General features: G+C 38.6%; 6 protein-coding genes and 1 long non-coding RNA gene across 9 annotated transcripts; 3 read left to right on the forward strand and 4 right to left on the reverse strand.

Annotated features, from left to right (window-relative positions):
• Positions 1-2710: 2710 nt before the first annotated feature.
• Positions 2711-4146, forward strand: LOC129721385 (uncharacterized). Its single transcript, XM_055673899.1, has 2 exons — positions 2711-3158; positions 3216-4146. Exons 1-2 carry the CDS (start codon positions 2980-2982, stop codon positions 4084-4086), a joined length of 1050 nt encoding a protein of 349 aa, XP_055529874.1. The 5' UTR covers positions 2711-2979; the 3' UTR covers positions 4087-4146.
• A 10752-nt stretch (positions 4147-14898) lies between these two features.
• LOC129721391 (uncharacterized) lies at positions 14899-16325 on the reverse strand. The gene is made up of 4 exons (XM_055673905.1): positions 15744-16325; positions 15577-15686; positions 15409-15522; positions 14899-15349 (listed from the first exon to the last, which is right to left on the reverse strand). The coding sequence occupies exons 1-4, from the start codon at positions 15823-15825 to the stop codon at positions 15104-15106; spliced, it is 552 nt and encodes a 183-aa protein (XP_055529880.1). The 5' UTR covers positions 15826-16325; the 3' UTR covers positions 14899-15103.
• Positions 16326-23751: 7426 nt separating this feature from the next.
• On the reverse strand, positions 23752-24132 carry LOC129720218 (uncharacterized). Its single transcript, XM_055671667.1, has one exon. It carries the CDS (start codon positions 24130-24132, stop codon positions 23752-23754), a length of 381 nt encoding a protein of 126 aa, XP_055527642.1.
• A 30980-nt stretch (positions 24133-55112) lies between these two features.
• Positions 55113-84915, forward strand: LOC129721392 (probable helicase with zinc finger domain). 2 transcript variants are annotated; one of them, XM_055673906.1, is made up of 6 exons: positions 55113-55241; positions 55535-55871; positions 56252-57400; positions 57482-59328; positions 59511-62947; positions 82189-84915. In XM_055673906.1, exons 2-5 carry the CDS (start codon positions 55814-55816, stop codon positions 62910-62912), a joined length of 6456 nt encoding a protein of 2151 aa, XP_055529881.1. In that variant the 5' UTR covers positions 55113-55241; positions 55535-55813; the 3' UTR covers positions 62913-62947; positions 82189-84915. The 2 variants fall into 2 exon arrangements, with proteins under 2 accessions (XP_055529881.1, XP_055529882.1); XM_055673907.1 differs by having other exon boundaries at positions 57500-59328.
• Positions 70310-104029, reverse strand: LOC129720219 (uncharacterized). The gene is made up of 3 exons (XM_055671668.1): positions 102950-104029; positions 71220-71379; positions 70310-71165 (listed from the first exon to the last, which is right to left on the reverse strand). Exons 1-3 carry the CDS (start codon positions 104027-104029, stop codon positions 70705-70707), a joined length of 1701 nt encoding a protein of 566 aa, XP_055527643.1. The 3' UTR covers positions 70310-70704.
• An 8703-nt stretch (positions 104030-112732) lies between these two features.
• LOC129721393 (probable peroxisomal acyl-coenzyme A oxidase 1) lies at positions 112733-119616 on the reverse strand. Of its 2 annotated transcripts, none has more exons than XM_055673909.1 (10): positions 118993-119616; positions 115890-116113; positions 115069-115228; positions 114706-114998; positions 114239-114644; positions 113825-114178; positions 113608-113763; positions 113283-113541; positions 113021-113221; positions 112733-112964 (listed from the first exon to the last, which is right to left on the reverse strand). In XM_055673909.1, exons 2-10 carry the CDS (start codon positions 116011-116013, stop codon positions 112905-112907), a joined length of 2013 nt encoding a protein of 670 aa, XP_055529884.1. In that variant the 5' UTR covers positions 116014-116113; positions 118993-119616; the 3' UTR covers positions 112733-112904. The 2 variants fall into 2 exon arrangements, with proteins under 2 accessions (XP_055529884.1, XP_055529883.1); XM_055673908.1 differs by lacking the exon at positions 118993-119616 and adding an exon at positions 116356-116505.
• A 258-nt stretch (positions 119617-119874) lies between these two features.
• Positions 119875-120621, forward strand: LOC129721394 (uncharacterized). The gene is made up of 2 exons (XR_008727389.1): positions 119875-120260; positions 120324-120621. It is a non-coding gene; the product is annotated as an uncharacterized LOC129721394 (long non-coding RNA).
• Positions 120622-137668: the final 17047 nt, after the last annotated feature.

Genomic DNA, 137668 nt, shown 5'->3' on the forward strand with positions numbered 1-137668 from the left:
ATTTGCTCGGAATCTTAAAAAATTCTATCCGTGATCCGAAAAAATTTCGCTCGCGCAGGCTAAAGTCTGTAAAAATCTGCGCACATTTTAAGAAATCTGCGCAAATATAAGGAGACACTGACAAAAATCTTCAGAAACCGTGGAAAAACTGCAAATATCTGCAAATCAATAAAAATCTGCACACAGACTCCAAAAATCTGCGCTTTGCAGACAAATCTGCACATTTGGTATCCCTGCCCTGAAGCTGTTAGCGGTCTTGACGCATAACCAACAATCTCGCCGCGTACTGCTTGCGTCACATTCTAGTTGTTGGTTCATTTAGGGCATCCTTAACAGTGCGCTTCTATACCCCGTTTGGTAGCGCTATATCATCACTTCATACCGTACCGGTCGCTGCTAAACGATCCATGGTTCTGGAAGAATGAAAAAAAAAAAACATATATATCCTATGAACAGTTAGTCAAGCCTAAGGCAATCGAAAATATATATTTTTCAATTAAAGTTTAATAAATACCTTTATTTTTATCTGTACCGATGAAAATCCGTTATTTATTTTTCAATTTGCTCGGCCTTTAACTTACTTTGTATACTGTACACCCGTTCTCGATCGCGTTGCAGATTATATTAACTAACCATGTCTTAACAGCACTGGTAAGAGTAGCAGATACAAAATTTTCATCCAAAATTAGGTAGAATAAATCCTTTCGACTAGTAAAAACTGTTGATGAAAGAGATCGAAGGAAACTACCAATTTCATTGGTAAATGCTACCTAAAACATTTCACTCAGAAAAAGGTATGCCGTATTTATCCTTCATGTAGGTAATTTCTACCAATTTCGCTAGTTCGAAATTACTCATAATCGATGTTGGCTCAGGCGAACTCAGAAACTGGTAGTCTTTGTACTCATAATTATGTAGCTTCATTTAACCGTGTAGAGAAATAGTAGCCGGGCCTCCGGGAAGCATCGCGCTCTCAAATTTGGCAGCCCGGTAACAGCGCTGCTAAAGGTTCATGCTGGATGAAACGTCAAACAGAGACGATAGCAACGACCCAAGTATGATGACAGTTCTACAAGGTATGCTACATTTTTGTCTATCCACGCACACAAACAAATCTCGTTATGAAAAATTTCGCGTTTTGAATGGAGTTCAGAACATTTTTGGAAATTTCTCGTTTTATGTTGTCTATATCTGATTTTTTTGGCTGGAGAGTGAATCTCCAGTTGAAATACACTAGAAATTGATATAAAATTAGATTTAGTGTGAGAAATTGCGACAATATGTCGAAATAAAATATATAAAAATGCTATATTTCTAATAGTTGGAGCATCATCTTAGTCATTGTCATAGTTTATGACTTTTGTTACTGTATGAAACATAAGCGATTCTATTTAGAAGCGCTATTAGAGTACAAGAAAAAAAAAACGAAAAGTGCAAAAAGGTTACCGGCAAATTGATGAAAAACAGCATATTTTACCTAAACCGCAGCGTGTTTATGTATTCCCCACAAATAAAACATGTTTCAACGTCATTTCTATAACTTTTCAGGAAAGTATGTTTTATAAGTTTAGTTTAAAATGCAAAATCTTTTCAAATTTCATACAAAATTGGAAAAAGTTCATAACGATCACTAATACAAATGCATCGACGTGAATAGGATACCTTTTAGAATTGTCATCTATACTTGGAGCAACGACCGGTGAGAAAACGGGTGAGTGCGTAAAATTGCCGCACTTAGAGTGCCTGTAAATATATAGAGTGGCGACACTGTCAAAATTGGAATAAAAATTATCTGTCAGTGTCATTCCAATTGAGCAAACAACCTATTAAACACGTGTGAGGAAAAGAGAAAGGATGTTCAGTGTTACCAGCGTTACTTTGGATGACACGGCGCCACTCTAGTTATATATAGTAGAGACTGTGTTATAAAGAGATACGCAAAGAGAAAAGCAGTAAATATGGCAACACTTTGCTAATATTTTATTTTAAACAATTCTGGCAACCACATTTATTTTCGCATAACTTTTCATACGCACTAGAAAGTGTAATGAAATTTCGAAACTTTGTAAGGATATATTACTGAGTTTCAGTGCTTGTTCATACAATTATAATAATTTCCAATGCATCACTCATGACATGAGCATGACGAACACATTTTTCGTTGAAACCATAATTGCACGTGATTCACAGAATTTAAACTGATCGCAACACACATTCTGTACGAAAAGTAACACGCATGAGTTTGTTGACTTTGCACACTTGGAGCCTCGATTTGACGGTTCACTTGGAGTTTTCGACCTCACTCTGCGTATCTGTTCATAACACTGTCTGTAATATATAGGCACTCTAGCCGCACTGTACACAGTCGCCATAACAACTTAAATAGTAACGCACTGTTAAGGATGCCCTTACACCATAATAAGGCAATCCACGGGTGACGTTTCAATGCTTGTACGTTTGTTATTGTTGCTGTTTTTCAAGCTGCGAAACCAAAACCGAAATCTTCTAATGTCGGCAATAATATCAAAAGTGATTTGTTATTGTTGTATTTAGGATTGGCACCCGAAATACTAGAGCTACCGATCGGAAAACATTTGTTTTTCACGCTTCTGGATCCGGGTTGCGACCGATCGAACATACGTAAAGCTGTCATAAGTTGAAAACAGACTGAAATCAGCTGATCGCAACTGTCTCGTGGATTGCCTTATATCGAAGAGTTTTCAAGTCAGAAATTATCGATTTTATGTGCTTGAATTCGTTTTCTTCCAATTTTTTTCGGGTTTTCGAGCAGTTGCAAACAGTTTTAAAAAACCGGCATCACTGGGAGTAAGCAAATATCAACAAAAAGACAAACGAACGTAACAAGCACAACAAAAGAGATTTTTTGCTTAAATTTTTCTTATTTGAATGAGAGTTTTTTTTTTACACTAAAAGAAATTATGCTTTAAAACCTATTCTAGTGAAAAAAAAAAATCCAGAATGTTTGCACTCCTGTACTCAACAAGGATATATAGAAATGTACCGTTCAGGTTAAATGTAACTCGCAGCTTCAATGTTAAAAGTTCAACAAAGCTTGGATTCCCCTGCAGTTACACCGACGAAGAAACCCGAAAAATTTTAGCTACTATAAATGAGCAAGGCGTTGAGCAGCTTTACAAGTATTGCACTTAATTGTTTTTATATCCAATGCTTAAAAGTAATTCGTATTTGCACAGGTACGACATCTCTAAGTCTCGTTTAAAAAGAATTGAAGTGTGGCGTAAAAAGTTCGGGAAGTTCATGTCTCTTGACCAAGTGCTAGAACTAGATGGATTTGGAATTACAATTTTACGCAGATTTTACGATTCAATCATCAATAGTTCGAAAGACAACGTAGAAATTGCTTCCAAAGTTATTAAAAAAGATCCATCATTTACATCACCTGTTTTTCCCGTTAGTCTCGCTACTAAAGTTAAAAGTTGCGTTTCTTTGTATATAGGTTTAGATTTCGTAACTTGGGCAAAATTTGATATAATCCAAAAGACACCAACAGTGTTAACCGGTTGGAATAGCTTCGCGATTCCTGATCGAAAGTTACATATTAGTGATTTAATCCGTGTTGTTAGTCAGATCAACCAACTTATACCAAAGGCGGATGTTTATGTAGTGGAAAATCCTGCTGTTGCACAGATGGCCATCGGTGGAAGTGCGATCAAAACTAACATCAACGTTCAAAAATCACAACTCATTGCCATGATAATGGTAATTTTAACAAACCGAACTAAAGAAAATACGGATATACCGGAGAATGTTTTCTTTCTCAAGCAATACATTTCCGCGCGACTCTTTGGAATCTATGTTGGAAATGAGCGAGTTTCATGCGAAAACGTTGTTCGGTCTCTATTGGAACGTCAAATTGGATTGAGTGAAGATTCTATAAATCAGATTCAGTCTAAATTAACCGTTCCTTCGGGACTCAAAGTATTGTACGAAGAAAATCAGGATGCTGAACGAGAATTTTTAGGACAATCGTTACTACTAGGGTTGACATTTGTGAGGTTGTGTATTGTAGAGTGTAAAGATAGCCTTAATACATTAAAAAAATGAATATATGACATATTGTAATTAGAAAACGACATTCAAAATTACAAAATTTGGAAAATTTTATTTATTTATTTTTTATTTTTTCTCAACACTGGTTAAATAACTAAAATCAACTCGACTAGCCCATGTATTTCAAATAAGACAAGTTGCCCTATTGACAATATTACAGAAGCTTCGACGAGCAATTCATTTCATTTGAAACACCCTATATGATCGAGTCGAATCTACTCGTCTTTTGGAATCAGGCTCTATGCATTTATTGCGTTACATTTGTTTGCACTGTCGGGTAATCGATATATAAAGGCGCTAATTGCTAAACCACATATCTTGAAAATTGCGTATCACGTTGCTTGGGAAGATTGATGAGTTGGGAAGTAACTTTAAATCATTTTTGTGATGTTAAATTTAGCTATCAAACCTTTATGCCAAACACTGTCGAATGCCTTTTCTATGTCTGGAGGGCCAGCTCCGGTGCACAGCGGTTCGAATTGTATGGCAAGGGCGGTCATGAATCATTTTTGTGCAATATTGCTCTTGAAAACTTCTGAAATCGACAAAATCAGGTGTGTTTTGACTATAACAACCTTTTTTGGGACTGTTATCATCCAAATTGTTTCAATTTTCTGGTATTTCCATTATCATGCATACATAATAAAGTGCCAATAGGATATAGGGAAAAGTTTGACCATTGAAATGTGGCAGTTTTCAAAAGTTTTGCCTTCTCGACTAAAAACCATATGCAAAATTTAAGCTCAATCGGGTTGTGTTAAGTGAACCCGCAAAGCGATCAAAGTTTGACTTTTCTATCATTGGAAAAACCTCAAACAAGTTTGATATTGTCTCAGAAACCTCCCGTATTTCAACACCAAATATCAAAATTCGAATATAGACAAATGTTTGAGAACAAATTAGTAAATTTGAGCTGAATGTACCACAACCCTTCTAAGAAACTATGCAGAAAACGTAAATTTCAAGCGAAAAAGTAAGCATCTTTAGCCGCTTGTCATCAACTTACCTGCGAATATATGCAAATAGAACCTTTACCAAATCTTTCCTGAGTCCTCAGCCTTTTGTTTGGTGGTAATTTGATGATAGTATCTCGCGCGGAACATATTTAAAAGTTTACATGAATTTTAATATGAGTGGTGCTCTTTGACTTTATTACTACGTTCCCTCTCACGACTAATTTTGACAACAGTTTAGCACATACCTATCCAAACAATATCGCAATAGCAAAACATACCTGTTTTCTGAAGGTTCTATTGTTTCTTGATAAAGAAAGAACGTCTAGTTCGGTTGACGTGTGTAACAAGAATAAAAAAGTTTTATAAATCACAAATAGTCATGGCTTACTCTACGTAATCCTAACACTCCTCCTTAAGCTAGGACTCCTAAGGCTTCACGATTTTTTTCCAATTTTACGAGTTGCAGCGGTTTCGTGAGACCACCGGCTAGTTGATTTTCAGAATTAACATAGTTCATTGCGACGACTTCTTTTTCCAAGGCATCTCGTATGTAATGATGACGAATGTCGATGTGCTTGGTCCGAGGTTTGTAACCACCGTTCTTTGCCACTGCGATCGTGCTCTGGTTGCCGCATTTGATGGTGAGAGGACCGCACAAATTGCGCTGTCAGTCCTTTCCACCACGACGCTTCTTGCACAGCAGCTGGAAGCGCCATATATTCTGCCTCGCAAGTCGACAAAGCGATCGTTGGTTGCCGTTTGCAACACCAAGAGATTGCTGCTCCTTGTAGGGTAAAGATGTAGCCGCTTGTTGACTTTCGATCATCCATGTCGGCTGCCCAGTCAGCGTCACTATAACCAGTAATGGTGTTGTCACCGTCCTTGCGGTAGGTTAATTTCATCTTTGATGTGCCACGTAGATAGCGGAACAAGGTTTTTACAGCACTCCAATGTTTCGGCCCTGGGTTAGAGTTGTACCGGCTAAGATGATTGACGGCATACAAGATGTCCGGTCGAGTGCACTGAGCGAGATACATCAGGCTTCCAACGGCTTCCTGGTAAGGAATATTGACCATCTGTCCTGCTTCTTGCTCGTCTTTCGGTGACATGTCCTTGTTAAGTCTGTCAGTCATTGGTACCTTTGCTGGCTTAGAATTTTCCATGTTAAATTTTACCAGCATCGCTTCGATGTAGGCTTCTTGATCCAAGGATATGGCATCTTTGGTGCGAGTGATTCTGATCCCCAGACAGTTCTTCGCGGAGCCCAAATTCTTCATGTGGAAATGTCCATCGAGGAACGCCTTTGTTTGCGCCGTCCAACCACTATCGTTTGAAAATATAACATCGTCGACATAAACAGCCACGAAGATCATGCTGCGGGCTTGGATGCGATAGTATACGCAGGGGTCATACTTCGCCTGAGTCAACCCGAAGTCCTTCAGTAGCTGGTCTAGCTTTTTGTTCCAGACGCGGCTTGACTGCTTTAAACCGTACAGTGCCTTGTTTTAGTCGGCACACCAGTGTAGGAAATTGACGGTCTTCGAATAACGGGGGTTGCTCCATGAATATTTCCTCCGTCAATTCACCCTGGAGGAAAGCGGTCACAGCATCCATTTGTTGTATGTCCAAATCGTACTTCGCTGCCAATGCGAATAAATATCGCAGCGAACTGTGACGAACCACCGGGGTGTATGTTTCGTCATAATCTACCCCCTTTCGCTGCGAAAATCCTTTGATGACAAGGCGTGCCTTGTACCGCTCGAGGTTCCCGCTGCTGTCCAACTTTGTTTTATATATCCACTTGCAACGTATCACCTTCCTACCCTTAGGAAGTTCAGTCAGCGTCCACGTTCCGTTGTCAATTAAGGCGTTGTACTCCTCCTGCATGGCCAACTTCCACTTGTCGGCATCATCACGAGACATTGCTTCTTGAAGCGTCCTTGGGTCGTCAAAAATCACACTTGCATTTTGCTGCTGCTGAAAAGCCACACCACTGAACTGGCTCGACGTCTCAGGACCCAGGGATGACTTTCTTGCCTCAGCGGTTGCTTCATCCATTACCTCATTGAGATGTGTTGGATCGATGTCATCGGATGCAGGATTCTGGTAAAAGTTAGAACGGGACACACCTTTGCACGATATAACAAAGTCATTGTACTTGCCTGGAAGTTTGTGCTCCCGACCACTGTGCCTCAACGCCTGTGACTGCGGCGGATTTGAAGTTTGTCGCGGTGGGAGCACAGTCACATTTGTCACGGTATCAATAGAAGAACTGCTAATGTTGCTTACAGCTTCCTCATAGTTTTCGTCGTCCCAATTGCTTTCATCCGCATCACTTGGTTCAGCCGAAGCATCCTCAGTAATCGGATTTTCTTTGATAACTTTATCGGGAGTCAGAGATAACGATACGGTGTCTTCAATATCCAGTGTGATAACCATCGGTGTGCTATCATTGACTTCCAACACTTGGGAAACGACATCAGCTTGTTAATAAAGGTGACATCACGGCTTTTGAATACCTTCTTCGTCCGCGGATCATAGACACGGTATCCCTTTGTGTCCTCGTCGAAGCCAACCAGACTTCCCGTGCACGCGCTTTTTTTTCAGGCGACGAGAGAAATCTTTCTCTCGCTCGTAGAATTTCCATGCATGTGCGACGAGACGAGACACGTCACATGCAATTTGCAGGTTGCTCTTTCGCTTCTCTTTCGGTTCGGATTGCGATGCGCAAGGCGATGTTTCATCGCACTACGAACTGAGCGAGACGCCCGTACTGTACATACTTGATACAGCTCGTGCGCTACAGCTCGTGAGACTTTCTCGTGTACACAGACTTCCTGTACACGCGCTGAAACGACGAGAGGTTTCTTTTCTTTTTTTTTTTCGGTAAGAGACTGCGGCGCACCACACGTTGTCTTATCGCTTTATGAACTGAGCGAGACGCCCGTACTGTACCTTAGTGAAACTGTATATTAGAGAAATGACAAAGCACTCACCGTTGAGGAAACTGTCAACATCAAAACGGGCGAGCTGTATAATTTTGCATTGCCGTTATCCGTTTTGATGTTGAAAGTTGCCTTAACGGTGAGTGTCTCTGCGTCTCTCTGGTGTATAGGCTGCCTACCGTACCTACATACGATATATGCCGTCAGACCCTTCTGAAGGTGTATTAATCGGAAGAATTCATAAAACTATATTACTACGATCAGATTATCACGAACCTTCAGAACCTGATTTGCAATAGCTATACACTAAGGTCGCTTTTACGCGGTTTTTTACGTGGATTTCGGAATTTACGCGGTATTTTTTTTTTTTCTTGCGGATTTCGGTTCCTCTTCACTCGGATTGCAGAATTTACGCGGGTTTTTTTTACGCGGATTCCGGATTTTACGCGGTTTTTTACGCGTCATGTATCCCCCGCATAAAAAGCGACTTTAGTGTACTCAATTCGAAAATTCTATCCAACATCAACATGTACTAGAAAATATGAACAATTTCAATGGTTTTACTATTTTTAACTCCCGAAAAACTTATGTTGTAATTTCAAACCACATATTTATCCTTAGAACTACAAAACAGAGTTCTATCATAATATAGTCAATGACATCTAAACCGACGAAAGGAACACTTCTGTTAACCAACGTAACACTCTGCATCCGGTGCATTTTCGTACCGTTAGCATAATAAGTATAGTAACAAAACGTTCTTATTTCATGTTAACAAAAGTCGGATGAATTAATCATAGAATTTTGAATTGATAAATGAATGAACTAGGTTATATCATTGATAATTCTAACGGTGTTTTGATGCATGCTGCTACAACACCGTAAATGAAAAAAACATAAAATGCCCTGCCTGTTTCCTTCTGCGCAAAATCAATTTCCTTCTCGCACCATTAGCACAAAGCAACATGCGAGGCAAGCTCGCGAGACGAGCTCACGAGAATTTGCACGCAAGCTGTCTCAAGTACGCGACGCCCATGCACCGCACTCGTTAAGTTGAGAGACGAGATATCTTCGTGTACGTCGCAATAAAAATTCCCATGCGACGAGACATGGCTCGTACGAATGGTAAGTTTTCTCGCTCGCACGCTGCACACAGCACGAAGCGACTGAATGAGAAACGAGACTTGTAGCGCAAAGCACACTGTCTCTTCTTTGTGCGAGCGAGATTTCAGGAAGTCTGAAGCCAACCATACGGCATTCGTATGCCTTGGGATCCCACTTACGACGCTTTTGTTTCGGGATGTCTACCATCACTTTTGCTCCAAAGATCCGCACATGTGACAAATTTGGTTTATTTCCACTCCAGCATTCTTCGGGTGTCATGTCATGGCCACGAGTTGGTGAACGGTTGATGAGGTAAACGGCTGTTGAAACTGCTTCAGCCCAAAACGATTTTTGCAGTCCTCCTTCGAATAGCATACATCTTGCACGCTCAGTGATTGTCCGGTTGGCACGCTCTGCCATACCATTTTGCTGGGGGGTGTAGTCGTTCGTTCGCTGATGCCGAATACCAAACCTCTCCAAGTAGTTCTGGAATTTTTTGTTGGTATATTCCAGTCCATTGTCGGTTCGAATAACTTTGATTTTTTGTCCAGTCTGGCGCTCCGCCAGCGTATGAAAATTTTGAAATGCCTTTAGTACTTCATCTTCCGACTTTGTTCGCAAAAAATAAACAAACATTCGTCGTGATCTATCGTCTATGAATGCAATGTAGTACCGACTGCCTCCTATGGACGGCATCTCCATTGGTCCGCAGATATCTGAATGAACTATTTCTAGCAGCTCTTTTGCGCGGGAACCCTTCTTTCCAAACGATAAGCGACACTGCTTGCCCATGGCGCAGACACTGCAATCCTTAATCTGATTAGTACTCAAAACAATACCACTTCCTAGACCGCTTGCTAGCTTTTTCAGTGCTGCCTCGCTGAGATGTCCCATTCGCCGATGCCAGATATCCATAGATTCGTTCAGTGAACTCGTCAATGCTCTGCCAGGTCCAGTTTGTGCACGCTGCTCCAGCTTAAAAAGCTCATCTTCACGACGTCCCGTTGCCAATACGCCACCGCTTGAGTTTATCACCTTGCAACCAGCGTTGTTAAAAACCATCGTATACCCCCTACTTACTATCTTGTTGACTGAGAGGAGATTTACTGATAACATCGGGATGTATTGAACGTCGTTCACCGGAATTTTAGATTTTTCGTCGCAGACAGGTGTGAGGACAACAGTTCCTGTTGCCTCAATGTTCATTGAAGCCTTGTTTGCGGCCACTACCGTGTCACTAGAGCACTTCGTGTTCCGCAACAATTCCTTATTCCGTGTCATGTGGTTTGTAGCTCCTGAGTCAAAATACCAATCAGCATCATTGACCGCTTTAAAAGTCGACAGGACGGTACAAAAGGCATCTCCTTTCTTTATATTTCTGCAATCCTTTGCAATGTGCCCATAGTTTTGACACTTTCTGCACTTTGGTCCTTTCGGATGGTTGGATTGCTTTGACTGATTGGTGGGCTGATTGTGGTTACCACGACTCTGGTTTCCAGCATAATAGTGCGTGCCATGGCCATGGTTACGTTTTCCCTTTGACAACAACGCCGCATCCGACGTGGTAATTTGCAGTTCTTGTAGCAATTTTGTCTTTATTGCGTCGCCAGTTATCTGGATTCCGGAGTTTTCCAGAGCCATTATCATTGGCCTGTACTCCTCAGGGAGACCACAAAGAAGCAGGGCACCAATCCATTCGTCCGAAATTGCAAATCCGATCCCGTTGAGCTGGTGGGCCGTCGAAATTATCCGGTTGAAATACTCGGACATCGACGAACAACTTTGCAGATCGGTTTTTATTAGTTTGTGGAGAAGACCAATCCGCCTGGCTAGACCGGAATCTTCGAAAGCGTTTTCTAAGTTTCCCCAGACTTCTTGTGCGGTTTTCGCCTCCGTAGCATGAACATAGTTCACTGGTTCCAGGAGGAGAATAATTTTCGCACGCGCCCTCCGATCCTTCGCAGGATCTACAGCTTCAGGGGTTCCGTCTTGTTTCAACTTCGGTTCTACGGCAATCCAGAGATCTTCCAATTCAAGATAAGTTCGTACAGCAAACTTCCACGATGGACAGTTTTCTCTTCCCGATAGCCGTTCGATTCCCGGCAAGCTTGAAACGGATTGAACAGAGCTTGATCCTACTAGATTTCCAGAGGCCATTTCAGTCTTCTGATATTCAGTTCGAAACAGTGATAGGGCCTACACACCAAATTTTCATTGCTGGAAACCAGCAAAATTTTGCTGATTTTTGGTGAGCTGTGTTTCCAGCAATCTGTTCAGCAAAATGAAATAAGCTGATTATTCAGTAATGCTCAATTGCATAAAAATGACAGATCGTTTGCTGCATGTTCAGTAAAACAAAATACAAATTGCTGGTTGTCAGCTATGACAATTTGCTGTTCATTCAGCAAAGCATAAATCAATTTGCTGGTTAACCAGTTAGTTCAAGGGTACCATGTTTCCCTCAGGCACCAGCTTCTATCCGCCCATCGGATCATAGCCAAATTACTGTTGAACTAGAGATGTATGATTATCATTTCAACCTTTAAGTTCATCTAGCCCAACAGTGACTTAGCTATGGTCCAATATCCGCTATCAGGAGCTTAGAGATGATCCCGTACCAGCTGCACAGCGATTTGGCGCGTTTTACTAATGTCAGCTTGACGTAAAATATTTTGACATATCAATTCTTTCGCTGGATTCCAGCAAACCTTCATTTACTGTTTTCTGTTCAGCAATTAGATTTGCTGTATTTTTGCGAATCACTGAATCGATTACTGATTTTCAGTAAATTTATCAATGAAATACTGGTTTCCAGCAAAAATTAAATTACTGAACGAAATTCAGTAAATTGTAGAACTGAATTACAGAAAACTTTTGAAAAAATACTGTGATTCAGTAAACAAGTGATTTGCTGATACACTTTCAGCAATGTACTTTGCTGAACCATAAAGAGAATTTTTGGTGTGTATAACCTATTGTTTCTTGATAAAGAAAGAACGTCTAGTTCGGTTGACGTGTGTAACAAGAATAAAAAAGTTTTATTAATCACAAATAGTCATGGCTTACTCTACGTAATCCTAACAGGTTCATAATAAAAATAAACAGATGAAGCGACTGAATTTGTTCCTAAGCGGACATATACTGCCGCTCCAAGCATAACTGCCCCAGCTTCTATAAGGTTTGCACAGAATATGGGGCAGTTATGCTTGGAGAGGCAGTATACACATTGTATAAAAGACGTACTGCTTAAGCTTATTTTGCAACAGCTTCCCTTATCTAGTGCTCAAAAGTTAACTGTTCATAAAATAGACCAACAAAAACAGTTTTTCTGCTTTCTCAGGTACATAACCGATCCTTTAAATCGATAATGAGCAGAAAACAAGAAACTTTTTGTCTATTTTTGACCTATGGGCGAACCACTGTGCGATGGAATTATAAAGGACAGTAATGCGCAGCGGTAAAATAAAGCGACTTGCTTTGTGAAACGTTAATTATAAAGTGAGAGAGTATTCGAATGGGTAAATACATTTAGGTATGACGATGACACAGATTCAATGTAACAGATGTACAACAGCTTATTACGTACACGCCAACACACCCCCTTAAGCTGATGTGTTCAATCCACAGAACGGAAGGTCAACTTCAGGTATATGATCGAACAGAAAGTGCACACAAAAAGGACTGAAAAATGACAATTGAATTTTCTGTGCTCTCGGGCAATATTTATTTGTCGTGTACGTTTATGCCGCTTTGCCAGTGGTATAATGTGGCATAATTTATTCGATGTTTTGAATTGACGGTTATTTCAACAGTTTAACCCGTTTAATACAATCTATTACGTTCGATGCAAAAACGTTTTGGGTAAAATTCGCAATTATTCACATTTGTGGAGTTTGTCATATTACAATAGTGTAACGAAGGTATCGTAATCGACAAATGTTGATTTGAAACACGAACAACAATCAATGTTATTGAAAAATCGTGCGTTTTAAAACGTTAATGTTGCAATTCTTCCATTTACAATTGTACCATGTGTCATAGACGGCTATTTTTGAAAATTGTTAAAATTTAAAATGCAGCTCGTGAGTTTTTTTTTTTTTCAATTAAAGAAAGTACTTTGAGTTTTTAAAAATCATGGCACAGATGGATTTTTAACGCAAATTTTCCAAATATTTATAATAAATGAATCACATTTTTATTCGAAAATGAAATTTATAAACTATTTTCATCCTCTTATAAGTACCGGTTTCATTGTGCAGTCTTTTTTGTTAAATCTGATAAAAATCTAATCGTGATTCGAAAAAATGCGCTCGAGCAGGCAGAAATCAGTAAAAATCTGCACACATTTTGAGAAAGTCATAGGGAACAAAATGAAGTTAACCTTCCCGCATAATCAATAACCATAAAACGTGCCTAACAACTAGTTCGGGATATAGTTTCGACTGTATGGGGTATCGTTAAACCATATGGATTATCATCCGTTTATGGTTATTGATTATGCGGGATGGAGATTGAAAAATACCGCACATACCCGCTATTCAAAACAAATCATCGTTTTGCTGACAAATCTGGTATCTTTGCTGACAACCGAAAGTGACAACCTTACAGAACACTAAAAAAGGATCGAAATGCGTCGTAACCTGAGAATACTCCGAAGTAATCAATGTCATTTTTTTCGAGTAATCAAAGGTAACCATCAACAATCAATGACAAATAAACTCAAGTACGAGTAGTAAAAATTTATTTTATCATTTATCCACTTTTCGGGTTTCTTGCATGCATTTGAATGTCGTTCCATTTTGACATAAGAGCGCTTTTTAGATGGATGAGGGCCCAACTAACAAACCCCCGACTAAGGAGCAACTGGTAAGCGAATCACCATTGTATATCAATAGTGCCTTACCTCTAGCGTTCGTTCATATATGGAAACATTCGTATAATACATAACGCGCTCAGGGGAGAGGTGGAGGAAAGGTATCCAGCGAAGTGTTACACTGCATAAGACCACCTTGCAAATTTGCGTTACTTAGTTGATGGGTGTTTTGAAAATTGCCAAATTTCACGTTACGTAATATACGAATATTCTTTAAGAGGACTCTAAACGAGATGGTAATTAGAGACTTGAAACAAAAGATGCGACTCTCACTTTATGTAACTCGTGTTAATAATCTGATTATTTTCACAGTTAAAAGGAGTAGATTACTGAAAAACAATAAAGGAACAGTTCTACAATCATCTATGCCAGTATCTGAGTCAGCTGTTTTGAAGAATGCTACACGGAAACAAATCGACACGTCATGTTAAAGTGTTTTACACTTAAATTTGCACTACTGGATGAAGCACGTAAGATTCATGTGCAAAACACTGCAGATTCATCTGTCGCCTATCGCCGCATTTGAAACAGAAAAACACTTTCGATTCGTTTGCTATCACATTGCAATACAATGATTGTATCTTGAATCTGAAATAAACTTCTGTTTTATTTGAAAAGGATTTTTTTTCGGTTTTTGAATGATAATAATGTGAAATGCGAATAATTTTATGGAATGTTTGTTTATTGATTAGATAGAAAATCAAATTTATTATAACCAAACTTTTCAGAAACGCATAATTACAAGATGTTAACAGTTAAAAAAACAGAAAGAGTGAGTTATTTAACAGTAGTACAAGATAAGAACTTTACTTTCACTCGTTATATTTGCATCTTGCAGTTAGGCCTCTTGAAAAGTGCGTGGTACAAGTATAGGTTTTATAATTGTTAAATATAATTCTATAACCTAAAATGGATCTATGAACCTTATGCATATAAATTTCACGACAAATCAAACTAGATTGTAACAATTGATGATAGACTAGTTTAGCGTAGGTTACATGTATAAATATATTGCACTGAAAGCACGAAGTTGCACAAGTTAATTCATTATTACTGTGGTTGTTCACAATTTGCAGTGGCACGATTGAGTGGATTAGGCATGATAGACAATCGGCTAGAAACGTACACCTACATTAATGAATGCGAAGTAGTTTCGGCTTTCGATCGAACGCAACGGTATCCTTGAGTACGTCATCAAAATCAAACTCCATCGAATCTGACTCGATTGAAAGTTTGATTTGAAGTAAATGTTCCACATATAGAACATATAAAAAAATATTACTCACGTAGATCACAGATATATTTCCGGTAGAATTGCTTCGATTTTGCCTTGACACAACGTTATCTCTAACAGGCTGAGCATCAGGTACCAACAACTCCTAAAATATCACAAAATATTAATTAAATCAATGTTTGAATTTCTGAAATTAAATTTTACCTCTTGCGTAAATTCCCAATCCTGCAGAATTGAGCTCGCACAGGCTGGTGAATCCAAAGTGGAATTGTCCCTGTCCAAATTTTCTCGCGAAGCCAGAGGTAAATCCTCATCGGGCTGTAAACAAAACATATTATTAGCAATATTTTTGTTTTAAAACTTTAGGTATACCTTTATCGAAATTATCGTTTCGTTGCCCTCTTGCTGAACAAGCGTCACCAAGTTAGATTTGATTAGAAGTTGTAAAATTGCCGTTGGATCGCTTTCATTTACTTCCGAATCTAAAAAAACGATTTGATTCAATTATAATAAAAAAAAACATTTAGATATGTACTTACTTTGTAAAAACTTTCGTATATAATCCGGGAATCCAGCAACATCTACAATAGAACGCGACCCGCTGCTGTGTTTACTCGCCATTTTTTTTTCGTTCAATACAGCTGCCACTTGACTTACAAAAACCAAACAGATGACTCGAATGTGTTTGGCACATGAAAATCACTACAATGAAACCTTAGGGCATATTCAAGTGTATTCCACTTGAAAGAGATGTGCAAATATTACGTAATTCATGAGTGCTTCAAAAATTTTAGAGCATGTGCAGCATCACTTTAATTGATAGTGATTTTCTATTTATTTTCATAAAATAACTTTATCCAATCCGTGCGCAGCGCTATTTTGAAATCTATGTGTCGAATCTCTTGGATAAATCGTGCCGATTCATATCAGTGTAGGGGCAAGACACTGCGTAACCCAATAGGTGATTAGTATTGTGAGTTTCACTGAAACTTGTTCGCCGCGCTATAAACCGCAACTCTGAAACCAAATGCCCTTCTTGGTTGCAGAGTCGATTTTATTTTCTTTGGACACTAAACAACAGCCAAAATTAAATCTACCTGCTTTGGCAACCCTTTCCAAAATCAAAACAAACTTCGATTCTGGCAGCACACTGAAGGCGGCAGCAGGGGTGCCAGGTTTACAGATTAATCTAACATAAATTGATATCATAATGCTTGAAACAGAAACCACAAAGTGAGTATATGATGCGATAGATTTTCCTCTGGTGATTAGTAATCCTTTTAGTCTCCACTGTCTCCAGCAGTGATTTCTTCAAAAATTTTCCCGATACTTTAACAATGAAGGTTGATGCAAATTAAAACAGCATACATCTGGCAACTCAGCGCGGTGTTTGGATAAGACCGCGTTCAGTTTTGGGCAAATCTCTTAATAATCCTAACAAAAAGAAACAACCGGTGTCATCTGAAAAACAATAAAGGAACAGTTCTACAATCATCTATGCCAGTATCTGAGTCAGCTGTTTTGAAGAATGCTAGGGGCAAGACACTGCGTAACCCAATAGGTGATTAGTATTGTGAGTTTCACTGAAACTTGTTCGCCGCGCTATAAACCGCAACTCTGAAACCAAATGCCCTTCTTGGTTGCAGAGTCGATTTTATTTTCTTTGGACACTAAACAACAGCCAAAATTAAATCTACCTGCTTCAGTGCGTCTTGAACTGTCCTACAGGTCAGACGTTTTTTCGGTTGCTTGTGGACTGGTCTTTGACTGCCTATAGCTTCAAAGTTTGTGTTTTGTCAGTGTGTCTTTTAAAGACTACCTGAAAGTTATTTCCCATCAGTCTTTCTCAAGACTACCTACTTTTGAATTTAACATTTGTTTTAACTTTTTTCGTACCACCTGAAATGGCTGGACGGAAAAAGAAACCTCGCATCGCTGCGGGGAGGAAAAGAGAGGCATCTCTTTCTGATACTTCGAGTGTCTGTAGTGACAATCCTTTTGATATTTTGCCTGAGCAAGAAGCTGGTGAAATGGAAGTTGTTAATAATGAAACTATACAAAATATAAAATCTTTAAAAAAGGAGAAAGTTCCACCTATTGTGGTAACTATTTCTTCTGAATTTAATATATTCAAAAAGGAACTTTCAACGTTTGTTTCTGACGTTAAAGTTACCTATCAAATTGGCCGTAGAGGTGAATGCCGCTTATTAGCCGACTCAGTAAAGGGTCGTGATCGTCTTGTCCAGTATTTAACTGACAAGATGTACAAATTTTTTACATATGACACCAAGAACGCCAAGCCGTTCAAGGTTGTCTTGAAAGGTCTCACCAACGATCAAACCGTTGATGAGATCAAACTTACTTTAACAGAATTACTTGGCATAGCCCCTACCCAAGTAATTCTAATGAAACAAAAATCACGAGGCGAAAACAGTCAGAGAACTGGAATTTCCCTTGTTAATTATTTAATTCATTTTAACCGCAATGAGGTTAACAACTTAAAATTTTTTGAAAAAGCACATGCTTTGTATAATGTGCGTGTAAAGTGGGAAATTTATAGGAAGTATGGCGGAGGTGAAAAGCATATCACCCAATGCCGTACTTGCCAACGTTATGGCCATGGTTCCAAATTCTGTAACATGGACCAAAAATGTCTTAATTGTGGAGACTCTTCTCACAAAAAGGACACATGTCCTGTGAAAGAGAGTAAAAATTTTCGCTGTGCGAATTGTAACGGCAACCATATGTCAAATTTTTATCAATGCCCAGTCCGGTTAGCAATTGTTAAGGCAAGGCAAGGTAAACAAAATTCAATTTCTCAATTAAAACCAACTTCAAAACAAAATTCTCCAAGCGTACCAGTGACGCATAGTTTACCTACTCCTTTGCATACCCGTTTAACTTATGCACAGGTTACAGGTAGTTCGAACATTTTACCGCCTAGTGTTGGTAGTTCGAAAATGACCGTTAATATGGGTAAGCAAAACACGCTAGATAATAATTGTACACCTATCACTCCAGCTAATATTGCTACCGAAAATATTTTTTCTAATGTCAACTGCCTGGGGCCTATTACGGCAGGTAAACTTTCTTTTTTGCAACAGGCAATGTTCGATCTTATGAACGCCATGTTGCAGGCAAAATCAATGTTTGAAGCCATTCAAATAGGCACAAATTTTACTATTAAAATTGTTTCTAATTTAAAATTTAGCAATGATTTTAAATAAAACAATTAAAATATTAAATTGGAATGCTCGCTCAATGAAGGCCAATGAGAATGAGCTTTTTAATTTTTTAACAGTAAATAATGTGCATATTGCAATTATTACTGAAACATTTTTGAAACCTAACATAAAATTAAAATATGATCCCAATTACGTGGTTCATAGATATGATAGGATTCAGGGTTCCGGCGGTGGAGTTGCAATTGTTATTCATCGCCGAATCAAACATCGTGCTCTTCCCCATCTTGAGACGAAAGTTATTGAAACTTTGGGAATTGAAGTTCAAACTGAACTTGGGATTTTATTTATTGCCGCAGCATATTTACCATTTCAATGCACACGCGAGCTCAAAAATTATTTTAAAGGTGATTTACAAAAACTCACCAGAAATCGTTCGAAATTTTTCATAATCGGCGATTTTAACGCTAAACATCGTTCATGGAATAATTCTCAAAGTAATTCCAATGGAAAAATTTTATTCAATGATTGTTCTTCAGGATACTATTCTATTTTGTCTCCGAATAGTCCTACATGCTTTTCTTCTGTAAGAAACCCTTCAACAATTGATTTGGTGCTAACAGATCAAAGTCATGTGTGTAGTGATTTGATCACACATGCTGACTTTGATTCTGACCATCTTCCAATAACTTTTTCTTTATCACATGAATCAGTTTTAAACCCTATGAGCTCTGTTTTTAATTATAACAAGGCTAATTGGGAAAGATACAAAACTCATATTGAGAGAAATTTCAATAATGAGCTTGATTTGCAAAACGAAGTGAATATTGATTCCGCTTTGGAAGCATTAAAATGTGCAATTGTTGATGCCAGGAATTATTCTGTTCCAAAGGCTCAAGTGAAATTTGATTCATCAATAATTGACGAAAATCTTCAACTTCTAATTCGTTTGAAAAATGTCCGCAGACGTCAATATCAACGTTCTCGTGACCCTGTTTTTAAAACTATTTATAAAGATTTACAAAAAGAGATTAAACATAGATTTACTCTTCTGAGAAATCAAAATTTTGAGACTAAAGTTGAAAAATTGAAACCATATTCAAAACCATTTTGGAAGCTGTCGAAGATTCTTAAGAAACCTTCAAAGCCTATTCCAGTTTTAAAAGATGGTGAACGTTTTCTTGTATCCAATGAACAAAAGGCTCAAAGACTTGCTCAGCAGTTTGAGAGTGTTCATAACTCAAATTTGAATTTTGTGAGTCCAATTGAAAATGAAGTCACACGTCAATTTGATTTAATTTCTTCCCAGAATTTTTTACCTGCAGAAATAATTGAAACTAACTTGAATGAGATTAAATCAATTATTAAAAATTTCAAAAATATGAAAGCACCTGGTGACGATGGAATCTTTAATATACTAATCAAACATCTCCCTGAGAGCACAATGGAATTTTTAGTGAAAATTTTCAATTGCTGCTTCAAAATTGCATATTTTCCCAAATTATGGAAAAATGCAAAAATTACTCCAATTTTAAAGCCGGATAAGAATCCAGCTGAAGTTTCAAGTTACCGACCAATCAGTTTGCTTTCTTCAATAAGTAAACTGTTTGAGAGAATTATTCTTAACAGAATGATGTCACACATCAACGAAAATTCAATTTTTGCAAATGAACAGTTTGGATTTCGCCATGGGCATTCCACAACTCATCAATTGCTCAGAGTTACTAATATGATACGAGCTAACAAATCTGAAGGTTATTCCACTGGAGCTGCTCTTTTAGACATAGAAAAAGCATTCGACAGTGTTTGGCATAAAGGTTTGATTGCGAAATTGCAAACTTTTAATTTTCCGATTTTCCTTATCAAAATTTTAAAAAATTATCTTACTGATCGAACTCTGCAGGTTGTCTATCAGAATTCTAAATCTGATAGATTTCCTGTCAGAGCAGGTGTACCTCAAGGTTCAGTCTTGGGGCCAGTCCTATACAACATATTCACTTCAGATCTTCCTGATTTGCCTCCAGGATGCACAAAGTCATTGTTCTGCGATGACACAAGCATTTCCGTTAAAGGAAAAAGCCTTCGTGTCATATGCAGTCGATTGCAGAAAAGTTTAGATATTTTTTCTTCCTACTTGCAAAAGTGGAAAATCTCTCCCAATGCTTCTAAAACTCAAATGATAATTTTTCCGCATAAGCCTAGGGCGTCTTTCCTCAAGCCAAACAATAATCACGTTGTCAAGATGAATGGGGTTATTTTAAGTTGGTCCGACAAGGTTAAGTACTTGGGACTAATTTATGATAAAAAACTTATTTTCAAAGAGCACATTGAGAGTATACAAGCCAAGTGCATCAAATATACGAGATGTTTATATCCTCTCATTAACAGGAATTCTAAACTTTGTTTAAAGAACAAACTTTTGATTTACAAACAAATTTTTAGACCAGCAATGCTTTATGCTGTACCGATCTGGTCAAGTTGCTGTTCAACAAGGAAGAAAACGCTCCAAAGGATTCAGAATAAAATTCTGAAAATGATTTTGAAGCGTCCTCCTTGGTTTGGTACACTCGAATTACATAGACTTACTGGTGTTGAACCATTAGAAGCTATGTCAAATAAAATTATTAACAATTTTCGACAAAAATCGTTGCAATCCTCAATTGCTACGATAAGCTCTCTTTATAGCCAATAAGTTAGCAATTAAGTTAGTTGTAAGTTTACTTCCCCTTTTCTGACAAGTAGGTTTAAATCCCTACGAATGATAAGTCCTTATTGCGAAAGCAAACAAATCCTAACAATTAAAATTTCAAATTTCTAACAGTGTTGAGAAGTCACCATTTGTGATTGGACACACATACTCATTATTTACTAATATTTATCATAAATACTTAAGCTACTAACAAATCCCCCTTTTTAAAAAAAAAAAAAAACTTATTGAGCAATTTTGAAAAAAAAAAAAAAAAAAAAAAATCTACCTGCTTTGGCAACCCTTTCCAAAATCAAAACAAACTTCGAATCTGGCAGCACACTGAAGGCGGCAGCAGGGGTGCCAGGTTTACAGATTAATCTAACATAAATTGATATCATAATGCTTGAAACAGAAACCACAAAGTGAGTATATGATGCGATAGATTTTCCTCTGGTGATTAGTAATCCTTTTTAGTCTCCACTGTCTCCAGCAGTGATTTCTTCAAAGATTTTCCCGATACTTTAACAATGAAGGTTGATGCAAATTAAAACAGCATACATCTGGCAACTCAGCGCGGCCTTTGATTCAAACGCGGTGTTTGGATTAGACCGCGTTCAGTTTTGGGCAAATCTCTTAATAATCCTAACAAAAAGAAACAACCGGTGTCATCTTGCAACCTGGATAGCTCAACCCAACGCGTGAAAGTCCTTCACTAGTTGGACTACGAATTTAGTGCAACGAGCAAAATTCGATTGTATTCATTGTTACTAAGTGTTTATCGTTGCATTTTCAAACACTCCTCTAGTTACATCAAAACTCTTTGAAGTCATATTATCGTTGTTGTGATGTTGGTGTATAGAAACATAGTAAAACGGTATGTCAAAAGTACAACCGGCTATATTGCAAAAAAAAATGCCAAAGACTAAAGTTGTTCATTAAAACAACCGATGACCAAAATTCATCGCATCTTATAATATACTATTTCGATGCATTCAAATTATAAATCCGGTAAAGCTACATACCTTGCTACTGATATTCATTCATTTTAGAAGCAATTCACAACTTGAAACACATGAATTTGCGATTTTCATTTGCTTAGTTAGTAAGAATCTATTAACAAGTAGAAAAAGTTATTTGCTGTCGCTTGGTGATGCCTCGTCTTCAACCGTACAAAATAAAAAAACGCTTCCCCGCTCGTGCCTACTTGTTGATCAAACCGTTTCACCATGTCCTATACGCTATGGTTGGGAAGTTAATGTGATAAATAAATGATAGATATTAATATCTATATCAACCATTACCGAAATATTTTTCATGAAATAAAGTTGTCAAGCCCCTAGAAATAATGTGTTTTCCTTCTTACAGATGCTTAGCAGGGTTAACCTGTAGTGTTTTCGCCGACAGATTTATACCAGTGTGTTTGATTGATTTCGATAAAAGTAGTATAAATTTTGTTTATTTTCCGTGTAAAAAGCGTTCTTTCCACCCCTAGGGAGCGCTGCAAAATTCACTGAGCACTTAGCAGTTTTCGTATCATAGATGACCTTCCGTTCTGTGGCCTTGGTCATTCCGTCAGCAATTTGTTTTTCGGTGCTTACATCATTCAGCTGGACAACCCCTCGATCAACTGCATCTCGAATGAAATGGTGCCGTGTATCAATATGTTTCGTACGTGGCGTATAACCACCGTTTTTGGCTATAGCAATTGCACTCTGGTTATCGCAGTAGAGATCTATCGGTATATTTTGGCCGAACTTCGCAATCAATCCACGCCACCAAGCGGCTTCCTGAACGGTAGCGGAAAGCGCCATGTACTCTGCCTCACAGCTTGATAAAGCAACGGTCGGTTGTCGCTTACAGCTCCAAGACACGGCTCCTCCTTGTAGCATGTAAATGAATCCACTAGTAGACTTTCGATCATCTAAGTCTGTTGCCCAGCTTGCATCGGAGTATCCTGTTAGAATATCGTTCGCTTGCTTGGAGTATCGCAATTTTATACTTTTAGTGCCTCGTAGATAGCGTAGTCGATGCTTTACTGCTTCCCAATGCATCGGACCGGCGCACATATTGTAGCGACTTAGTTGATTAACGGTGTATAGAATATCTGGCCTAGTACATTAAGCTAGGTACATGAGACTACCTACCGCCTCTTGATACGGGACCTTCTTCATATTGTCTACCTCTTCCGGAGTCTTGCCGGAGTCTTATCACGCTTGCATTCATCGGAGTCGTAACGGTTTTAGCATCTTGCATATTAAAACGATCTAGCACTGACTTAATGTACGCTTCTTGGTCAAGCGACACGGAAGCTTTCCCACGAGTTACGCGCATTCCTAGACAACTACTAACTGATCCGAGATCTCTCATAAGAAAGGATTTCTTCAGTTTTGCTTTTATCTCGTTCGTCAGGCCTCTATCATTTGAGAAAATGAATACGTCAACTACGTAAATCGCAACAAACAACATTTTACCGTTATCAATTCGATAATAAAGACAAGGATCGTACACTGAAGAAATCATTCCGAAACTTTTCAGTGCAGCGTTCAACTTTTCATTCCAGACGCGACTGGATTGCTTCAGTCCATACATAGCTTTGTTTAATCGACACACTAATTTCTTGCTTTGGTTCGGTTTTTAAAAGCAAGGAGGCTGATCCATATAGATTTCTTCTGAAAGCTATCCTTGAAGAAAGGCAGTTGTAGCATCTAACTGGTCGATTGTGAGTTCGTGCTTAGCAGCGAGGGCAAACAAATACCGCAGAGAACTATGACGGACGACTGGTGAATACGTGTCGGTGTAATCCACCCCCTTTCGCTGCGAGTATCCCTTGATAACTAGATGCGCATTATGCCTGTCGACGTTCCCGTTCGCATCATGCTTGGTCTTGAAGACCCATTTGCATTTAATGGCTTTACGATCCGGCGGTAGCTCTGTGAGTGTCCAGGTTCTATTCGACATCAGCGCATCGTACTCGTCGTACATGGCCTTCTTCCAGCATTCAGCATCAGATCTGGACAGTGCTTCCTGATGAGTCATTGGATCACCATCAACGAACATGCTTCTAGCTACAACGGATGCGCTTTCACTGGTCGAAACATTAGCTTGCGTCGCTGATTCCTCTTGAAATTCCTCATCAGAAACTTTCGTGTCGGTTGTCTGTAAAGAGTTAGAATGCGGCAATTCTCTGAACGAAACTTCGAATTCACTATACTTGCCTGGTAACTTGTGCTCCCGACCGCTTCGCCTCAACACCTGCGACCCAGGTGGATTTGAGAAATTGCGCGGAGGGAGCACGGTCGCATCGGTTAAAGTCGTATTTTCGGAATCTTTGTATCCATAGAATTCCTGCTCGGAGTCGTCATTTTCGCAGTCTGTGTAGAACTCGTCATCGTCATCTTCTTCCTAGGCACTCTTCGAAGGCGGTACAACTGGTGACAGGGTCACTACTTCTTCGAAGGGGAGTTGAACGATTTTTCTACGGGTGGTGCTCTGTTGACTCCATGTTCCTTCGTTAACGAAGCAAATTTCGCGACTGATGAACACGTTGCGCGACTGCGGGTCGTAAACTCTGTACCCTTTCGTGCGATCATCGTAGCCAACCATGATGCATTCTTTGCATTTTGCATCTAACTTTTGCCGCTTCTGTTTAGGAATATGCACCACAGCTTTCGTGCCGAATACTTTTAAATGAGACAAATCCGGCTTCTTCTCTGTCCAAACTTCCTCCGGTGTCAAATCATGACCATGAGTCGGGGATCTGTTGAGAAAGTAAACCGACGTATTTACGGCTTCGGCCCAGAAGCTTTTAGCCAATCGTGCTTCGTACAACAAGCAACGGGTGCGTTCGACTATCGAACGATTTGCGCGTTCTGCCATGCCGTTTTGTTCTGGAGTGTATGCATTTGTTAGCTGATGCCAAATACCGTGCCGTTTTAAATAATCCTCAAACTCTTTATTCGTATATTCAGTGCCATTGTCACTACGAAGAGTTTTAATTTTTCGCTCGGATTGTCGTTCAACCAACAAATGGAATTGTTTGAACGTTTTCAAAACTTCCGCACCGGACTTGCTTTTTAAAAAATACACCCATTTGTGCCGTGATTTATCATCAACGAAAACAATGTAATGTCTGCTGCCTCCTAGTGATTTAGCTTCCATAGGCCCACAGATGTCCGTGTGTACCACGTCAAGAATTTCCGAAGCGCGTGAACCTTGCTTGTTGAATGGGTGACGACAAAGTTTTCCCATTGGACAGATATCGCAATCTGTAGTGCTACTTCCGACAACCTTAATACCATTCGCCATTCCGTTAGCCAGTCTCTGATGCCAGATGTGTAAGTTAGTCGCAGAGAAACAAGCTAGACTTCTTCCCGCTTCCCGCTGTTGTTCCAGCTTAAACAAATCATTTTCACGCTTACCTGTAGCAACAACTTCACCGCTATCGTTTGTTATTTTGCATCCCGCATTGGTAAACACCACAGTGTAGCCTTTCTTTACGATTTGATTAACGGAGAGTAGGTTGACAGAAAGATCTGGAATCAGTTGCACGTCATGGACCGGTATATTGTCTTTCCGACATATCGAACCTACTGCAGTAATTTTCATGCCTCCTCCATTTCACAGCGACGACAGTTCCGGTGGAAGCATTCAAATTTTTCAATAACTCACTATGGCTGGTCATATGCACACTTGCACCTGAATCGATATACCAATCATCACCTTTTGTCAACGTAAGGGACGACATTACTGCACAAAATGCGCGTCGATTCTCTGCATTTTTGCAGTTGCGTGCTAGATGCCCAAATTTATGGCATTTGCGGCACTTGGGTCCTTTGGGAGAATTATTTTTCTGTTTATTTTTGTAGTCCCTGGTCTTCCGGTTTGCAGCTAGAGCCGAATCGTCTGTAGAATGTTTTACCTCCTGCAGCAGCTTCGTTTTAATCGCATCCCCAGAGTTAAGCAGAACACGTCACCAATATCCGGCAAGCCACCTTATCTCATCAGGACCACCATCATCGTCGCCAAATCAGCATAAAGCAGAATTCCCAGAATGAAAATAATCTACTTCTCACCAGTAGTGTTTAGTCTGCACCAGCACTATCTTTTGATTATGCAAAGCATAAACAGGAAGCATAAACAAACACTCGCTGCGAGGCTATATATAAGAGTATTAAAAGAATTGTAGTTTAGTTTTAAGTGAATAAAGATAGACGAGCAGAAGCTCAAAAAAATATTTTTTTGCCCGATTTTGTGGCAGAAGAATTAACTGGCGCCCGAATAGGGACCAGCGTGAGTGTAAAGTGAATCAACAAGTGTAGTTCGCCACGTAAGAGTTCGCGGATACTTCTTTGTTGTGAAACAAAAAAATTCCCGACCGCGTAAAGCAGCCGTACGGATTATGCCGGAGTCGCCTGGACAGCTCATCACTCGCTCCAGGAAAAAAACGGATTAAACAGCCGTGCCGGAAAGGAGGAAACACCACGGCCTGGTCTCAACCCACAGAATTCAGAAGCGTCACTGTTAGAGGCAGACGATTGGATTCAAAGAAGTACCACTGTAACAGGATTGGTATGACGGTTAAAATAATTATGTAAGTACTCCAACATTATTAAAATAGTGAAGTGAAAAATCAAAAATAAAAGTGATTATATTTAATAAGCAAATATTAGAAGTAAAAAAGTGAAAAAAGAAATATCCTTAAAAAACCAAAAGAAAAGTGATTATATTTAAAAAGTATATATTAGAAGTAAAAAAGTGAAAAAAGAAATATCCTTAAAAAACTCAAAATAATAAATAATTAAAATGGCACAAAATCAAGTGCAAGATATAATCAATAGAATTGCCGCTCTAGAAGCAGCAGCCGTTCCCTTTCCGGGACCGGACTACAGCGACCCACCGCTTCATCTTTTTGATAGAGAAGGAGCTCGGGTAAACACGGATTCGATTGAAAGAATCCCAGATTTAGTTGAAGATTGCCAACGTTTACCGGCGAGTCAAGAGAGTTGAATAGTTGGATTGACGATGTTCAAAGCATCATCAATCTCTATGAGACTAATCATCAAAGCCCCATAGAGGCTCAAAATAAATACCATATGGTCTGTACAGGCCCGGATTTAAGGGGGGGCAAAGGGGGCAAATGCCCGGGCCTCCCGATTCAAGGGGCTCCCCTAGTCCTCTGGCGACCTTTTTTTTTTTTTTTTGCTCGTCACCTTCCAGAACGTTACCTCTAAATGTGTTTTAAGAAAAGAGGGCCTCACAAACAAATTTTCCCCGGGCCCCCCACCGTCTAAATCCGGCCCTGGGTCTGTAAGACCATAAGAAGAAAAATTATAGGCGAGGCAAACGATGTCTTAGTAGCCTCAAACGTGAACATAAATTGGAAACTTATTAAGAAAACTTTAACAACTTATTATGAAGAGAAGAGAGATTTGGAAATGCTCGACTACCAGTTGTCGCATACGACACAGAAAGGTAAAACCCTCGAGCAGTTTTACGATGAAGTTAATAGATTGCTCTCCCTAATTGCGAATCATATAAAGACCGATGAAAGATTCAGTCATCCAGAAGCATCAAAGGCGTTGATCGAGTCATACAATAGGAAAGCTATTGACTCTTTCACTAGAGGCCTCGATGGTGAGCTGAGCAAATTCATCAGAAACTATCAACCAACGTCATTAGCTGCCGCGTACAGCTAATGCATTAAGGATCAAAACGCAGAGTTCAGATCCACAATGATCAGACCTAGCATGTTAGCTCCGCAGGTTCCAAGGAACTTGATACCATTCTTGCCCTCTAGACTTCCTCCCAAACTTCCAGCACTAACAAGACCACCTAACAATTTGAATTCATGTAGACCAAACCCACAATATTACCAACGACCAATTCCAAAACCACAATATCATCCAAGACCAATGCCACCACCACCATACTTTAATCAACCCTTCCAACCTCAACCATTCAGGCAATTTAATCAACAGCAAAAAGCCCCAATAACACCTAACAACCCAGTTAAAAACACACCAGAACCGATGGAAGTAGATACTTCCATCCGAACAAATAACGTCAACTATGGTAACAGACCACAAAGGTCAGACCAGAGAGGACCCCCACTGAAAAGACAGAGAATGTTTAACATTTGCACAAATAAGTACGAAGAACCTGAGCCTGAAGACATAATTAATGAACGCTCAGATTATGCCCCATCAGAAGATGAAGAATATATACCCCGAACCATCACAAACTTTTGAAAGGTACATCAGAATGATGGAAGCCCAACGAGGTGAGGAACCTGAAGAGGAGGAGGCTGAGCTTAATTTTTTAGGATGAATTCCACGTTGCCCTATTTTCTTTATTATGGCAACGCGAGTACACCTCTGAGAATCTTAGTGGACACAGGATCGAACAAAAATTATGTTCATCCAAAGTATGCACGAGTCTCCCACAGCACAAAGAAACCTTTTAACGTTTCTTCAGTTGGAGGAGACATAAAAATCGACAAATTTTCAAAAGCTAAATTTTTCCGACCATACTCAGACATAGACGTAAAGTTTTATCATCTTGCAGAATTAAAATCCTTCGACGCAATTATAGGGCACGATACGCTCAAAGAGCTAGAAGCCGTAATTGACACCGCAAAGGAAAAACTAATAATAAAAAATCGACACACCATTAACCTACTACAGCACAAATTCGAGGAGGTAAACCAGATCGAGATTCGAGATGAACACCTCCCAGAATATCAAAAATCTGAACTTAAAAAACTTCTCAAAGACTTTAAAAATTTATTCCAACCACCTGATGAAAAATTGCCTTTCACAACAAGAATTAATGCAGAAATTCGCACCACCGACGAAAATCCAGTATATAGCAAAACATTCCCATACCCACAAGCCTTGAAAGCAGAAGTTAATAAACAAATAGAAAAATTGCTAAATGATGGCATCATAAAACCTTCAAAATCCCCTTATAATTCTCCTATATGGATCGTTCCAAAGAAGATATACGCCTTCAGCGAAAAGAAGTATAGAATGGTAATAGACTACCGGAAACCAAATTCAAAAACGATCGGTGACAGGTATCCCATTCCTGATACCGGTCTTGGCAAACTTGGGAAACAATAAATATTTTACAACATTAGATCTAGCATCTGGCTTTCATCAGATCCCAATGACAAAGAAAGACGTCGAAAAAACCGCTTTCTCTGTAAATAACGGCAAATATGAGTTTGTACGATTGCCGTTCGGACTGAAAAACGCACCCTCAATTTTCCAAAGGGTTATGGACGACGTCCTACGAGAACATATTGGCAAAATCTGCCATGTCTATATAGATGACATCATCGTTTTCGGGAAAACTTTTGAAGAACACTCAGACAATTTAAGAAGTGTTTTCGAAACCCTACAAAAGGTCAACTTCAAAATCCAGCCAGACAAATCAGAATTCTTGAAGACCGAAGTGGAGTTCCTAGGATTTGTTATTTCTGTAAACGGTCTGAAACCCAACATGAAAAAGGTGGAATGTATACAAAAATACCCCGAGCCAAAAAATCTTAAAGATTTGAGAGCCTTTTTAGGAATCTCTGGCTATTACAGGCGTTTTGTGAGAGACTACGCAAAAATTGCGAAGCCCTTGACAAAACTTTTAAGAGGGGAATATGGCCATCGCCAAATTCCTAAAAATCAATCGAAAAGTTTCCCAATTACTTTTGACACAGAGACTAAACAATCTTTCCAAATATTAAAGAGAATATTATCCTCGAACGATGTATTGGCATATCCAGATTTTGAGGAACCTTTTATCTTGACCACCGATGCGTCAGATAAAGCACTGGGAGCTGTGCTATCTCAGAAATTCCATGATGGAGAGCGACCGATAACCTTTATATCTAGAACGCTTTCCAGAACGGAAGAAAATTATGCTACAAACGAAAAGGAAATGCTTGCTGTCGTTTGTTCACTACACACACTCAGAAATTTCATATACGGAGCTAAATTAAAAATTTACACTGACCATCTCCCACTAACATTTACCCTATCACCCAAAAATAACAACGCCAAGCTGAAGCGATGGAAAGCATTCCTAGAAGAGCATGACTATGAAATGCACTATAAACCTGGAAGATCCAACGTAGTAGCAGACGCCCTATCCCGCATCCAAATTAATTCACTAACCCCAACGCAGCACTCGGCCGAAGATGATGACAGTTCCTATATACCCTCAACAGAAGCCCCGATAAATGTCTTCCGCAATCAAATTATTTTCGTCATAGGAAGAAACTCTAGCTTTGAACAGAACCGACCATTTGAGAACTATCAGAGGCATATTTTTACAGAACCCCATTTCACAAATGATTACCTACAACAAAAATTGAAATAATAAATAAATACTATGGGTCGAATTCAAGAAATTTACAAAGAAAACTTCAACCCCAAAATTGTCAAAGCTCGATTTTCCCAAAAAAGGGTGGAAGACATAGAAGAGGCAGAACGACAACTTGAAGAAATTAAAAACACGCACAATTTCGCTCACCGTAACGCCAAAGAAAATTCACTTCAGCTCTTGAAAACATATTACTTCCCTAGAATGAACAAATTGATTCAAAATTACGTCAATACTTGTGAGATTTGCGAAACTGAGAAATACGAACGTTAACCGCAACCATACATACCAGTAAAAACACCAATGCCAAAATACCCTGGTGATATTATTCATATCGACATATTTGTTTACAATGCAAACTTTTTGTTCATTTCTTCCTTAGATAAATTTTCCAAATTTCTAAAAATAAGACCGGTAAAATCAAAGTCGATACAAGACGTGGGGGACGTTCTGGTACAGCTTCTTTATGACTGGGACGTACCGTCGCAGATTGTTATTGATAATGAAAGTTCATTTGTCTCAAATGTAATAGAACAACGCATCAAAAATCTAGGAATTCAAATTTTTAAAACACCAGTCAACAGATCAGAAACAAACGGACAAGTCGAAAGATGTCATTCAACAATTTGAGAAATAGCAAGGTGTATAAAAGCACTCAATCCAGATATTACAGTCAATAACCTCATTCAGGAGGCTACACACAAGTATAACAGTTCCATACATTCCTTTACCAAACAAACACCTAAGGCTATTTACATAGGAGAAAACACAGATAACTTAACATTTGAGGAATTCGCTAAACAAAAAGAGGAAAACAACCAAAAAATACTACAATTGTTTGAAAATAAGGAAAATAAAATAACACCAAAGAAATATAAAACATTTCTACCAGATACATACGCATATGAAAAAACAAGCTCTAATAACAAAAGAAAAAGTAGATATAATATAATGAAGATTAAGGAAAATCATGACACGTACGTCTTCGACTCTAATAATAGGAAAATTCATAAAGTAAACCTTAGGCGAGACACTATAGAACAAAAATCATAGTACCACTCCTTTCTTTTCACAGACTCGCCTTCTGCGTGTCAATCGCATACGCCAACATTCACATACACGACCTCACGAATAATCCACTAGCAATCATACCTTTAGGCAAAGCTAAATTCAAAACAGGATATGTAAGAATAGTACATCCAATAGACCTGGTGCAGATAGGTAATACGATAGCTAATGTCAATGAAGAAATTCAGGCAAACCCTTCAACCGATCCTTTATACGAATTAATGCAAAACAAAAATTATAAATTGTACGAAACCTTTCTTAAATTAAAACCCTTTGTAACAAGACACAAGAGGTGGGATTCAATAGGAACAGTATGGAAATGGGTAGCAGGCAGTCCAGACGCTGACGACCTACGCATCATCAACATGACGCTCAACTCCCTCATCACACAAAACAACAAACAAGTCATGATAAATCAAGCTATTAGCAAAAGAATACAAGAGGTCACAGATATCACCAATCAAGTGCTAACACTAGAGAAAGGAAGAGCAAAAAACCATTCTCTCGAAATCAATCATCTTATGATCTTATCCAATCTAGACTCACTTCAAGACCAGATAGAAACACTAGAAGAAGCGATCTTGATGGCAAAACATGGCATCCCAAGCAGCAAGTTACTATCCATGCGAGACTTCATCACAATCGCCACATTCTTAAGCAGGCACGATATTTTCGTGTCATCGTTTGAAGAATTACTCTCACAATCTACAGCACAAGTAACATTAAACAATACTCATATAGTATACATTCTAAAAGTACCACAGTTTTCAAAAGACGTCTATGAATACGATTATGTAGAACAGGCGAATTTTGTTGTCACGAAATTACCTCATGCGCAACCTTACGCATGTTTACGAATCAAAACAACCATGCGAGGACCAAAGCAACTACTACCTGTGCGAAACCACCTCTCTAACATTACCCAATAACTGCATAGACCGGCTCATACAAGGACAACATTCCAATTGCACCTGAAAAAGTCTACTCAAGAGGTTTAGTCAAACGAATTAACGACGCCTCTATTCTAATCAATGACGCACACGTAGAAATTTCATCTAATTGCAGCAATTCAAATAAGCAGCTGAATGGCTCATTTCTAATCCAATTCGAAGACTGCGACATACAAATCAACGGAGAACTATTCTCTAATTTCGAAGCTATTATACCTGGACGACCGTATCATCCCACAACTGGCTTATTGGTAACCGAAACAGACACATTAGATTCACCTCCCGCAGCTTATCTACGAAATCTAACACTGGAGCACCGAGAGAAACTTGAAATATTAAAACTAGAAAATAATTCACTAACATGGAAACTCAACATATTGTTTGGGGTTTGTTTATTGATTGTTCAGTCTTTGGCTCTGTTTAATTTCAACTTATTAGTAGTTTATTTTAGTTCGAACGCTATTTGATTATTGTACAATATTGTTTTAAGCTAGCAGTGAACAAGGGAATAGTGAAGTGCAAGTTCTAGCATTGTGATATTTCGTGATATTCGCTTTCGTTATTGAAGTGGACTGTGCATTGGATGCTGACTTTGTTATTGTTGGACCTACATATTGCCGCGCAATTTGATTACCGTCTGTTAAGCCTACCCACAGGCGCTTCATTCTTGTGCACTCATATTTCATCAAACCGTGCTGTTTGTTTATTTCTGATACCGTAATGGAGAAAAAACTGTGCGGCGAATGCAAACTCGAAATCAATGACCTCGAACCGGTACGTTGCGGTTTTTGTGAAGCTTGCTATCACATAAACCAGCAATGCTGTGGCTTCAACAGCAGGATTTGCAAAGAACTCTTTGCACTAGGCAAAATATTGTTTATTTGTCCTCAGTGCCGCGATAAACTGAACGGCCGTTCGATAAATACTTATGTGGCTGACGCACTAAACAGCCAAAACGCTCAATCGCTACAGCTGGTTGATTTGCCGTCTCAAGTGCAAAAATTGTGCGAAATGGTAGCCGGATTGAACAATAAGGTTGAAAGTATGTCGCAAAAACCGCCGCATTGTGATGGGTTCGTTGGAACTCCCGCTAACTTGTCCGCCGCTGCGAATTTATCCACACCGATATGGCCCGCAAGAAATCCTAAACGGCGCCGTGCGGACCGCATGCCGTTAGAAATCACTTCTGATCGAGGCACTAATACTGTTGATTTAAGTGATCTCTCGGTGTCATCGGTTGCTTCTGTGGTAGCAAAAAAGTGCTTTTGGCTCTACCTATCCGGTTTAAATCCCAAAGTAACGGAGCGATGTGCAGAAAATTGTTTCACGCTGCCTGAATTCAATTGAACCTGTTGCTGTTGTTCGGCTCGTTCAAAAAGGTATCGATACGACGAATTATTCCTACATATCATACAAAATTGGTTTGGATCCCGATGTAAAATCGATTGCTCTGGACCCCGCTTCTTGGCCGTCTGGTTTGTTATTCAGGGAATTCGTCGATCGTCCAAAAAACTAGATCCCGCGACTTTTTTCTCGACTAACGTTTCGACTGCTGTCCACGAGCTATCTACCGTATTACTGCATGCAGATTCGACTACAATTGACTCATCAAAATTCACTGACGACCACCATGTATTCTTTGGAGCCAGCCCGGGACGCACCGAATCAAGCAACTTGGAAGCCCCTGACCCACTCATCACAGTCGCGCTACTGCAGCCTGCGTTCATCAGCCGTCCCGGTCCTGTGTTTGAGGATGGAGAAGGGGTCTTCCAGCTTGCTCGTATTGGCAAGTATTTTACTAATAGCAACATTTCACCACTTGACATTCCCGCACGTTTTAGTCATCTACCAACGAATCAACCAAACATTGATGTCAATTCTGGACTATGCCCTGTGACCAACCTCACTGGACAGTGCGAAATCACTCGCCACTTAATGCCTGCTTCTGCGTCCCCTCCACGACGAGCTCTTCCACTGGGCGACGTTAGCGAACAGCAGACAGCTAGTACTGTTTTAATTTCAAGCAACAGTGCCACGCGAGTCGGCCGGCAACAATGCGATTCCCCGTGCAATACTGACCTGCCATCTTTACTCTGCTACTATCAAAACGTGCATGGCCTACGCAGTAAAGTAACCGAGTTTGCTTTAGAAGTTTCCAATTCGTTTTACGACTGCATCATTCTCACCGAGTCCTGGTTGGATGCGCAAATTTCTTCTACTCAATTGTTTGGCATTGATTATACCGTGTATCGGACCGATCGTAGCTTGTTGAATAGCACCAAAGCAAGGGGTGGTGGAGTAATTATCGCTGTGCGACGATCGTTGGCATCGGCATTATTAATTGAAGCCATGGATGAGTCGCTTGAACAGCTGTGGGTTACGGTCAGAAATGGTGCATTTAACATTGTTATCGGCGCTATTTACATTCCCCCGAACATGCGGAATGAAGTTGAAATTGTTGATCGGCATATTTTATCAGTTGAAAAGGTTATCAATTCAACTAGTATTAACGACGATCTGCTTATCTTTGGCGATTATAATCGTGCTGGCCTATCCTGGTCGATGCAGTCGGAGGCTAGTTATCTCTTTGTTGACGCTTCGCGCTCATCTGTGAATGCTGGTAGCACCCGTTTATTAGACGGTATGGCTTTTCACAGTATGTATCAGATTAATTCTGTTTGCAACCTGAATGGCAGGTTCCTTGACCTAATTTTCGCAAACTCACATGCTTTGCCAGCATGCTCGGTCACTACCGCACCCGATCCCCTCTGCAACATCGACGTTCATCATCCACCTTTGATGGTTACTTTAAATAGGCCCGTTAAGGCTCAGTTCGTTGACGAGTTCGATCCGTCCAGTTTTGATTTTCGGCGTGCAAACTTTGATGCAATCAACGCAGCTTTAAATGATATCGATTGGACCTTCATTAACCGGTGTGCTAACTTGGATGAGGCCGTGAATGGATTCACTGAAACAGTTCAGGAACTTATACATCGGCATGTTCCAAAAGTTCGTCCTCGTTGCAAACCTGTTTGGGGAAACAGGCAGCTCACAAAACTTAATCGAGTTCGAAAGTCTGCTTTGCGCGCCTATCAAAAGAATAGAAACCCTATCAATCGGAACCGATTTACTTCTGCCAGCCGTTCATACAAAGCACTGAATAGAACTCTGTACACAATGTACGTGCGAAAGACGGAACACAACTTACGTTTAAATCCGAAAAGCTTCTGGAAGTTCGTTAATTCAAGCGTAAGGAGGAAGGGTTACCTTCCAGTATGTTTTTGCTGAACAATGAAGCTTCAACGAATGACAGTAAATGTGACTTGTTTGCCAAGCACTTCGCTAGCGTGTTTAATACGCGGTGTGCTTCACCCGATGAGATTGCCACAGCTTTGGCTCCTGTTCCGGCCGACGTATTCAATACCGGAATCCTCACGATTACTAACGAAGAAGTTGCCAACGCCATTAGAAACCTAAAACAGTCCTTCTCCCCTGGACCTGATGGTATTCCTGCTGTACTCCTGAAGAAATGTGCTGGAAGTTTAGAATTACCGCTAACCGCCATTTTTAATCTCTCCTTGCTGAGACATCAATTCCCTCGCAGCTGTAAAGAATCATTGATGTTCCCGGTGTTTAAGAAAGGTAACAAACGAAATGTGGAGAATTATCGTGGGATCTCGTGTTTGTGCGCTTGCTCCAAAGTTTTTGAAGCTATAATTCACCATCATCTTATGTTCAGTGTAAAAAACTACATTTCTACTGCGCAGCACGGGTTTTTCCCGGGTAGATCTGTATCTACTAATTTGTTAGAGTTCACCTCTTTTTGCCTCCGCGGTATGGACCGAAGCCTTCAAATTGATGCTGTCTATACGGATCTAAAAGCTGCTTTTGATCGCGTTGATCACGGGCTTCTTTGTGCCAAGTGCGACAAACTTGGAGCTGCAACTGGAATGGTAGAGTGGCTAGACTCTTACCTACGTAATCGTATGATTGCTGTTAAGCTGGGCTCGTCGCAATCCACTTGGTTTAGCAACAACTCCGGTGTTCCGCAGGGTAGCATACTTGGACCGCTACTTTTTTCATTATTCATCAATGACGTTACAAAAGTTCTTCCACCTGGCACTCGATTGCTGTACGCGGACGACACTAAAATTTTCCAACTTATCGAGACTGTTGAGGATTGTCGCAGGCTTCAATCGCTGATTGACTTGTTCAATGACTGGTGCCTCCGCAACTACATGCTGATAAGCGTTCCATAGTGTACCGTAATCAGTTTCCAGCGCAAAAAGCAGCCGCTGTTGTTCGACTATCGCATTGCTGGCATATCTTTGCAACGTAGTGATTTTGTCACTGATTTGGGTGTTTTGTTGGACTCTCATTTAACATTCAGGCAGCATTTTACGATGATCATCACCAAAGCAAATCGACAACTAGGTCTTATCTTCAGAATTGGAAAGGAGTTCATCGATCACGGCACCTTGCTAACTCTCTACTGTTCTTTGGTGCGCTCAATTTTGGAAACGGCGTGCGTGGTGTGGGACCCGCACTTTGATGTTTGGATTCAACGAATCGAGCGCGTTCAGAAACTTTTCATCAGAAGGATCTGTCGTACATTGCCTTAGAGAGACCCTAATAATCTGCCACCTTATGAAAGTCTCTGCTCATTGGTTGGAATCTCACCGCTCGAACAGCGCCGCCAAAAAATTATTGCCAAAACGACACACAAAATCTTGACGAATCGGTATGATTGTCCTGCTATTCTAACTTCGCTGCAGCTGTATTGCCCACTTCGCCCACGACGTAGCCAGCATTTACTGCAAACTAATGCGCACCGCACAAACTACGGCTTGAATGAACCTGTTCGCCGAATGACTCTGGTATACAACCGGTACTACGATAATTTTAATTTTTAGGTTCAGTAATTTATTGTGCTCGATGAAATGTTTGTTAATTTATATCATTTTCGTTATTGTATATTAGCCATGTAATACTCGTAAAAGATGCTGGGTTTTTATGCCAGCTTGATAGTTGCCTTCATGGCTTCTCAAGGCGGCTTTTCCCAGCCACATATATATTTTTATTCATTAAGATTAACGTCGTATGCAATAACCAATAAATAATAACAATATTCGGATCATTCGGAGGATTAACGATAATTTCAATCATCTCTGTGATAGGGATATATTTCTATCTTTCCAGAAAGACAATAATCAACACAAAAATTAATATACCAAGCACCGAGAACAAAGACATTGCACTTACAACAATAGACACTTCTACCACCAAAAAGGATGAGCTCATCATCACGGACCAAGAGATAGCAACCACAGATTTATCAGAAGAACGAAAAAAGGAAATCGAAACATTCATCAATATGTCATCACCTTTTCGAACCGTTCAACTTTGAGGACAAAGTTACTTAAGAGGGTGAGAGTTAAGCAGAACACGTCACCAATATCCGGCAAGCCACCTTATCTCATCAGGACCACCATCATCGTCGCCAAATCAGCATAAAGCAGAATTCCCAGAATGAAAATAATCTATTTCTCACCAGTAGTGTTTAGTCTGCACCAGCACTATCTTTTGATTATACAAAGCATAAACAGGAAGCATAAACAAACACTCGCTGCGAGGCTATATATAAGAGTATTAAAAGAATTGTAGTTTAGTCTTAAGTCTTAAGTGAATAAAGATAGACGAGCAGAAGCTCAAAAAAATATTTTTTTTGCCCGATTTTGTGGCAGAAGAATTAACTCCAGTGATCTGAATACCCGAGTTTTCGAGTGCCATAATCATGGGACGGAAATCTTCCGAAAGCTCAGCAAGTAAGAGTGTTCCAATCCACTCATCCGATATCGGAAAACCTATTCCGGTTAATTTGTGTGCGGTAGAAACGATTTGATTGACGTAATCTGACATCGAGGAGCACGAAGACAAGTCTGTCTGGATCAACCTTTTCAACAAGCCTACTCTCCTGGTAAGTCCAGAGTCCTCAAACGCACATTCCAATTTAGACCAAACTTTCCTTGCCGTATTTGCGTCTTTAACGTGCACGTAATTTATTGGGTCCAGCAGCAAAATGATCTTGGCTCTCGCACGACGGTCTTTGCCAGCATCTACGGTGTATGATCCATCCTGATTTCTTTCCGGTTTCACAACGCTCCAGAGGTCATCCAGCTCCATGTAAGTTTGCACGGCAAATTTCCATGTCGCCCAATTTCCTCTACCGACGAGCCGCTCGATTCCCGGAAAATTCCAAATGTGTTGAACTGATCCAGTTCCAGATGATCCCGCACTCGAAACTGTACCGTCACCGTTCATTTCAACTGTTTTAACTCGAGAAATAAACGTACGCGAAAAAACGATTCAATTTTTCACAACCCACGCCGATTTCCAACGTGGAATGTTCGCGAAACAAAAGCAAACAAAAATAAAGCGACTTGCTTTGTGAAACGTTTATTATAAAGTGAGAGAATACTAATCGAATACTAATGGGTAAATAAACAATATCGCACGCTAGCCTGGGGGGCTAATGCGGTCTCGATCAACTAGATAAGTTGAGAGAATTCGTTATCGATATTGTTTTTGGCACATTTTGCATGTGTAGGATAAGTACAACGATACACCGTGCCCCAGTGCTGAGTCGAGAAAATTTCCAGCTCGAACAGATCCTCGACCTGATCGGGAATCGAACCCGCTATCACAACCGTGTGAGAGAGCTAGCCGACCGACATCGCTAACCACAGAACCACGGGGACCACACAAATCGAATGGGTAAATACATTTAGGTATAACGATGACGCAGATTCAATGTAACAGATGTACAACAGCTTATTACGTACACGCCAACAGGAATAACCTTCAGATTTATTAGTACGAATCATATAAGTTACTCTAAGTAACTGATGAGTAGTCGAATGCCCATGGCGAAATCCAAACTGCTCATTTGCAAAAATTGAACTTTCGTCATCATTCTATTAAGAATTATTCTTTCAAAAAGTTTGCTTCTAGAAGAGAGTAAACTAATTGGACGATAACTTGAAGCTCCAGCTGAATTTTTCCAGGTTTAAAAATTGGAGTGACTTTGGCTGCCGCCCATGGCAAGTCCGTCCCAATTGCATTTTTGTCAATTTTGCGTTTATTTATGGAATCAATTCCTTTTTAAATCTATTTTCGATAAAACAAATATTTTTGAATACTTCGTTCTGAGGAACTATGAAAAAAATAGCAAGTCGGTTTGTCCCATAGCAAAAGTGATCGCAAATCGGTCCCATTGCAAAAATCTTCGCAATTTAACCCCACAGCCAATAATAATTATGAAAAATGTGATATTCACCACAACTTATGGTCTTCAGGGTTAGAATTGGATGTACCAAGTGATATTCGATAGGAGGTTTGATTGAATTTTACGCGTTCTACATCGTGTGGCTCTAGCTAGTACAATGTTTTCTTCATAACAAAGTTTCCACCAGTAGCTTCGTTCAGCTGTTGTTTGTTGACAGTGAACGCTTTAGGTGTGTCACTGTATTGTTAGTTAAAGCATTCTTTAGTTAATGCTACTTTTTCGTATTTTTTCCGTATTTTATGAAAAGACGTGGGCAAGAATTGTTCAATTATTGTCGTGAATTTCGTTTTGAAGAATTTGTCAGTCATATCAAATACTTCGGTACGCTACTTAGCTTTAACAGCAAACATTTTCCCAAGCTATAGGTGTTCTTTCATATTTGCTTCCACTGCTACGTGGAACCTGTCCGCCGTCACGAACGTGTGACCGCTATCAGGAAAATTAAGAACAAGTTCCTACACCCAAACTGATTTCGAATTTATCAGTAGTATCAAATGTAAAAACAAAATCTAATTTTATTTTGAGTGGTGCAGTTGCTACATTGTGTTATGCTTCTTACAAAAAACTTGTTTAATGAAGCACGAGAGTAGGTCATTTATGAATTGACCAGCGATGGATTCATTCCAAACGCAAGCTTTAGCACCGCCATCGATTTGTAGTAGTTTGTTTTTCATCACTGGTCGTAGCTGGCTATGGGACTGACTTGCTATCATTCTGGCTACGTACCCTAAAAGTAATCGCATGTGAGTCCCAGCTTATGATTTTCAACAAATTTTAATCAAATTTCGGTGTGTATGTGAATTTTATGATGCAAAAGTGTTAGATTGTTATTGCAGTACTAAATTCTGTTGATGGTCTTGGTTGAAAAAGCATTTGAGTGCAAAATTTCACCAAAAGTGTTACGATTTTCAATTGCTGTTTTCTCATCAGCACCAAAACGCAAATGGGACGGACTTGCTATGAGCGGCAGTTGGCATTTTTCTATTTTGAGGGAAAATATGCAAATTCAAAGCATCTGTTAAAATTCTCACCAAGAAATTTAAAGAGCCTTCGGGAAGTCTTTTGAGGAGGATATAAAAAATCCCATCATCTCCTGGTGCTTTCATGTTTTTGAAGTTCTTGATAATAGTTCGTATTTCATTCAAGTTTGTTCCCAGTACCTCTTCAGAAAGAAATTCTTGACTGATAATCTGATCATACTTTTGTAATACTTCATTTTCATAATGAGTCCTTTATGTTCAAATTGAAATTATGAACACTCTCGAACTGCTTGGCAAGTTTTTGAGCTTTTTGTTCATTCGACAACCTTTCATCGTTGTGTAGGTGCGCACCATGCATTCCGTGTATTGGTATTGGTGTCAGCTTTAGCCTCATATATAGGCTAACAGACGCGCATAGTATCGACTTGTGGTTGCGGCACGCAGGTCAGTTCATGTTTTCTGATGAGAACCTTTTTGTCTTGCAACAGCCGCGCAATGTTAAAACGATCAGCTGTGGGCACCGACCAGAATCCCTCCGTTCCACATAAACATCCCCCGGTTTCAGAGCGCTGCCTCGGTGATGGTTTGGGGCCGTATCCAGGCTTGGGAAGCTCCCATTGGTTTTATCGAGAAAAAAAATGCGTGAAAATCAATGCCGCGTACTATGAGGCCGATTTTGGAAAAGGTTGTGGCCCCTTTACTACGGGACATCTGCGAGAAGGATCATTACGTCCTTCAACAGGATGGGGCTCCGATCCAGACGGCGAACATCGCCCAAGCGTGATGTAGGGAGAATTTGACTGATTTTCTCGATAAGACTTTGTGGTTTCCCAGCTCTCCGGACCTCAATCCCCTGGACTTTTAACTATAGTCGTACACGCTGGCCAAGCAGAGTGAACATAAAGTGAGTACTGTAGACCAATAGACCACTCCAATCGTGCATGTATTGGTGCACTTTATACCGTGTAAGTCGGATTGAAAATGAGGCCAACAATGTGTTGTCAAAGTGCCTGCATTAATTACGAAATTTTCATTTTCTTTCACTGACTTGAAACCTATTTTTTTCCTGTGCGGATTGTGTGATTCGTTTACGGATAGTATCTAACAAAATGTATATTTGATTTCCATTACCGAGTAACTCAAAAAAGACTATATTTTTCGATTTGCTCAACCCCGGAGAGTTGGGTAAGAGTCATTTATGAGGCAAACAATCCGAGTTTAGTGTGCGTGACTGAGCTGTCAGAAAACTCTATTGGGTTGTTTAGCTATTCACGTATTTCTGTTTTTCATATAATTTTCTGAGCAAAACGTAATTTAAAAAAAAAAGTGGAAGAGGTTGTTTATAAGAATCGACCGCAAGGTTAACGTAGAATTACAACACCCGGTCAACATTGAATGTAACACAATGTTGCTGTTAAGTAACTCAGAAGTAACATTGTTACGTTACAAAGTTATCTAATTGCAACATAACTGTTACTAAAAAAATGGTAACATTGTTATGTAACAGTATTTAACGTACATGCAATGTAACAAAAATGCTTTACTTGTAATGTAACGAAATATTCTTTTGGTAATGTAATTTTACGTTGCGATTGTTATTAATTATGCACATTTCAAGGTTATCAAAATGTAACGTAACATTTATCTAAATTAATAGTAACATTGTTATGTTGGTGTTCCATTTCATGCGCATCAATATTGTGTTTGAAATTTAAAGTATAGTAAACACAGTCTTTACGAGTTTCTTTACGTGGGGATTCGTTTCAAATTTGTATGGAACCGCGTAAAAGAAGAATAAATTGAGTTAAAAAATTAACGTAGAAACCCGTCCCAAAACATGAGAACTTTGATTGAATATGTTGGTGGTCAGTCTAAAGACCAAAATGCAATATTACAAATTTTCAGCATTAAAACCAAAAATTGTGATTTTTTCATTGAACTCTGTCCTAAAACGGAAAACGTGATTGGAACGAAGTCGATATCTTGTACCATTTTTGAGTTTTTGAAGAAAGCAACCGTGTAAAAAACCTGACTGTACAATAAAAACATTCGAAGCTGCCGAATACCGCTGGTTACCGTACCCTACACACCTTTTATTTGGCGGTTATAGACGTAAAGAGACATAATAATGAGTAGAATGATGCTTGTCAGAGACGAACGTTATCCCAGTGACAAAAATGTAACACCCGTTAGTTTTATTTTTTTGAAACCACGGGATATTTCAAAAGCGTGTGAGACACTTTTGATGAACGTAGAACATTTCGCGGGACGTATTTTTAGGCGGGACAATTTGTTCAAACGCGGAGCTGTTCCGCGAAACGAGGGACTTCTGGTCACTTTACATTATTCGCAATTTTTCTCATGGTCTGAGATTTCGAAATGTGAACGTGTAGGGGTACCTGGGGTAATAAGCACCGTTGAGGCAAGATGCACCCCCTCTGATTTACAATGGAGAAGCGTTTTAATAACAAAATAATAATGTTATTATTTGGATTTATGTTTTCTATAGTCACCCTGTTGATTTGGCAGCACTACAATGTCAGAAAATGTAAATATATAGAAAAAACTGTTTTCGTAGCAAACGGTCTAATTTTATGCCCAGCTGAATTAAGTGTTTTTAGCCTTTCATTCATTGTTGTTTTTCACTAGCAAAATATGTTATTGTATCGAATATATGTCGACCAACATATTTCCGATGAAATATCTGTAAGTTTCAATTGGCCTTACCGTTATGCAACCAGAAACGTTCTGTTGTTACGATTGGGGCATAACGCTTCCCGTAGCTCGGGGCAAAAGGACTGTTTGTAAACAAATTTTTTGCTTACATTTCATATCGTTTCCAGCAATGTCCGGAAGTCCAATCGGTGGTCCTGGACCGTTGAACAGCTACGAATGATGCTACAGGCAATCAAAAACGGTGTTTCCAAAAACCATGCCGCTCGAGCATATAGAATTTCGAAGAAAACTATTTTGCCATTATTTACTAGATAACAAAATGAGCCGTACTGCCCCAATATTGTGGTGCATTCTGCCCCGTTGATTGGGTGCATTCTACCTCATTTGCATGGTGCTTTTGCTCCTTTGTTGCGGTGCATTTTACCCCAGCAAGAGTGCATTTTGCCTCGATTGGTGACTTTTGTAGATTTTTACACTCACCTAAAAAAATGTGTATTATACATTTTCTATAATGTTTTAGTATCTGATGCGAGTTTGAACGAATAAATAGGGGTTTTCATGTTTTGATCAGTATATAACATTGGTTTTATCTCTCAGCTTTGACAAGAATATACTCTGCTTTCGTTAACTGGTGCGTTTTACCCCAGGAACCCCTAAACGATAAACCGGAAGAGCTGAAACGCTACAGATTACCGCAATATATATCCATTACAAACATCTTCTCAAGGGGCGGAGATGAGGTTCTCAGCAATACAGCGATAAAAAACAAAGCTTAGTAAGGTCAGCACGCAGAATCAATTCTCATGACTAGCTCTCCTTAATATTGTTTGCTTGTATATTTTTTTGCTTTTCAATAATTCATTAGAAAAAATAAAAAAAAAATCTGGAAAGCTTCTCTCCGCACTTTGGGAAGAAGTTTGAAATGGATATACCGTTTTGATTCAAACTTCGAACACTTCAGAATAAAAATCGAATTATTATAGTTAGTGTAATCAAAAGTGTGATTATTATATACCATTTTGTTCCTTTACTGTTCTTTACCCAATGATGTGTAGCTCTTTACTGTAGGACCACTTCCAGCGAATCAACAGGCGTTGAAAAAAGTGAGTCAGTGTTGAGACGGTTTGCCTTTCTATTCCTTAGTGATTAGTATTCGGAATTTGGTCAAAGTCGTTTTCTGAATTCTCGTTATTTTCATATACAAAACATGTTTAAATCTATATAAATAGCACTCAATTGCAACATAAATAAAAGAACCAACATGATAAACATTGATTGATGAGAAAATTCATTTGGTGTTGATTTTTTAGTGCAAGAAGTTACAGTATAGCTTATTTGCTCTAAACTTGATGCAATACGGCATATTGAATACAACCATTCTGTGGTAAATTCTTGGGAGCTAAAAAATTTCTTGTGTGAAATGGGAGCGCTCTTTGCGACATCTGAAAGCTCCTGTATCCGAAAGCAAAATAAAACGATTTTTGGCGATGATTTAATGTTATTAAAATGAGCGATACAGCAATGGACTAAAAACGTTTTGTTTTGCTTCGCTGAAAGAGGTTTGCGTTGAGACTGTGGTTAAGATTTTCAACTCATTAGTTTGGAGAGTCAATCTCGCTTGAAGTGATCTTTTTAGTTGTATTCGTTTTTTTTTGTTACGACACTATACTACACAATTAAAAATAAAACTAGCGTTAACCGCTGTGGATATTTTTTCCAATAAAAAATTGAGAAGAATTGAGATTTTTCTTAGCTGCGCCTATGTGAAAGTTATATGACTGTAGAGTATCTCTCCTACAAAAAAGTGCAAACAATATCAGCAAAAGAAAAACTTTACTTTAGTTAATGATATTTTTCCTTACTGATAACTATAAGTAGTTACTGATGGTATTCCCATTCCAAGCATAGTGCATTCTTCATTTCGCTTGCGCCCATTACCAACGTGGCTTTAGTCGCTGCTGGTGATGCGATATGCAAATAGTCGCAAGATAGTTCTGATGGTGCACCTCGAGTGCCAACTTCTACTAACCGGGACTTCACCCTAAACGAATCAAACTGAGCAGCTAATTGAAATCGTGTGTAATACTCTTAGGTTTTAGATCTATCCCTCTCGCGATGGATGTTCATTGCCAGTCGGTAGTCGACAGTGAAACGAGGCCGCAGGAACAATTAAAATATACAAGGGAATAAGTAGTGTAGCGTAAAGAATATTCACGGTCTTTTTACACGATTTTTTTTACTTCTTTTACGCGGATTCTGGAATTTACGCGGTTTTCGGAATTCACGCGGAATTTTGCAGAAAAGTCGTTTTTCATTTTCAAATCGCTTATTTAGAGCAAGCGCACCGGTGAGTTGCCATTTGAGTTTCTATTTTCACAACGCTGGCCGTTGCTATTTTGGATAGCAACCGATGTTCGCACCGGTCGTTGCTATTGGGGATTATCAATTCATTTATTTTTTTCAACGCCGGCAGTTGCTAATTTATAAAGACCGTCACTAGCTAGCATTAGCAAAATGTTTGTGTGTGTCGTATTTCCCAAAAGCTCTGCGCATCTAGTAATAACCAATTTATCTGTCCGTCAATTGTTTCCGGAATGATCTGCGTTCTTTCTGCTTCATAAAATATTCCCTTTATTTCAAGCAACTCTGTTTTAACCTTGTTTGCGTTCTCCCAAATACTCGATAACACAATTCTGTTGCAGGTTTCTTCGTTTGTGCGTGCATGGATTTTTTATCCTTGTATGTTTAATTAAAGTAATTGCGTTAGACCGTGGAATGTTTCGCAACGTTGCCTTCAATAACAATTATACTCAAAATTGGCGAACTGTCATTAATTGTATTTTGTACTTTGTGCTGTCTCGATTCCTACAATTTACTATTAATATTTGCAAATTTGCAGCCAAACAAAATTTAAATGTAGAACGCGGAAATTGTTCTCGAGTATTTGGTTGATTCTAGTGACGAAGAAAATGATTTCGCGAAACAAATCTTTTTATACGCGAGTATAAAAAGGATTTTTGGAAATATTCGGGGTGCCTCTCAGCTTGGAAAACGGTAAAATATTGACCGCTATGCTGAGGAAGTTTGCCATCCAGCGTTTTAACAATGTTTTTATTTTTTGGAAACACCTGTCTATACCGATGGCCATTTCCAACGCTGCTTTCGAAATCGTCTTACGTTGTTTTCGAAGATTAAAACAGCTGTACATGCGAAAAATGGTTTTTTATTCAACAACCGGACGCAACGGGAAACTGAGACTAACATGCCTTCAAAAGAGTCAGCAGCAATAGTCGGTTATACTCCCGAGCAATTCGATCAAACCTTCCAGGTTTATTGAAATAATGACATGGTTTACCAAAAAACTGTGAATGTTCATCCGCCCGAAAAAACACCCTGTGTAAAATTTCAGCTCAATCGAAATTAAAATAGACTGGTTCACGCCGATACTTGCGTCCTACGACGTGTTTAACCAAGGCAAAGCGTTTCGTCTTCCGGGGCCGACCAATTATGTTCGAAACACTCATTATTTGCATAATATTGTTACGAACATTTACTATCGAGCACAACAAAACAAACAACAGTTTGACATTATTCATCAAATAGCAACGATGTGGCACGTTGCTATCGCGTTGCCAAATTTAATAACTCGCTACTACCCGAGGTGGGGATTGCTATTTCCCAAACCAACATAGCAACGCCCGGTGCGGTTGCCGCGTTATGGTGGGAGTTGCCAAACTAGCTTTAGAAACTTCAATTTAGCCACTGGTGGGCTTGCTCTTAGACCGCACGAAAAGTTCACTTAATTCAATTAGGTACTAAAGGTTTACTGATTTGGCCCAACATGTTTATATTTTTCCTTGATATTTAGCTCTATCTATCATATCAGGGTAATACATATATATATATATATATATATATATATATATATATATATATATATATATATATATATATATATATATATATATATATATATATATATATATATATATATATATATATATATATATATATATATATATATATATATATATATATATATATATATATATATATATATATATGTATATATATATATATATATATATATATATATATATATATATATATATATATATATATATATATATATATATATATATATATATATATATATGTCTTATGTCAATAAAATTTTGCAATAGCTTTGGGAATACACTCGATTAGGGTTAATCATTTTAATGGTGTGAAGCGATATATTTTTCCGTATATTCTACAACGTTCGAGTAAAAAATTCATCTCATTCATTCTGGCTCAGAGCGATCATTTGATAAGCTCCATCTTTATTTTTAGTTTTAAAGTTTTAAAGTTTTTTCTCAGTTTCGTAGCACGGATTTACAAAAATGATTTCTTGTGGACATTCTGTCGAGCCGGACCGATAGCACTCTCATGAAGGCAACAAAATAACATATATTGTGTCGTGTTGCGCGGCTTGGAAGGAAAAAATATTTCCTTCCCCGTGTCGCATGGACATTAGTACGGTAGACATGAGTATGAAGGTGGAAATTCTGCTGTGATGTCAAGCAATAACCGTCTTCTTCAAGACGTTACATCCTTGTTAATGAAGTGTTATGAATTTTCTAAAACGGACTCAGCAACGTGAGCAGAACTTACTGAACTTTTCTGTTTGAAATCGGATTTGTTTCGCATATACCGTTTGTGATGCACAGTATCAATGAATCGTAATATACATCACACTGCTGCGCAATTGCAGCTGCATCAAACTGCAATCAAATTTGCAGTTTAGTAATAACTATTCATTCAAATCTCCCCGTACCTCGAGAGGTACGATGCTGGCCTAACAAGCCAGTCGTCGTAGGTTCGAGTCTCGTCTCGGGAGAGACTGTTAGTGTCAGTAGGATCGTAGCGCTAGCCCCGCAATTGTCCTGTACACTAAACAGTCGGCTGCGAAGTCTATGTATAAATAAACAGAAGGTCAAGTTCCGAATCGGAATGTAGCACCAAGGCTTTGCTTTAATAACCATTCATTATGCTCTTCCAAATACATTTAGTAGCCTTGAAAAAGGCTGGTTGCTGCAGTTGCAATTTTCATTCAACTATCGCATAAATGCTTCATGGTCCAGAAAGCGCGCGATATCCGCTCTGACATAGATTTTTCGCACGTTGTGGAATGCGATAACTGGAAAAATTATTTCCAGTTAGGGGCCATCCACAAACCACGTGGACAGATTTTTAACGGGTTTTTAATTTTTAATTTTTAATTTTAATTTTTTTAACGGATTGTTATTTCTTTTTGTTTGATATTTTGAATGAAGTTCATTGAATATTTTTAAATTTTGTGCAAATGAGAAGTTGAAGTGCTGCCGAATTGTAATATGCACATTTAATACGACATCATTAAACGGGAACGGAACAAAGGCTACGGTTATGCAGAACGCGAATGACGGTGCGATGCGATTCGCCTTACCGTGGTGAAATGTACAGCTCTTTTTAAGGCGAAGTTGAGCTATACATTTCAACACATTTTGTCTGCATGACCGTAGTCAAACACTAAGCGACGCAAACACGTAATAATAGTCAGAGTATGCATGTAGATGAAGATAATTAACTTTGGATTATAGCGCAAAACGAGAAAATATTAACTCTTCAACTATTCATTTGTGTTCTTCAAATTTCAGTTGTTCAATTTAATATCCGATGAAATGTCTGTTTATTATCTGATAAAGCTCTTATATAGGGCAAATGATGCATTCCCAATTTACTAGGTCCATAACTCTGCCGACCGTGCTTGGGAAAGCAATCGTATAACGACCAATCAGAGGTCGAATTTTGTGTTTTGACAAGGCTTAAGAATTTATTATTCAGTTTTAGATTTTCATTTCACATCCCTATGTAGCCGAACTTCCTGAGAGAAATATTCTACTTCAAAATAAAATCTTCATCAATTCATTTGTTGTCCTTATAAGTACAATTGTTCAATTTATCATAGGATGTAGTGTTTATCTTTCATCTTTGTGTTACCTTGACAGTGAGGCCTAAGGCGCACGGTCAACACAATAAGAAAGGTGTTTTCACATTGAAAACTAGACACGGCTCTACTGGAGGAAGTGTTGGCAAATGCATCTACCGCCAATACCGCCGCTATCATACGAAAGCGCGTCGTTTCATGTGGGGAATATCAATAACGAAAAATGACGCGCGTCTAAGCATAACCCGAACTGTTTCGCCGTGCTGCTTCCATTTACTTCCACATCGGTCTCAGGGAAGTACCGGCTGCATCTACCGCTGAGGCTGTCACTGCTATTGGTACCAAAAGCTATTAACTCTTCAAATAAGTGTTTTATTTGTTCTCAAAAGAACAATTGTTCAATTCAAAATCGGATTCACGCAATCGCACCTCTGTAATATTACCGACAATAATATTCTTCTGAAAAAATTGATACAACTTTCCCATTAGGCCTCTGCCATAATAGACGCGAAAAGCGACGCGAACCGATTCGCTCGGCTGTAGGTTAATGTACAGCCATCAGTAGAGCTTTTGCTTTGTTTCATCGCAGCTAACATCGCAGCGGATCCGCGATTTGCGAGCCCCATTGACGGATGCTATGTTATGCGTATGAAAAGTGGCGGTGATATGCTATCTCGTTTACACATACGCTGAGATGTTAGTCCTCGAAACATGGCGGGATGCCAGCTAGCTGGCTCTAAATCACTTCAACGACAGTTGGTATATGCAATATACAAGTCTCCAGGCGCATAGACCAGGGATGTTGCGGATATGACTTTTCAGACATCTGCAGATGCGGATGCGGATGCGGATATGTCATTACGGATGCAGATGTAGATGCGGACGTCAATTTTCATGCGGATGTTCCGCATTCGCGGATGCGGATGCGAATATCCGTAGCATCCCTTGTGTTTTATTTTGCTCATTTCACATGACCATGCCCCTCCCTAGTGCAAAAGTTATTTGGCCGAGCAGTTAATGGGAAGGAAAATTTTTCTATAAAATTTTATGAAGCGATATTTTTTTTTCAACATCCGCATGGTACAAATGTAAATACATACAATATATGACGCATTTTTGGCCAACAGGCTGGCAACATTCTCTCAGAATTTAATGAACATTTGTGAGTGTGTAAGCCTTAGGCGGCATCCATAAATTACGTAACGCTCATACAGTTGCCGTTCGATAACTGCAAGTCTTTTAACTGCAACGCTTTTTAACTGCAAGACCGATAACTGCAACAACTTTGCAGTTATCGGACCGCAATCCGTCAAATCTGAAGTCAAAGTCATATTTGAAATTGAAGTGACAAATCTCACGGGAGGATTCTAAATGCATCCGAAAATGAAAATTGTTGAATTTCTAGAAACATTTCAAAAGGACTTTTTCATTTTTCTCATTTTTTTCGATTTCGTTTACTTGTTGTCTCTTCATTCTAGATGGGATATTATAGATCTCGACTACTAGCAATGAAGCAAAATCACCAGGTTATGTGGTTCACTTTCCGTAATTATTATAAGAGAAAAAAATATTCCTTGTGCATTGTTTGGCTAGCTTTCACTACTCAGTGAGGCAGTGCATAGTAGATCACAAACAATATTTTGTGACCTAGCGTTAAATAGACCATTTTAGGAACTGACAGGTGTCACGGATCCTGCTGACATTGATGTTGCTTTTACTTGCGTTATGTCAGCGGTTCCGAGCTTTCTGTGAAAATTACGATCATGAATTGAGTTCAGGAACGTCTCGTAAAATGGTCTTCTGTAGTGATGAACTTTTTCTTCGCCTACCTATTGGTTATGTTAAGTAGTTACTAAAACGCAATAAATTATGATGCGGAAATATGACTATCCAATTGATTAATCAAAATGCTTGTCTATTTTAGTTTTCTGCTTTTTTGCCACTATTCCATTAAAAAAATACATTTCGACATCATTGAAAACAAAAATGGTAGTGACGGACCGGGGGGTTTTTGGCATGTATCAAGTATTGCAGTTATCGAACGGCATTCGATAACTGCAATGTAAACATGTTGCAGTTAGCGAATGACGACTGTGTTTGTTACATAGGGGTGCGGGGAGGTAAGATCAGCGTTACCTAACAAAAAATCTCTAGAGAGACTCTCCAAAAACGAGCATTTTTATTAAGCAAATTCTTCTACAGTGTTACGAAATTTTTCTGGGAGGTTGGTGTTCGTTACATATGGGGGTGGGGGTCCAAACATTGGGTTTTTCTGCGTTACCTAATTCATGGATGTCGCCTTACTACACTAGGAAACTTTGCATACTTTTTTTTATTGAAAATTCATCTAGACTAACATTTGAAAAGGTCTGAAGTTTGAACCTCTATTCCCTATATCGAAATATCTTAATAATGACGAGAGATTGAGAATAGTTGTCCACGGATGGCTTCTAAACATTGTCTGAACTTTCTTTTAAAAAAATAAATAAACTAAATTTGAAATCGTACACTGAGAAATTTATTTTAAAACGAAAAATGATTTGAAAAAAAGAACATCTAAGATTTTTTTTTTGACACTAGTTTTCTGGATAGACAATTTACACTTAAAAAAGGAAAGGTTTTTTTAAAAAAACGTATGCATGAATCAGAGATAATTCCCATGTTTTCTTCCATTTTATATGAAACATGAAAGTTTTGTCATAATTCACTCAACAAAATGTAAAACAAGATAAAGAAAGTACTATTTTTCGAAATATTTTTCATTGAAAAAGTAAGCTATAAAATATTTGTCACAACCAAATTTTCACAATTTCGAATGAAGTGAAGGACTCCAAAAAAACAACATTGAGGTGTTTCAGGGTTCTAGCAGCACCATATATGAGCTGTTGCTTGTTTTTTCTTCACTCGTGCATTGAACAAAATCTTGTGCATTTTATTCGAAATGGAGCGTGTCTTCATGAAAATACAAAAATTGTTTTATTCACATTTTATTTGAATAATAAAATTCCTTAAGATGGAGGTAATTGACTAGCTTTACTCAAAATTTTATAAGGGGCTACCACATACAGCTGGACAGCTTTGAGGGGAAGGGGGGTATTGAAAATCATTTAAAATTTTTCCACGTAGTATGTGGATGGCCCCTAACAAATTATCAATGATGGCTTGTCGAGCCATTTTTATGAAATATTGTTCATTTTGTGAAGATAAAAATGCTACAATGACAAAAAGCACTGTTTTTCCACGTTGTTGTCTTTCTACATTTTCTGGACGCTGTTCCAGGAAACATTCGGATAAATGCATTCGGTTATAAATTACTTGGAGAGAATATTTACAAGTATATATTAGATAACGATACTTTTTTTATAAAGCTACCTCTCTCAAGGATAGGACTTTAGTACCCTATTACTACTAAAGTCCTATCCTGATTTTGATCCTAATCGATGAAGCATGGCTTATAAATACATGTTACATTCTTAATTTTCTTTTTTCAAGCATTATTTGGCGAAAAAAAATGTTTTTCGTTTTTTAAATACTACAAAACATCGACGCATTTTCACGGCAACATTGCACAGTGAAACTGTGACGTCACACCCCGCGCAGAAATACCTTATGTTCCGTCACGTAGGATTTTGTCATACGGTACATTTTAGCTTAGTCCGAAAGACAGTAAGCCTTCCGTTGAAATTGATGAAAAACAGGTAGAGTGTAGAACCGGGACACGGCCACCTGCCGTTGTCCCCCTAAAACAAGATCATTTGTAGAGAAAGCAGGAAAGATCTTGAAGAAAGACCGCGAACGGTTCTGCTAAGCAAACGTTGGCGAAACATTTGGTTTCCTTGACAGAGGACCGCGAACGGCTCTGTCAACATACTAGGTATCAACAGATTATGCAATAGGCGGCAAAGAACTTCGCGCAGCCTTCTGCTGTGCCACAGGCAAACAAACTCGAATAAAATAAACAAGTTTTGTGTTGTAAACAAAACAGAAGTCGCCGGTTCAACGGTGTTGATGCTCTCGCATGCGTTCTTTCGTACATGCGGTACTAGATTATAAGGTAAGAGCTTAAGGTGAATGGTAAACAGAGAGTGGAGAATGCCTCTCACTCTGAGCTACCTGCAGGGTATATTTAAGCAGTGATGTACAGAATAAAAGTTAATTATTATCATCAGCTCTAATCTGGTGTATTAATTCCGCGCCAATTGCGCGTACAGGGATACCTAGAAGAAGAAGTCCCTGGTAGGATATACCCTACAAAACTATAATCGCAGACTATAATATTGTTCGAAAGTAAACCAAAGACAACACTGATAACACTGGTAAAACCATCATCGTTGCTCTATGTTTCTGTGTATGTAGTGTCAATTGGTTTCAAAATTCAAACTCTGTGGTGAAAACTGATGGGCAAATTTATCATTGTTATTGTTGGTTTTTCAAATGTCAAAACTGTACAATAACGTCTAAGTAGGAAAATTTTTCAACTTTTTATTTTCGAATTTTCAAAAGTTCTCTGCATTTTCTGACTTGCAGAAAAGTGCTATTGTGTTTGTGAAAGCCAACTTTATCCTGTTCATTTATAAAAGCAAGTTTTATCTTTCATTTTAGTCCCCTATTGAACACTTTACTCAATAATACCCAATGACTCTTCAGCAATAGGACAAGAAGAAAAAGAATATATGGGATTAATCCTTTGTTGCGCCTCAAGTGATCAGTTGCATTCTCACTCGGAAGACAAAATTAAAGACACTGTAGGGTGAATGTAATGTCCAATCAATATTTAAATGTTGTTTATCAATATTCAAAATGATAGAAAAAACAAAAAAAAATCTGGCACTGGCACTGTACCATATTTGGCAACTGAAAATCGAGGAGCGTGTTGCCAAAAACGGAACTTACCTGTATAAGTAAATGCTTCAAATGTAAACAACTAGACGAAACTCAATGGTAAACCCAAATAGCTACGTCACTATTCGCCCTGACGGAGTTAAATCATCTCCTTCACACACATTAAACTGTCCTTAAGCGAATTTTAGGGAGAATTACCAAAATGGTTGCTATCACATTCACCCTTGAAGAAATTCCTATCCTCTGCATTCATAGAGTAAACAAATTGAAGGTGGCAGCACCGTAACTCCATCAGAGCGAATTTGGCATCAACTCTGGGCAGAGGATGACGAGCAGAGGGGCGCGTGCAAGTGTTAGTAATAGCGAATTACTTTATTCCACTGTGTGCGGGCAAAACTGCCGAGGAATAACGAAACGTCATCGCCAGTTAAGACGCAAGAAAGAAAGAGATGCCAGATAATTGTTTACGAACTTAGCACGTGCGGTGGTGGGTTGAAGCTGACAAATTTTACAGTGCGCTTCGGACAGCACGGCAGGTCAAAACTGGGTCAAAATCGAGCGAATAAAGAAGGATTTTGACAGCAGTTAGTGCGCTTCCAGGTCAAAACGAGGTGAGCTGGTGGAATAAAGAAATTCGCTATAAGTTTCCTCCTCACCTTTCTTTTATGCTCGTTGTTGGTACCACAAACACATATTTGTCATGATCGGCTTAAGAGTGTGCATCAGCTTGTGTCAAAATCTTCAAAACAACTGGTGTGTACTGATTTCAGCCACAGGGATATGCCGAGTATCCAATACAGTTTTATCAATGTGTACGTGCGCGGTGTCTCTTTCGTTCGCAAAACGTCCATTGTGTCAAAATTGTAAAAAACGTCGTCTTTTCTTTGCAACGCAGAATACTGACGGGCAAAATGTGATTTTTTCTCGATGAAATCTAGCTGTTAATTCCATTTGCATAGGTAATGTTGGACAGAGAATCTATGGCACTCAAACAACAGTGTTTATTTTAACGAAAAACTGTTAACATGCAGTAAAGTTGGATTTTGAAGTATGGATTTTTACACGATCCACAAAAAGAAAAAAAGAAAAAGTCTGATCGTAGAAGCAGCTGAAGATAGAAAATGGTCATTATTTAGTTTGTCCCGAGAGCAACTTCTCATTACGTGCATAAAAGACTTGTTCATAAAACTTAAACATTTGAGAAGATTATGAAAAACTATATATTTATACAGAAACCCAATCTTTTTTCTAGGGCCGAGGAGAAGAATTCATATTGCAAAAAGCAGTGGTTATATTACGGTTTAAGTACAGCAAAACAACACACCGTTTTCGTAATAACTGTAGGGTTGAGAAATACAATACATTGTGCGTTTCGTTCCGGAGTGCAGTTTGTTAGCATTTCAACAATTACCGTGCGAATGAGTTTAAATCGAGTATCGGTAAAAGTTTCCGTTTCCCGTCTGCGTGGAGATCTTCGATTTTTAAGACGCCTAGCAGACGCAGCACAGGAAGTGCCCGAGAAAGCACTACCATGAGCGAGAGTCAAGCCGGTGAACATCTCCGAGATCAACAGTGGGAGAAGGCAAAAGGTAAGTAATATTCAACGTAGCTATCTGTTGGCCTAATGTTGGCCTAATTTTGCACTTACTGTTGATCTCCATTATTCTATGTACTGAAAGAAAAAAAAATTTATTTGACGGATACTGCGATATTGTGTTTTTTGTTCAACATGTATTTCTTCACATTATATTGTAAAGTCGTCAATTTTACCTATACATACATATCTACTACTAAAAAGTGAAGTTTTAGTAAAGCGTTTTTTTTTCAGTTCATAATCATTTCCATATGCGTTTTCAATCATGATATGAGATGTCACATGAATTACATTGATTATTTATTTGAAAATATTTTCTCTAAAGCGGTTAAAAAAGCGAACGATGATTTAATAATATTGCTTCTTATTTTTCAGAAATCTATGACCAAATCCTTGACGCAACTCAAAATAACTGCAAGCTCTCGAAAGAAAAAATTATTGCATGTTTATATGGCCGGACAGAGTGTTGCCTAGAGCTACAAAAGTATGACATGGTAGCTGAAGACTGCCGACAGCTATTAATTTTGCTAAATGATAACGACAGTGTTTCCGGTTCTTGCCCAGAAGCGGATCCAAGCAGCCCTATTCCATCGTCTGCTTCATCTTCTTCTTCAACGGCATCTAGCTCGTCGGTACAAAACAATCTGTCTGCGACTACTGAATCTAGAGTACGCAAACGATTGATTCATTCCTTATACAAACAACAGAAGTACGCGGAAGCTGAAACCATTCTTCAAGAATGGGCCAACAGCCATAACCATAATCAAGACATACATCGCTATTTAGAACGACTGCGGTCAGTACTCAAAATGGCTTCCGCGAATTCCTCACCTACGCCGGCTTCATGTGGTACTGATCAGGTCTCAACTTTGGTAAACCAATCAGCAGGCGATGTTGTCTCATGCTCATCGCCTTTAGACCCATCTGGCTGCTCATCTACACCGACATCAACGATTTCTTCACTTTCATCATTGAACGATGAGTATGACCAGATTGAAAACAAGCTTGAAAATCTCATTGTTAACAATCTTCCACCGGATCGATACAGCAAACAAATAAATCAAATTGAAATTAATTTACGAAGTACTCACAACAATCATAACCAGGGAGATGCAGTCAATAGTTCGAAAAATGATTTAAATCAGCCACAGGAACAGGAATCATGCACTAACGAACTTGACACTAAAGGAACAACAGTCGTTAACGAAAACGGAGAAAGCACTTTCAACACTAGCATCAATAGCGATACCAATAATTGCGATACAAATAATACTAGCAGTTCCGATGTTATTACATCGACAACAATCATAAGTACCACGACTGATGTATCAGCACAACCCACGACGACAATGGTAACAACAAGTGCTGACATGTCCACAAGCCCTGTCAACAGTTTCCAAAAACAAATAGATAAAATTACCAATATTACTTGCGTGTACTGTACAATGACGTTTCTTGATCGCTCTGAATTAAGGGCTCATTGTCAAACTGAGAATCATCAGAATATTATTATGTCTGATGAAGGTAAGTTGATTTCTTGTTTAATTTTAACTGTTGCCTGAGAGAGAGGATCAAATAAACAAAAAAATATGTAAGCTTAACTAGCGTCATTTTTTGTTCTAGGTCGTGACTGGAAATGGCGTCCACCGCCTCGCGGTTTCACCGCCGAATCATATTCATTATGTGAAAACTTTCTTGATAACCAGTCCTGCCATTATGGAAATCAGTGCGTAGAAGCGCACGGAATTGATGAACTTAATGAGTGGAAAGAAAGATTCGAATATCGCAAGAAAAAATTGCAGCGAGCAAGGGATAAAGAATTATACGGTAAAAGCTATACTGAACAATTGCTGGAACGGTGGGTGCAGGCACCTAGCCCGGATAAAATAATGAAAGAGAAAATAGACGGCGTAGAAGAATCTTGCTCGCAAGATCTCGTGACAACTGTTAGTTCTAAGGTGAGCAAACGCGAGTGGACTTTTGTGTTGAAGACAAGAAAACTTTTAAAAGCCGTAGCTCTGCTTCAAGATGCACATCGCAACCATTTTCTAATAAAGCAGATCTTTCCTGGGGAACCGCGAAGCGGTAGCACCTGTAAAAAATTAGGACAAGCCGTTGCGGTTAATAAAGTTGTCGAGGCAGATTTAACGTCAGACCAGGAATGGATTGCATCTACTGATCAAAAGCTCAACGACATGGCAAATGAAACTTCCCCACTATTAGAACACCGAGTGAAAGTGGTTTTCAACACGGATATTTACGGAACGTTTCGTCAGGCAGTTGTGTTTGATTTCGGTCATGAACCAGTCCTAGTTAAACATCTATGTGTTGATGTTGTTCCGGTGACAGAAGTAGATAAGATTCAAGAAATTCGAAAGGACATTGTCATGTCTACATCTGAACGATGGGATGAAACAAATTCGGAAATTGTTGAATTTACTACTACCATCATTCCCCATATGCAAACACCAGCATACGCAGCAGACGCTGAACGGGAAAAGGATTTGCTATTACGGTATCCACTGCCGAAAGCATCCACTTTTGTTCTGACACAATCGACTATAACTGAAAAGAAACTGACGAAGAATAATTATCGCAATCGTATTCATGAACTTCTGTATGTAGAAGAAATTGCTCGTTACGAGCAGATTGCACGCTACAACCTTACAACAAGACTGACGATTGCAACAAACTACCTGCTAACCCCTAGTGGAATGGCCACCAGCACGGCCAAATATTCCCATTCAGGTGAATTATTTGCGTTGATGAAACTAGGCAAAGATGTCTCAGAGGATACATCCGCAGGTCGATTGATACTAAATAATTGCCAAGCAGTACTAATCGCTTCTAAAGATGCAGCTCCTAGTGGTGAAAAGAGGAAAGTTTACGAGGCTGTGATCGAAGACAAAGGCAAGAACATGATTTACCTTAAAACATCAGCAAAAGCAGTCGCCGGTCTTGGTTTGAAACCTGATACAGAGTTCATAGCTGACATACAGTTCCAGCCGAATCGTCTCACGTACTGTGAGTGGCACCATGCCATAGACAAAATTGCGGACTTTAGAATTATATTCCCTGACATTTATCTAGAACCAAGCATACCATGGACACCACAACGTCAATGGGATGTTTCTCTTGATCCCAAACTAAACTCTAAACAGAAGGAGGCAGTTGTTGCAATAACTACTCCAATTGAAGTGGCTTTACCTCCGATACTGTTGATCGGACCATTCGGCACAGGTAAAACTTATACACTAGCACAGGCAATAAAACAGCTGCTGTTACAACCGGAATCGAAAATCCTAATATGTACGCACTCAAACTCGGCTGCTGATCTTTACATCAAGGATTATCTCCATCCTTGGGTAGAAGAAGGCATGGAAGACGCTAAACCGTTACGGGTTTATTACCACAAACGTTGGGTTGCCACCGTCAATAGCATTGTCCAAAAGGTAAGTGTTGAAATATTGAATGATTAGGGAAATATTGATAGATTAGGGTCTAAACACACATATCAGTCTTTTGCAAATTATTAAAAGTAAACATTCAATAGAGGAAAATGATCCAGAACGTATGACCGACAAACTTTGTTAAAGTAAAAATATATTCACTGTTCTTGTTTTTTTCATTGCAGTACTGCCTGATTGATCTTAATATAAACGTTCGCAACTTTCGCCGACCGACAGTCGAAGACATTCTCAGATATCGTATAGTAGTGGTAACACTCAACATTTCAATGGAACTAGCGTCGTTGGATTTACCGAAAGGTCATTTCACTCATATCTTTCTGGACGAAGCCGCCCAGGCAATGGAATGTGAAGCTATCATGCCCCTAGCACTGGCCACTGAGAAAACTAGAATTGTTTTAGCTGGAGATCACATGCAAATGTCGCCTGAGTTGTTTTCCAACTTTGCAAAAGAACGCAAACTACATATTTCGTTACTTGAACGATTATACGATCATTATCCAAATGACTTTCCGTGTAAGATATTGCTGTGTGAAAATTATCGTGCTCACGAGGCTATTATAAAATTTACCTCTGAGTTGTTTTACGAACAAAAGTTGATAGCATCTGGTAAACAACCGAGACATGAGAAGTTCTACCCTTTAACATTTTTCACTACACGAGGCGAGGATGTTCAGGATAAAAACTCTACCGCTTTTTATAATAACTCGGAGGTATATGAGGTAGTCGAACGAGTTTGTGAACTACGAAAAAAGTGGCCCAGTTCGTGGGGAAAGATTAATGATCAAAGTATTGGGATTATGACTCCATATGCGGATCAAGTCTTTCGAATTCGATCAGAGCTAAGAAAACGTCGAATGGGTGGAATCAGTGTGGAAAGAGTTTTGAATGTACAAGGAAAACAGTTTCGAGCGATTTTTTTATCCACTGTACGAACCCGACGAACTTGTAATACGAATGCCAGTGAAGCTGGTAATGCATCCGAAGATGTCGATTATGGATTTTTGAGCAATTCTAAGTTGTTGAATACGGCAATAACTCGTGCGCAGAGTCTAGTAGCTGTTGTGGGAGATCCCGTAGCACTCTGTTCGATAGGTCGCTGTCGAAAAGTATGGGAACGTTTTATTGAGATTTGTTATCAAAACAAAAGCCTATTCGGAATCACATGGTCGTTGTTAAGATCCCAACTTGATGGTGTTGAGCTAAAAAAGACCTACGTGCTTAACCCGCTTGCTCCTGAGTTTATACCTCGGGCTTTGCAGGCTGAAGCATACCTTAGAGAGCAAGCCGCAAATGTTACTAATCAATATCACCAACAACCGCCACACCACATTCAGCATACGAACAACTTCCACCATCAACCAAATCAAAGTTTTTCTGGAAACCATAGTGTTTCCACGGGTGGCATGATTCGGCAAATTGCACCACCGATGCAACAACCACCAGCTCCTTACCTTGGTCATGGTCCAGGACCCGGATCACATTCTGGACATCCACCCATACAACAGCAATCTCAACAACAGTATCCGTATCAAAACCATATGTTCTTTTATCAACAACAACAGCAGCAACAACCTCAACAGCAACCGATGCGTGGACCGCCGCCTCACCCAAATGCTTTAGGACCTCCTGTACCAGCGAATATTCAGCAGGGTGGGCCATCTGCTTTTCAACAGAACAACCCGTCAAATCTGTGGAATGCTTCAAGCTCTACTGGGCATTTTCCGATGGTTCCATCCCCTGGTGGAAGGAATACACCACCAGGATGGCGACTGCCGCAGAAAAATACCGTTCAACAAGTTCGTCCCCAACTACCCCAACATCAACACATGCCTTTGGCAGCTAGTACGCGACCTCTGATTCCGCCGCCTATGCGAAGTCCTGTATCGCAACAGCAACAGCTGTCGGCTGTTCCACCGATGCCTTATCTACAACAGCAGCAACAACAGAACAAAACACTTCAAAACTACGGTCCGTTTCCACATCACCAACAGCATCCTCCCAATCTAAATCATCATCATCAACCGCAACAGCCACAACAGCAACAACAACAACAACAACAGCCACATCAATTGCATCAGAGTCATATACGTCCAATATTAGGTGGTCCCATCAGTCCCAGTTCCTACCAGCAACAACAACAGCAACAACCATCTTCACTATACTCTCAGCAAGATCCATACCTATCGAACATTTCCAATGATCTTATGGCCTCGATAACAGTGCGTGCGTCTCAAATGCAGCTCCCACCAGCCCATTCACAACAAACATTATTACATCAACCAACAGCAAAAACTCTGAACCCACTCAGACTTGACGATCGTCACACTATGGATAAGGATATCCAATTTTTGCAAAATGTTCACATCCCTGAAAAGTTTGGGCAAATTTCGCAGTCTGCCTCACTGCAACAACATCCACATCAACATCATTCCAACACAACAGCTGTTGCTACAGATTTTAATCATCTGCTACCCCCGAATATGAGTTTCCTGGATGTAGCACTACAGTCGAAAGAATTTCAGTATCTTTGGTTTATTAAGCTAGTAGAAACGCAAGGTTTAGAAGCAGCTAACAAGTTTAACGATATACTTCGACAAGTTCCAACACTAACACCTTCAACTTCCCAACAACAACCAATCCAAAAGAAAATAAATCCACCAATGCCATCTCCAGCGGAACTTATGCTAGATAACATTCTTAATCCAAACAAGGATATTCTTGGAACAAATAATATACAGCATCCAACGACAATGCTACATCCACAACAGAATATTGGGTCGGTTCTTACCAATGGAAATGCGCTTCTAGGTTCAAATAACACAAAAGGACTGCTGGAGGGTGTTGATTTATTCGGAAATATGTCAGCTTCATTGACACCAACCGAATTGCCTCCACTTATCAATTCTAATCCGGCATCTGCTACGCAACAATCTGTACCCCTTTACCGCCGTCAAGCTGGTCAAAACTATCAAAATAGTACCGGCTCGTCTTCTACTGCTCAATCTATAGCATCCTCTACACCGGATTTGGTAGATAACCATCTGCAACAATCCCTTTTTGAAGCAATGGAAGGAAAATTGCATCCTAATAATGGCAGCAATACCAATATGCTTTTAAGTAGCATACAAAACCAGAATCAGTTTTCTACCACTGATCAAGCTAATGGTTTCCAGGGATTTACATCCATTAATAACATTGCAGCCGGTTTAATACAACAACAACATAACATGAATAATCGCGAATTATTACTACACCAATTGCAACAACAGCAGCAGCAACAACATCATCATCATCACCACCAACAACAGCAACATCATTTGCATGACAGCCGAAACGTAAACCCAAGTACCGTAGAGGAACTGTTAAGTCGGCAGAATCAAACCTACGCCAGTGTGCTTAGCCAGGGCGGAAATCTTGCACAAAACACTAACAAACAGCATGGGGCTCCGAAAGAAGGAAATAGTCTAGACGGTGGATCCGTGTCTAATTCCAGCGCCGGTGATCCCTTCGCTGCTCTTCGGGATCTCGGACGAAAAAGCAATGGATTCTACAACTACTTTCAGTGAGCATGCAAACCAGTTAAGACGAAAGGAAGAGAGAGGTTAGTAAAAAATTTCTTTGACTTTGCTATCTACAACTTTAGATGTAATTATGGTTCATGTATAATGTAATTTTGGTTGCCATTAATGATAAAAAACATTTCCAGTATATAATCGGTTTGTTAGATCGGTGTAGTATCTTCGGCAAAGTTGTAGATAAAAATGTTGTCCTTCAAAAAGAAATAGGTACACTTAAAAAAAGAATTGAATTTTTTTTTTTATTCTAGAAAGTTATTACTTAAGGAGAAATAAAAACTGCTTTCTTCTATCTTGAACAAATATCAATGTTTGGCTAACAATGTGTACATTGATTTCTTTTTTTACGCGATTGTTTTTTACACGTTTTTTTTTTGCAAGTAGCGGACGCGACGCGATCTTTTTTTACACGATTTGTTCAAAATTACGCGATTTTTGTTTAGCGCGAACGCGTAAAAAAAGAATCCATTGTACTTTGAAAAAACGGATTTTGTTAAGAGTGTGTTTTTAAGGTATTCAATTTATATTCATTTCTTAATGTTTTCCTCTTACGGTGTATATTTTTCTGGAACGCCAAAACTATTATCTACGACTTTGCTGAAGACATCACATAAATCCAACAAACCCTTTTTTCTTAGATAAAAAAAATAATTTAATTGAAAGCTTTTTTTTTAGTTTGCATAAAAATAGAGTTTTAAAAAATAGGCTCAATTTATTATCTAAACTTTTTGCCTTTCTCTTAGAAAGGTTTAGCAATCACTGGTAAATTCGAAAGTATAAAAGTGGTCCAAAAGACCGAATGTCACATATCATTCGACTCAGTTCGACGAGCTGAGCATTTTCTGTATGTGTGTGTGCGTTTAAGCAACTTTTCAATTTCACTCGATTTTCTCAGAGATGGATGAACCGATTTTCATGAAATTTATTGCAACTGAAAGGTCTAGTTGCCCCATTAAACCATATTAAATTTTATTGTAATCGGACTTTTTCTGTAATGTAAAAAATTGTAAAAATCACGAAACTTCATTATCCCAGAACCTCGGAACCTATTTGAACAAAATTAGAGACTTCTTATTCTCACTCATGTTTCTCAGAGATGGCTGGACCGATCTTATCTTCTTAACTATATCCGCCGATTTATACACCTGGTACACTTCATGGTTCATGCGTCTGCGCCAAACACCATTTTCTAGTTTGCCGTCAAGGATTGAACACAAAACCCTACGCTCAAAAACACCAAGAGCTCGCCGATCGGCCTTTTTCAACGTCCATGATTCATGGCTGTAGATGGCCACGGGAAGAATTAGTGTTTTGTAGAGTGCAAGTTTAGTACGGGTTTGCAGACTACGGGACCTCAGCTGGTTACGCAATCCGTAAAAGGCCCTGTTTGCAGCTGCTATCTGCCTTTTTATCCCACGGCTAACCTCGTTGTCACATGTCACTAGTGTACCCAGGTAAATAAATTCGTCGACTACTTCAAAAGCTTCCCCATCTAACACCACCTCAGCACCAACATCCGTCGGACTACCACGCTCTCTACCAGCCATCATGTATTTCGTTTTGGCAGAGTTAATGATGAGCCCTATTCTCGCAGTTTCCCTCCTGACAGGTTCGAAGGCCTCTTCCACAGCCAACAAAGGTCTCCGACAGCGGCCTCAGTGTATGGAACAGAATACGGGAGAGAATTTTTTAAACGGTGTTGAGGAGGGTTATGCCCCGATAATTACTACAGTCCAGGTGGTGGCCTTTCTTTTAGATTGAACATATGAGACCCTCCAACCAGTCCGAAGGCAATGCTTCATCGGACCACACTCTCAGCAAGATCCGGTGTAAAGCACGATACAGCTGTTCGCTCCCGACTTAAAAAAGTTTGGCTGGAATGCCGTCCTTACCAGCTGCCTTGCAGTTACTCAGCTCTTTCACTGCTTTCTTAACCTCGCCCAAGGATGGTGGGTCCACAGCTTTGCCATCATCTTCAATCACCATGTTGCTCCTTTCGACTACGCTGTTTTCTTCACCATTCAACAGCACACTAAAGTGTTCCTTCCAACGCCTGGCCACTTCCATTCTATCGGTAATCGGTTCGGTTCAGCAGCTCTAGCTTCCCGGTATCTTTCCACGCTCTGACGAGTCACAGCCGTGGCTTACATGTGAGCTCTGGCGCGGTTCTTTTCATCCGTCGCTCGCATCAAACCACTCATTGGACGTGGCTGTCGCAGATGTACCCAACACTTCTCCCGCTGTGGTGCTGATTGCACTGTGGATATGTCTCCACTGTTCATTCAGGCTACCTCCAACTTGATCCTCGATCCGCTCATCAACCTTCCGCAGGTACTCTGTAGCCACTTCTCTAGTTGATAGCCGCTGGATGTTCAACTGTATCCTCCTTGTCGTCCTGGATTTTAACACGTTGGACAACCGGGCGCGAATCTTGGATACCACGAGATAATGATTCGAGTCAACGTTTAGTCCTCTAAACGATCTCACGTCTGTAACGTCTAAAAAGTTTCGACCATCAATCAGAACATGGTCGATCTGCGAGCAGGCCTCTCCATTTGGGTGTTTCCATGTGTGCTTACGTATATTCCGGCGTGCAAAATAAGTGCTACAGATAGCCATACCTCTGGCTGCAGCGAAATTGGCAAGCCTCAGGCCGTTTTCGTTCGAAGTAGAGCGGAGGCTTTCTCTACCAATCACGGGGCGGAAGAAGTTCTCCTGCCCGACCTGCGCATTTGCACCCCCGATGACGATTTTGATGTCGTGTCCTGGGCACTCATTACACGTTTTTTCCAGTAGCTCATAGAACTTCTCCTTTTCATCGGGTTTATCGTTAGTCGGTACGTACACATTTATCAGGCTGTAGTTGAAAAATTTGCTTACAATTCTCAACACGCATATACGGTCACTGATCGGCCTCCATCTAATGACACGCTTCATCTGTTTGCCTATGAGCACGAAACTGACTCCTCTTTCTGCTTTCACGCCGCCACTGTAGTAGATGTGGTACCTACTTGAATGAAGTGCCCGCAATAGGATCTACTGCCCGGAATTCGCGTTCTCCCGTTTTCGGCCACCTCACCTCCTGTATGGCAGCAACCTCCATGTTCACCTTTTGCAGCTCTCTAGCCAGGATACCTGCACGTGCCGGTTCGAGTAGAATCCTTACATTCCAAGTACAGTCATACCTCGATATAAGGCAACTATATTTTTATTTTCGTTACGTTATATCGAAGCAAAAAAAAATTGTTTTTTATTTATGCAAGAATGTTAATGGTTACTCGCAGATGCGCGAAAACCTATTTTCCATTACCAATCAGTATTTTTAAACTTTTCTCATGCCCATTTAGAAATATTTTCAGAAGCAAAAAAAAATTTTTTTCCTATTGATACAAGAGGTCACTCAAAGATGCGTGAAAATCTATTTCCCATCACCTATCAGTATTTTTAAACCATTCTTATGCCCATTTATGACAATTTTCAACAAGCAATTTTTTTTTATTTGATGCAAGACTGTTGGTGGTTACTCACAGATGCGCAATAACCTATTTCCCATCAACTATCAGTATTTTTAAACTTTTCTTATGCCCATTTAGAAAAAATTTCAACAAGCAAAAAAATTTTTTTTTAATTGGTGCAAGACTATGAATTGTTGCTGAAGGATCCTGCCTTAAACCTTCCTTATGCTCATTTTAGACAATTTTCGCATTGGTTTCATTGGTTTCAAAACTTACTACAAACATTTTTTGGAGCAATTCAGAGCCCAAAACAGTTGCTGTATCATTTATTGTCAATTTCAATACATTTTAAAAAGTTACGTTATATCGAGGTAAAAGTTACGTTATATCGAGGTTGCCTTATATCGAAGTATGACTGTACCGAGTTTCCAATAATCGTCCTTTTTCGTACACCTAGGTCCATGCCGATTATTACGTTCCGTATTTATATCTGGATTGTTCGTAGTATTTTACCTTCGGTATGCTGCCTTACTAGGGCTGCGATACCTAGTCTTGCGACGGGGCTACCGTCTTAGATATAGCTGGCGAGGCACCGTGTTTCGTAGATCAGCGGCCCGCTCCGGGTCAGACGCTGTTGTACGCCGCCCCTAACATGGGGATACAGCCGCGCACGACCCCCCTTCCCAATCATCATACGACCATAATTTCCACCGGGGGTTGATTACCCGATCTCCGCTAAGGTTACTCGTATCTCGGTCGGCACCTCGTGGAGGTTGGGATAGGAGTTGCTGGACAGAGGTGAATGACCACAATGGGGTCTCAAGTGACACGTGCCCAGCCGTTAACCAACCATCTCAGAAACTACACAACCTATTTGAACAATATTTGTATCAAATAAACGGGCTAGTTAAGGGTTAACTAATGAACTTTTTAATGATTGAACATGTGGTTCAAAAGTTGTGCAAAGAAACGTGTTCCGAAGACTTTTCAAATTCACTCGTTGCCACATTTTAGTGTCAAATGAAAGATTTAGCTGCCATATAGGTTCCCGTTTCATCGGACTTTAATTTCAATGGTTATGTATTAAATTGTAAAAACAACGAAAGTATATTATCTTGAAGATTACACGACTTATTTGATCATAACTAGTGTCATACGAACTGGTTTTCTCTCAAACTTACAAGTAGCAAATTTCATAACAATTTGTTATGTGGTTCAAAAGTTATGGAAAGAAATTAAATTCAAAGACTATTTAAAACAGAGGTGACGCATGGCCAAGTGGGCTACCTGTTCAATCAATTTTTGCAACATTAAAACAATAGTATTGTGAAAACAGATTGGACAAATGTTATTTATCTATATGGCAAAGGAATCCTACTGTCTATTATGAGCGCTACTTTTCGATAATTTTTTTCGTAGAATAATGATATCTACTGCATTTCATAGAGGAAATTTTTTCCACAGCTATTATCATAGTCTGCCAGCCGAAGCGTTTCAGAATAAATTTTTTGTAGGTTTTTTCTTACGACAGTCGAAGTTATGTTTATTATCTTTTTGCCTCTAAAATCTTCAACCTAGCTTTGTTTATCAAATTTTAGTTCAATGCTTAATCGTTTCCTTAGACAATTTTTAACTAGAAAGTAAGCAGCGCGTAAGTAGACAAACGTGTACTATATGGGCTAAACGACGTTCAAGTTTTCGAATGAACAAAATGGATGAAAAGGCTTGAATGAAAACCAAAGAACACCACCACATCCAGAAAAATAATGAATGAATCTGCTACAAAAGCTCTGAAGATTGAGATCTGCGTACTCTCGCGGCCACATGGTCTCTCTCAAATTTCAATAATGTCGGGAGAAGAAACAAAAGCAAAACGAAACAGGTGAAAAGACACTGAAGAGAGGTGTGTTTAATAAATGTTTTTTTTCTCGTTGCCATCGGCTTTTCGTTCAACAATGAGTTTGGACCAAAAATATCATTTTTTCGCAAGGCGTTGCATTAGGGCATCTTCAGCGGTGGTCCAAATCGTTGTTTTGTTCAATTTTTTTGGAACAAACTCAAACTCCCTGCTGCACCAGTGTTGTAAATTTTGTTTTATACCAGATCTAAACTGAAAAATTTTGAAACTGGTATACGTTTTGGTCTATTTTTGTCACTTTTTGGAACAAGAAATAGATCGTTCTAAAACACGTTGCACGCTACCAATTGGTAGGTAAAATGTCATATTTTAATTGAATACCTCATTTTTAGGTATTTTCATATAAGCTTTGCGGGCGCTGTGGGATAAACAAAACAAAGATTTTTCACATCGATTTCACAATTAATTTTTGTAACTTTTCCAAAGAGGAAATTGAACAGTTTTGTCGTTCTTGGCTGAAAATAACAAAAGATTCCATCAAGAAAACCGACTAGCAAAAGGGAGAAGTCTGAAAAGCCGTAAAGGATCACGCCCAAGTTCAAATATTTTGTTCGCAACCATCAACCATCAGGAAGGCAAATACGTTGGCTATCTAGCCTTCGTTAACTGCCTTAATTATAGTGGTACTGCCAACATCGATCAGTTTCAAGAAGCAGAAAAATGTTCCCCGAAGACACTGAACTGAAAATTTTCAAATTCAGACTCGTTACAATATCCTTAGAAACGAGCCCAAGTTTAAAGAACGACAAGATTTTAGGATTTAAGAAATTGGTGGAACGAAAACGGAAGACGAATATCTCCACGATCAAATATTTTTCGCTATCCTCCGAAGCCCTTCTTGCAGCAGTAATTTTTCGATCATAGGTACCAATCCTTCCTGAAAAATGTCACTGACGTTAAACTCAAACCGTAAAATCCATAGTCTTGTGGATATAAAGTGTCTTGCCAAAGTAATCGTTTAATGTGCGTAAAAATTATCGAATTCCCGTTTGTTGAATATTGAGCGCTCCGCGGATAGCATGGGGTATTAATTGTTGACGGGTGACAGATGTCAGCGGTTTAAAACATCAAGATATACATCACCGGTGCGAGAAACGCGAAGATGGTCTATATTAGCTAGTTCTATTCAGGTTTTACTGGTGTAAATCTAGTATAAAATTATTCCAAAAATAGACCACCGCTGAAGATGCCCTTAGTAGTGGTGAACATAACATACTGCGTTTGCCCTGTCGCAGAAAAGTGTTTGAACGACGCTTGGTTCAAATGAGAGAGCAAAGAAAATTCATTTGTGATTTTCAGTCCTCTTTGCTTACACTTTCTGTTTGATTATATACACTCAAAATAATGTTCACGTTGGTGCTATGTGAAAACATATGTGAATTTTATCCATCGTACTTTTCACATAGCTTCTACGTGATTCACAAGCGAAGGAACTCAGTTTATTCCGTGGATTCGCCACCAAATAAACACGTAAAAATTACGTTGTATTTTAATGTGATGCACATTTTTTCAGTAAATTTCAAATTGAAGAAAAATAAAAATCGTTTGATTTCCCATGCATTTAACATTCTTATTCGGTTTAACGAATCTGCGGCAGATATTACAGTTATAATGGCACAATTGAATCTTTATATTCATTCAGTTGTTTGTACACTTCATATACAACTAAACTAACATAAAACTTCAAATGTTCCCGATGTGGGATAAAATTGATTAAATTACAGAGTGAATATTGTGAATCATTTCATATATTCATTGGGAAAACAATATTCTATTTTCTACTTTAATCTACATTTAGATCATTTTTGACTCGGAAAAAGAATTTATCAGCTATTCTATGAACTATTACAGGAGAACTATTGAATGATTCCATTCTCAGAATGGTTACAATGGGTAAGCACTTTTTTACCTCATATGCTAGATAACGGTCACAATAGTTATCTAACTGCCAGTATTGACCTACTACATGTATATCGTTGTTATGCATTATAAACTTCTGATAGTATTAAGCTAATCTCAGTTTGTATTTGGAATACATCTTTTCTCGTGAATTATTATTTTTGTGCATCAGCACATCGCTGTCGTCAATCCTGATAATTTTTGCTGGAGAGCAACTACGTTCTGTCAAGGAAGGACCAGGTACTGGATCGTCAAGATGTGTATCTACTTAGCTCGGTTGTTTGTTAAGTTCAGCTGAGCTTGGTGTTGGTGCACTAGCAGTGTTGGGATCGATAGTGGGAAATCCTGGGTTTGCTAAACGAATATAGCTTCGAAAATAGTAGGTTACATCCGGGTATCGTACATCGATATTTGTATACGGCTGGAACTTCGTGTGTATTCTTAAGATGATTCAAGTATTCATCTGGCGTTGCAAAAATGCATTTGCCTTGTTGTATCATACAGCTTATCATTATTGAGCGTTTTTCATGTTCAGGTAATTTTTCAGTTTGTTTATGCAAGCATATGATCCTTCTTTTTCGATTCCATGCATGTTGCCGCCCGTGAAGTGCCAAACGAGCTTACTAATTTTCGAATAAGGCAGTCCAAATACCGCTGTTATCTTAATTAGTACATAAACTGCTCGTAAAGCAGACTTTAGTTCGTAAATTATCTCACCGTATATTACGAAAAAATGCTCTCGCAAACACTGCAAGTTTTCGCCAATAACAACTATCTTAGGCACGTTGGGAATGTTTCGTTCTTTGTAATTCGAATATACGGTCCTTACTTTAGTTATGGCGTCATCTCTGGTGGAGGCAAAAATCAAAACGTCCTCTTGGCCAGCTAGAATTGTTGGTTTGAACCGCGAAGCAGCGCAAATCGGAGGCAACACAGTGTTAAGTGCTTGTAGTAGAGTGCAAGCTTTCGTATCTGTAATATATAAAAAGATTGTTCAAATCAATAACTGTAATTAATGAATTTTACCTGTGCTTGCGCCTACTGCCGATAACGTCTCAAGCGGGGTGGCAGCAGAGGGACTTTCGGCTTTCTTGGTGATGAATTCTGTAAGTTGTGGAATCAGATTTTCAAACTTATTTCGTCCACTTACTGCATTTGGGAACAGTTTTTGAAAGTCGATATCGATCTGGAAATTGAACAAAAAGTAGATCAGCAATTTGCCATGGCAGATTGTTTTTGAAGTTGTCTGACTGTTATTAGAAATTATAGTGAAATGTCAATACATGATAAGTGAAGGAAATCAGTAAAGTACCATCTACACGCTTTTCGTTTTAAATGTAAAACCTACCAGTTGGAAACCATACTGATTTTTATAGTGGCAAAACTTCCCGAGTACTCTGTCAGCTTTCTGACCAGATAATAATTCTGTTTTGCGTGCATCATAGCTACATTTCCACTGCTCAAGAACGACAGCCCATTTTTTTTTTTTTTTTTTTAAGGGGGGATTTGTTAGTAGCTTAAGTATTTATGATAAATATTAGTAAATAATGAGTATGTGTGTCCAATCACAAATGGTGACTTCTCAACACTGTTAGAAATTTGTAATTTTAATTGTTAGGATTTGTTTGCTTTCGCAATTAGGACTTATCATTCGTAGGGATTTAAACCTACTTGTCAGAAAAGGGGAAGTAAACTTACAACTAACTTAATTGCTAACTTATTGGCTATAAAGAGAGCTTATCGTAGCAATTGAGGAATAACGATTTTTGTCGAAAATTGTTAATAATTTTATTCGACATAGCTTCTAATGGTTCAACACCAGTAAGTCTATGTAATTCGAGTGTACCAAACCAAGGAGGACGCTTCAAAATCATTTTCAGAATTTTATTCTGAATCCTTTGGAGCGTTTTCTTCCTTGTTGAACAGCAACTTGACCAGATCGGTACAGCATAAAGCATTGCTGGTCTAAAAATTTGTTTGTAAATCAAAAGTTTGTTCTTTAAACAAAGTTTAGAATTCCTGTTGATGAGAGGATATAAACATCTCGTATATTTGATGCACTTGGCTTGTATACTCTCAATGTGCTCTTTGAAAATAAGTTTTTTATCATAAATTAGTCCCAAGTACTTAACCTTGTCGGACCAACTTAAAATAACCCCATTCATCTTGACAACGTGATTATTGTTTGGCTTGAGGAAAGAAGCCCTAGGCTTATGCGGAAAAATTATCATTTGAGTTTTAGAAGCATTGGGAGAGATTTTCCACTTTTGCAAGTAGGAAGAAAAAATATCTAAACTTTTCTGCAATCGACTGCATATGACACGAAGACTTTTTCCTTTTACGGAAATGCTTGTGTCATCGCAGAACAATGACTTTGTGCATCCTGGAGGCAAATCAGGAAGATCTGAAGTGAATATGTTGTACAGGACTGGACCCAAGACTGAACCTTGAGGCACACCTGCTCTGACAGGAAATCTATCAGATTTTGAATTCTGATAGACAACCTGCAGAGTTCGATCAGTAAGATAATTTTTTAAAATTTTGATTAGGAAAATTGGAAAATTAAAAGTTTGCAATTTCGCAATCAAACCTTTATGCCAAACACTGTCGAATGCTTTTTCTATGTCTAAAAGAGCAGCTCCAGTGGAATAACCTTCAGATTTGTTAGCTCGTATCATATTAGTAACTCTGAGCAATTGATGAGTTGTGGAATGCCCATGGCGAAATCCAAACTTTTCATTTGCAAAAATTGAATTTTCGTTGATGTGTGACATCATTCTGTTAAGAATAACTCTCTCAAACAGTTTACTTATTGAAGAAAGCAAACTGATTGGTCGATAACTTGAAACTTCAGCTGGGTTCTTATCCGGTTTTAAAATGGGAGTAATTTTTGCATTTTTCCATAATTTGGGAAAATATGCAATTTTGAAGCAGTAATTGAAAATTTTCACTAAAAAATCCATTGTGCTCTCAGGGAGATGTTTGATTAGTATATTAAAGATTCCATCGTCACCAGGTGCTTTCATATTTTTGAAATTTTTAATAATTGATTTAATCTCATTCAAGTTAGTTTCAATTATTTCTGCAGGTAAAAAATTCTGGGAAGAAATTAAATCAAATTGACGTGTGACTTCATTTTCAATTGGACTCACAAAATTCAAATTTGAGTTATGAACACTCTCAAACTGCTGAGCAAGTCTTTGAGCCTTTTGTTCATTGGATACAAGAAAACGTTCACCATCTTTTAAAACTGGAATAGGCTTTAAAGGTTTCTTAAGAATCTTCGACAGCTTCCAAAATGGTTCTGAATATGGTTTCAATTTTTCAACTTTAGTCTCAAAATTTTGATTTCTCAGAAGAGTAAATCTATGTTTAATCTCTTTCTGTAAATCTTTATAAATAGTTTTAAAAACAGGGTCACGAGAACGTTGATATTGACGTCTGCGGACATTTTTCAAACGAATTAGAAGTTGAAGATTTTCGTCAATTATTGGTGAATCAAATTTCACTTGAGCCTTTGGAACAGAATAATTCCTGGCATCAACAATTGCACATTTTAATGCTTCCAAAGCGGAATCAATATTCACTTCGTTTTGCAAATCAAGCTCATTATTGAAATTTCTCTCAATATAATTTTTGTATCTTTCCCAATTAGCTTTGTTATAATTAAAAACAGAGCTCATAGGGTTTAAAACTGATTCATGTGATAAAGAAAAAGTTATTGGAAGATGGTCAGAATCAAAGTCAGCATGTGTGATCAAATCACTACATACATGACTTTGATCTGTAAGCACCAAATCAATTGTTGAAGGGTTTCTTACAGAAGAAAAGCATGTAGGACTATTCGGAGACAAAATAGAATAGTACCCTGAAGAACAATCATTGAATAAAATTTTGCCATTGGAATTACTTTGAGAATTATTCCATGAACGATGTTTAGCGTTAAAATCGCCGATTATGAAAAATTTCGAACGATTTCTGGTGAGTTTTTGTAAATCACCTTTAAAATAATTTTTGAGCTCGCGTGTGCATTGAAATGGTAAATATGCTGCGGCAATAAATAAAATCCCAAGTTCAGTTTGAACTTCAATTCCCAAAGTTTCAATAACTTTCGTCTCAAGATGGGGAAGAGCACGATGTTTGATTCGGCGATGAATAACAATTGCAACTCCACCGCCGGAACCCTGAATCCTATCATATCTATGAACCACGTAATTGGGATCATATTTTAATTTTATGTTAGGTTTCAAAAATGTTTCAGTGATAATTGCAATATGCACATTATTTACTGTTAAAAAATTAAAAAGCTCATTCTCATTGGCCTTCAATGAGCGAGCATTCGAATTTAATATTTTAATTGTTTTATTTAAAATCATTGCTAAATTTTAAATTAGAAACAATTTTAATAGTAAAATTTGTGCCTATTTGAATGGCTTCAAACATTGATTTTGCCTGCCACATGGCGTTCATGAGATCGAACATTGCCTGTTGCAAAAAAGAAAGTTTACCTGCCGTAATAGGCCCCAGGCAGTTGACATTAGAAAAAATATTTTCGGCAGCAATATTAGCTGGAGTAATAGGTGTACAATTATTTTCTAGCGTGTTTTGCTTACCCATATTAACGGTCATTTTCGAACTACCAACACTAGGCGGTATAATGTTCGAACTACCTGTAACCTGTGCATAAGTTAAACGGGTATGCAAAGGAGTAGGTAAACTATGCGTCACTGGTACGCTTGGAGAATTTTGTTTTGAAGTTGGTTTTAATTGAGAAATTGAATTTTGTTTACCTTGCCTTGCCTTAACAATTGCTAAACGGACTGGGCATTGATAAAAATTTGACATATGGTTGCCGTTACAATTCGCACATCGAAAATTTTTACACTCTTTCACAGGACATGTGTCCTTTTTGTGAGAAGAGTCTCCACAATTAAGACATTTTTGGTCCATGTTACAGAATTTGGAACCATGGCCATAACGTTGGCAAGTACGGCATTGGGTGATATGCTTTTCACCTCCGCCATACTTCCTATAAGAACGACAGCCCATGAATCCTCGTTTAGCATGAGCTATTCTACAGCACTTTCCGCTTCTGGATTATTTCCGGCTCGTTGCTGCAGTCTTGTTTGTTTCGCTGGTATTCGTTTTCTTTGTTGTCCCGTTTGCGTTTTCGTTGTTTCAAGTTTCCGATCTTATTGGCGATCTTGCCGCCGGGATTCTTGCGATCTACACCTTTTTCGATGTAATAGTTTTACTGTAATAAAAAAGTTCTTTTATTGTTCAATGTATATTGTATATGTATATGTATATTATATTGTATATTGTAGGACAACGTATATGTATATGTATATTGTATATTGTAGGACAACGTTACCTTGCGCTCGTACTTAAATAACGATGCCACCACCAATGCATACGATTCAAGGTCCTCTTTTCGTAGAGAATGTTTGTTGTTTAAATGGTACTTCGCGATTAATTCAGCCAAATCCAACTGTTCGATTTTTCGAAATTTTCTTGATTACCCAACTCCAGCTTTTTAAGTAGATGCGGTTTATGCAAAAAACTCATTTTCGAAAAAATGGTCTCTAGACCACTGTGTTCCGCAAAGGCTCATATTTGAAACATGTTAATATACATGTGTATGTGTTACAGGGTGGCCACTCAATATCCCGATGATATTTAATAAAATTTCCCGGTGTTGTATTTTTAAAACATATGAGAAAAAAACAATTTTCACATGCTTACTGAACTTATGCCTTGCAAAAACGGTGTTACAAAACTATGAAAAACATTTCTCCTTCATCGTTTTTAGCTGTTCGTCGACGTCAGCAAGTACCTTCATAGTGATCTGCTGCACAATTTTCGCCCTCTTTATCTCCAAATCGTTGACAAACTTCGCATTACAGTGCTTTTTCGATTTTATCACGGTCAAAAAAAATTTTACCGTGAATTTGGCGAAACCGTAAATTTAGCGAAATGATAAAAATTTAATTTTTTTGTGTTGGATTCTTTTGTAATTTATCATATTTTGAGTAAATTGATGCACTTTCATGGTTGAAGGAGATATAGGTTCAAGATACAAATAAATACACAAGAAAAGGTTAGTTTATGATATTTTTCTCCATTGCATTTTTGTGAACTTTCTCCCGGCTATTATACATGCAATATCCATATGACTTGTACTGCCCATTCTTTAGCATAGCTAGCAGAGTCTAAAGCAGGTATAAGACGAAGCAAATATTTGCTATTTTTGGTATGAATTTTATTTGCACAAAATAAAATCTGTACCAAAAATAACAAATGTTTGCTTCGTCTAATGCCTGCTTAATGCTTGTTTATGTAAAATTGTGGAACCGCTAGATTTTATAATTTTTAAGTTCACGCTCTATGAGGGCCAAACTGTAGGGCTTTTTGAGTTGTTAACAGATTTTTTTTCTCAACTGCTCTAATAAAACGTAATTTTTGCTTCAAAGTCAATGAAATACGTATTCCACGGTTCATTTTTCTCAAAATTATGACACAAATTATTTGCAGCAGATATGACACTTGGTTGCCTCAGAAAATTGATCAAATAAATTGAGTTCATAAAACTATATACATGCAAGGACACAAGACACAAGTGAAAATGATGTTTCGAATGCATTTTCTACAACTGGAAGTACTTTATTCTTGATTTAAAGTTTTTTTTTAAAGTGTGATAAAAACGAAAAAAAAACGTGAGAAAATTGAGCGTCAATTTGGCGAGTAGTGATAAAAACGACTGTTGATAAAAGCGAAAAAGCACTGTATCGCGCTTTCTTTGCTTAAAGAGTTGGGGCATAGAGGATTTGTCTTCGCGAAAAAGTCCTCATGCAAAATTTCAAGCGAACTTTGGGAAGAAGAGCTTCAGAGTGAACAATGAAAAAATGCACTTGAAACAGCCAAGATGCATTTTGCAAAATGCACGAAACGTTGAGATCTGTTCTTTAAAACATTTTTTTTTTTTCAAAAACCTTCAATCCTGGGACTTACAACATTTTCGAGCTGGAATGTATAAGAAATATTCTCATGGTCCGTAAGATAAATTCAACTGATACTCTGAAACCATTTAAAAAAAAATATTATTAGCTACTGTTTGTTTTTGATATAGAAAAAATCTGAGAAATCTTTAACAAATAGCTCTTCAAGGTGGCGTCTCTCCCAACAAAATCCAGTAGTCAAAAAGTCGAAAACAGAATAAAAAAAAACTATTTTTTTCTGCGAAACACTTAATATGGAGAATGTTGAAAATAACAGAGTTTTGATTATTTATTTTATTAACGAAATTTCAGCAGATATTGACCTAGTTTCCGCAACATGACAGTCGAACGCAGTTTGTTAAAAATATTTGATATATATATTCTCTTTAAAGTATGTCACTTGCAAATGCAATTGAAATGATCCGCAATATAAATGTGCTGCTTGTGATTAAAATCATATAAATAATCGAGAAGTACAAACCGGGTAGCTCCGTTCCGGTCCGGTTCGAAATAAAATCGAGACTCGAAGTTTCCGGTCCTCTCAATCTGACAATATATGTTACGGAACAGTTAATTTATCCACCTGACCAAGCCTGATTTTATTTGACGCAGATCTTGCTGCGAAGCCGCTGTCGACTTTGGCTGAAACCAACAACCCGCTTTCCCCAAACCGGCAGAATCATGCCAGTTAGGTCATCGTGCAAAAAACAGGTTTTCATGTTGACATTTCCTCAGAAACTGTTGAACAAATGAAACGGCAGTCATAAAGGAGGATGATTTTCCCGGCGTGTGGCCTAATTTCCCGGTTTTCTCGTATTTTTTCCCGGTGATTTGAAGTTCTCTGCTTTTTCCCGCTTTTCCCGGTAGAGTGGCCACCCTGATCATAGGAGGGCGCCAAATGTGAGAGCGAAAAGATTGAAAGAACCCAAAATTCAAACCACAATAATAAGTTAAATGTTCGGCAAATTTAGTTAGATATTTTTTCAGGCTTGCTTATCGAGTCAAAAAAATTGCTCTCAATTGTTCAATATATGCGAAATTGGAACGGAAAGTTGCATCCGGATTTCGGTCCAGTTTGGTTGAGAATCGGAACAAGCTCGTTCCGGTCTGTTTTAAATCCAAAAATTGTTTCTGATAAATTGAATATTGATTATTTTCAGGGATGTTGAAGGTAATATTTCGAAATAAAAATTAAAAACCAACACCAAAAAAATAAAATTCTGGACAATCGAGTCTGACCTGTACTTAGCTACGAAAAATAAATTGGGTAGGGAACGGCTTAAGTATTGACCTGCAGATGTGTGTAGTTTTTTCCTAGTTTCTATTATTGTCAGAGTCGTCTTATATTTGCGCAGTCTTTCTCAAATTGTGTGCAAATTTTTGCCTGTGGATCGCAATTTTTTCAAATTGCGGTAGTTTTCTTTTCAGGTACCATCAAGAAAAAAATTCGAGGATCGAAACTCGTAAAACATAGTTTACAGTTGCAAGCGAAGTGAAAAATTTGACAAGTGAAAAAGCGTAAATTTTCGCTTGCGAAATCTGTCGTGAAAACCCGTTTGTGGAACACGCAAGTATTTCACCAGCCTGCAGTTTACAGTTTAAGTGAAGCGAAACTCACGAGTTTACACTCCGAGCGAAGTGAAAATTGGCTGCAACTGATAGAATAGAAACGCACGCAAGTTTTCGCTTTGCTGCATTTTTCACTAGCGTTTGCATGCGTGAAAAAAATAAACCCAAGTGAAAAAGATGAGATCCACAACCTTCGATTTCGCTGGACCGAATTTGTTCACAGTTCCAAGCGAAGTGAAATTATGCAGGTAGCATTTTTACGAGCGTGAAAAATAAACATTTTGTATGAGATTTTCACTTCGCTTGGAATTCTAAATAGGGCTTAAGAAAATATTCTAACAAATTTCTGGTAATTTTTCAATAGCAAATAAATGTTTTTAACTCGTACGATAAAAAAACGGTTGTGTTTTATTTTGGGGCCCCCACAATAATAAATCCGGCCCTGGTGGTAGGGTGGCAACGAAAAGGGTCATGTCAAATTTCTAAAACCGACCATGTAAAGTAAAGCCTTGGTGCTACATTCCGATTCGGAACTTGACCTTCTGTTTACTATACACAGACTTCGCAGCCAACCATTAAGTGTACAGGACAATTGCGGGGCTAGCGCTACGATCCTACTGACACTAACAGTCTCTTCCGAGTCAAGACTCGAACCTACGACGACTGGCTTGTTAAGCCAGCATCGTACCTCGAGACCAGCTGGGGATAAACCGACCATGTACATTTTGTTTATTGGTCCAAAAAAATCATCTGTGCAAAATTTCAACTCAATCGGTCATGTTTTAGGGGTGCCTCAAAACGCTCAAAGTTGTGATTTTTCGACCCTCGAAAATCTATCAAGGGGGAATTACAGGAAATTGGGAAAATCGAGTTTTTAGATGCCAAATGTCTTAAAAATGCATTAAATGACGAGATCTGGTGTTATCTCAAAAAATATTTTGATCGAAAATCGACCTTCTGGGACTTAATTGTTTTCGCGGTAACCAAAGTTTTAATATGAATTTTTTCCCTTAAAAAATGACTAACAACTCGTTCCAAACCAGATGTAAATTATTTTAATGTTCATTAGGTATCTCAAACTCGATTTTAATTAGGGTGGTTCATTTTTTTTTACTAGGGTTCAAATCATGTAACCTATAAAGTCATATCTCTTAAAAATTACAATATAACTGAAAGTTTTACCTTGCATGGAACGTGACAGCTATCAGATACTCAAATGCTTTTCACTTTACCAGTAGATGAATTTTACGTGAAACTCACATGAAATGCATATGTCTACTCAATAAGATTCAAAGGATAATTCATCTCACCAAGTCATGATAAACTCAAATGACAATCACGTAGAATCTACTTGGAAACGATAGTGGAAAATATTCACATAACTTTTCCGGTAATTATAACGTGAATAATATTTTGAGTGAGCTGATATAAAATGACCTTATTATCAAAAAGAAACAACTGTGAAAACATGTTAAAAAATGTTATGTTTAAAAAATATTTATTTTTATTCATTTTCTATGGAATGCCTCATAGAGTAAAAGACCCATTTCTGGCCCATTAGACGGCCATTCTTAACATTTTATTGAATTATTGATCGGGAATAATGAAAGGACTTGAACGTTGCTCATTGTTTTGACTGTTGAGCTTTTTTAAATAGCCTGGTGCTTTTGGGTGCTATTTAAACACGTATGAGTTTTGCGGGCAATTCCGGTCTAAAGACCATAGTTTTATTTTAAACTTGTTTGCGTTGTATAGTGTGTGTTCCATTCCTGTTCAATGATCTATGTGCAAACTGAAATTCGGTAGCACTTCAACTTCTGGTTTGCACAATATTTCAAACATGTTCAATACAAGTAATACAACAAATAACCTTATGTAGTTCTACGTGAACCTTCGGTCGTAGCTTTGCACAAAACCCTTGTGATTTTTTACCGCAACTAAGATAAAAATCTGTCTAGTAATCGATGATTAAATCCTAGGACAGGACGTGACAAGTGACTCCTAGTTATTCTTCTTTTCGGCTTTTATCTTTTCTCATGAAACATTCACACTCTTCGGTACGATGCTTACCAGTGTTGCTGAAAATATTTATCAAAGAGCAACAGAAAAAAAAAAAATACTGCGACCACAACCTATACCCTAACATATTCCTTTGCACAAAATTGTCACTGAAGAAAACCAGTTAAGAAGCAGTGCAGAAACGCACTCGCAAGTTCATCCATGTCGTAAACAAAAACAAATAGTGAAAACAAAAATTTATCGATAGTATTTTCAGCACGGCCAACCGTATCCAGTAAAAACAAAATTCAATGGTGAGCTAAATAAAATCGACCAATCAGAGAGGCCTATCACTTTGACAGAACTTTTGGTGATTTTTGGCTTCTCTTGTCACGTCTTGTCCTAGATTAAATCTTAAACCGCCACAACGGAAACAAATGGTAAACCTTCAATGTGTACCCAACAGTTGCCTATGCATGTATGTGCAGCAAAAGCCCTATTGTTCAGTAATATAACAGATTTCTCCGTAAATATGTATTAATATTCTCCATAAATATGTATAAATATGTATTAATTAGGGTATCAAACGTCTTCGTCAGTCGTTTTCTTCGGCAGTTTTTCTGCATCAATCTTATGCAAAAGGGGGCCGAAGAAAACTACTGACGAAAACGTTCGATACCCTATCTTCTAGTTTCTGTCTACAAATAAATTTAGGATTACCGCTAGTAAAATAATAATATACTAGCGAAGTTTTCAATCTATGTTGTCCCTTGGTGATTCTCTTAGCGAATTTCTTCATTCCACCAGCTCACCTCGTTTTGACCTGGAAGCGCACTAACTGCTGTCAAAACCATTCCTTATTCGCTCGATTTTGACCCAGTTTTGAACTGGCTTGCTGCCCGAAGCGCACTGTAAAATTTGTCAGCTTCAACCCACTACCGCACGTGCTCAGTTCGTAAACAATTATCTGGTATCTCTTTCTCACTTGCGTCGTGAATCGCGATGCCGTTTTTTTATTGCTCGGCAGATTTGCCCGGACGCAGTGGAATAAAGAAATTCGTTATCTGTATGCTTCGTAAAATTAGTGTGCAACGTTACATTAATTTGTAAAACTTACCAAAATCAGTTATGTATATAATGCTGTTTTTCGGAAGAAAACTATCAAAACTTGTAGCCATCAAACCAAAGATTGCGTTCGCATTTGTTTTTTGGCTGTAAATTATTTGTGCATGTGAATATATCTGAAAAAGCTGAAAAAAAGCCCCTACCCTATCTGGTCAATAATTAATCGCATCATATATTGGGTAATATTTTTTCTATGCCATTAGACGCTTAATCAGACAAGTTTTTTTTTCGAAAATGATACTGAAAATAATTCTAATATTTATATTATTATCCACTAATTTAATTTTATATCAATTTTCTTACAGTATGACTTCATTCTATCCTGCATGGTAGAAACACTGAATGGAGCAGCAGTGGAAATGTTATTAAATTAAGCAAATTGTATGAAGTTTTCAATTGAAAAACAAAACAAAAAAAAACAAAAAAAAATGGAAAATTCTTAAAAACCCAAAAAGTTATGTCTACTTACATTTACCTAAACACTTATATAACACATTACAATTAGTAATTTATAAAAGTAAAATAAATGAGAGAGAAACATTAAAAACTATATTATCCTTCACTGCAACATTTATCAACTTTACAGTTAGTATATATTTTAAAAATTTCAATACGCAAGCAGTGAGCATAAGATTTTTTTTATTCGTAGTCTCGTTTCTCTAAGTCAATCAAATTCAAAAGTAAACTAAATTTAGCATCAAATATGTTTTGCAACATCATTTTACTTTCTAAAGTTTTATTGGTTTTACAGTTGAATCTGTTTGGGCTTACCGTGTTGCAGCTCGAGAAAATTTAGAAACAAACATACGCTGCGGTTGTAATTTAAAACAATGCTTCATCTAATCACTTAACGATCTTACACTAAATTGGTTAGACTTTCATATATTTTTCTAAAACTTGTTTTAAGTGCAACCCTGCTGGAGAGTGGACGATATGTATTAATGTACGATGGATAGGTACGATCGACGGTAGAACAAGGACGATTAAATCGTTGCATAGAATGCCTCTGCTGAAATTCATGAATCATGTTTTGGCCCCCTACTTTTCTTGTCCAATATAAGTTTCTTACTAAATAAGTTTTATAGCAACAATATAATTTTATTACAATAGTTAGAAATAAAATATTTTGAAGATGCTCTCATTTTTATATTACAAACTAATGGTTTAAAATGATTAACGAAAAAAAAGATGAAAATGTAAAAAAAATACAAAAATGAAAAAAATTACAAAAAATATGAATGTAAACACGTAGAAATAATTACCCCGTTTGGCGTTGAATTTCTCAGTGTTAGTTCGTGCCGAAAGGAATTTGTGGCACAGAATTCAAATACAAATCGCTATTCCCCGACCAAATTAATATGTACTGTTATTTGTTGTAAAGCTTTATTGTATTTTCCTCTTTGACATTGAAAATAAAATTCACTAACAGCTTAAGTTTCAATATGCTATCGAATAAGCACTGAGAAAAGCATTTCCAACGGTAATACTTAGTCTCTAAAGTGTAATAAATATATTATATCGCAAAATAACAACAGAAAATCAAAAAAAAAGATAAAAAATTTAAAAATCGAAAAAACTATTATTGATGAAAATTAGTATTTAATGTACTTGTATATGTAAAAACAAAATTATATATGAATATTACTTGACAATTCAACTGCAGACAAAACAACGTTAAAAACAGGCACATAGATTTGCTGAAAAATATGCAAAATTAAATCACTTGCATGTACTTTTCATTAAAGAACAACCTCTACGAATTACCTTCTTTTCTAGGTATGTGATTATTAAATGTTAATTTGCTGTTTAATTGCTATACAAATTGAATTATTTTGTCAAATATTGAAGGATTTCGTGTCAACTCGACCGAAGGGCTGGCAGCACCCTCACAGAATTCATTCAAAAACATCATATCAAGAAGACTGGGAACTCTGCCTGAACTCGTGCGACGGTTTTGGCAGCGCAGTCTTTTGAATATAGGTGGAACTGACACATGCTAGTGTGTGCGCTGGTGATGCTAAACTAAGCAACTCATTTTTCGAAAATTTATCTAGACTAACATTTGTAATGAGCCAAAGTTTATTTTGTATATTTCGATACATCTGATTAATGACAGGAGAAAAAGGAAAGCTGGCAAGGAATGACTCCTTGAAAACAAAAAAATAATAGACCCTATACTAAAAAAAACTGGTTTAAAAAACGAAAGAAATGATTTTTAAAAAAGTTTTCATAGATAGAAAACTTAGTTGTTTTGAATTCTTCTGAACATTCCAAAATGGATACTCTTAAGGAGAAAAATTCTAACTATTTTCCGCTCAGGGTACTTTTTTTGGATTTCTAAATTTTAATACAAGTAATTTTCTAAAAGTTATTCTTTCACAACTTTTCTCCATTTCTTTTCATTATATTTCGTCATAATATCATAATACATCGATTGAAACAAAAAAATTAGCCTTTATCAAATGCTAGTCTAGATAAACTTTTGAGAAGTACTTTTGAAGTATGCAAAGTCGTTTAGTTTAGTATTTCCCGCACCCACAAAGTTTCAGTAAATTGTAAGAGGGTGCTGCCAGCCTATTCAGTCGAGTTGGCATGAAATCCTTCCATTGCAGCATCTAGTTTATACCTGTTTTACGTCATATCGTAAGCATGGCGAATAGATATGAGTTTTGGAAATTCCTTTGCAAATTCACGATATAATTTCGCATGAACACAATTTTTGAGAAACTGTCCACAGCGTGATTTTTTCGTGTATTTTTGTACAAGCGCAAATTTTCATATGATACTGGGAATAGTTCGACACCAACAGTTATTTAAATTTTGCGTAGCTTTCCATTTGCATCTGTGAGAAATTTTAGTATTCATTTGTATAGTGATTAAAAGTTTTAATTTAAAAATTGAAATCAAGCCTTTTCTGCATAGCCCGCGTGAAGAAAAATTTATAAATTATTTTAGTATGTATTGCAACTGATTTGTAAAAGGATCTATTTGAAAAAAAAAACATTTAGAAACAGCTATATTAAAATATAAATTATTGCTGAACAATGAAGTTTTATTTCCAATCGTAAGATATCATCACATGACACATTTTTTACATCGCCTAATATCTTCTTGCCTGGGACGAGCTTATCCGAGATCACGATGTCAACCTAGTCGCCTCTAGTTACTGTAACGTGCTACTGCATGCCATCGATCAGTTTGTTCCGAAGAAGATTACGCAAGAGCATTGCCCACCATCTTGAGGGCCTATTACAGAAGACGAGGCGAGCGGCGAGTTACTCACCCGACCACGCTGGATTTTGGACGAATAGATCGTCTGCGACACTGCTTGACGCAATCTCATAGCTAATATTCAAAACAGAAGTGTAAATACGCAGATGTTTCATGCATACCTCAACGTTTGCGGTAAAAAATGGACTTTTATCAGATGGTGATGAAAAAAAAACTACGACAGATAATTGAGTTGGATAAATTTCCCATCAATGGTAATTATAATCTTATTTGCAAAAAAAAATCTACGTCCTTGCGAGCGGCCTTCCGGCAGTTAACCTGAACATTCGCCATGGCGGACGAAAACCTTCGTTTTTCTATAAATTCCTCCTCCGTTTCCGCGACAAAATTGTTGGGATAGATCTTGCGCTTCAAGTTTGCCCAGAAATTCTCGATGGGACGCAGCTGGAAGACGTTGGGTGGATTCGCCGACTTCGGTAGCACATTGATATTCAGTCGCTCCATCTCCTCCAACGATCGCTTCGAGTAGTGGGCCGACGCCAAATCTGTCCAGAACACCATGTCTTCGCTCTTATGGTGTTCCTTGATGAACGACGCAACTTCTGGCAGGCACTTCGTACTAAAAATTTTCCCCGTTCACGGCCAGCCCGGAGCGAAAGAAGAGCGGTTTTGACATCCCCTTCTCCCTGATTGTCAGCCACAGCGGCACCTCGGTGTGTGAAATAAATTTCACATCAGAGCTCACTTCCTTCATGGGAGAAGTGAAATACGAAGTGCCCTGCCAGTCGTTGCCATACAGGGTGAGATAGGTCTCGTCGTCCATCACCACTGCCACGTCGCGATTCGCCGGGAAAATCGACTTGACCATCTTATTCAACCGCTGTCGCTGCGTCATTGCCAGCAGCTCCAAGACCAGTGGACAGGACTGCCACTTCCTGACATGTATGTCCATGTTCTCTAGATACTTCTTCACTGTTTTACCGCATGCACCAACCTCCCGGCCAAGTGCACGCGGTGATTTAGCAACTTTTCCATCGGTCTTCCTCTTCAGCATCCTTTGAAGCTTCTTGTCGCTCAGGGTCGTTGGCCGTCCGGAACCGGGCTTTCTTTCGATGCTCTGATCGTTGTCCAGTAGTGTCAGGTTGTTGTAGATGCCGGAACTGGCATACCCGGCGTCCACAAAGTGTCGCACGATGTCCGTTCCTGACGCTATGTTAGTAATAAAAGGAAAGAAAATGGTCTTCCTACATGGCAATTCGCGAGACTTCTACCATGGATTAAATATCGTGGCACTTAATTGAAGTTCGGAAGTCTGACTTCCGACATCAGAGCTTCCTTCCGACTTTACTTTTTAGCAGCATTTACGTGAATGCACCAGCTAGCCCACAAGCTAACATCAGCGGCACTGTGAATGAACCTGTTTTATCAGATATTGGTCCTAACCAATCGATAACTAGGAACGTTATTATTACGGCAGCCAATCGTTTGAAACACTCTTCCAGTGTTGGCTCAGCTGGTGTTCCAGCCGTTGTCCTCAAAACTGCATCTATTGGCCCTGACACAAGTAAAAGAGATTTTTAAGTCTGTTCGCACCTACGCGAATTCTCATATGCAATTGTCAATTTATGTGTGAAAACAAAAGCAAAAATATTTCTCTCCTTCACTTTCGCAAGTAAAAACCAAACCAATATCAACAGAGTCGTCAGGGCCAATGCTCTTTTGATTCCTCGCTCACTCATTGTGTTTCCCCAAGCTGATGGAAAACGCTTTTGTCTTCGCGGTTCACAAAAATAGATCAAGCGTACCGTTTCCAATCATCGATTAACTGCCGTGTACTTCGTCAAAGCTTTTTGAGCTGATTGTTCTAAGGTTTTTGACACAGAAATGCTCGCATTAAGATCCATGAGATCCACATGTCTTCGTTCAGAAACGGTCTACTACTACTAAGCTTGTATATTTCACCACTTTCATCATACGGCATATGGATATGGATATATTGTTCAGCATATGGCTCGGAGGTAGATGCGATTTATACCGATCTTTCTATATTTGACAAAATGGATCAAATAGCTTTGGATAAACTTGAAAGATCAGGCATTGGCGGTAGTGAAATGCCAGAAGAAATCTTAAGGCTGTATTACACTCTTTGACCAAGCGTCAAATATTTGTCATTTTTTGACAGATAAAAATTTGGTCAAACATAATTAATTGTGACTCTCCAATTTTTTAATGTTGCAAACACGGACAAACAATAATCATAATGTCAAATAAATTTGACCATTCTATCAAAATGTCAAATACTTGACAATTGGTCAAAGAGTGTAACATAGGATTTACGGTGATGATTTGAAGCTTTACTATGTTACAAAAAAACAAGTGATGTTTTTTTTTCTCCAAAATGAAAATGTGATATGCGGCGTAGTCTGAACAAGGCATTTAATGTGTATAACGGTGTCAACGGGAAATACAATACATCCTTTTTACGCGGATTTCGGAATTTACGCGGGTTTTACCGCAGAAAAGTTGTTTTTTACGCGGCATGTTCAATAGTTTTTCATTTTCAAATCGCTTGTTTAGAGTGTCTGATGAGTTTACTTAATCCAAGTACTGAATATTCACTGATTTGGCCTAATCGTTTCATAGTTTTCCTTGATATGAAGCTCGGTTCGTAGGTGGAAATAACACAGCTGTTGATTCTTTTTCGAAAGTATTCAGTAGAAAAGGTTGAAAACCTTTAGCAAATGAAATTTTTTTACGTGAATTTCGGAATTCACGTAGTTTTTTTACGCCGATTTCGGAATTTGTCTTGTTATTCTTTTAAAATATTTAAAATATATCCACAGAACAGATATGCAACTTCGAACAAATCTCTGCTACAAATCCTAGCCCAAGCTGTCGCATTCGTTTTTCGCTGTTCCATACTACATTGATTTTACAGTGCATCGTTCGAACAGTATGCTCCAATAGTTTGAACATGCAACAAAAATGTATTCTTTTTTTTCTTGCTTTAATGACCAGACATCCCTCCTAGCTGGTCTCGAGGTACGATGCTGCGAAGGTTCGAGGCTCGACTCGGGAGAGACTGTTAGTGTGAGTAGGATCGTAGCGCTAGCCCCGCAATTGTCCTGCACACTTAACAGTTGGCTGCAAAGCCTTGTATAATAAACAGAAGGTCGAGTTCCGAATCGGAATGTAGCACCAAGGCTTTGCTTTTGACCAGAAAAAAGGTGATATTAAATCTATCAAAATCAAGTTAAGACAGGACCGCATTCAAGAGATTTTTCAAGCTGGAACTCAGTAACCATTCACAATCAATATGAATGAAAAAATTAAACTGAAAATCTCTCAACCATTCAAATATTGCTTAACAAATTTTCTTGGATCGTACATCCCGCGACTGTTGAAACCATTTTAACCAGATATACTTAGATATTGTCGTTGGAGTTGGAAACCGAATTTCTCGACTAATGACAATATGTTTTTTTCTCGTACCGTTTATTACACTTAACATTGCGAGTAATGCATATTAGACGCGATATACACAGCACTGTTTACGACATTAGGTACAACGTAAAAAAACAATTGTTGTTAGTCAAGATATTCGGTTTTCAACTCGAGCAACAAAGAAATTCATTTAAAAAAACTGTTTATAAAAAACATTGCACGTATGCGGGTGGTACTGTACGATTATCATTAAAAGGCACTCTCGCTATACCAGTACCGGAGAGAACAAAGAAATCTCTCGACGAAATAGCGTCGAAGGTCGCACACTTTTTTTTTGAGGAGAAGGATTTGTTAGTAGCTTAAGTATTTATGATAAATATTAGTAAATAATGAGTATGTGTGTCCAATCACAAATGGTGACTTCTCAACACTGTTAGAAATTTGTAATTTTAATTGTTAGGATTTGTTTGCTTTCGCAATTAGGACTTATCATTCGCAGGGATTTAAACCTACTTGTCAGAAAAGGGGAAGTAAATTTGTAACTAACTTAATTGCTAACTTATTGGCTATAAAGAGAGCTTATCGTAGCAATTGAGGATTGCAACGATTTTTGTCGAAAATTGTTAATAGTTTTATTTTACATAGCTTCTAATGGTTCAACTCCAGTAAGTCTATGTAATTCGAGTGTACCAAACCAAAGAGGACGCTTCAATATCATTTTCCGAATTTTATTCTAAATCCTTTGGAGCGTTTTCTTCCATGTTGAACAGCAACTTGACCAGATCGGTACAGCATAAAGCATTGCTGGTCTAAAAATTTGTTTGTAAATCAAAAGTTTGTTCTTTAAACAAAGTTTAGAATTCCTGTTAATGAGAGGATATAAACATCTCGTATATTTGATGCACTTGGCTTGTATACTCTCAATGTGCTCTTTGAAAATAAGTTTTTTATCGTAAATTAGTCCCAAGTACTAAACCTTGTCAGACCAACTTAAAATAACCCCATTAATCTTGACAACCTGATTATTGTTTGGCTTGAGGAAAGAAGCCCTAGTGTTATGAGGAAAAATTATCATTTGAGTTTTAGAAGCATTGGGAGAGATTTTCCACTTTTGCAAGTAGGAAGAAAAAATATCTAAACTTTTCTGCAATCGACTGCATATGACACGAAGGCTTTTTCCTTTTACGGAAATGCTTGTGTCATCGCAGAACAATGACTTTGTGCATCCTGGAGGCAAATCAGGAAGATCTGAAGTGAATATGTTATACAGGACTGGGCCCAATACTGAACCTTGGGGCACACCTGCTCTGACAGGAAATCTATCAGATTTTGAATTCTGATAGACAACCTGCAGAGTTCGATCAGTAAGATAATTTTTCAAAATTTTGATTAGGAAAATTGGAAAATTAAAAGTTTGCAATTTCGCAATCAAACCTTTATGCCAAACACTGTCGAATGCTTTTTCTATGTCTAAATAAGCAGCTCCAGTGGAATAACCTTCAGATTTGTTAGCTCGTATCATAATAGTAACTCTGAGCAATTGATGAGTTGTGGAATGCCCATGGCAAAATCCAAACTGTTCATTTGCAAAAATTGAATTTTTGTTGATGTGTGACATCATTCTGCAAAGAATAATTCTCTCTTATTAAAGAAAGCAAACTGATTGGTCGGTAACTTGAAACTTCAGCTGGATTCTTATCCGGCTTTAAAATTGGAGTAATTTTTGCATTTTTCCATAATTTGGGAAAATATGCAATTTTGAAGCAGCAATTAGAAATTTTCACTAGAAAATCCATTGTGCTCTCAGGGAGATGTTTGATTAGTACAGCGGTTTTCAACCGGGGGGGAATTCCCCCCTAGGGGGGAATTTGACCGTTGCAGGGGGGGAATCGCGAGTGGAAAAATTTCACATGTAATGCGATTTTATGATTGACGGTGGTGCGACATTTTTTTTCAGTGTCCAATGAATTCGCTCGCGAAAAACCCATGCACCGGTTTTTCGCATTATTTTGCTCTATAGGCATACGTCAAATAGACCTTTCTATCTGCGCTAGTATTAGTGGTCGATTTCACTAATACAAGTTTTATTTTTGGGCGCAAATAATCAACACGCTGGTGATAACAAAAAATTTCCTCATGCCCCGAACTTTTATTCAAGTTGTAGGCCGATTTTTAGTTTTATTTCATTTATGTTTCCACTAAAACACAGTTTGTTGAAACAGGTAACACGAATGAACTAGGATTCATAAGTGAAATATTTTTTCGAAATTGAATATCAGCTAATTTTTTGGTTGAAAACAAATCGATTTTATAAGGATACACGACTAAGCCTGTATTGGTGAGATCTGGCTTAGAAAGCTCCGCTGCTCTATATGCTTGATGACGATAAATCGTAACACACACCTTCACAAGTGATGCTGAAGATGCCCGTGTATTGGTGTTTTCCTGCTCCTGCTTGAAACCTGTTTAAAATTAAAGTTTAAAAAGCCTTATATTTTTTAATTACTACGGCTTTTTTTTCATGGTGCCGATAGGGGGGAAAAGCTTGTGTAAATTATCAAAAGGGGGTGCATGAACTGAAAAAGGTTGAAAACCACTGGATTAGTATATTAAAGATTCCATCGTCACCAGGTGCTTTCATGTTTTTGAAATTTTTAATAATTGATTTAATCTCATTCAAGTTAGTTTCAATTATTTCTGCAGGTAGAAAATTCTGGGAAGAAATTAAATCAAATTGACGTGTGACTTCATTTTCAATTGGACTCACAAAATTCAAATTTGAGTTATGAACACTCTCAAACTGCTGAGCAAGTCTTTGAGCCTTTTGTTCATTGGATACAAGAAAACGTTCATCATCTTTTAAAACTGGAATAGGCTTCGAAGGTTTCTTAAGAATCTTCGACAGCTTCCAAAAGGGTTTTGAATATGGTTTTAATTTTTCAACTTTAGTCTCAAAATTCTGATTTCTCAGAAGAGTAAATCTATGTTTAATCTCTTTCTGTAAATCTTTATAAATAGTTTTAAAAACAGGGTCACGAGAACGTTGATATTGACGTCTGCGAACATTTTTCAAACGAATTAGAAGTTGAAGATTTTCGTCAATTATTGGTGAATCAAATTTCACATGAGCCTTTGGAACAGAATAATTTCTGGCATCAATAATTGCACATTTAAATGCTTCTAAAGCGGAATCAATATTCACTTCGTTTTGCAAATCAAGCGCATTATTGAAATTTCTCTCAATATGAGTTTTGTATCTTTCCCAATTAGCCTTGTTATAATTAACCCTTTCCCGCTCATGGTGACTCTAGAGCAGTGGTTTTCAACCTTTTTCAGTTCATGCACCCCCTTTTGATAATTTACACAAGCTTTTCCCCCCTATCGGCACCATGAAAAAAAAGCCGTAGTAATTAAAAAATATAAGGCTTTTTAAACTTTAATTTTAAACAGGTTTCAAGCAGGAGCAGGAAAACACCAATACACGGGCATCTTCAGCATCACTTGTGAAGGTGTGTGTTACGATTTATCGTCATCAAGCATATAGAGCAGCGGAGCTTTCTAAGCCAGATCTCACCAATACAGGCTTAGTCGTGTATCCTTATAAAATCGATTTGTTTTCAACCAAAAAATTAGCTGATATTCAATTTCGAAAAAATATTTCACTTATGAATCCTAGTTCATTCGTGTTACCTGTTTCAACAAACTGTGTTTTAGTGGAAACATAAATGAAATAAAACTAAAAATCGGCCTACAACTTGAATAAAAGTTCGGGGCATGAGGAAATTTTTTGTTATCACCAGCGTGTTGATTATTTGCGCCCAAAAATAAAACTTGTATTAGTGAAATCGACCACTAATACTAGCGCAGATAGAAAGGTCTATTTGACGTATGCCTATAGAGCAAAATAATGCGAAAAACCGGTGCATGGGTTTTTCGCGAGCGAATTCATTGGACACTGAAAAAAAATGTCGCACCACCGTCAATCATAAAATCGCATTACATGTGAAATTTTTCCACTCGCGATTCCCCCCCTGCAACGGTCAAATTCCCCCCTAGGGGGGAATTCCCCCCCGGTTGAAAACCGCTGCTCTAGAGCACCAAGAATTATAATCATCATATCTTGACATAAAATAGTTTGTTGTGCTTACGATTGTTCCATAAACTTTTATATGCTGCCTCAGAGCATCACTGGGCATTTTCTTCAAAATACTACAGTTGACAGTAATTTTAGTTAGTCTACAAAGTGTTCAGCTTGAAATGTCTCGTGAAGCTATAAATTTTAATGTTGAACCTTGTGACCGGGAGAGGGTTGAAAACAGAGCTCATAGGGTTTAAAACTGATTCATGTGATAAAGAAAAAGTTATTGGAAGATGGTCAGAATCAAAGTCAGCATGTGTGATCAAATCACTACATACGTGACTTTGATCTGTTAGCACCAAATCAATTGTTGATGGGTTTCTTACAGAAGAAAAGCATGTAGGACTATTCGGAGACAAAATAGAATAGTATCCTGAAGAACAATCATTGAATAAAATTTTGCCATTGGAATTACTTTGAGAATTATTCCATGATCGATGTTTAGCGTTAAAATCGCCGATTATAAAAAATTTCGAAAGATTTCTGGTGAGTTTTTGTAAATCACCTTTAAAATGATTTTTGTGCTCGCGTGTGCATTGGAATGGTAAATATGCTGCGGCAATAAATAAAATCCCAAGTTCAGTGTGGACTTCAATTCCCAAAGTTTCAATAACTTTCGTCTCAAGATGGGGAAGAGCACGATGTTTGATTCGGCGATGAATAACAATTGCAACTCCACCGCCGGAACCCTGAATCCTATCATATCTATGAACCACGTAATTGGGATCATATTTTAATTTAATGTTAGGTTTCAAAAATGTTTCAGTAATAATTGCAATATGCACATTTTTAACTGTAAAAAAATTAAAAAGCTCATTCTCATTGGCCTTCAATGAGCGAGCATTCCAATTTAAAATTTTGATTGGTTTATTTAAAATCATTGCTAAATTTCAAATTAGAAACAATTTTAATTGTAAAATTTGTAAAAATCAAAGAAATAGCTATCGGTTTCCGTTATACTCTACTAGAAAATTTTCTAGTAGAGTATAACGGAAACCGATAACTATTTCTTTGATTTCTCAATCACTCTGCTAAGACGCTCGATATAGATTTTCTAAATTTAAAATTTGTACCTATTTGGATGGCTTCAAACATTGATTTTGCCTGCAACATGGCGTTCATAAGATCGAACATTGCTTGTTGCAGAAACGAAAGTTTACCTGCCGTAATAGGCCCCAGGCAGTTGACTTTAGAAAAAATATTTTCGGTAACAATATTAGCTGGGGTAATAGGTGAACAATTATTTTCTAGCGTGTTTTGCTTACCCATATTAGCGGTCATTTTCGAACTACCACCATTTGGCGGTAGAATGTTCGAACTACCTGTAACCTGTGCATATGTTAAACGAGTATGCAGAGGGGTAGAAGAAGTGGGCGTTATTGGTACGCTTGGAGAATTTTGTTTTGAAGTTTGTTTTGATTGGGAAATTGAATTTTGTTTACCTTGCCTTGCCTTAACAATTGCTAGACGGACTGGGCATTGATAAAAATTTGACATATGGTCGCCGTTACAATTCGCACAGCGAAAATTGTTACTCTCTTTCACAGGACATGTGTCCTTTTTGTGAGAAGACATTTTTGGTCCATGTTACAGAATTTTGAACCATGGCCATAACCAGAGTTGCCAATAAAAATTTTCTTTAAACTGGAAAGATTCTAAAAAAAAAACTGGAAAAAACTGGATTCGGGAGAAATTTAAAAAATAGCAAACAAATTAATTGTGAGAGTTTTTCTGTGATGGTTACTGAAACCAGCATCAGTTTTAAATACAGCAACTAAAAAGATATCTTTTCGTAAAATATACCACATTTTAATTCAAACTGTTTTATTTTGAGCTCACAATTTGTTAAAATTATGGACTGAAAAATTCCCTTTACAGCAGCAAAATTACGCAACCAATCTATCTCAAATTCATGAAAATAGAGTTGTTTCATTCACTTTAACTTTTAACAAAAGTACTGCTGCAACATTTTCTTACGTAACATCAGTGAAGTTTAAATTTCAATTATTTCTAGCAATCTCTTAAAAATACATTTTTAAACTGCTACCCAACAGAAAACTAACTGAAGATTTTTTTCATGATCTGGTAAGACCCATTTGTTTAGTTTTATTTCAACCATGCTATGCAGTTTTTATTTTGGCCGTGTTTCGCGTGAGAAGATAAAATAACTAAAATGCTTTGGGGAATAAAACAATATTTAAAAATAATATATCAATCTAAAATATCTTGTAAAATATTTTAAAATATCAATCGGAGCTTGAGTGAATAGAAAATCTGGATGAAACTGGAACATATATAAAAAAACTGGAAAATTTTGGGATTGAACTGTTTGACTGGATCACTTGGGAAAAACTGGAAGAATCCAGTTTAAACTGGAACATTGGCAACTCTGGCCATAACGTTGGTAAGTACGGCATTGGGTGATATGCTTTTCACCTCCGCCAAACTTTCGATACAATTCCCATTTCACTCGCACATTATAAATAGCATGTGCTTTTTCAAAAAATTTCAAACTTTTAACCTCACTGCGGTTAAAATGAATTAAATAATTAACTAGGGAAATTCCAGTTCGCTGACTGCTTTCGCCTCGTGATTTTTGTTTTATTAGAATTGCTTGGGTAGGGGCTATGCCAAGTAATTCTGTTAAAGTAAGTTTGATCTCATCAACGGTTTGATCGTTGGTGAGACCTTTTAATACGACCTTAAACGGCTTGGCGCTCTTGGTGACATATGTAAAAAATTTATACATCTTTTCAGTTAAAAACTGAATAAGACGATTACGACCCTTTATAGCAGCGCTTCTCAACCTTTCTTTCTCCGCGTACCCCTTGGCGATATTTTTCATATCGATTGTACCCCCTGGTTTGAAATGTTCTCGCAGAGTGGGAGAGAGTAGTGGTAAATCATGTTGTGGTAGGCTAGTTAAGGTTGCAAATTGAACTATGGTTTATTTGATTGCTACAGTCATGTTTTAAGAGCAAGATTGAACAACAAATTAAGTATTATAAAGAAAAATTGCTTTGTCCGCCATTACTGATTTTTCTTTCGCGTACCCCCTGGAGGTTTTCGAGTACCCCCAGGGGTACGCGTACCCCAGGTTGAGAACCGCTGCTTTATAGAGTCGGCTAATAAGCTGCATTCGCCTCTACGACCAATTTGATAGGTAACTTTAACGTCAGAAACAAACGTTGAAAGTTCCTTTTTGAATATATTGAATTCAGAAGAAATAGTTACCACAATAGGTGGAACTTTCTCCTTTTTAAAATAATTTACATTTTGTACAGTAACTTCCATTTTGTACTAATTTTGTACTAATAACTTCCATTTCACCATATCAAATATCAAAAGGATTGTCACTACAGACACTCGAAGTGTCAAAAAGAGATGCCTCTATTTTCCTACCCGCAGCGATGCGTGGTTTCTTTTTTCGTCCTGCCATTTCAGGTGATACGAAAAAAGTTAAAACAAATGTTAAATTCAAAAGTAGGTAGTCTTGAGAAAGACTGATGAAAAACAGCTTTCAGGTAGTCTTTAAAAGACACACTGACAAAACACAAACCTTGAAGCTATAGGCAGTCAAAGACCAGTCCACAAGCAACCGAAAACACGTCTGATCTGTAGGACAGTTCAAGACGCTCTGAAATGTACTACTCGAATGGTAACATATCAACGCTATTATATATACACTACCCGTCATAAGTTTGGAATCACTTTACTGAGTATTGCAACACCCAGTTTGAATATTGCAACACCTTCCGAAAAGTTTAGCATCACCTGGAATAGGCGGATATCTCGTGTTTTTGACAACTTAGAAAGTTGCGGTTTTCAACTAACTTGTTCAGGAGTTCAAAGGCTACTGTATGGTGGCCAATTCAGTGTGAAATTTTACCGTTATGTGGCGCTAGTGGGCACACAATTTGTCGTATTTTGAACTTAACTAATCTCACAATTCCGACCTGCTAGAAAGTTGCGGTGTTCAGCAAACTTGTTCAGGGGGCTAAAAGCTTTTACATAGTAGACAATTTAGAACTTAATTTCCCCCATAAGCGGCGCTAGGGTGCATGCAGTTCTTCGTATCTAGACTTCAACTTATCGCGCGATTATTACTACCAAGAAAGTTGCGATCTTCGGCCACCAGTTCTGGTCAACATATCGAAACAGTATAACGCCGCATGTGTGTTCCAAACTATTCCATCGATTCTATTTTCATTACAATTCAGTGTCAACACAAATCAAAAACACCCAGTGCTCTAATTGAAACACAATCTCGGCAACTTCGGCAACCACCAGGGCGAGTGTTTTTGATTTCTTGTATACATTTCGGGTATCTGCTCGTTGGATGGGGTTTACACGCGCTTTCTCAAACGCGCCATGTACTGAAGTCACAACCATTTGGCTTGCATGTAAGCCAAGCTTACAAGCTTACGTATTGTGTGAGGTGATCAAACTGTCAACATTCAAATCGGTTTCACCTCGTCATGTGTAAACAATCAGTGCTTAAAGAATTGCGTAAATAAAAAGTGTTACTGAGTTACTGAATATTGCAACTATCTAAACAGAGTTTAAAATAGAGAAAGTTGAAAAAGCTAAAAACTTTATGCACACTAGAAGCACATTGAAGAAAAATTTCGAACTCTTGATCTTCTGAGTAACTTTGCTGAAAATCGCTACTCTATAAATGATGGGATTATTTAGCTAAACTGACTTCGAAACGGTCAAAACTATATGCACACTAGCGCTGTGTTGTGGCTGAATTTCGCACTATACTGTCTGCCAATTACAAGCCCTTGACCTCCTGGGCAACTTCGCTAAAGACCAGAACTCTAGATTTCCAGAATCAAAAGATAGAGTTACATAAATCTGCCCCCCTCTGCAAAAATAATAAAGAAATCACACGCGAAACACTAAAAACTCAGCTTCGAAACTCTTTGAATATTTGAAAAGGGCGGACTTTTGATGTTTCGTTTTGACAGATGCAGAAAAATTGCCGAACAGTATAGTAAAAAACAACGAGAGTTCAGCAAAACAAATGAAGGGTTTTTCAGCAACACCTAGGTAGTATAGACACTATATATATAGACCTACGGACTGAATCGCAGCGAGCCAAAACAATTGTCAAACGTGCGAGCCAAAATGAACACAATGAAAAATGTGTATGAAACAAATAACAAGAATATAAAAAGCCAGCGATGCCAGTGCTGCTGCTATTCACTACGCAGGTCTTCGAAAACTACCGAACCGATCGACGTGAAAATTTGTATGTAGGGGTTTTTGGTGCCGATAAAGGTTCCTATGATAATTTGAGACCGCTCCCTCTTCTGGAAGGGAGGGGTCCCATACAAATGAAACATAAATTTCTGCACAGCTCAAGAACAAACCAAGCAAATACAACCGAATTTGGCATAAGGATGTTTCAAGAGGTAACAAATATGTCCATAATAGTTGAACGTCCCTTCCTTTTCTGGAAAGAAGGGGTTCTATACAAATGAAACACAAATTTCTGCACATCTCGAGAACTAATCAACTAAATGGAACCAAATTTGGCAGGTAAATGTTTTTAGTGGTAGAAAATATGTCCATAATGTTTTGACACCCCTCCTTCTTTTGGAAGGTGCCATACAAATGAAACACACATTTCTGCACATCTCGAGAACTAACCAACTAAATCGAACCAAATTTGGCAGGTGAGGTAACAAATATGTTCCATAATCGACCTCAGGCAACATTTTGGGTTGTAAGATGGCATCTTCCGGTTCCTGGAAAACAGCCAAAAATGGCCGATTTCCACCCATTTTAACAATATCCGGATCTAGAATGATACGGAGGAGCTAAAATCGACCACAGATACCATTTTAAATTTTGAGATGGCGACTTCCGGTATTGGCTGTTATCATTTTCGGGTGTTTCCCAGGAACATGTGCTTCCAGAAGAGGGAGGGGCGTCGAACATTATTGACATATTTGTTACCTCTAAAAACATTCAAGCAGAATAATGCTCAGAAGCCAGAAATTATCTTAAATACCATTTAGAAATTCGAGATGGCGACTTCCGGTTTGTGAAAAATAGTCTAAAATAACCAAATACCATCCAATATAAGTATCTCTGGAACCAGAATGATGCAATGAGCTAACAGTTGACCTCAGGTACCATTTTGAATTGCTAAATGGCAACTTCTAGGGAACAGTCGAAAATGACCGAAAAATACTCATTATGGATATTTCCGTAATCGAGATGATGCATAGAAACCAAACATTGACCCTGGACACAATTTTGAATTTAAAGACTTTGTTTCTAGAAAACAACCGAAATAACTATTTTCAATATGGGTATTTCCGGTGTCAGATAGATGCCAGAAAGTCTGCTGAAAATGACCGAATATCACCCAATATGAATATATTCAGAATTAAGGCAATGTACAGAAGCCAAAAGTCGAGGATGTTGTCATTTCGATAAAACCAATCATTTCAAACGATTTGTTATTTGACTTTGATCATATCCTATGGCCGATTCGTCGTGCATTTGCAGACTGAACACATCGCAAGGAATCAATGAATTTGGAACGTTCAAATAATAGGATACCACATTTAAATTATGTTGAGGCCACATATATCGATCAAAGCACATTTTCACATTTCGGTATTTTGCAGACGAAGTTACAGTCCGTGTCGGCCAATCCCTGGCCAATGCAGAGAAATATAATCGCAGGGAATTGTAATCTGCGTTAGAAAACGTGAAAAATATACTTTGCTGTGAAAACGTGTTTTATTCGTATTGTTGTACAAAAGAAAGAGAAAAAATATGACAGGTCGACACGGGACCTTCTTTGTTCACTAGTAAAGAGTATGTGGTTATAGATGGGCGAAAAGTTCATCAGCGCACCGATACTGGAAATTTACCAACACTCCTCCTCGCTGATTACTTTTCTTCTCTCTTCTGACGTAGCCCAAGCATTTGCCTGAAATGATGCATCTTCACTGATCCTAGTGGCTTGGTAAAAATATCAGCCACCATATTTTCCGTCGAGCAATAGCACAGTTGAATCGTCTTACTAGAAACTAGGCTCTTGGCATGATGGTATTTCGTATCGATATGCTTACTTCTTTTATTCTGCCTCTCAAGCGACACAAAATCGATATAGCTACGATTGTCTTCATTGACCACTGTAGGAGATTGTTGTTTGTGTCCCAACTCCAATAATAGTCTTCGCATCCAAACCGCTTCCTGTGCAGCTTCCGAGAGAGCTACATACTCAGCTTCCATGGTAGATGTTGTTACACATCCCTGTTTGCGGCTTGCCCAACTTACGCTTGCTTTACCAATCTGATACACAAAGCCGCTGGTGGACTTCTTATCGGTTGTGTCCCCAGCCCAGTCCGCATCACTGTACCCGATCAGTTCCAAGTTCTTCGTTGCATCACTGCTAAATTTCAGCTGGCAATCCTGCGTAGCCATTAAATAACGTACTACTCGCTTTAGTTCCACCCAGTCTCGCTGCATTGGTTGTTTAGTTTTTCTGCTGAGGATTGACACGGATTCTGCTATGTCTGGTCTTGAGTTAGTCGCTACGTACAACAGCGCACCAACCAGACTATGATACTGAACGTTATCTGCCAGTGCTTCTCCTTCTTGCTGGCTGAAATATCCGGGGTCTAGCGGATATCTAGATGTTTTCGCACCGATAAGCCCAAACCGATCCGCAATCTTTCGTATAAAACACTGTTGATTGATTGCGTAGAACCCATCCAAATCTTTTGTCACTTCGATGCCAAGAAAATGGCTCACCTCACCGAGAGATGAAATGTCAAAACTCTGTTGTAGTTGCCTCTCCAGTCGCTCAATTTGGTCTTCATCCTTACAAACAACAATCATGTCGTCCACGTAAATTAATAGATAGATTCACATGCCATCAGCTAGTTGTTTGGTAAACAAACAAGCGTCTGACTCCGATTGACGAAAACCGAGGCCGACCAACACTTCCTTAACGGTTGAGTTTCAGACTCTTGCGGCTTGCTTGAGTCCGTAGAGGCTTCCGTTCAATTTGCACACTAGTTCTTCTTTGCCCGTTACCGAATAACCCAGAGGTTGACGCATGAAAATTTCTTCTTGCAACACTCCGTTTAAGTACGCGTTTTTAACGTCAACATGCCGCACTTTAAGGCCTAGGTGTCCTGCAACAGTTAACAATACCCTGAATGTCTGTTGCAGTGCTACCGGTGCATGCATTTCACTGAAGTCTTCACCAAATCGTTGCGCATAACCTTGAGCAACCATGCGTGCCTTAAAACGAATTGTTTGCCCCGTTGGATCCTTCTTTTCTTTATATACCCATTTCGATCCAATCGCGTGACGACCGGGTGGTAATGGAACCACATCCATGTCACGAACGTCATTCCCATACATTTTGCTTGAAGCCAATTTTCTCTGGCTCTCTGGCTCGATTTTACGTCAAAAGGCTGTCAGTGCTTTCGAAACAGCCGAATAAGCTTCGTTCATGCAGGATCAGCTGTTGCTGCAAGTGGTGTGTAGAAATCAAAAAGCGAAGAATGTTTTTTTTGTTTCGTTCGTTCTCTAGATGTTGTGCAGGACATAAATAGATATGTCCAGACATGTTTCAACACGTTCTGGATCATAAATTCAATATTCATATTGATATGTATTCATTAGAACTTTTCACGCGAAAAAAACGCAACAGCCTATGCGGCACAATGAACGGAGCTTAAGATCATATCATTAACAGTAGCGCCATCATCATCGGCGGCGGCTTCAGGCCACAGTCGCACATGGGTCTGAATGGAACGAGAGTCCACGTGCCATTCGATATTAACGACTGGTATTCTTCGTTCATTGCCTTTACCCACTCTTCTTTATTCACGCTTTTCATTGCATCCTTAAAATTCTTTGGTTCACACTCCTGAATCTTCGCAACACCTACCACGTAATCATCAAACCGTTTCGGTATAGCTCCGGCATTCGCCCGTTGTGATCTTCTCCCTTGCAATTCATCACTAGCACTACCAGCCTCGTTATATGTGTCATCAATATCATGGTATTCTTCATCTGACGAATTCATGTCCGAGGAAGAGTCACTCACTAAATCATGATTATCGCCATTTTCTCCACATTGCACATCACCAATTTCCCGATTCTTCATTGAATCTCCATCACTCACTTCAGCTTTCTGCCATGAGCTATTGCTTGGCTCCTCCTGTACCTTCACGCCGAGCTCGAGAAACCTCGCATCACGACTTATGGTAATTTTTCCCGTACGCCTGTTGAGAAATCTGTACGCTTTCGATCCACAAGCATACCCTACGGAGGTCAACTTTTCGGCTCTGCTCTGCAACTTGCTACGTTTAACATCAGGCACATAAACGTACGCCTCACACCCGAAAACCTTTAGCTCACTCAAGTTAGGCTTCTCTCCACACCATAACTCCATTGGCGTTTTCTGTACAACCCGCGAAGGCAAGCGATTTTGAATGTAAGCTGCCGCCGTAATTGCTTCACCCTAGTACTGCTTTCCCAGTCCTGCATCCAGCAGCATACATACTGCCATTTCCTGCAAGTATCTATTCCGACGTTCAGCGACGCCATTCTGCTGCGGGGAATAGCCAGCAGTCAGCTGCATTTGCTTCGCGATAAAATTGTTGTAGCTTCTTGTTAACAAATTCTGCACCACGATCAGAACGAATTATTCGTGGTTTCTGCTGGAATTTATTTTCAACAAACCTGACAAAGCTTTTAATACACTCCTTTGCTTCCGCCTTATCTTTCAACAAATACAAAACAAGATAGCGACTGAAATCATCTATGAGCACCATAAAATACTTGTTCCCCCCAGGTGTAACGTTACTCATTGGCCCGCAGAGGTCTGTATGAATGAGCTCTAGTGGTTGACTCGCTCTATGTTCTGCTTGCTGTGGGAACGGCAAGCGCGCCATCTTCCCTTCCAAGCAATGTTCACACACGACTTTCATATCGCAGTTCACTAATTTCATACCTGTAGCTGAGTTTTCCTTCTGTATTCGGTCTATAATCGTTGGATCCCGATGACCGAATCGTCTATGCCACGTATGCTGGCAATGCATAGTGTGACTACCACCTGCAGCTACTGCAACATGCTCCGAATTTTTCAACACATATAATCCACCATTACGTTCACCCACAGCGACGATCTTGTCGGACTCATCATGGATCTCAACGCAATTTTGCTTAAATATAACATTAAAGCCTTTATCGGCAATTTTACTCACCGACAGGAGTCCACTATCGAGTTCCGGTACGTACAGGACATTATCGAGACGGATATTCACCTGCTTTCCCGAACCATTGAAACCTGACACGGTACCAGCGCCATGCCCACCGGATTTAGTACACTTCCCGTTCGCCAACATAACCTGCACACTCGACGAATCGTCCAGGGTTTCGAAAAAACTGTCGCAGCTTGTCATGTGGCACGAAGCACCACTATCCACCGTCCAGAAATGATTTTGCTTCACTGCCGAACGAATAACATGAGTCTCCTCCTGCGCGAAAAAACTCACGGCTTCCGTGTTCGAGTTAGCTTGTTTCGCTTTCACTGGCTGATTATTGCTCCGACCCGAGCTGCCTGCGTTGTTTCCAGAAGGCCCTGGTACCGGTTGCTTATCTTTTGTTGCTTGCCACTTCCGACAATTCTTGAAATGACCGGGCTTCTTGCAAAAGAAGCAAACAATGTCTCTGTTTACCTTTTGCGTTTTCAGTACCTGTTCGCCAACAACTTGTTTCCCTTCTCTTTGCAATCGCTTCTGATACTGATCCACCAGCTTTGACCGGACAAATTCCAACTTTATTTCTTCATCGGGTCGTGCCTCTAACGCCGATGCAAAACTATGGTACGAATCGGGCATACTGCGCAACATCATCGCAATTTTTAATTTTTCATCCAGATTCAGTCCGCAATTCTGAAGCCGCTCAAACACTGAGTCCATCTCAAGCAAGTGTTTTTTGACGTCACCGCCCTCCGGAAGCTTGGTGTCACACAGCCGGTTCAATAGTGACAACTGTGAAGTTGTCGACGACTTCTCATGGTATGCTTTCAAAGCATTCCATACCGCAACAGCACTAGCACAATCTTTTATTATGGTGTACTGAGTCTGCTCAAGACACAAGTCGATCGTAGCGCGAGCTTTTCTATCAGCTTTTTGCCATACCGATGTCTCCGGTTTCGGTTTTGGTTGTGCAACGACATGCCAAAGGTCCTCTCGCACAAGAAACATTTCCATTTGAAATTTACATGTAGCGTAGTTCGTGTTGTTGAGTTTAACTAACGAAAACTTTCCTAGGTCCGCCATTTTGCCACCACACAACACGCACGAACCGAACAAAACACCTAACGCCGTCGACCGACAAAAACGCTACAATTCTCACGGTCCGATACTGGGACCAAAACCTGTCAGCCAATCCCTGGCCAATGCAGAGAAATATAATCGCAGGGAATTGTAATCCGCGTTAGAAAACGTGAAAAATATACTTTGCTGTGAAAACGTGTTTTATTCGTATTGTTGTACAAAAGAAAGAGAAAAAATATGACAGGTCGACACGGGACCTTCTTTGTTCACTAGTAAAGAGTATGTGGTTATAGATGGGCGAAAAGTTCATCAGCGCACCGATACTGGAAATTTACCAACAGTCCGATTACAGTAAAATTCAATAGGGTGTTATGAGGCAGCTAGACTTATTATTTGACACTAATTTTGTGGAAATCGCACACTTAAAACTGGATCTCGAGCTCGGCAAAAAAACATCCGAGTTCACTCGGCAACTTTGGATTCAACCGGTATTTCAGCAAAAAATGCTGGTTGCCGACAGTTCCGGAGTGATTTGCGATAAGGGCGCAACTGGCAAAAGATGAACATTGGGGAATATCAGTTTGAAAATTTGCAAGTACATTTTCAAATCGTAATTTCAAAGGAAGTGACTAACATTAACATCAATACCAAAAATCGACGTAAAATAAACCTGGCTTATAGTTTCCTAACAATACTACATTAAATTTGTGCATTTATGGTTTAAATCTGCGCTTTTCTTCTAACCTTTTATCTAATGAGCCTTAAAGCATTCTGACGAGATTCGCCCACCTCTATTTCGGCTTAAAGAATTCTGACAACGAGATACGCCCATCTTTCTTTCGTCTTGTTTTTATTTTTTCTTCAGTTGCGCCTTTATTTTGAAAACAAAAGTTGATCCGCCCTTTAATGTCGCCTGTTTACGAAATATTTCGCAAATAAGCTCGTTGTTTCAAAACAATGTAAAGGGCCTAGTTCCAAAGTATCTCTCTATAACTGCTTTATCGCCCTTCACTAAAAGCTTGATTTAAATTGCCTTGCCATGAAATTCGTCTTTTCGAAACCAGTGTAATAAAACCATTTGTTTACATTTTGTTAGTTGCGCCGTAATCGCGAATCACTCCGGAGTTGTCAGATCATTTTGCCGAGACTTCGTTAAAAAAACTAAGCTTGACGAATCTCGTCTCTATTTTTATCGTTAAACACTGTTGATGCCGAGGTCAGCAAAAACATTACTGGTATCTCGGCACAAATTTTACTCGTTGCCGTGTTTCGGCAATACAGCTGTCATTCTCATGAACGAGTTGCCGCGATTTTTCTTAGTGCAAATTTATGCGTATTACAAACAAATTTATGCGTGAGCAAACAGGAATCAGATACTAGTTTGGCTGAAATTTGTGCAAATTACAAGTGCTTACAATCCGGTAGCCGAAAAAAATGTAGTACAGTTTCTGGAACTCAAAAAGTGTAGTTTCAAATCGTGTGAATACAATATTGTATTTGTTTTAGGGATAGGTATTAGACGAAATTTTAGGTTAGATGTTTAGCTCAATGCCCTACTGGCGAGCAAGATAAAGATAAGTATTCAAGATTTAGTATGAATAAATTTCTTTACTTACTAAAACTTATCGAGCTTATAATTTATCTTTTGAAAGAAAACTACCTGCTTCACAGCAAAACTATTTTTTGTGATTGGATTCCACCAAAGATAACTAGAACAAGATACCTAACTTCCATATTTTTTATTCATTTTGAACACGACCGATTTCGGACGGTTAGTGCTGCCATCTGATGACTTAAATTCTCATAAAATTGTCACTATGAGCAAAACCGATTCATCGTGCATAGTCCGTCATCGGTCGTTGAGCTGTTCAATATTGTATATGATAAAGGTGTAGTAGTTTGGTCAGCTCGACGCTTAAGATAACATGCAGATTAATGATATTGTCATTTTTTGCACTTAATGCTATTGTCATATTTTTTGCACTTCGAAGTACGAAAGAAACTTGTGAAATTGACTGTCAGAGTGGGGGTGTATATTGAGGGGTTATATTTATGTTCAGGTCCCATCCTACCAAAACTTAAAGTTTGATATGTCGCCAGCCAGGTTTCAGAACCAATGTGCATATGGTCAGGTTCACCGGGGCACCCGATTTTCGCTTCATTAACCTTGGCAAGAGTGGAAAACTTGGCTGTAGAGTGTGCTCATAGCGGTTATTAGGAAGTTCTGATGGTACGCTTAATTTTAAATGATGCGCCGATAATTCTTGATTTTTTCGGAAAGTTTCATCGCAGGCAGACGTCCAAGGTGAGTTCCAAACTTGTGTACAGTTTTTTGTAGTGGCAATTTGTAACCAGATAGCGCTACCAGTAACACCAGCTTCGTACACCAGCGAAAAAAAGTATTGTAGCGATAAGGTCACCAATCGGCGCTAGTGTACAAGTGATTTAGAACGCAATTCTCTTTGAAAATTTACACGGAAATTTTGATCAATGTTGTTGCTGTTTTGACGTCTGTCTGTGGTTTCATGTTTGAGAACTAAACATTTGTACACATTATTATCATTTTTCGGATTGCAGCACCGTACAGTCGCCCACATGGATACTGAAAAAAATGTTTCACCTTTCAGCAGTCATGTCTTGGCCTTGTCGTCAGTTGATTTTGACGTTAAGTATACATCATATTAACAGTGTATAAATTAGTTCGACTTTTGCTCACGCGCAGCGACAATCATGTCCGATGAATTCTTCAAAAGTCAGGTATCTTGTTCTAGTCATCTTTGATTCCACTGAAAAAACGGCTCTTTACTGTGCCGAACATTCAGCTTATATAACCGAAAGGTCGTTAGACTGGTTTGCCACTTCTCGGCTGGATTTGCCGAGAGCACAGTCAACTGTGTACCGCGATTCTCGGCATAAAATGACATCTGTCAAATATTGGTTTTCCGAAATTCTCGGCAAAAGAGATTCAGCCGAGATTGTTGCCGAGCACTTGGCTGTCCAAATCTCGGCACAAACAATGACGAGATTCGGCGAAATTTTTTAAGTGTGCGGGTCAGCCATCTCTGAGAAAAGTGAGTGAGTTCAAGTAGTCTTCGGAATATGTTTCTTTTCATAGCTGGATTTCACATTTCTCTGCATAACAGGCAAAGTAATAGTCCGATTGCAAAACAAATCAATAGGGTCTTATGGGGCAATTAGACTATCCATTAGACACTGATTTTATGAAAATCGGTACAGCCATCTCTGAGAAACATGTGAGATTAAACAGTCTTCAGAACACGTTTCTTTTCATAACTTTCGAACCACAAATTCAATCTTTATAAAATTCGAAAGTTAAGGGTATTTTAGATAGCCCGTTCATTTGAAACCAATTTTGTTCAAATCGGTTGTGTAGTTTTCGGAAAATGATGTTTCATTATCTTTACATTTTGATACATAACCTCTAAACTACAAATCCGATTACAATAAAATTCAATAGGGTTTTATGGGGCAACAAGACCTTTCATTTGCAGTTAATTTCATGAAAATCGGTTCAGCCATCTCTGAGAAAAGTGAGTGAGAATAAAAATCTGCACATACACCCACACATACAGAAAATGCTCAGCTCGTCGAGCTGAGTCGAGTGATATATGCCATTCGGCCCTTTGGAGCACTTTCGGTTTTGCAAGTGATTGCTATACCTTTCTAGGAGAAAGGCAAAAAATACACAAAACTCACAAAAACAGTGTTTTATCGTTGCAAAAACAGCGACTCTATAATCTGTGAGAATTCTAATGCGCCTGGCACCTTTGACTATAATCATAGACTAAAGAGACATAGATATCCAAGTTGGGCTTCGCTGCATATAATCTCAAGGCAACACTATGAACTTGCCATCTGTAGGCCGTTGGGTGAACTAAAGCATATCCACTCGGAAAAATATCATGGTACTCCTTATCATTTCAGTGGTGAGCTTGACCAGATTCTCACACCCAGAAAAATATCATGTTACTTTCAATCAGATTTGTACGGCGGTTTTCAATCGACTTTACAATATAATCTAGATGATTTGCAATTTCAATTTATCACAACAACAATGCAAAGAAACCTCGCGATTAGCATGAGTCACAAAATGTAAAAATCTCATAGATACTCTCATCGAATTGTCGAAGGTGACGAAAAGAAAAAAAAAGCTTCACATTCACTTAAATTATTTTAACATTGTTTATGTTGTACTTGACGTTCGTGAATTTTGACGAAATAAGTTATGCTATGCTTTGCTACTCGTTGTAAGTGAATTTTGAGGATATCAAGAGACGTATATAACAATGATTTTCAACGCAGTAATGTAAAGCCTTAGGTAAAAATAGCGTTTAGCGGTATTCACCAAAATAAATATTGTATCGTTTTTAAATAGAACTTAGAAGGATGAGTGAAAATTTCCAAATTTGATTTTCTCAGTTCTTTGCAAATCTGAATAAATCGATTTGAACATTCTAATGATAATGATTGTGATAATGAATGAGATCACAAACAATAATCTGCAACGGAAGCTACAAACCGAATAGGAGAACATCCTACAGCATTATTTGACGGCTGAGGCAGAATTATTAACCCAACCAGTTCCGCAAAGGGATTAAAGCTGTATAGTGGTTTTCAATCGACTATTAAAATTGGTACAAACAACAAATGAGTTATGCTTATGATGACTAGAGCAAGATACCTGACTTCATACATTTTGCTCGCAACACCTTTATAACGGTGCTCTCTGATGACCTTAAAACTGTGATCATAAGCAAAATCGATTTATCATGCTCAATCCGCTAGATGGAAACGAAACAAGAAAAGCAATACCGTATAAGGATATTGAAAATTAGATGACAGGACCATACAATGATATTGAAAAACATGCTTCACCTTTAACCACCTTGTCATCACCAAATTAACAGTATACAAATTAGTTCAATTTTCGTTCACGAGCAGCGAAACTCGTGTCCGCTGCATACTGCAAGAGTAACGTATTGTGTACTAGTCATCTTTGGTTATGCTTAAAAACATATTGTTGAAACAACTATGAACGATTAGTCATACTATCTTCAAAATAAATAATTCATATCATGGTCATCTCATACATTGACATTTATTATAGTCCTGTTGTAATAAATTATTATTATTATCTAGACCATATAGATTAGTCTGTTAAAAACACCGCACAAATCTGACCAAGCCTAAAAAGATAGCGATTACCTAAATATTTTTCTGTGTGTGCTCAATAAATGTAGTTCACCCAATCGCCATCATACTCGGAGGGGCGCCACATTTTTGTTGCCCGTATTGTTGGTTGAGTTGGATATCTTTGTTTCAATAATCTAAGCTATAATCCAGCGCTGCCATCACTAAAGTGGTTAAAGTCGCAAGTTGCAGAAAGATGTCGTTAGCATTCCAAAGGAGTAAGATTTTGAAATCTTACACGCGATTTCTAGAGTTTTTTGTTCTAGCTTGGATATTTGTTATCTGTGGTTTTATGTTAGAAAAGCGTATTTTGGTTACAATTCAGAAAAGCCTGAAGTTTTTGCAACTTATCTGTGATTAGCAAAAGTGAACAAATTTTTGAAGAAACGTTAAGTGTTTTTAATTCATAAAAGTTACCGTTTCATTTCGCAGTTAATTAATACACTTAAAGAACTGCATCGACGTGAATAGCATACCTTGTAGAACTGTCATCATACTTGGCCCGAAGCGCACTGTAAAATTTGTCAGCTTCAACCCACCACCGCACGTGCTATCTGGAATCTCTTTTTTACTTGCGTCTTAAATGGCGTTGACGTTTTATTATTCCTCGGGAGTTTTGCTCGCACACAGTGGAATAAAGAAATTCCCCAAGAAACATTTTTTGACTAAATAAGCGCTTTTATAACTAATTTATTCAGCTGACGGCTGAATATAGGTCGAATAATGTATTTCTAAGTGTTTAATCAGCTTTTAATCAGTCGGTTTTGGAGAACTAAATCAGCTACATGTTACATTCGGCTTCCTAAATAGCCGAACACGGGCTTAATAAGAAGTAACTCAGCCATTTGAACAACTTTTATACATGCTGATCGGTTCTATAGAAGCGATTAATCATACTTTGTAAAGCTTGCAGAAAAACTCTTTAACAGCCAACAGTAGCTGGCTTATAGTCTATATAAGTGCTTTTTCAGCTTTATTACAGCTATGATTCAAAATATATAATAGTCTTAATTAGACATTTTTTTTACTTAGGCGATTCGAACACATCTAAATCTTTCGATGTTTTGCACTTTTGTGTGTATTTTTCATCGCTTATTTTTATATTATTGTTAGTGAAAATTACCTATCCAAATAATTTACTGCCAGTCTCGAATCTCGAACTCATGCTCATGAGGTTCCTGGTAGAACGCGGTACCGATTCGTCTATCTTGACATACATGCATACGTATCGATTTAACCCGTATATAGATTTCTATTTTATTTCATAAACAATTGTACATTGGCTGTACATATACTGAATTGTAGCTGAACAAGCGCTTCAGCATTTGTATCATATCCCAAGAACACGATAGAACACGTTTTGTCAAAGTGACTGTTCTCTGTAATTAATCGATTTAATACAAGGCACTGTAGAATTTTAATATTAGTGGGTACGGCTAGCCGTGCTGCTAAAACTATCATTATTTTTCGTTTGAACTGTTTGTTTCTGTTTACGGAATGGATACACTAGCAATGATTTCTACAATTTCTACAGTTAGGGATGCAAATGCTAAGCGCTTGTTCAGCTACAATTCAGTATATATACAGGCACTGTAAAACTGTTTATGAAATAAACTGGAAATATATGTACGGGTTAAATCGATACCTATGCATGTATGTCAAGATAGACGAATCGGCAACGTGTTCTACCAGGAACCTCATGAGCTTGAGTTCGAGATTCGAGTTTTTTTTTTGCAATTGGAATTGGAGAATTGGATACTAAAAAGGTAATTTTCACTAACAATTATAGAAAAATAAGCGATAAAAAATACACACAGAAGTGCAAAAAATCGAAAGATTTAGATGTGTTCGATTCGCCTATACAATAAAAAAAATTGTCTAACTTAGACTAATATATATTTTGAATTATATTAATCGTAGCTGTAATAAAGCTGAAAAAGCACGTTTTAAGAAAAACAGAATGTACAATTTTAGCCATGGAATTGTCATAAAGGCGTTTATTTATATTGTAAGCCAGCTGCTGTTGGCTGTAAGAGTTTTTCTACAAGCTGTACAAAGAATGAATAATCGCTTCTACAGAATCGATCAGCATGTATAAAAGTTGTTCAAATGGCTGAGTTATTTCTTATTAAGCCCGTGTTCGGCTATTTAGGAAGCCGAATGTAACAGGTAGCTGATTTAGTTCTCCAAAACCGACTGATTAAAAGCTGATTAAACGCTTAGAAATACATTATTCGACCTATGCTCAGCCGTCAGCTGAATAAGATTAGTTATAAAAGCGCTTATTTAGCCAAAAAATGTTACTTGGCAAGTATCAAGAAGCGTTTATTCAACCAGTTCGTTTAGTGTTTGATTAATGTTGTCTAATAGCTAGTTTTTAAATCGAAATAGCGCTTAACCAGCCAACAATTGAATAGTGGCATGGAGTATTTCACAAGTTTTTTTAAACCTTAATTTACTGCTTGTTCAGCTGATAAATCAACCTGAGCGTTGTGGCAATCCGTTTCACCTGTATGCAGACTTTATTCAGCTATTTTGAATTATTAGCTGTTTTATTCAGCCCAAATGTTTGTTGGATCGCTATTAGTGTCCCTCTCGATGTTAAGCTTCAACAGTCAGGTTTTTTTACGCGGGTCGCTTACTTCATTAACTCACAGATAACAGACATTCAAGCTAATTTCGCTTCATGTGTAAAAAAAAATGCAACGGTTTTTTGGCATATCGCAATACGCAGTATGGTGGCGCTAAGAACACTTAGTAGTCAATGATTTGATAAAATCGATAGTTTTTCAGCTCTTATCGATATTATCGCAATGAGAATGGTTGCCGTTTTTTAATGTAGAAATTTTGAGCAGTCATAATTTGTACATTATCGACTTCTTTATTCAATCCCTGTGTATATTTGCGATGAATTTGTTTGTTTTATTGTTGGTTTGAAAAAAATAAATACATAAGCCTCACAATATCTGTATTATATCTTTGCAAAAACAGCGACTGTATAATCTTTAAGAATTTTCATGCGTCTGGCAGCTTCGACTGCAATCCAGCGCTGCAATCACTAAAGTGGTTAAAGTCGCAAGTTGCAGGAAAATGTCGTTAGCATTCCAAACGAGTAAGAATTTGAAATCCTACACGCGATTTCTGGAGTTTTTTGTTCTAGCTTGGATGTCTGTTATCTGTGATTAACTCAAAAACGGTACAAGATTTCGACCTCATTCTAATCACGTTTTCCGTTTTGATGTCTCTCGTGAACTTTCATGCTTCGCATGGTTATGCGTTCAACTTAATTTTTGCGCATCCCGTCCGACGTATGGTTTCAAATGATCTTTAAATTACCTACCCGATATATTCGAACGTTTACTAATGTATAACTCCTGTCGGCAATAATTAATTCTCGGGTTCTTCAATTCTTGGTTCAACCTTTACATTTTAGGCCGTCCGTTCGTGAACTACACCAACAATGCAAGGGTGGGAAATAACTGAATCACATACTAATAAAAATTATATCACCTTTTTATTATCTTGCGTTTGTAACGCATAAAAAAATAACCAGTGCGTGTATACCGACTTATCTTAAAAGTTCCTTTATAAAAATTACTTTCGTTGCATGCCAATATCCTATCCCCTAAAGCTGATTTTAATCGTGAGCGACATTTTCCAAATAGTTTTACAAACTAGATTTCATGAATGGCTTGAGGTACATATGGAATGATTTATTTACTGGTTCCTGCAAGTATACAATATTGAAAATGTTTTGAAAAAGTAGCATTAAATTAACTTTACCTGATTAAGAGGACTTTTCTTCGCTTCCTCAAACAAACGCTCATATACATTGCCATCGTAAGCTCCGAGGGCCGATCCCAACACTACGTCTGGAATGTCAAATGAATCTACGATTCCGATAGCGTTCGGACGGATAGCAGCCAGTGAATCTTCTAGCTTTTGCTGTAACCTGGTAATATCGCTTTCCGATATTGTTGTAAACTAGATAATAAGAAAACAAAAAAATTTATTCGTTGATTCAAAAGCAATTTCTCTCACTTACTCTCAGAAGATCTCCTACCGCCTTAATGGCTTCGTCATATGCATACAGTTCATAAATATCTCGCAAAACGCGCGTTAATTCCGGTGTCGCCGTCGCGCACGCTTTTTCAATCATATCATATCCAGACTGCACAAGGAAAGCACGACAATGTGCGTCTACCGTATGAGTCAACTCTAGTGAGGTAAGATTGACTGCTTCCTCTTGACTATAGCCAGCTTGCTTCCGTTGCTCAATATGTTCAGAAGCCAAACGTAATTTACTGTGTAATTTCCAAAATTCTTGTTACAAATGCGCATATATAATGTATATAAAAATGACTGCTTACCCGGCAGCAATAGTTTGCAAACTTTTTATTATACCCGGTACTGAGTCGTTCCAGGTTTGACGTCTATTTCGACTGGAAATAAAACTTTTCAAATAATCAACTGTTGGAACTAGTTCCTGTCCCTTTTGAGCTTGAGTCCAAACTTTGAGTAAGTATCTAAAGCAAACACCGAAAAGTATGACAACCAATAATCAAAAAGGAAGTGTTGATAACATACCGAGCAGTTTGCAAGAGAAGAACAGTATTTTCACCCTCATACGTACAGGCAGCTGTTACCATACCGTAAGTTCCGAAGAGATTGGCGCAGGTCATATAACCGTGGCCACCACAAGCCAATCTACAAGTCTCCACCGCTTGAGCGGCATCAGCGGTGCAGACAGCCTTAAGACAACAAGCAATGGCATGCAGCTCAGGCAGTCGTTCCAAATCACCTTTATCCAGTTCAGAGGTTACTTGATTGTACATCTCCCATAAGTTATCCGATGTGAGCTTAAATATAATACTCTTGGCGATAGCTGGGAATAGCTTATACTGTTGCGTAACGTGGTCGATGATTTGCACTTCAGGTTGACTGTTAAGGTAGATAAGATAAACCATCAAAGTAGATTTCGAGCAAACGAATTTTACTTACTCGGGATTGATAACACTTTGACGACGTACACAAGAATATCTTGTGGCTATTGTGACTGCTTTAGAAAGATAATTAGCCATATCCCTTACGATGACCACACGTACGAACATCATCGTTCCGTAAGTCAATACCGATGATGGTGGTTTTACAAACGTTCCATCCTCATGTAATTGAGCATTTTTCATTAACATGTTGGTTCGTGGAATACGAACATTTTTAAATCCGAGGAAGCCATTGTTAACCCCATTCATGCCCAGTTTGTTTCCAATTTCTCCAATTGTGATACCAGGTAAAGGCATATGAGTTTCTTCGTCGCGAAGCTGTACAATGAATGGATGAATTCCGTGACAGTGACCTTTGGAATATAATTGGGCAATGACTATGCAATAATTGGCAGTGTGACCCACTGAAACAAAATATCTCGATCAATCTATAATGAACCAGGTACTGCATTCAATAGAACTTACAACCGCCTGGCCACCATTTGTATGATGAAAGCGTTGGACTGTTGATCACAACTTCTTTCGTCTTCTCATCATAGGTTGCTGTTGTTTCTAAACCACGAATAAACGTACCATGTCCCAACTCGGTTTGCGCGTAGGTACCAATAATGTTGCAATTCCATGCTCTCCCTATCCATTCTGCTTGCTGTTCTGGTGTTCCATGACCCATAATAGCTGGCAGGAACATAACAAAGTGTACTGCCAACGGGTTTCCTTCTCTGATAATCCCTGAACCAAGCAGTCCTCCCAGAAGAGCCCTATAATGGAAAACAATAGCTCATGTTTGGGTATACATAATGGTGCATATGATAGCCGGTTGTAACTCACATATAATTATCTACGCCATCCTTGCCCTGTTCTTGAAGTTTCTTCACTTTTCGAAAAATAAGAGTTGACTTGCGAATTGATTCCTCATATATTTCCTTATGCGATGCAAAATGCAAGGGAGTTTTATCGAAAAACTCCGGTTCACTAAGAAAAAATTTTTCTGCGTATAAAAAAAAATGTTTAATATAAGTGTGCATTTACACATTTTTAATGACTCAATCTGTTACATGTATCAGTATTACTTTTTTCAATATGAAATTACGTACATTGCAATAAATATTCAATTGCATAATTAAAAAAAATAGCTTTTCGTAGATTAGACCATTCGACAAAACCGCTCGAATATACCAGCGACAGCCTATTTAAAAATCTACTCAAAATCATATCCTAAAATATCATATTATATCCTAAAAGATAATAGCTCTGAATAAACAGTCTACTAAACTCAGATTTGACGTTTATCGTTTGAAACATAACTTTATCCAAAATCATATAAATTGAACAAAAACGAATAGCGTTAATACATTATGTATTAGGAGTATAACAATTAACGAGTCTAAGCTGCTTTGGGTTTGAATCTGGGCAAGTGCGGGAAAAAAATATTACCTTAAAAATACAAGTACAAACACAATAAAAACAAACGGTGTCCACTGAACCGATTTAAATAGTTTTACATCTTATTTTTTGTAATATTATTAAAGTGTAATTGGAGTTGAATGGTCGATAATGTTATACAGCGCCAAACGTGATAGATGGGCTAACTAAACAGTCTAAAAATTCAATAACCTATTAGTCTTCCTGTAACACTACTTCGTACTCACCACGAAAGTGCTTTTCCTTCAATTTTGTCTCACCGCCTATCCACCAAAGAGTGAATTCTTCATTATTGAAAGAACATTTATTTCGTTCGATTTGTAAATCCTTGTTGACTTCTTTGCTAGGCATAGTGCGGCTATTCACTTTCTCTGATTACGCAAAACTAAACGTACTGAGAATGCTTTACGATGTGTAGCTGACCTCGATCGCAACTCTACCTCTATCTCGACTGGAAGCAAACAAAAAAACACGCTTTTACACTTAGACTGTTACTTTTATTGTTAAAACTCGTCAAGCAACTGAGTGCGCGAAGGCTTCTTCATGCGCTTAAACTGCTATAGATTATTTTCAAGATAATCAGTGTCAGCAGTTGAACTTTGGAATGTAATATACTTTCAGCAAGGGCTACGTGCTGAACACCTATTTTTATTATTATATTTACTGATTTTTGTCATTTAAATTTATTGTTACCTAATATATTAAGAACAAGCTGTAACACAACGAATGACTAACAAGCTTTGTTCAAAATGAAAAAAAAAACGTCACGCAGGTATGTTAGTTGGCCTTTGAACATTACATTACAGCATAAATGCATACTGATGCACACACCTATAAGTATGAATCATAGTGATGCATACTTATCTCTATCCCTAACACCTCTATCCCTCTCTATCCAATATTAATAGAGCAGAGGTCCAAGTATGATGACAGTTCTACAAGGTATGCTACATTTTTGTCTATCCACGCACACTAACAAATCTCGTTATGAAAAATTTCGCGTTTTGTATGGAATTCAGAACATTTTTGGAAATTTCTCGTTTTATGTTGTTTTATATCTGATTTTTTTGATTGAAGAGTGAATCTCCAGTTGAAACACACAAGAAATTGATATTAATTTAGATTTAGTGTGAAAAATTGCGACTGTGGTGTGACGTTTCCGACAACGGAATTTACGTGAATTTTTAGTATGCAAAAAAAAGTCAATATGGCGTCCAAAAAACTCCCAAGCTGCTTCAGCTAATTTTATATTGGAAAACACGCAATGTAAGTAGCCAGAATAATATTTAGATTAACAGGGGAAATATATACATTTTTCAAATTTTCAGTTGGTGAATTCTTTTCGGACGATTGGAATCGTCAACGGTCATTTTCGAGCGGAACACCTCCTGCCGGTTGAACGGTCGACATCTTTCCGGCCATTCCTGTTTTTTCGGTTGGAATCTCGACTTTAAACAAATAATTATTATTATATTATATAATTATATACTAAAATATTTGAAAATAAATTATATGTTTTATATGCGCTGTCTATTCTTTTTACTTAAAATTCTCGTAGATTCCATCTGAATAACACGTAGCAAGTACGTGAAAATCATGTGGGGTTTATGCGTTCTGTTTATGGTTTCACCTAAATATCACGTAAAAAGGTACGTGAAAATCAGGTTATAATTACCTGACCAACACGTAGACGATTGACGCTGAAGTTGACACTAACACACTAACACATGAACGGTTTTCGAGAAATCGGCAAAAGTTACGTGAAAAGAAGGTGGATGAGAATCAGCCACTTTTCCCGGTAAATTTTACGTGCATTTTTTTCAGAGTGTACCGCCGTTTTGGTGAAAATGTTGCATGCTTCCTATATGTACCACATCCCTGTCACGAACGTCATCCCCATACATTTCGCTTGAAGCCGTTTTTCTCTGGCTCGATTATACGTCAAAAGGCTGTCAGTGCTTGCGAAACAGCCGATTAAGCACCGTCCATGCCAGATCAACTGTTGCTGCAAGTGGTGTGAAGAAATGCAGGAAGCGAAAAACGATTGTTTTGTTTTGAACGTTTTATGGATTTTGTGCAGAACATAAATGGTCACGTTCAAACATGTTTCAACACGTTCCGGATAGCCCTACATTCAATATAGTTAGAAGCACGCGAAAAATCCGTACTGTAACACATGCGGCACAATGAACAGAGCTTATGACCATATTTCCAACAGTAGCGCCATCATCATCGGCGGCAGCTTCAGGAAACTGTTGCCATGACATCGGTCTGATATGTACACGCCCAACATGAAATTCGATCAAAGCGCTCGGGGATATTACGTCACAAAGTTTGTTTTGAAAATTGCAGTGCGTTCATTTCTGTGAAGTTGACGAGGTGCAAGTTCTTGAAATGCCGTTTCGCTAAATAAAATCATTATGAAATTTCTTCATAGAAGAAAAGCAAAGTTTGCGTGTTCCCAGCACTTCAAACCGGAGGGCTTCGAATGCCGGTATCTTGTCGGTCATGGATAGGCAATAATCATTTTAAATACTTACTCTGGCCTTACTATCAAAAAAAATTACAGTGTTTCAGAAATCCAGAGACAACTATACGGAAGATCTCTTAAGAAGTGAGCTGGTGAAACCATCGCAAGAAAAGTTCGATTTATCGAATTGCATGAACGCATCTTTTGACTGGATTTACAATGGTGCGATAAATGGAGAGATACCTGTGTTTAGACATGTTGAAAATATTTAAAATGTCTGTTTCAAAATTCAAAAAGCAATTTCCCGAAGTGTCTCAAGAAGATATCGAAAAATATATTGCTACACGTATCAACATTAGATTAAAAAACATGAAAACAATATTCTAGAGGGAAAGATTAACAAGTATAAAATAGTTAAGATAAGAGACCATGGAAGCCTTATCCGGTTAAAATCTATGTTAAATTTCGGCTGGAAATTTCAAATTAAATCTCTTGATGTTGTGAATAACCCGAATAATCTCTTTTGCTTATAACAGTTACTATTTACCACATATTTACAAATTGATCTCCAATATTACAAGCAAAATCTGTTCTCAAAAGTTGTATTTATTGCTTAAAATTCTGTTTTATTAATATCTACCAGTGCGTTGTGATGAAACCTTCGACGTTGTGACGTAGAAGCTTTTAGGTTTGTTTACTATGATTTCGTTACCAAGCCAATCAAACTCCTTCTTTCTCCTAACCTGTCAATCTATTATCGTTGATCTCGATCGACGTTAATAATTGTCTCACTGAGCAGTTTAACTATTTGTAGCAGTAAAATAATGCAATCAACAACTATATGAAAGTATTTAAATTACCTGTTGTATCAATTGGTGACTATTATACTGCTGTTTTTCTGGTTTCCCTGTTTTCGATTTTACCGTACCATACCGTGCAATAAATATACAGAAACAACGAACAATAGATCATTGCATACAAAAAATAATTTCGCTTTTTTGACATTTTCTACGGGTTTGCTTACAAGGTATTAATTTTTTTCCATTCACCGTTCAGTGATAAGAGTGAAAATGAACGATACGTGTTCGAAAAAGATCGAACAACTCTCCGCCTATGCGGATTTGTTACCACCAGGCAGTAAAGCCATTTTTAACAACACACTTCCGCATTTTCACTCGAGCCAAAAATTTTACAAGTCCACGTAAACAAACCCGCGACCACTGTCAAAACTCTTTCTTTCTTTTTCTTTTTTTTTTTGACGTCACCGTGCAATGATCTACACGCTCGTTCAATTTTACTATTGATTAGAAAGTACTCACTTTCGTATTTTGATTCAAAATGTCAAAAAATGAGTAATATTGATTAACGAAACTGAGTAACTTTCACCCAGTTTCCGTATTTTTCTGTTTTGCTCACTTTTGGGTAACCGTTCATTTTATATCAGTTTGCTGTAAACAAAAGCTAAGCATTTAATAGTTCCCTGTTTGTTTCGCTTATTCGTACATGGATTTAGTTTTGAAAGTACTGCAACGAATAGTTTACAAAAAAATAATAATCCGCTCTTTGATATATGAGCCACAAGTCAAATAAGGAACCATTCAAATATTACATAACGCGGAATTTGGCAAGTTTCAATTCGGGTTATTCGCGTTGAAAGAGATTTCGAAGGCTGTTCGCACCTACGTGAACTCTCGTATGTAATTGTCAAAATGTGCGTGATGACAAAAGTAAAAATAGTTCCTTCTCTCTTTTTCGCACGCAGAAACCAAACAAATATCAGCAACACAGTCAACGCGAATACCCACCCACCCCCACGTAACGCAATTTTACATGTTTGCCACACGCAATGTAACGCTTCGCTGAATACCCCCCCACCCCTGAGCGCGTTATGTATTATTTGAATGAGCCCTAAGTGTGTGCTGCAGTTGTGAAGGAACGAAACGCGAAGAATGTGTGCATAAAAACATCGGAAACGTCCGCTTGTTCGAATAACTTCTGTTTTTTTTACATTGATTTTGTAACATATTGATCAAGCTATTTGAGTGGTCAGATCCATATTCTTAAATCATGGATGAGACGGTAATGCTAATTCTTTTTGTAATGCTAGTTGGTTCCTGTATAGCTGGAAGTATACTTTTAATCGTGATGCTGTTAGAGGAAAAACTAAAAATGTGTATATGTTTGGTACTAGGTTGTTGGTGGGAACAGCCCTTACAGTCATAATACCAGAAGGAATTCGTTACTTGTACGATGGAAGCTCGGATGGAAGCAATCTTGAAGTTAAATACGTGGGCACCTCTCTAACACCGGATAATAAACACTGCGCTGATTTATCCACATTTGGGCTCTCCCTAGTGCTGGGCTTTGTCTCCATGATACTTGTACTGAGTTGTAGCTTTTTTACGCGAAGTAATCCGAAAGATGGTAATAATATAAAATATTAATAATTAGGTAACTTGATAGGAAATAAATCTACAACATTTTAACGATTTTTCTTATGTTGTTTTCAAATTTTAATTTCCGAATTTCCTAATGTTTTCTTTTGCGTGGGGAAGTCAAATTAACGAAACTGAGTAACAGTTACTCAGTTTGGCTAATTCATGCTTTTTTGAAGTAGAATACTTCTCTCAGGAAGTTCGGCTACATAGGGATGTGAAATGAAAATCTAAAACCGAAAAAAGTGAAGAATATGTCCAATTTCAAATGCTAATAAATCGGTTAGTATTCGATGGATTTCCTTCGTTCTTGCAGCAATAGATTGGAAAATCTTCTAAGATTTTTCCTAAAATAAGATAATTGTAATTTTATTATTCACACTATTGTACTATTGAAAATAGTTAAACCTTGTCAAAACGAAAAATTCGACCTCTGATTGGTCGTTATATGCTTGCTTCCCAAGCACGGTCGACAGGATCATATACCTTGCATTTGAAAACATGCTATTTGGCCTGTATAAGAGCCTGTTTCAGCCGGAGCCGCTCATAATAGTTCTAGACAGCAACAACAGCAGTCGTCCTTTCTTAGCAGCAGCACTAGCCCTGTGGTTGGTCACCACGTCTCAGCAGCAGCGCGGTTCTTCTCAGCGTGTGTCGCCAGACAGCCATTATTCCCCCCGTGTTGGGGCAGCATGAAGATTGCCATCAGGAAATCCAATTTTGGAAATCAAAATGCCTTTTTCAAGGCGAATTAACAAGTCATTGAAAGTTATTAATTTTTGTCAACGAAAGCAAGCATTCTGTGTTGCATCCTAGCAATTTAAATTTGTCGCACCCGTCTAATTTACTGAATGTGAAATAGCTTCCACAGTGCATGTTGTCCGTGTATCTTGATTCCCCCAACGTTAGGGCAGCTCAAAGGTTGTAATTAGCAACCGATTTTGAACCGCAAAATGCTTTTTTTTTCAAGGCAAATAAAAAAATAATTGAAGGATAATAATTTTCTGCCATCAACACAAGCAGACATTCTGTGCGGGATGCAATCAAATTCTGTTGTAGTTGTCTAATTTTTACTTTTACTTTATTTAGTAAACCCCCCACTGTAGGGGCAGCGCAAAGGCTGCGATCAGCATAACCAACTTTGAATAACAAACTGCCCTGTTAGACCGCATTCACAAAGACAGTTAGTTCGACTATGCAGAGCTAATATGAAGTCGATTCAATCAATCAGCAGTAACAGAATTTCGTCATCTCCCAGTTGCCAAGTTGCAACATGATGCAACACGCAACAGCGAGCAAACGAAATCGCTTGATGTTACAAACCGCAATAAGATACGGGTTAAAACCGTTGCGTGTGTGAGAGCACCATCGGTGTTTATTCGCTGGATACAAAAATCAAATGCGTATTGTGGAATAATTTGTCTGAAGAACATTAGGGAATGGAACAACTGAACTGATAGGGCGTGGCCTATTACGTAGCACCCTTCGGCTATAAAAGAGTATTTCTGGGAAAACTAGCTACATTCATTAGTCGGACAGTGAACTGGATGGACCGTCCACAACGTTGATATCGGCACTCAGCAGTAACAGACAATAGCAGCGGGTTGCGCCTGTGGTTGCCTTAAAATTAAACAAATCACTTGCCCTGTGGTTGGTCATCACGTCTCAGGAGCAGCGCGGTTCTTCTCAGCGTGTGTCGCCAGACTGCCATTATTCCCCCCGTGTTGGGGCAGCATGAAGATTGCCATCAGGAAATCCAATTTTGGAAATCAAAATGCCTGTTTCAAGGCGAATTAACAAGTCATTGAAAGTTAATAATTTTTGTCAACGCAAGCAAGCATTCTGTGTTGCATCCTAGCAATTTAAATTTGTCGCACCCGTCTAATTCACTGAATGTGAAATAGCTTCCACAGTGCATGTTGTCCGTGTATCTTGATTCCCCCAACGTTAGGGCAGCTCAAAGGTTGTAATTAGCAACCGATTTTGAACCGCAAAATGCTTTTTTTTTTTCAAGGCAAATAAAAAAATAATTGAAGGATATTAATTTTCTGGCATCAACACAAGCAGACATTCTGTGCGGGATGCAATCAAATTCTGTTGTAGTTGTCTAATTTTTACTTTTACTTTATTTAGTAAACCCCCCGCTGTAGGGGCAGCGCAAAGGCTGCGATCAGCATAACCAACTTTGAATAACAAACTGCCCTGTTAGACCGCATTCACAAAGACAGTTAGTTCGACTATGCAGAGCTGATATGAAGTCGATTCAATCAATCAGCAGTAACAGAATTTCGTCGTCTCCCAGTTGCCAAGTTGCAACATGATGCAACACGCAACAGCGAGCAAACGAAATCGCTTGATGTTACAAACCGCAATAAGATACGGGTTAAAACCGTTGCGTGTGTGAGAGCACCATCGGTGTTTATTCGCTGGATACAAAAATCAAATGCGTATTGTGGAATAATTTGTCTGAAGAACATTAGGGAATGGAACAACTGAACTGATAGGGTGTGGCCTATTACGTAGCACCCTTCGGCTATAAAAGAGTGTTTCTGAAAAAACTAGCTACATTCATTAGTCGGAAGGTGAGCTGGATGGACCGTCTACAACGTTGACAGCAGCAGTAGCAGATATCAGCACTCAGCGGTAACAGAATATATCAGCGGGTTGCGCCTGTGGCTGCTTTCAAATTAAACAAATCACTTGCCCTGTGGTTGGTCACCACGTCTCAGGCCTCTGCCTGAGAACGAACGCCAACGCGAGCGATCGGGCGAGATTTTTGCCGTACATCAGTCGGCACTTCCTCTAATGGAAAAGTTGGATAATTTTGTTCAGAAGAATATTAATGTCGGTAATATTACAGAGCTGTGATTGCATTATATCCGATATGGAATTGAACAATTGTTCTTTTGAGGACAAATAAAACACTTAATTTGAAGAGTTAATAGTTTTGGGTACCAGTAGCAGTATGGTAACAGCCTCAGCGGTAGGTGCAGCCGGTACTTCCATGAGGCGGATGTTATAAGGAAGTAAATGGAAGCGGCATGGCGAAACAGTTCGGGTGTGCTTAGACGCGCGTCATTTTTCGTTGTTGATATTATTCCCCACATAAAACGAAGCGCTTTCGTACGATAGCGGCGGTATTAGCGGTAGATGCATTTTCCAACACTTACCCCACTAAAGCCGTGTCTAATTTTCAATGTGAAAACACCTTTCTATTGTGTTGGCCGTGCACATTTGGCCTCTGCCAGGCTAAACGCGAAAAGCGGCGTGAACCGTTTCGCCCGGTCGTAAGTTAATGTGCAGCCGTAAGTAGAGCTGTGTAAAAGTATTCTACTTCAACCTCGCGGTCGTGGCTTTGCACACAACCCTCCTGTGATTTTTTCGCGAGCAAGGCAGCGCCTTGCGGTCTTCAGAAGAGTTTTTCCCAGGAAAACTTTCTACAAATATCATGTGTCGATATTTTTTTAAGGAGCCAACTGGGAATTTCTAGAGAACAAGTTTTGAAAAAGTGGATTTTCCCATATAAAATCGTATGGAAACTTTAAAAATCGGGCGCAAATCGAGCGTTTCACCGATCGATCTGAAAAGTTACACAGTTGTTATAGGACCCATAAGGAACACGAAAAGTGCATGGGAGCGAAAAAATAACACCATCGCTTTTTCCCATATCACCGTGTCCCAGTCTAATGGGGATACAGCCGCGTACGACCCCCTTCCCAGTCAGCATACGACCATAATTTCCACCGGGGGTTGGTTACCCGATCTCCGCTACGGTTACTCGTATTCCGGTCGGCACCACGTGGAGGTTGGGATAGGAGTTGCTGGACAGAGGTGAATGGCCACATTAGGGTCTCAAGATACACGTGTCCAGCCATTTGCCAATCCGATACACGATAAACGTTTTTTTTAAATCACGCTCTGCTCAGAAAACGCGGCTTTTGACGTAGGACTACGTCTAACCGCACTATATTGAGATACATTCTGCAGAAACTAAAACCAAGGTGTAACGTTGGAATGGAAGATTTCAAACGGTAATACTGATGTAATCACAGTATGTATCACAATAATCAATATGTCGTTGGATTGATAAAATGATGGACAATTTTATGATTCTTCAGTTATCGTTATCACTTCATTGTTAGACAGTGAAAATTTCATAAAAGTTTCAGGGTCGAATTTTGACGAACAATGTACCAATCACATGCGAGCACGCCTGGCACAGACTTCATGAGTAGACACCAAATGCCTGCTGTAATATCCTGTAAGCAGTGACAAAAAAATTGACAGAATCTCCCCGTCCCAATAGGTCAACTAACGTTTGCTTATATGAGCCTAGACTATTTTGATGTCTTGAAGGTGAAGCTTTTTCGGAAAGTTCGTAACCACCTCCACTATCAGACAGTTTTACGTTCTGTTGTTAGAATGTTATTAAAACTGATGTCTTGAAGCAAAACATGCTGGCACAGGCAACATTACTACACCGAGCAATGTATAAATAGAGCGCTAGTCACTCGTCATCTGTCAGTGCAGAAGAACTCGATATTCATTTGTGTGCAGCCAAGCCAAAAGACTACATCGCTGCTGTCGACGCACAGTGTGGCGTGCTGGGTTAACGCGTAGGTGTCGTTTTGCGATCTGGAACATAATCGAATTGTCGTTTGAATTGTCTCCTTCTTCTTCTTGTTTCGTATAGTAGCAAATATCAGTATTCAAAATGATTATTCGGGTGCCGAAAAATACGCTGCGCCACCGGGGACAACAAAATTCTGTGCGTATCGGTAGAGGCAGATAGCAGAGTATATAAATTCGGTGCATTGTACAGATAAAATACGTTGTTTGGTTTTGAACTCTACACTCTGTTTTTCTCAGATAACTAAATGGAGGTAATTGAACGAACTGTACTGATGATTATATTTTGCTAGCTTAATGAATTTAGTTCAATATGACAATCCTATTTGTTCCCACATATGTATTTCTATTTTTCAATTAAAACATTTTTAACATTAACATCTTCAAGATAATATTACTTTCCATAACCTTACTTGTAATTGAACAACACTATGCGAACATTAATTGCTGAGGCTTATCTTCGTTGTTTTTTGGTATCTTGAAACTGATTCATTTTTTTCTGATTCTGTTTACTGATAAACTGTTTAAATTGACTTGAATTAAAAGTTAACATGTTTCTAAAATTCTATGTCTTATAATAAGAGATTTTTTTCCAAAATAGAGTGCTGCAAATAATTATAAAAATACAGACCCCGTTCGATTTTGGAAACACGCCAGATTTTTTCTGTTTCCAAAATCGAATCATGCCAAAAATGAACGGTTCTCTTTTCATGACTTTTTTTACTTTTTAAATGGTCAAATACGACATTAACAGTAGTTATGGCCACCTATAAACTAGTTTTAATTCTAAGTCGTTTGAGCTGTCGCTTGATGAAATTAGGCTGACGACCTAGATACTGATATTACCATCCGAGTAATTAGAGGCTGATCATGGTCATTATATAACCGGAACCTGTTTCGGTCATTTTTTAGGAACCGTTTCAACGATTCCATCCGCTTTGGCGACATAAAGAACCAAAATACCTTTCTTTTGGAGGATGTTGAGCTTAAATCGTTTAAAAAAAATCAAGAAAACTAGAAAAATGTGATTAAACATAATCGCTCGTTTTTGTGCACATGTGTGCCAAAATTGAACCATGCCAAAAGAAAACGAGCAGAAATCCAACAGAGCCTCAAAAGGAAATATAAATCTATTGTAGTCCTACGTCAACTATGCGGTCGTGTCTTGGATACCACTTTCCTACTTTTTCAAATGATATATAAAAACAGGTATAGCTTTAGGACCCAATTGAGTAACATTGACCCAAATTTTCAAAACTACCATGTTTACTCAGTTTTGAGTTATTATTCATGATGTTTACTCACCCCTGCGTATATGTATATGTCAAAAATTTTCTACAGTGATATTATCGGTTTCCGAAGAACAATTGGTGTCGCTTTTTATTCGTTGGCTAGCAGTAAGTATCTGATCTGTCATCAAATCAATAATTTCTTAATCAATTACATTACAAACAACATATAACAATATTCCATAATAATATCAGCCCAACATCAGTATTGCAGAGGATTTGAAAACATATAAAAGATCTCTTCAAAATGAACAACCGCATGTTGTGCGTTTTACGACGCCGTTTAAAGCCGGGCTTTTATTCGTGATAATAAACAGAAACACGCGCGGAAACATTTGTATTGATGTACAGTGCTCAATACATGCAATCGAGGCCATTTAAATCCTTCGCAGTGTTTGGTGACGGATGATGACGGATTTTCTGGCACAAAAATGTGAGCCACAGTTCACGGGCAACTGGCTCGCTAGTTTGACAGTTGTTTTGGCTCGCTACGATTCAGTCCGCAGGTCTATATATATAGTATCTATACTGTGAACCGGTTGGGTGCTGCATTCAATGAAGACATGGAAATGATTTAGAACATTTATAATGTTTCGATGAAAAATAAATCTGTGTTTTTGATTGTTCTGAATTTATTTTATTTATTGAGTCAGATTTACAAAAACCAGAAATCATTAAATTTCCGTATTTAGGCAAACTGGGTAACTTGTACTCATTTTCGTTAATTTCTGGTTTGCATAAATAGAATAGATTCTACTTAGTTTTTGATGTATGACAACCTTACTCAAAAGTGGGTAACCGTAAAAGTACCCTAATAAGGGTACCTCCACTTTTTTCAAAAATGAGTGATATCTAACTCACTTTAAAGTAACAAAAAAAGAGCGTGTACATTTTCTGTCAAAAGTGAAAAGAACATCAACGCCAGAGAAGCCAAGATGAAAATCTGCGCACACGCTCGTAAATAATAACTCTAAAATAAGTAACATTTGACGCATTTTCGTAAAAAGTGGAACAACTCTAAAATTGAGTAACTCCACAAATACTCAAAACTGAGTAACACTAGGCGTCTTTAAAAATGAGTCATCATTACTCAAAATTTGAGTACGACATTACCCATTTTTTGGGTACAGTTCAGTATCATTACTGACTAGAAATCCGCCACGACCAATAAACGACACCACATATTCATCAAAAATTATACCTTGTAATTAAAGTAAACAGTTATGATGCCTTCTGAGGCGCACACAATTAAAAATCATATGTTACAAACTGAAGCACATCATAATCACCTTTCAAATGGACGACGTTATATGCGACGTTACTCATAAAAAAAGTTATATAAAGGGAACCCAAAAAGTGAGTCAAAGTTACTTAAAATCAAAAAGGACTTCTATTCTCATTTTTTGACGTCTACGAACATCGTTCTAAACTGAGTCAGAGTTGCTCAGTTCATGAGTTATTATTTACGAGCGTGCAAATATAAGGAGACTCGGTCAAAAATTTGCAGAAACTAAAGAAAAACTACAAATATCTGCGAATCAATGAAAATCTGCACACGGACTTTAAAAATCTGCGTTTTGCAGACAAATCTGCACATTTGGTCAACGCAACGCAAACGTGTCCATTGTGTTTGGGCCTTAAATAAATACAATTACACTGACATATACGCACGGCCGTTTTTACTCTAAATTGGGTAACTTTTGACTCAATTTTGTTAAAAGTGGATCTACCCTAAACAGAGTAACCATCTAGTTACTCATTTTTGAGTAGCATAGATAAATGTCAAAAACTGAGTACTACTTACTCATTTAAAAAATCACAGGAGGGTTGTGTGCAAAGCCACGACCGCGAGGTTGAAGTAGAATACTTTTACACAGCTCTACTTACGGCTGCACATTAACTTACGACCGGGCGAAACGGTTCACGCCGCTTTTCGCGTTTAGCCTGGCAGGGGCCTAATGTGCACGGCCAACACAATAGAAAGGTGTTTTCACATTGAAAATTAGATACGGCTTTAGTGGGGTAAGTGTTGGAAAATGCATCTACCGCTAATACCGCCGCTATCGTACGAAAGCGCTTCGTTTCATGTGGGGAATAATATCAACAACGAAAAATGACGCGCGTCTAAGTACACCCGAACTGTTTCGCCATGCCGCTTCCATTTACTTCCTTATAACATCCGCCTCATGGAAGTACCGGCTGCACCTACCGCTGAGGCTGTTACCATACTGCTACTGGTACCCAAAACTATTAACTCTTCAAATTAAGTGTTTTATTTGTCCTCAAAGAACAATTGTTCAATTCCATATCGGATATAATGCAATCACAGCTCTGTAATATTACCGACAGTAATATTCTTCTGAACAAAATGATCCAACTTTTCCATTAGAGGAAGTGCCGACTGATGTACGGCAAAAATCTCGCCCGATCGCTCGCGTTGGCGTTCGTTCTCAGGCAGAGGCCTGAGACGTGGTGACCAACCACAGGGCAAGTGATTTGTTTAATTTGAAAGCAGCCACAGGCGCAAACCGCTGATATATTCTGTTACCGCTGAGTGCTGATATCTGCTGCTGCTGCTGTCAACGTTGTAGACGGTCCATCCAGCTCACCTTCCGACTAATGAATGTAGCTAGTTTTTTCAGAAACACTCTTTTATAGCCGAAGGGTGCTACGTAATAGGCCACGCCCTATCAGTTCAGTTGTTCCATTCCCTAATGTTCTTCAGACAAATTATTCCACAATACGCATTTGATTGTTGTATCCAGCGAATAAACACCGATGGTGCTCTCACACACGCAACGGTTTTAACCCGTATCTTATTGCGGTTTGTAACATCAAGCGATTTCGTTTGCTCGCTGTTGCGTGTTGCATCATGTTGCAACTTGGCAACTGGGAGACGACGAAATTCTGTTACTGCTGATTGATTGAATCGACTTCATATTAGCTCTGCATAGTCGAACTAACTGTCTTTGTGAATGCGGTCTAACAGGGCAGTTTGTTATTCAAAGTTGGTTATGCTGATCGCAGCCTTTGCTGCCCCTACAGTGGGGGGGTTTACTAAATAAAGTAAAAGTAAAAATTAGACAACTACAACAGAATTTGATTGCATCCCGCACAGAATGTCTGCTTGTGTTGGTGCCAGAAAATTATTAACCTTCAATTATTTTTTTATTTGCCTTGAAAAAAAAGCATTTTGCAGTTCAAAATCGGTTGCTAATTACAACCTTTGAGCTGCCCTAACGTTGGGGGAATCAAGATACACGGACAACATGCACTGTGGAAGCTATTTCACATTCAGTAAATTAGACGGGTGCGACAAATTTAAATTGCTAGGATGCAACACAGAATGCTTGCTTGCGTTGACAAAAATTATTAACTTTCAATGACTTGTTTATTCGCCTTGAAAAAGGCATTTTGGTGTTCAAAATTGGATTTCCTGATGGCGATCTTCATGCTGCCCCAACACGGGGGGAATAATGGCAGTCTGGCGACACACGCTGAGAAAAACCGCGCTGCTGCTGAGACGTGGTGACCAACCACAGGGCTAGTGCTGCTGCTAAGAAAGGACGACTGCTGTTGTTGCTGTCTAGAACTATTATGAGCGGCTCCGGCTGAAACAGGCTCTTATACAGGCCAAATAGCATGTTTTCAATTGCAAGGTATATGATCCTGTCGACCGTGCTTGGGAAGCAAGCATATAACGACCAATCAGAGGTCGAATTTTTCGTTTTGACAAGGTTTAACTATTTTCAATAGTACAATAGTGTGAATAATAAAATTACAATTATCTTATTTTAGGAAGAATCTTAGAAGATTTTCCAATCTATTGCTGCAAGAACGAAGGAAATCCATCGAATACTAACCGATTTATTAGCATTTGAAATTGGACATATTTTTCACTTTTTTCGGTTTTAGATTTTCATTTCACATCCCTATGTAGCCGAACTTCCTGAGGGAAGTATTCTACTTCAAAAATATTCACCCCAGACTGATTGAATATCTGACGAACGGCTCACACATTGAATTTTACTAGCAGAACTGCTGCAGCATGCTGCTGTTGCAAATTCAACCATGTGATGAGGAATGATGAATTTATCTTGGAGGCTTCCTCGAAGATACTATGAGCAAAAATCACACTTTGAAAATTAATTCCACGCGAAATTATTTCTCATACTTAAGCAAGTCTGCAATAGCAGCATGCTGTAGCAGTGTTGCTGGAAAATTTCAATGGTGAGCCGTCCGTCAGACATTCAATCAGTTTGGGGTGAATTGCTGTTTCTACAAGCGTCGTAGCGCGTTACGGTCTTCAGAAGAGTTTTTCCCAGGAAAATTTCCTACAAATATCATGTGCCGATATATTTTTAGTAGCCAACTGGGATTTTCTAGAGAACAAGTTTTGAAAAAGTGGATTTTCCCATATAAAATCGTATGGAAACTTTAAAAATCGGGCGCAAATCGAGCGTTTCACCGATCGATCTGAAAAGGTACACAGTTGTTATGGGACCCATAAGGAACACGAAAAGTGCATGGGAGCTAACATTTATTTTTTGTCCCACCCTAATCCCCATAGGGGCGGCGTACAACAGCGTCTGACCCGGAGCGGGCGGCTGAAATGCTGGAATGCTGTATCCTCGCCAGCCACACCTAAGACGGCAGCCCCATCAGCAGGATGTAGGTATCGCGACCCTGGTAAGGTAGCATACCGAAACCTGTTTTTCAACCACGAACAACGAATTTATAAATACGGAACGGATCAATCGGCAGCAACCTAGGCTACGAATACGGAAAAAGATTAAGGTAAACGATTGGAAATTGGGTACTTGGAACGTCCGATCTCTCAATGAACCGGCGCGGGCTGGCTTGCTTGCTCGAGAACTACAGCGGCAGGGAGTCGAAATCGCAGCGATTCAGGAGGTTCGGTGGCCAAATTCCGGAGAAAGGGAATTCCGTGCAGTAGACACTATTGCACGCACCTTGTTCAAGTACCACATCTACTACAGTGGCAGTGGAACGGGGTGTCGGTTTCGTAGTGCTGGGAAATCAGGAAACAAGAGTCATCCGTGTTGAGGATTAAAGGCAAATTTTTCAACTACAGTTTAATCAACACCTACGCACCGACAAACGACAAATCCGATAAAGTCAAAGATGAGTTCTATGACAAGCTTGAGCGAATCTATGACGAGTGCCCAAAACATGACGTAAAAGTCGTCATCAGAGACGCAAACGCACAGGTTGGGAGGGAGGAATTCTTCTGTCCGGTCATTGGAAGGCATAGCCTCCACTCGTCAACCAATGAAAACGGCCTGAGGCTGATAAACTTTGCCACGGCCAGAGGAATGGCCATATGTAGCTCCTATTTTCCACGTTTGAATATTCGGAAACCCACCTGGAGGCATCCAAATGGAGAAGCCTGCTCCCAGATCGATCACGTACTGATTGACGGTCGGCACTTTTCGGATGTTACTGATAATAGGTCTTTTCGGGGACCAAACATTGACTCTGACCATTATCTCGTCGTTTGCAGGATCCGCGCACGGTTGTCGAACGTGCTGAAATCTCGCACAGAGAGGACGACGCGTTTCAACATTCAGCGGTTGAAAGCTGATAGCGTGGCAGCAGAATACGCCAGAGAGCTGGATCAACGGATCGCAGAACAGCAGGAGGAAGGAGTGGAAGACATAAATGGGCTGTGGAGCAGTATCCACGGCGCCATCGAAACGACTGCGAGAGAGGTGGTAGGTACGACGCGTGGAAGACAGCCTAATGGCTGGCTTGATGCCGAGTGCCAGAGAGCGACAGATGAGAAGAACCGTGCCATAAGCCGCATGCTCACTGCGGCTACGCGTCAGAACAGAGAGAGTTACAGGGTGGCAAGAGCTGCCGAAAATAGAACCCACCGTCGGAAGAAGCGCGAGTACGAGGAGCAGGTGCTCGCCAGCGCAGAGGACAGCTATGCTCAAAATGACGTGCGGAGATTCTATAGAACTGTCAACAGAGTCAGAAGCAGGAATTTCCCTGTGCCGGTCATGTGTAATGGCAAGGACGGCAACCTGCTTACTGATAAACCGACGGTTGCAGCTAGGTGGAAGGAGCATTTCCAGGCGCTATTGCATAGTGAGGAGCCGGATGAGCAGAACAGGAACAGGATGACGATTATGAGTGACGAACAAGCTGTGGAGCCGCCAACACAGGAGGAGGTGAAAAAGGCGATTAGTGAGCTGAAAAATGGCAAGGCCACTGGGAAGGACGGTATCCCGGCTGAACTTCTAAAAGCGGGAGGCGAGCGGCTGTACTATGCGATCCACCAGATAATACTAAGGATCTGGGAGGATGAACAAATACCGAACGACTGGTTGGAAGGCCTCATATGCCCTATCTATAAGAAGGGCTATCGATTGGATTGTGGTAACTATCGAGGCATAACGGGTTGACAAATGGCTGGACGGATCAAATTTTCACCCTGCGACAGATCCTCGATAAGTTCCGGAGTACAACTTACCGACCCACCATCTGTTTGTGGACTTCAGGGCGGCATACGACTCAGTGAAAAGAAACGAGCTGTGGCAGATCATGCTGGAACACGGTTTCCCTACGAAACTAATTAAGCTGAGTCGTATGACACTGGAGGAATCAAAATCATGCGTGCGAAAAGCTGGCGGCTGCGTTCGTAACGTTGGATGGACTGAAGCAGCGGGATGCGCTCTCCAACTTACTGTTTAACATCGCTCTTGAGGGTGCAGTACGAAGAGCAAATGTGGAAAGAAACGGTACGATCATCACGAAATCTCACATGCTTCTTGGCTTTGCGGACGACATCGATATCATCGGTATCAACCGTAAGGCCGTGGAGGAGGCCTTCGTACCTTTTAAGGGAGAAGCAGCGAGATTGGGACTAGTCATTAACTCTGCCAAAACGAAGTACATGGTAGCTGGCAGAGAGCGTGGGAGTCCTCGTGGTGTTGGTGCTGAGGTGGAGATAGATGGGGAACGATTTGAAGTGGTTGACGAATTCGTTTATCTTGGTACGCTTGTGACATGTGACAACGATATGAGCCGTGAAGTGAAACGACGAGTTGCAGCTGCGAACAGGGCTTTCTAAGGACTGCGTAACCAGCTAAGGTCCCGTAATTTGCAAACTCGCACAAAACTAGCGCTGTATAGGACGCTGATACTCCCGGTGGCCCTTTACGGGCATGAAGCATGGACGCTAAAGGAAGCTGATCGACGAGTGCTCGAAGTTTTTGAGCGTAAAGTTCTGCGATCGATACGAGAAGATTGAGTGTGGCGCAGACGTATGAATCACGAGTTGTACCAGGTATACAAACATGCTGATATAGTGAAGGTAATACAGCGGAGCAGGCTTCAGTGGGCTGGACATGTAGCCAGGATGCCTAACGAGAGAGCCGCCAAAACTATTTTCAGTAGAGAACCAGGAAGAGGCTGTCGACTCCGTGGTAGGCCTCGCGGTGGATGCGGTGGATGTCCGGTGTGGTAGAAGATGCACGATCTGCTGGTGTACGAGGAGACTGGAGAGCGGCTGTCCAAGACAGAAGAAGCTGGACATCTCTAATTCGTTCGGCCCTAGACCGGTTAACGGTCCGTTAGCCAACAAAGTAAAGTAAATTAAGTAAGTTATCGTGTTCCTTCGATTTTTAAATGAAGAATAAAAAACTGCTCGAAAGGTCTTAGATGACGTTTCACCCATGTACGGTATATGAGAGAACTGTCATTTGAGGCATTTCGAGCAGACTTCATTTGAAAATCAAAGAAAAATGATGAACATTTTGTAAAAATCACGTTTTGCTCAGAAAATTGCTCTATTCCAGCTGATATATAAAAATCAGAAAACCGTTTAAAACGTTAGGATCCCATTATCCAGTACCTGATAACTAGAGATACTCAGAGAGAGAGATAAGCGATGAAAAAAACCGCCAATTCGGCAACTAGGTTTCACTTGCCAGAGTTGCCAAGGCGCAATGTTGACTATCTTTTTCATTTGACTCGTTATATGGTAATGGTGAAAGCCCTGGGAAACAATAAAACGCATCACAAAAACCGTGAAGGTGGTAAATTTAATGTTGGTTAAATCATGATGTATAGATACATGGTGTAACGGTTTGATCAAAAACTAGGCGCGCGGTGAGGTAGTTTTTTTGCATTGGAGGGATGGAGACGAGACGTCGCTAAGTGACAGCCAGCAAATTTTTATATAACAACAGTTCATTTCATTTCCCTTGTTATGGTGGTTGTTTCTTATTAAGAGCCCCGCTTTAAGAGGCCTGTTCAGCTGTTGAGAAGTTTGCCGAGATAAATTAAGTGTGTAAACTGAAATGGGCCGGTTGATCACCCCCGTGATTTGTTCCAGTAAGCGCTAGCAGAACAAAGCTGGTGTTACTTTATCCACTGCAGCTGAGTTATTAATTATTGTTTATAAACAATTCGATGCCACGTCAACTATTTTTTCAACATGGCTGACTATGCGTTTTGACATACCGTTACACCATGTATTTATACATCATGGGTTGAATCTTATATACTTTCACCATAATTGATCATTATTTTGTTGACCATACAAAAGGTTTGTGAACTACCAGTTGAAAATCACTGTTATAAAGCAATTTTGAAGCATTCTCAATTCATTGTTTAGCAAAAGAACATGAAAAACGTGTGAAAATAAAAATATCCTCTATTGTATCTGATTGCAATACCTCTCAATGTGTTACCCTTCTTGTTCGTTCGGCTCGGATTTTGACATGTTCGTTTGGCTCACAACATTCTCTTCGCATATCTCTCCCTCTGAGTATTGCTACTGATAACTCACTTTTTGACATTTTGCATAAAGAATACCAAACTGAGTAGATCCTAACCAGATTAGAGTCAAAATAAAGCAGCGTGTATGGGCTAAGTGTCAAATTGCCACAAATGCAGCCACAAGCAGGGATGCCACATGTACAGATTAATCTGTATTTTACAGATTTCTGGCCGAGGTATCGGTACAGAATCTGTATATTCAGATATACAGATTTTCGTCGAAAAGTACAGATTTACAGATTTTCCGAAATTGACATTAATTATTCAAAACAATCAAAATTTTATTTAATTAAATAATAAGCAAATTGAACATATTTTCAACTCCTCACACGTTTTAAGCTAAAGACTTTGTTTATGTACCATAAAAACTTAAAAAATACAAATTTCTTTATGTTTAAACAATACAGATTTTTTTACAGATATTTTTGTTCCAGATACAGATGCTCAGAATTTTTCAAGGGAAAACACAGATTTAAATGTGGCAACCCTGCCCACAAGTTGTATCCATTAGCATTGGGCGATACGACGGAGAGTATCGATACTTCAGTATCGATACCCGAAGAACCAAAAGTATCGAGATACTCAAAATATCGGTCAAAAAGTATCGATACCAAAACTATCGATACCATAGCTGAGATCATTTTTTGAATTTTTGATAAATACATTTACTCAGGGTGGCCACTTTACCGGAAAAACGGGAAAAGCGGGAAAAAGCCGGGAATTTTAAATCACCGGGAAAAAAATACGGGAAAACCGGGAAATTAGGCTTCACGCCGGGAAAATCATCCTCCTTCATGTCTGCCGCTTTATTTGTACAACAGTTTCTGAGGAAATGTCAACATGAGACCCTGTTTTTTTTATGTTTACCTAACTGGCATGATTCTGCCGGATAGGGGAAAGCTGGTTGTTGGTTTCAGTTAAAGTCGACAGCGGCTTCGCAGCAAGATCTGCGTCAAATAAAATCAGGCTTGATCAGGTGGATGAATTTACTGTTCCGTAACATATATTGTCAGATTTTAAAGAAGTCAAAAAGTTATCAGCGTCGCGGGAGGCGTATTGAAACTTCTTGTGAATAGTGTTCGACATCGCATCGGGGAGAATCCGGTCAAAAGTCAAATAGGACCGGAAACTTCGAGTCTCGATTTTATTTCGAACCGGACCAGAACGGAGCTACCCGGTTTGTACTTCCCGATTTTTGGTATGATTTTAACCACAAGCAGCAAAAAGCAGCAAAAAAAATTTTTTTATTCTGTGTTGGACCTTTTGACTACTTGATTTTGTTGGGGAAAGACGCCACCTTGAAGTGCTATTTGTTAAAGATTTCTCAGATTTTTTCTATATCAAAAACAAACAGTAGCTAAATTTTTTTTTTTTTCAAATTGTTTATTCAGAGTGTCAGTTGAATTTATTTTACGGACCATGACAAAATTTCTTATACATTAAATTGACCCCAGCCCGAAAATTTTAAAGTCCCAGGATCGAAGTTTTTCGAAAAAAAAAATTGTTTTTAAATAACAGATCTCAACGTTTCATGCATTTTGCAAAATGCATCTAGACAGTTTTATGTGCATTTTTTTCATTGGTCACTCTGAGGCTCTTCTTCCCAAAGTCCGCTTGAAGTTTTGCCTGAGGACATTTTTCTAGAAGACAAAAACTCTATGCCCCAACTCTTGAATTTATCCCACGCATTTCATTGGCATCCTGATACAGAAGCACTGCAAGCTCGAGAGAAGGTTGACAGAAGGAAGCAAAGAAGCGCGAGAAGGCAAAGATTGTCAACGATTTGGAGATAAAGAGGGCGAAAATTGTGCAGCAGATTACCATGAAGGTACTTGCTAAAGTCGACAAACAGCTAAACACGATGAAGGAGGAATGTTTTTCATAGTTTTGTAACACTAGTTTTGCAAGGCACAAATAAGCATGTGAAAATTGATTTTTTTCTCATATGTTTTAAAAATAAAACACCGGGAAATTTCACTAAATATCATCGGGAAAACCGGGAAATTGAAAATTGATATTGAGTGGTTCGCGGATTCAGTGATTCGCGAAAATACAGCAAAACTATTTGCTGAACAGAAAACAGTAAATGAATGGTTGCTGGAATCCAGCAAAAGAATTGATATGTCAAAAAATTTACGTCAAGCTGTCATTAGTAAAACGCGCCAAATCGCTGTGCAGCTGGTACGGGATCATCGCTAAGCTCCTGATAGCGAATATGGGACCATAGCTAAGTCCTTGTTGGGCTAGATGAACTTAAAAGTTGAAATGATAATCATACATCTCTAGTTCAACAGTAATTTGCCTATGATCCGATGGGCGGATGGAATCTGGTGCCTGACGGAAACATGGTTCCCTTGAATTAACTGGTTAAC

This window comes from Wyeomyia smithii, chromosome 2 (genome assembly GCF_029784165.1).
Source record: "Wyeomyia smithii strain HCP4-BCI-WySm-NY-G18 chromosome 2, ASM2978416v1, whole genome shotgun sequence".
In the NCBI taxonomy this organism is placed as follows: domain Eukaryota; kingdom Metazoa; phylum Arthropoda; class Insecta; order Diptera; family Culicidae; genus Wyeomyia; species Wyeomyia smithii.

What these genes read in the sequence shown, in the direction of transcription:
- LOC129721385 (XM_055673899.1), top strand. Translation starts at nt 2,980, where the DNA reads ATGTTTGCACTCCTGTACTCAACAAGGATATATAGAAATGTACCGTTC. An exon ending in GGCGTTGAGCAGCTTTACAA is followed by an intron (nt 3,159 to 3,215) that starts GTATTGCACTTA and finishes GTATTTGCACAG; the next exon opens with GTACGACATCTCTAAGTCTC.
- LOC129721391 (XM_055673905.1), bottom strand. Translation starts at nt 15,825, where the DNA reads ATGGCGAGTAAACACAGCAGCGGGTCGCGTTCTATTGTAGATGTTGCT. An exon ending in TATACGAAAGTTTTTACAAA is followed by an intron (nt 15,687 to 15,743) that starts GTAAGTACATAT and finishes TCGTTTTTTTAG; the next exon opens with ATTCGGAAGTAAATGAAAGC. An exon ending in ATTGGGAATTTACGCAAGAG is followed by an intron (nt 15,350 to 15,408) that starts GTAAAATTTAAT and finishes GTGATATTTTAG; the next exon opens with GAGTTGTTGGTACCTGATGC.
- LOC129720218 (XM_055671667.1), bottom strand. Translation starts at nt 24,132, where the DNA reads ATGTTCGTTGATGGTGATCCAATGACTCATCAGGAAGCACTGTCCAGA.
- LOC129721392 (XM_055673906.1), top strand. Translation starts at nt 55,814, where the DNA reads ATGAGCGAGAGTCAAGCCGGTGAACATCTCCGAGATCAACAGTGGGAG. An exon ending in TATTATTATGTCTGATGAAG is followed by an intron (nt 57,401 to 57,481) that starts GTAAGTTGATTT and finishes AAGCTTAACTAG; the next exon opens with CGTCATTTTTTGTTCTAGGT. An exon ending in TCAATAGCATTGTCCAAAAG is followed by an intron (nt 59,329 to 59,510) that starts GTAAGTGTTGAA and finishes TTTTCATTGCAG; the next exon opens with TACTGCCTGATTGATCTTAA.
- LOC129720219 (XM_055671668.1), bottom strand. Translation starts at nt 104,029, where the DNA reads ATGGCGGACCTAGGAAAGTTTTCGTTAGTTAAACTCAACAACACGAAC. An exon ending in TCGATAGTGGACTCCTGTCG is followed by an intron (nt 71,380 to 102,949) that starts GTGAGTAAAATT and finishes TTCAATTTCCAG; the next exon opens with ATCGATATCGACTTTCAAAA. An exon ending in GGCAGTAGGCGCAAGCACAG is followed by an intron (nt 71,166 to 71,219) that starts GTAAAATTCATT and finishes TATATATTACAG; the next exon opens with ATACGAAAGCTTGCACTCTA.
- LOC129721393 (XM_055673909.1), bottom strand. Translation starts at nt 116,013, where the DNA reads ATGCCTAGCAAAGAAGTCAACAAGGATTTACAAATCGAACGAAATAAA. An exon ending in GATGGCGTAGATAATTATAT is followed by an intron (nt 114,999 to 115,068) that starts GTGAGTTACAAC and finishes TTTCCATTATAG; the next exon opens with GGCTCTTCTGGGAGGACTGC. An exon ending in TTGCAAACTATTGCTGCCGG is followed by an intron (nt 113,542 to 113,607) that starts GTAAGCAGTCAT and finishes GAAATTACACAG; the next exon opens with TAAATTACGTTTGGCTTCTG.